At 40.2% G+C, this 142,191-nt stretch overlaps 10 protein-coding genes, 2 long non-coding RNA genes and 1 other non-coding gene across 19 annotated transcripts in view; 8 read left to right on the top strand and 5 right to left on the bottom strand.

The window, feature by feature from the left end:
• Positions 1-44,398, bottom strand: part of mettl15 (methyltransferase 15, mitochondrial 12S rRNA N4-cytidine) — a 45,279-nt gene extending 881 nt beyond the window's left edge. Inside the window, exons 1-6 of the mRNA XM_088370823.1 lie at positions 44,250-44,398; positions 42,885-43,133; positions 26,397-26,533; positions 13,856-14,047; positions 12,110-12,288; positions 1-1,344 (exon numbers count right to left, since the gene is read on the bottom strand). The exon at positions 1-1,344 is cut by the window's left edge and continues 881 nt beyond it. Coding sequence (XP_088226949.1) covers positions 914-1,344; positions 12,110-12,288; positions 13,856-14,047; positions 26,397-26,533; positions 42,885-43,121 — 1,176 coding nt within the window. The 5' untranslated portion in view covers positions 43,122-43,133; positions 44,250-44,398 and the 3' untranslated portion in view covers positions 1-913. The remainder of the gene's footprint in view (positions 1,345-12,109; positions 12,289-13,855; positions 14,048-26,396; positions 26,534-42,884; positions 43,134-44,249) is intronic.
• Positions 44,390-62,241, top strand: kif18a (kinesin family member 18A). Its single transcript, XM_088370822.1, has 18 exons — positions 44,390-44,579; positions 45,538-45,873; positions 46,331-46,488; positions 48,316-48,420; positions 48,569-48,679; positions 49,282-49,479; positions 51,694-51,870; positions 51,989-52,063; positions 52,162-52,250; positions 53,110-53,272; positions 53,684-53,848; positions 54,901-55,022; positions 55,106-55,371; positions 55,934-55,984; positions 59,634-59,979; positions 60,696-60,785; positions 61,285-61,379; positions 61,489-62,241. The coding sequence occupies exons 2-18, from the start codon at positions 45,558-45,560 to the stop codon at positions 61,644-61,646; spliced, it is 2,685 nt and encodes an 894-aa protein (XP_088226948.1). The 5' UTR covers positions 44,390-44,579; positions 45,538-45,557; the 3' UTR covers positions 61,647-62,241.
• An 11,300-nt stretch (positions 62,242-73,541) lies between these two features.
• LOC148400266 (uncharacterized) lies at positions 73,542-75,919 on the bottom strand. Its single transcript, XR_015857649.1, has 3 exons — positions 75,839-75,919; positions 75,665-75,755; positions 73,542-75,503 (listed from the first exon to the last, which is right to left on the bottom strand). It is a non-coding gene; the product is annotated as an uncharacterized LOC148400266 (long non-coding RNA).
• Positions 75,920-76,328: 409 nt separating this feature from the next.
• bdnf (brain derived neurotrophic factor) lies at positions 76,329-89,187 on the top strand. Of its 5 annotated transcripts, none has more exons than XM_088371701.1 (2): positions 76,329-76,515; positions 88,132-89,187. In XM_088371701.1, exons 1-2 carry the CDS (start codon positions 76,369-76,371, stop codon positions 88,963-88,965), a joined length of 981 nt encoding a protein of 326 aa, XP_088227827.1. In that variant the 5' UTR covers positions 76,329-76,368; the 3' UTR covers positions 88,966-89,187. The 5 variants fall into 5 exon arrangements, with proteins under 5 accessions (XP_088227827.1, XP_088227829.1, XP_088227832.1 ...); XM_088371703.1 differs by lacking the exon at positions 76,329-76,515 and adding an exon at positions 76,617-77,120; XM_088371706.1 differs by lacking the exon at positions 76,329-76,515 and adding an exon at positions 77,435-77,908.
• A 3,179-nt stretch (positions 89,188-92,366) lies between these two features.
• lin7c (lin-7 homolog C (C. elegans)) lies at positions 92,367-100,481 on the top strand. The gene is made up of 5 exons (XM_088371252.1): positions 92,367-92,669; positions 94,184-94,302; positions 94,868-94,939; positions 96,822-97,031; positions 98,054-100,481. Exons 1-5 carry the CDS (start codon positions 92,633-92,635, stop codon positions 98,219-98,221), a joined length of 606 nt encoding a protein of 201 aa, XP_088227378.1. The 5' UTR covers positions 92,367-92,632; the 3' UTR covers positions 98,222-100,481.
• A 213-nt stretch (positions 100,482-100,694) lies between these two features.
• On the top strand, positions 100,695-102,295 carry LOC148400263 (large ribosomal subunit protein P2-like). Its single transcript, XM_088371253.1, has 5 exons — positions 100,695-100,842; positions 101,321-101,444; positions 101,541-101,589; positions 101,831-101,926; positions 102,129-102,295. Exons 2-5 carry the CDS (start codon positions 101,322-101,324, stop codon positions 102,206-102,208), a joined length of 348 nt encoding a protein of 115 aa, XP_088227379.1. The 5' UTR covers positions 100,695-100,842; position 101,321; the 3' UTR covers positions 102,209-102,295.
• Positions 102,296-105,160: 2,865 nt separating this feature from the next.
• On the bottom strand, positions 105,161-108,560 carry LOC148400261 (uncharacterized). The gene is made up of 2 exons (XR_015857495.1): positions 107,670-108,560; positions 105,161-107,574 (listed from the first exon to the last, which is right to left on the bottom strand). It is a non-coding gene; the product is annotated as an uncharacterized LOC148400261 (long non-coding RNA).
• trnaw-cca (transfer RNA tryptophan (anticodon CCA)) lies at positions 106,640-106,711 on the top strand. The gene has a single exon. It is a non-coding gene; the product is annotated as a tRNA-Trp (tRNA).
• fth1a (ferritin, heavy polypeptide 1a) lies at positions 108,185-110,521 on the top strand. The gene is made up of 5 exons (XM_088371090.1): positions 108,185-108,450; positions 108,949-109,054; positions 109,535-109,681; positions 109,903-110,028; positions 110,117-110,521. Exons 2-5 carry the CDS (start codon positions 108,953-108,955, stop codon positions 110,273-110,275), a joined length of 534 nt encoding a protein of 177 aa, XP_088227216.1. The 5' UTR covers positions 108,185-108,450; positions 108,949-108,952; the 3' UTR covers positions 110,276-110,521.
• A 773-nt stretch (positions 110,522-111,294) lies between these two features.
• Positions 111,295-113,355, bottom strand: mcee (methylmalonyl CoA epimerase). The gene is made up of 3 exons (XM_088371091.1): positions 113,236-113,355; positions 112,252-112,592; positions 111,295-111,875 (listed from the first exon to the last, which is right to left on the bottom strand). Exons 1-3 carry the CDS (start codon positions 113,261-113,263, stop codon positions 111,723-111,725), a joined length of 522 nt encoding a protein of 173 aa, XP_088227217.1. The 5' UTR covers positions 113,264-113,355; the 3' UTR covers positions 111,295-111,722.
• Positions 113,259-118,225, top strand: mphosph10 (M-phase phosphoprotein 10 (U3 small nucleolar ribonucleoprotein)). The gene is made up of 11 exons (XM_088371089.1): positions 113,259-113,445; positions 113,914-114,565; positions 114,656-114,810; positions 114,908-115,073; positions 115,518-115,659; positions 116,233-116,300; positions 116,391-116,528; positions 116,627-116,737; positions 117,284-117,391; positions 117,505-117,735; positions 117,962-118,225. Exons 1-11 carry the CDS (start codon positions 113,360-113,362, stop codon positions 118,106-118,108), a joined length of 2,004 nt encoding a protein of 667 aa, XP_088227215.1. The 5' UTR covers positions 113,259-113,359; the 3' UTR covers positions 118,109-118,225.
• Positions 118,226-119,401: 1,176 nt separating this feature from the next.
• Positions 119,402-127,781, top strand: ist1 (IST1 factor associated with ESCRT-III). Of its 2 annotated transcripts, none has more exons than XM_088371556.1 (10): positions 119,402-119,604; positions 122,694-122,797; positions 122,898-123,078; positions 123,186-123,273; positions 123,360-123,443; positions 123,573-123,683; positions 123,755-123,940; positions 124,464-124,565; positions 125,023-125,062; positions 126,571-127,781. In XM_088371556.1, the coding sequence occupies exons 1-10, from the start codon at positions 119,576-119,578 to the stop codon at positions 126,735-126,737; spliced, it is 1,092 nt and encodes a 363-aa protein (XP_088227682.1). In that variant the 5' UTR covers positions 119,402-119,575; the 3' UTR covers positions 126,738-127,781. The 2 variants fall into 2 exon arrangements, with proteins under 2 accessions (XP_088227682.1, XP_088227681.1); XM_088371555.1 differs by lacking the exon at positions 119,402-119,604 and adding an exon at positions 121,627-121,794.
• A 55-nt stretch (positions 127,782-127,836) lies between these two features.
• pkd1l3 (polycystic kidney disease 1-like 3) lies at positions 127,837-138,983 on the bottom strand. Of its 2 annotated transcripts, XM_088371554.1 has the most exons (23): positions 138,847-138,983; positions 138,712-138,737; positions 138,613-138,634; positions 138,470-138,531; positions 138,317-138,379; positions 137,931-138,089; positions 137,734-137,846; positions 137,518-137,641; positions 137,315-137,437; positions 136,942-137,158; positions 136,014-136,195; positions 135,064-135,294; positions 134,857-134,958; positions 134,113-134,291; positions 133,620-133,766; positions 133,355-133,557; positions 131,740-131,927; positions 131,474-131,606; positions 131,196-131,391; positions 130,877-131,093; positions 129,460-129,544; positions 129,035-129,036; positions 127,837-128,372 (listed from the first exon to the last, which is right to left on the bottom strand). In XM_088371554.1, exons 4-23 carry the CDS (start codon positions 138,506-138,508, stop codon positions 128,274-128,276), a joined length of 2,802 nt encoding a protein of 933 aa, XP_088227680.1. In that variant the 5' UTR covers positions 138,509-138,531; positions 138,613-138,634; positions 138,712-138,737; positions 138,847-138,983; the 3' UTR covers positions 127,837-128,273. The 2 variants fall into 2 exon arrangements, with proteins under 2 accessions (XP_088227680.1, XP_088227679.1); XM_088371553.1 differs by lacking the exon at positions 129,035-129,036 and having other exon boundaries at positions 127,842-128,372; positions 138,847-138,978.
• Between the last annotated feature and the right edge of the window lie 3,208 nt (positions 138,984-142,191).

Raw genomic sequence — 142,191 nt, 5'->3', positions numbered from 1 at the left:
TATTGAGGGATTCTCTCTGGTAGCATTTTAAAACATGAGTAACCTAAACATGGAATTATAAAATCTTCACACATCAGTTATTAGATACTTCATAACATTGTAAAACCTACATTAGCTGATGAGACTAGATAGTGTCTAATCAAATTGATTATCAGATACCTTGTTAACATAGTATCTTAAAGACCAAAATAACTGGTATACAGTACGTGGTTAAATTAGACTTTTAGCTTTGCTGCAATGATTCAGAAAGTGTGGTGTACCAGTACCACGAATCACTAAATGAAATGTTCAAACTTTATTACAGCAGCTTCAACTTTGAATCCAGTACAGAACATTTGTCCAGCACAGTTCAGTTGTACAGTATTTAACTTTTATATACTGTATTTTCCGGACTATAAGGCGCACCTATAAACCTAAAATGTTCTCAAAAGCCGACAGTGCGCCTTATATATGGACCAAATTCCTAAATTTAAACTGGCCCGAAGCATTGTGTCATGAAATCAATCATAAGTGGCCCGCTGAAAACTATGAATCATGAATCAAAAAGACTATGGATCATTATTTTGTGATTATAAAGTAATTTGTTGCGTCTGAAGTTGAAATAAAAAAGATAAAATGGAGAATGATTTGATTTGGATTAAAAATCTGACATGCATTAATGGTGCGCCTTATAGTCCGATGCGCCTTATATAAGGACAAAGTTTTAAAATGGGCCATTCATTGAAGGTGCACCTTATAGTCCGGCGCGCCTTATAGTCCAGAAAATATGGTATATTTTTATTAAATCTTTTTAGAACTGTTTGTTTGAACTAACTTTTATTTTTAAATATGATTGAAAATACGAGGCATTCTATAGAGCGAAACCTGCACATTAAATTGTAAAAACAAAGACACAAAAATAAAAATAACACAACTAACACCTGAGCGCTACCCTAAGTTTTGCAGAGCGTGCTCGGGCGTTTTCTTTTACGTCATCCTTGCTTGGTGTGATCACCTTTTTTAACAAAGGACGCCAATAAGCACTTGCTATATCTTTTTTGGTCTCCACCAATTTGTCCTTTCCTGTACCTTTCTTTGCCAGGCCAAAGTGATCCTGTTCTAAATGAGACAAATCATCACCCTGAAGGCAGCGCTTGACCAGTCGGTCTTCTAGAGAGTGAAATGTGATGATGCAGAGACGTCCTCCAGATTTCAGTGCTGTCTGGGCAGCGCGTAGACCAGCATGAAGTTGGTTCAATTCATCATTCACAAAAATGCGCAGAGCCTGAAATGTCTTTGTGGCTACATGTGCAGGTCGGTGGAGTCTGTCCTTCCGAGCATAGATAGCAGCTGCAGGAAAAGATTCTAGAGGCAGACACAAAGAATATTATAATGTCTACAATATTATGGTATTTGTGGTGGTTGTCATATAATTACTATGGAATACAAAAACAATAAAGACATTCCTATTGTTGTTGAAGTAAAGGGTGGGAGCACTGGCAGCTAAGCCTCAGCCTTTCCCAAGGTTTGTTACTTTGTTCGGGTGATGGGCGTGAGGGGGAAAGTGAATTTTCAGGAGGTCAGAAAGTTAAGAATAAGTTATGGAGGGTAGGTGAGAGAGAGGAGTTTGTATTGAATACAGTGTTGGATAGGAAGCCAGTGAAGCTGTTGGCGGATGGGAATGATGTGTTCTCTGGATTTGTGGCCGAGGAGGTGGGTAGCAGAGATCTGGACATATTCGCATTTTGGGAGATTAGTGGAGGAAAGTCCAAAGAGGAGGCTATTGCAGTAGTCAAGTCTGGAGGTGGTGAAGGCTGTGGTCTGCGAGAGGGAGGGATGGTGATGTTGCGGAGAAAGAAAAGGAATGTTTCAGTGATATGGTTGATATGGGATTGGGATGACAGGGTGGATGGAGTCCACCAAGGTTGACATGGGAGGTGATACTGTGACCATAGATGAGGAGGGTAAAATATAGAAGGACGGAGAAATCTGGGACAGACTAGTTGTGTTTTATCGCTGGTCAATTTTAGACCAATTTTTGCCATCCGGGTTTTGATGTCAGAGATGGAGTTAGTTTTTGGTGGAGATGTTGACAGGGCCGATGCATTCGGTGGAAATGTACAGTTGTGTATTGTTGGCGTAGAACGAGTTCAAGGTGGCAAATGATTTGACTGAAAGGGAGCATATAGATTGTGAACGAGAGGGGGGTGAGCACCATACCTTGGGGAACTCCATGGCTAACTGGGAAAGTGTAGGATTTGGAGTTGCTGACGGAGACAGAGTGATGAGCTAGGAGTTGAAGTGCTATGCTATAGATCAGCGGTTCTTAACCTGGATTCGAACGAACCCAAGGGGTTCCGTGAGTTGGCTTCAGGGGTTCGGCAGAGCTGGTATGCTATTCCCCCCCTGCAGTAGCCAGCCTGGACCCCAAATCCTTTACTGCACATTTAAACTGGTTGGACAAACGCCTACTATATACATTATAGTACACTTAGTATCGTATGAACTGCTGATCCTGCATTCCACGACCTGGGACGAGCACCATACGTATTGTCGGTTCAAATAGTAGCAGGACTCTGCCATTAGTTAGCCTCAAATACAATTTGTTGAGGAGTGCGGTACCGCTGCAGTAGGACTTCACATTCTGCCTCCACCTATTCCTGTCTGCCAATCCAGAGACAAAAGACTGTATGGGACAGCAGTACATTTGATGCATTGAAGACCCTCATGGGGTCAACTCAGTTAAATAAAGAACTGGCTTGGGCAAATGACACATGTACAGTGCTAATATATTCATATCATGTCAACAACTGATGGCAACAGAAATGAGATTATTGAATATGTACAGGCCAACGTATGCATAGACGTGAGAGAAGAGCAGCAGGACAGAGATGTAAGTCCATTTGGGCCAACAGAGCCTGAATGCATAGCAGATGGACATGGTGTTGACTGGCGAATGTGTCACTAAAATACTTAAAGTCAGTGGAGCCAAATGTTTATAATTCATAAAGGGCATGTTCATATTTCAAATGTTTTTGTTGTCTGGCTGTTGCACTCAGCTGTCAGCGCTTGTAACCCGCCTTTTCAATACTTTGGGAAAATGTTACCTTGCAGTTAATTTATGGGTATAGCCCATAGCAAATGCTAATGGCTGCGACACCCTCAGTGTTCACAGCAGACTTTGAAAAATAAAAGGCATGCAATGTGACGCTGCATTTAATGTTGACAACCAAGTGTTTGTGAATGCCGCTTTGCTATCACTATGTTATCATAAAAGCATCTTGACTACTCTCAAAATCTGAGTTTGAAAATAGTAACACTACTGAGAAATGTACTTAAACTTGTAGTTTGGATACTGGCTGACAGTGTTCCTGCGTTTTGGCTTGAGGGACTCACGCGCATGAGATGCGTTCCAAGATTAAAAAATATATGAATAATAAACAATGGAATGCTAAAAGAAAACCAGCTTTAAAATTAACTTAAATTCCAATTTTAAATAATAATAATAATATGTTCAGTGTTCTAGCAATCAGCAGGTGGAAGATAACTTCATAATTTAGTATTTTGTTGGGATAAGTGAGGCAAAATGATTTATGGCTGGGTATTTAGGGATTATTAAAAGGGGGTGGGATTAAATAAGATACCGTATTTTCCGGACTATAAGTCGCTCCGGAGTATAAATCGCACCAGCCATAAAATGCCCCAAAAAGTGAAAAAAAACATATATGAGTCGCTCTGGAGTATAAATCGCATTTTGGGGGCAATTTATTCGACAAAATCCCACACCAAAAACAGTCATGAACGAGCAACAACAGGCTAAACGATAGCAACAACAGGCTAAACGATAGGTATGCTAACGTGACAAACACAAAGAGCTGAGAACGGGCCTGACGTAACATATAGAGTGATTAAGGACAACTATTACATGAATAACATGTTTATAAAACCATCGGTGTCACTCAAATTCATTAAATAGCAACAACAGGCTAAACGATAGGTATGCTAACATGACAAACACAAACAAAGAGCTGAGAACAGGCCTGACGTAACATATAGAGTGATTAAGGACAACTATTACATGAATAACATGTTTATAAAACCATCGGTGTCACTCGAATTCATTAAATAGCAACAACAGGCTAAACGATAGGTATGCTAACGTGACAAACACAAACAAAGAGCTGAGAACGGGCCTGACATTACATATAGAGTGATTAAGGACAACTATTTCATGAATAACATGTTTATAAAACCATCAGTGTCACTCCAATTCATTAAATCCATCGATCGTTCTTTGTCAACAATGGGTGCGCGCGGCTGAGGGCGCTTGCACTTCAAAATATTCCACAGGCTCATATAACGATAGATAAACTATGTTTCAAATAACTATAATATAAGCCAATAATATTATCAAACCATCCGTGCACTTTAAATCCATTAAATCCATCGATCAAATTCCTCGTCCTTTGTCAACATCACCGCGCGTGTGCCATGACGTCAGCCTCGTCTTTATTCCACAGATCTAGTATATAACTATATTGTAGCGTTAACAAAGTACAAGGATAGACGTGGGTTTGGTAAACGGCTCTTTATTAAACAAAACAAACTTCTAAGCGTGTGGCGGCGTGGACTTCCAGACACGAGAGCTCCATGGCATAGGACCGGGCGTGCGTAATGGCCATGTCCGAGCCCCATGCACCGTTCGCGGACAGCCACTCGGCCGAGCGCCGGCCCCCGACTCAGTAGAGTAGGACCGGGCGTGTGTAAAAGCCATAATAGTTTTTCAAACCTTCTATGTCACTCCAAATCCTTAATTCCTTCAAACTCTTTGTCCTCCGTGTCACTTAGAAATGATCACCGCTAATGATGCCGGTGTTGTCCTTACGTGGATACGTTTGTCCATTATGTAAACAACCGCCGCGCCGCGCCGTGCTACTGACGTCACTTGAAATAGTAATCCATTGGTACATCACGGTTCTCCAAACTTTCTTTCTGCTGCTCGATTACTGTTTTCAGCTGCATATTTTACAACTTGAAGTTTGTAACCTGCAAAATATGAGTTTCTTTTTGGTGCCATTTTTCTTAAGCCCACCCAGTTGATGAGTCACGGCCAACGGTGAAATTTAGAGCGCCCTCATCCAGTTTCGTCTGAAAATAAAAAAAAATTTCAGATGTAGTTTTTTGTTTTGTTTATTTGGTTGTTTTATCAAAGTCAAAGTCTGCTTTGTCGTCGATTTTTTTTCATGTACTAAGACACACAAAGAGATTGAAATTACGTTCCCACTATCCCTCGGTGAGATAGTACACATATGCATACAAGCAACACAAAAAACCCAAGAAGGCACAAACAATGAATAAATAAGAGTGTTGAATAAATGATAGATAAACAAATAATAATAAATAATAATAATAAATATAAGAGGAGCAAAAATGGAGCAAGTGTACATGCAGCAGACAGTGGACTTGGATATGGTGCGTTAAAGTGTTAATTGCTTTATTTGATGTTTTCTCTATTTTTTATGTTTTGAATATGTTCAAGATAAAGATATAAAAGCATGTGAAGTGTTCAACTATACTAAAAATAACATGGGAAGTGGTCAACTAGTAAGTGATGTCTTAATGATCAAGTAAAAATTTGTGAAAAAAAACATATATAAGTCGCTCCTGAGTATAAGTCGCCCCCCCACCCAAACTATGAAAAAAACCGCGACTTATAGTCCGGAAATTACGGTACTTCTTCCCACTCCTTTTCAGGCATGTGAATATAATTTATGGTTTCTTTTTTTGGTTATATCTTGATTGCTACTTTTTTAATTTATGTGTATGTGTATGTATGTATGTAGTATGTATATATATATATATGTGTATATGTGTATATATGTATGTATGTGTGTATGTATGTATGTATGTATGTATGTATGTATGTATGTATGTATGTATGTATGTATGTATGTATGTATGTATGTAGGTGTATGTATACAAGCATATATTTTGTCTTTTCAATTTTGTCTTTTCATTTGTGTGCAGTACTCTTATTTTTTTTCTCACGTTTGAAATAAACGAAACGAAATAATAATAATAACAATAATGCATCAGATTTGTATGGCTCCTTACTGTAACACAACACAATAAAACAAAGCGTAAAAAAAATGTAACAAAGCGATTACAATGGATACATTATTCATACACTCACACATTCATACTCCAGTGATGGTAAACTACGTACCGTAATTTTCAGACTATAAGTCGCGTTTTTTTTCATAATTTGGGTGAGGGGGCGACTTATACTCAGGAGCGACTTATATGTGAATTTTTTTCGCAAATTTTGAAAATTCAAAAATCCGCGATGTAGTGAAACCGCGATAAACGAACCGCAATGTAGCAAGGGTCATTTGACCTGCAAGTGACGTCAGCAGCGCAGCGGTTGTTTACATAAGGACAAAGGATTCTATCACGGGATGACGAAGATGACGAAGGGCCCCACGTTTGAAGGATTAAATGATTTGGAGTGACACAAGGTTTGAAAAACGTATTTATGTTATAGTTATTTGATATATTTGATTTCGTGTAGCAACTTGTATATGTTTTTATCGTTACAGTTCAGTAGTTGTTGGCTCGTTGAAGTCTTGTTTTGTTAAATAAAGAGCTGTTTACCAAACCCACGTCTTTCCTGGTACTTTGTTAACGCTACAATATAGTTATATACTAGATCTGTGCGGCGCTCGCGCGGCGCGGCGTTGTTGACATAAAGGACGAGGAATTTGATCAATGGATTTAATGATTAGGAGTGACACAGATGGTTTGATAATATTGTTATATGATAGTTATTTGAAATATACTTTATATATCGTTATATGGGTCTGTGGAATAATTAGAAATGCAACTTACAAGTCCGACGTCAGCGGCGCATATGCGGCGCATACATGGCATTGTTTACATAAAGGACGATCGATGGATTTAATAATTTGGAGTGACACAGATGGTTTGATAAACGTGTTATTTATGTAATACTTATTTGAATAACTCTGAATGTTACTCAGGCCCGTTCTCAGCTCCTCGTTTGTGTATATGTCACGTTAGCATACCGCATCGTTTCGCCTGTTGTTGCTGGTTCATGTCTGTTCTTGGTGTTGGATTTTGACAAATAAATTTGCCCCAAAAGTGCGACTTATACTCCGGTGCGACTTATATATGATTTTTTTCACTGTATTGTGCATTTTATGGCTGGTGCGACTTATACTCCGGAGCGACTTATAGTCCGAAAATCACGGTATTTAGCCACAACTGCCCTGTGGCAGCCAGTGCACGCCTGCGGCCCCTCCGACCACCACCGAACATTCACAGCCAGTCACACACCAGTGCGAATGGCACTGGAGGGAATGTGGGTGAAATGTCTTGCTCAGAGACATAACAACACACAAGAATGGCAATCGAACAGGAGACCCTCCGGTTACGTGAGTCAGACTGCCCCTGAATACATTTGACACAAATAAAGATGTTAACTTACGATCAAATGGTAACTGTACTTTCCTGTTGTTTTCGGTTCTGTAGTTTCCTCACAAATGAGCAATAGCATGCAGATGCAAACACTGCATGCTTGGTAGATCAACAAAAAATGTAAATTCACACAGCCGATGGTGCTTTATGTAATTAATGTAGAAAATGAGATACATGCCACTATGGGTCTGTCAGTAATTGCGTGGAACACAAAGGAGTGAATCTTGGGTGTTAAACTTCCCGTTCTGGTCAGGACTGTGACGTTCTGCCTCTCGTACTCTATTGGGAGCTGGCAAATTTCCAGGTCGAATGCAACGCCTTGCAATCAGTCTCTTTCGTAAAGGAAAGTGACTCAGGAAACGGTGGGGAAATATTGGCTTAGAAGGACAGTGTGAAATCAACGTTATGGCATCATCATCCTCATCAGGAGAGGGCGTTAAATTGATTGTGCAACTCTTTTTGGGCATATATTCAGTGACATTAACTGATGAATATCAGACAACTCTGAAGAGAATGCAGTCTCTTGTCTCCGACTGTTGTATTGTAAAATTGCCACTGATTTGTTAAAGTTACAAATGAGTTTCTTCTTTCATTTTCCGTTTTTTCTTATCTTTTGAGTGTAGCATGCTTCTGTTTAACCAAATATTTTGGGCTTCCATTTATAATAAAGCAAATATATTTTGGGTTGTGGGGTTGAGGTTTACAGCATTTTAATATAAGACCGGCCCATATAAGACCTTTAAGAGAAACTGCAATAAATAGAGAAGTGAGTGATGTGGCATTTCTCCCCTCCTGCACTAAACAGCCCAAGGTGTGAGTCACACTGCAATCAATACAATGCCTGCACATAGAGACCAAGCCCAAGTCTCGCCTCACCAAGCCATGTGCTCTCTCTCCCTCTCTCTAATTCATCTTTCAAAGCTCCAAGAGACAGATCCATGGAGAAAAGGGGAGCTTACCATGTGCACAAAAAGAACCACAACAATATGTACAGTATACATTGAAAAACACAAACATGTATATGTTGTTTCTCATTTGCCTTTTCTATAAACTGATGTTGTGGTGAAGAGACACAAGAGCAAATCCATTGCACAACAACCCTAGAACATCGACAGCATGGTGGACAAGACTTCAATTTAAGTGACAGCATGATGAAAAAAAAAAGAGAAACCGACAACTCAATAAAACATACATGTATGATTTTAGACATCACATTGCATTCCATCTGGCATTTCTCAATTGTTAGTGATACTGAATATTTACCGTATATGATATGAACCGGATTTCAATAGGGTCAACAACAGTTTCCAGCAATTGTAATGTTTTATCTCCTCCCTGATCCATCACCTTATCGTGGTGGAAGGCTTTGTGTTTCCTTCCCCATTGCTTCTAGAAGCTAAGTTGTCTGGGGGTTTATCCCCATGGCAGAGTTACCCATCACCTTATCGTGGCGGAAGGCTTTGTGTTTCCCCATTGAGTCTAGAAGCTAAGTTGTAATGGGCTTTATCCCCCTGGCAGGGTCACCCATGGCAGTCAGGTCCTAGTGTAGGGACTAGACCAGGGACTACTCAAAGACTCCTGAAGAGAGAAACACATTTTGGTACCCGCTTGGACATGGGTCACCAGGATCCTTTTTAGGGTCAGACTTAGATCTGGCCGGGCATAGCCCGACTAGGCAACATGAGTCGCCCTCCCCATTGGCCCACCAAGTGTGGCAAGGGTCAAAGTTTTGGTGGATATTAGTGGTAAGGGATGCGTTCAAGATGGAGGATTCAGCTTCACTGGCGGATATTGGTGGATATTAGTGGCAAAGATGCCTTTAAGATGGAGGTGTCAGCTTCACTGGCTCCCTATCCAACACCGCATCTAATACAAACTCCTCCTTCTCACCTACAAGTCCCTCCATAACCTGGGCTTTTATGATCAGTGGGACTCCAGAAGCAGCTGATGGGTACCGGCCAGCCAAGCAGAATGCAGCTTTGGTGGTCCCTGAGGCAGAAACTCTGGCCCGGGATGAGTTCAGTGAGCCCATCAAGAATTTCTTTTGGAACACTTCGAGGAAACTGGTCCATTATCTGGCATTTCAAGAGAGGGAAGATGTGCACCATAAACACTGTGGAGAGTGGGAATGGGGCGCTGCTGACATCTATGTTGCACATTGTGAGAGAATACTGAAAAAGATCTCAATTGCACTGCTATTCCTTACCATGAAGAAGGAGAATCTGTGAAGTGTGAGGCGGGTTCTCCCATCTGTGGGGTTCAAGTCACCAAGGTAGTTAAAAAACTCCTTTACTACAAGATGTTTGGGATCTGTACTATGGGTGTCAGACTTTGGTCCGCATTGCCAGAAGTAAGTTTGATTCGTTTCCAGTGAATGTTGGCCTCCGCCAAGGCTGTCCTTTGTCACTAATACTGTTCATAACATTTATGGGAAGACTTTCTAGGTGCGGCTGAGGTGTTCAGTGTGTCCTGTTTGGTGTTACATCGCTGCCATTTTCAGATCAACTCTCACTGAGTGATTTGAGTGTCAAGGCATTTTGGATGAATATCAGCATCTCCTAATCTGAGATCATGTTCCTCAGTTAGAAAGGACTTGAATTAGGATGAAAATCTGCCCGAGTGGAGGAGTTTAAGTATCTTGGGGTCTTATTCATGAATGAGGGGACTATGGAGTACGAGCTCGACAGGCGGATCAGTGCAGTTCCTGCAGTGATGCTACCTCTGCATCGGTGACGTGGTCTGAGTTGACCAGCGTTGCCACCCTCATCTATGGTCACGAGCTTTTGGCCATGACCGAAAGAACAAGATCCCATATACAAGCGGCTGAATTTATTAGGTTTTTGTTTACTTACATGTATTGTAGTTTTTCATATGTTGTTGTGTTTAGTTTTTGGTTAATTTGTTTTCTTATTATTATTTATATTATGTTTTGGACCTCTGGGCCACCGTACAATACAGACAAAACCACTCTGACAAGATGTTTGATTGACACAACTAATCACTATTTTGTATTGGTGCAGTAAATGTGCTTCAGAGTTGGCAAAAGTGTTTCAAGTTTGTCCATTATTTCCTGTATACTTCTTGCTCACCATACAGCTACCTACAAATGATATAAGAAAATGGCAAAGGACAACCATTCATACTTACTTTCACAAATATGAGAAATTTAGAGTTGATTAACAAATCATGCATCAAAATGCAATAGGCAACGAAATAAATCAGACACAAGCAATGCAAACTCCACAAAGAAACGGTCGAGCTTTTTTTAAATCATGAATCTTGACTGTTGGGCAGACGTGTTAGGCACATGCACCATCGTATTGCTTCGAATTTGTCAACGTGACATTATTTATGAGCGCAAGGTTGCACCACATCCATAGCTCTTCATCATGTCATTATGCCAAACATGTTTTAAAAGGCTGGAAATGTGATGTTTTCGTAAATATTGGTTTGGAATATAATGAAAACACAAACATTGAATGTACTTAAAATCTATGCAAAATTGAATTTGTTGAATCCAGTCATCATTATTTTTCCTTGGTTTTCCTGCTATTCTACTCTTGCTATGTAGTTGCTATGGACACTGCAGGCGGTTGACAAAGAATGACTAATCAAACTGTATTTCCAACTACATGACTTTTTTGTAAATACTTGTACCTTGTGAATGCAAAACATCAAATTGACAATGAGTGGCATGTTGTGTTATATAACTATTATCAATCGATATTCATTGTATTCTTTATAGTTGAAGAAAACTGCAAATTTTTTCTATGGCAAAAAAAAAATAGCTGCAATAAAATGAAAGCAAGGAAACAAACTCAGCATGAGTCATCTCAGACACAAGTCTAAATTTCATATTGTTTATACATCTCACAGTTGAAGTGGGTGCAGGTGCACACACCAAATTTCATAAATGTGTTATTTCCCCTCAAATGACATATTTTTCTTGTCTGCATTTATGGCACAATTGGTCACAGAGCCCCCAGTGCTACTTGCTTCAATAAAGACTTATTTGGATTGTTTCAAATAAGCAGAGACAGTGATTTTCTGTTGCTCTTCAAAAGAGCTCAGACGGCTGCTCTTACCCACACCTGTTCTCCCTTGGTGACGCTGACGCACATGCTGCTCTGTGCAATAACTCTTGACTACAACATTTCACTTATTCAGCACCTCGAATCTTGGAGGCGTATAAACAAAGGGGCAAAAAAAATAAAATTAATCAGAGAAGAAAAATAATGCAAACAAATGATGTGTGTCGTGTGTAACCGTGTACGTGTTATCATAAGTGTCTGGTGGTTCTGCGTGCATGCGAACAGGGAGACGAGGGGGACGTAGGGAGAAAAGGCAACACCCCCCTCATATGTGAATGCATCCTTTAGAAGATACTCTATACGTATTCAAAATGTACTGTATATTTGGGGCATTGATCAAAATTTACTTCAGACTCCTGCTTTTTGTCATTGCTATTAAAAAGGAAAAGGACTCATAAATTCAAAGACAATTGAGTGACTAAGATCATCGCTCAGTGATTTTGAAATATTCCACTGGGAATGGGCTTTGAACTCAACTTGTAGGTTATTTCGTTATAGCCTTTAGATGACTGTTGGAATTAATCAACTTAATGTCTCGTTACCTGCTACCACACGTGCAAGCTGCTGTGTCCGGGTGATGGGGTTGACACGCCGTGCCTCCACAATAGCTGAAGCTATTTTCCTGGCGTGTCTCTCCTCACCATATGCACTGAGGATAGAGGCAAGAGCCTGTTGATCTAAGGTATTCACCACGTCAGCAGCACAGGGCATGTCGGAGAACCTACGCACAATGGGAAGACCAATTAAAGTTGGCAACGTCACGTCCTTGCTGACAGCAGTGAATCCTGCCAAGGGTGAGATATGTATAACTGAAAACATGTATGGCTGATAGTTATCACGACAAGGATTTGTGAAGTTACGGTAGCCGGTTAAAGGGCTGATGATGAAATGCATTTTTATATATAAAATGATTATTTACAATAAATTTACATGGTGCGCATGGTGAAGATTACCAGTAGCAACATGTGTAAACATACATGAGACTTTACTGTTAAGTTTAGTAATTCCATCTACTCATTGATTTCTAATATTAAATGATTACAGATTTAATTAAAGGGCTGATGATGAAGTGAATTTTTATATATAAAATGATTATTTACAATAAATTTACATGGTAAGTGAGCATGGTGATGATTACCAGTAGTAACATGTGTAAACTTTACTGTTAAGTTTAGTAATTCCATCTACTCATTGATTTTTAACATTAAATGATTACGGATTTACTTGAAAAACATTAACATTGATAATTTTGTGGAGAACTCTTGCAATTTTTTACAGTTTAAAACATTTGTGATTTAATTACGTTACATCACGTTTGTGAAAATATCCCAAAGATCAAAAGAATATACGCCACACTTCTCGTGTTGAAATGAGCCTGTTTTGAGGGGTTAGCACTGTCTCAGGTGAGTGACTTACCCCATTTACGACTGGGCCAATGGCAACTGTCTTTTGATGACTTGATTCTACTTAAAAAGTAAGTGCCTAAATTGCGTGGATGAAGAAAATAAAAGCATTGGATGCAGTTGATCAAGAGCTAATGTAGACGGCTAATGCTTACCCTTTGATACGAAGGGTGTCCAACATGTTTGCAGCATGTGTGTGTTTCTGCATAATAGTGTCTCCACATGAGATTACACAATAAAGTCCGACGACCGAAGTCCGGCCATCACTTGAGTGTGGCTCTGGATATTGACCCAGCCAAGCTGATCATGTCATGAGCAGACAAACTTGATGCGGGGGTGGTTATCAGTGACAATAGCCCCACTGTTACATAACAGCGGAGCAGATGCAGAACACCTCCCTTCCAGGTCAAGACATGTCCCACTAAAATTACTTTGGAAGATCAATTGATTGAATTTTTGAGAGATGTTATCATTCAAACGATAACATAATATTTTTCAAACATTAATGATAAAATGTCTTGATCACTATTTGTCCAATTTCATGATTTGCAATGTTTCTGAAGATGCTAATACATTTTGGGGATATAGAGGATGTTTCCCTTATTGCCTAAAATGCATTTTCCATGATTGCATTTTGAACTGGTGGATTGCGAGGGTGGACAACATTACGTATTTCAAAAGCGTATTTTTAATTTGTCATAGGATGCCATCTTTCTTACATCTACATTTCATATTTGATACTAAAACGAGATTCAGTCATTTGCGTGAATCTAAATTAGGATTTCAGGTCCTGGTACTCACTGAATTCAAATGACTTTTTTTTTTTTCCTGCTCAAAATATTGAAATGGCACGACTGTCAGTTTTGTAAATGAAAGATATGTCACCTTTCTCCATCCATTCTCATGTCCAAGGGCCCATCCTTGCTGAGTGAGAAGCCTCTTTCTGCATGATCCATTTGCATGGAAGAACAGCCAGCATCCAGCAGTACGGCATCGATACTGCCTGCTTTAACATGGATGCTAGCGAGCAGGGCTTCAAGCTCGCTGAATAGTCCAAGTAATGGTTTTATTCGGCCACTAGGGAGAGAAGATCATCATCATCATCAGTTAATTGTGCATTTGCATATTTTTTTAATGAGAGGATGTCTTTTATGGTCTCATAAAGGTAGTTTCTAGAGCTGATTTCTACCACAATGGATGTTACTAATTTGGACATATTAAAATTACATGAGGTGCAATTAAAATAGCATATAGGACCAGTAGTAAAGTACGAACTAGTGATATTGATATACCAATAAGATTATGAATATCCATTGGTTATTGACTATGCTCAAAGTATTAATACTAAGGGTGTCACAACTCGTCCCCGGTCATTCCATTATTGTGTATATGTTGCCATGGTTTCTGTTTGCGTCGCCCCTCCTGTGTCTGGTCACAATCTATGTAATCGCCGTTACCTGTCATGTATTTAAGTCCTGTCTGCGTGGTACTCCCCTGTCAGATTGTTCTAGTCTCTAGTCTTGTTGTCCTAGTCTCTAGTCTTGTTTCGTCTCTCGTCTTTCTGTTCTCGTCGTTCTCGTCTCTCTGTTCTTGTCTCTCGGTTTCAATTAGTTGTAGACATTGAAGTTAAAGACAGAGTAAAAATAAAGGGATCATTGTGATACAGAGGTTGTTTGTCAACAGGCACCATAGTCAATTCATTTATTATTTAGGCTTCACAAGCTGTTAGTTACTAGCTGACCCTAGATTTAAAAAGCGAAGAAAAACAGCAACGGCAATTCAATTTTTCTACTCATGTACATTTAAAAAAATGAACATGATATTCTTTGGAAGCCTTGTACCTGCCTCACCTATTCCATTAGGGCTTTCCAATAACTGACAGAGCAAAGCCGTGTACACTCAGTCACTTCCTCATGCTAGCACGGTAAGATCCTCCAGCCACACTCATGAAAAATTCATGTGACCTTTTAACTTTGTGTGATCAAAGATGATGGCACAAGAAAGCAACAAGAGTAACTGTCTTTACATTAAAAGTACAAAAAAATAAAATAAATAAATCTTCTTTTTCTCTTTTGCAACCAATTTACTATTGGTTACTATAGTACCGTTCAATCTAAATGGTGACTTCAAACCTCCCAGACTAAAAGTCGTAGAAACTATGAAAAGAAATTGTGTTTACCACTGAGCCTGCACTACAGAGGAGGTGGAAAGTACATTAGGTAAAATAATTTCACCATCGGGAAGACAAATTGGCAATGGTTGAAGCTCCAGCTGAATCAGCCACCACAGGTCAATTAAAGGCCATGTCATAAAAATGTGTCTTTAATCGTGTCTTAATTGTTTCTACTGAGGTAGCAGTTGTAATATCTATTGGTAGGGCATTCCAAAGCTCTGGAGCCCGAATAGAAAATGCTCTAGACCCTGCAGACTTCTTTTTCACTAAAAGAACAGCATTTTGTGAGCGGAGGTTACGGGACGAAATGTAAGATACGAAGGCGGTAAGCCATGCAGTGATTTATAGGTCAATAGAAGAACCTTGAAGTCACATCTTAAATGGACCAGGAGCCAATGTAAGTTGGCTAATATTGAGGTAATGTGATCAAATATTCTTCTCAGTGTGAGCAGTCTTGCCGCAGCATTTTGTACTAACTGTCGACTTTTAATACTGGACTGAAGACCAGAGAATAATGCATTACAGTAGTCAAGGTGCGACGTAATAAACGCATGTATAATAGTTTCCGCATCACAAGTCGAAAGAATCGGGCGAATCTTAGCAATATTACGGAGGTGAAAAAACGCAATTCTAGTTATGTTCTTAATGTGTTTTTGAAAGGATAGCATTTGGTCAAATATAACGGCGAGATTAGTTACAGTATCACTATGAGTGATAGTACATTTATCCATATATATATAGTGGTTTCCTTAAATAAGAGATGATAACGACCAGGACCAATTATCAACACCTCAGTTTTATCTGGGTTAAGACGTAGGAAACTGAGAGACATCCATTGTTTAATCGCTGCAAGGCACAGTCCCGCGGATTTGTCATCGATAACGGCATATATAATTGGGTATCACTTCACTGGTTCTTTTATCTCAAACAAATTATTTTAGGTGCATTACCTGACATGTTTCGGCTTGTACTTCCACCTTCATCAGAGACTCTGATTTTCAGGTAATGCACCTAAAATAATTTGTTTGAGATAAAAGAACCAGTGAAGTGATTAAAAAGGAAAAACAAAATGAACTTAGTAAAACAATTGGGTATCATCCGCGTAACCTTGAAAACTAATGTTGTATTTATGTATTATGTCCCCAAGCGGAATCATATAAATACTAAATAGTATTGGTCCGAGTACCGATCCCTGCGGGACACCACACGTAACGTTATTGAGCTCAGAGGTCGTGCTGCCATGGACCACTCGGTGGGTCCTGTCAGATAGATAGAAATTAAACCAGCAAAGCGCTGACCCTGAAATACCAACACAGGTTTTAAATATTGAAGTCTACAGTGTTGAAGGCAGCACTAAAATCAAGTAATAATAATACCGATGAGATGTTTGAATCCATAGCTATGAGGAGATTAGTCACTTTAGCAAGTGCTGTCTCGGTGGAATGACTCTAAAACCAGACTGAAAAGATTCAAATCGATTATTGGCGACCATGTAATTAATAAGCTGCTGAGCTACTACTTTTTCAAGAATTTTTGCTACGAATGGGTATTTGAAACCGGCCTTTAATTACTGAGACAGTCCGGTTTGAGATTTGGTCGGTTAAGTAGCGGTTTAATGATAGTGGTTTTAAAGGCTGTTTGCACTATACCAGAGGAGACAGATTCATTATATTTAATTATCATTATTATTTGGTTTTCAATTAATTAATTTAAATTAATTGGTGCGTCCATTACTTTTCTACAACTACAATTTGAGTCCTTCCACCCACACACAGGTGATAATACCTCAACTACCTTAATGAGGACTGCTATTTACATCATGTTTTAAAATTGCTAATAAGGTTCTAAAAATATGTAAAACAGTTACATAACATTTGTAAATTATTCATTTTCTTATGTGTGTTAGACCGAGAGTTAGATACATAAATGGCTTATGTAAGGTCTTTTATTATTAAAAAAGACAAGTTCTAGTGGTGTATGTGCTAAGGTCCAAGTGTGGACTTAAAAGAGTCTTGAACTATTTATGGTTGTAACATCTCACAATATTTTTATGTGATCAACTTGAGCATGGAACTATATTTTTTTTGTTTTGAAGATATAATAGTAGAACATACAAACGTATTACTTAATGTTACTGAACAACCGAGCCATTCAATTAGCAACTCGTGGGCCATATGAGGCTCAGAACCAGTCCTACAAGTGGCCTAGCGTTCTGAATTAAACTGCATTCAAGGGTTGCACTGGGGACTAGATCGGTACGCAACATTTCCGAAATTCCTACAGAGTTTGATAACATTAATGCATCACTCGCGTAGCCTACCCACATTGCCGAGGGTGTTGTTTTGAAGTGTGTAAAAACAGGAGAAATGTCAAGAACCTGGGGGTGAAACATGTCCGTTTCAACTTTGACAATGTAACATTGACAATGAAAACCGTCAATTTAGGCATTATCAATATCTGCCGTTTACCAGGTGCCTAATGTGTATGGTCTATATTTCTTGATTTGATAATTTGACCCAAGTGAATTTGTAATTCCTGCTGTATCATAAACTCATTGATAACAAAAATGTTATTAAATTTAGAAAAATAATCCAAAACAAGCCATTACTTTATAGTCTGTAGACAATGGTGTTCAAAATACTGCTGCTCTTCACAAATCATGCCAGAAATACTCCCTTGTGTTGACCTGCTCAGTTCGGTTACCTGCGTCACTGAAGCCAGAGACAAGATGCTGATTGATTGCTTTCAGCAGGGGACCAGTGATGAAAATATCTTCAATCCAGTGAAGGAAAAAACAGTCGGTTATAAACATAGAACACGCAGATAGAGACTGGTGCTCAAGTGTTTGTTCATATTTTCAATTTTTGTTACCTCAGCTTAAAAAGGTTCTAAAATCTATCTGGGGCCAGACTATGCAAGAGACTGTGAGCAACAATAAATGTCATCACAACTCTTGTGCGCGCGCACACACACACACACACACACGCACACACACACACAAAACCTGTACACACTAGCAATGAATACAGTATTTTAATTCTACAACACTATTAGAGGACTTAAACATTTTAAGTTTGCTGTGGAATTTCGACCAATCCTATTAATCTAAAACGAGTTCGAGAGTGCCCGCATACAGACAATTGGTAAAGGCATCCAGGCCGGTTCGGAGGCGGGTTCGGGTGTGGCCTGAGGGTGCCTCCGATGCACTTCGTGACTGCTTCGACAACACTGACTGGGACTTGTTTAAGCAGGCAGCCACCTACAACGATTGGACGGACATAAAGGAGTATACTGACTCTGTTACCTCTTACATCACGAAGTGCATCGATGATGTGACTTGCTCGAAATCCGTCGTCACTCGCGCGAACTGGAAGCCGTGGCTGACGGGGGCTGTCCTCAGACTGTTAAGGGCCAGGGACAAGGCTTTCAGAGCGGGGGATGAGGCTGGCTTGAAGACAGCGAGGGCCGACCTGTCCCGAGGCATCAAAGAATCGAAGAAGGCGTTCTCGTGCAAGGACTCCACCCACTTCAAGGACAGCAAAGACGCACGTAGCCTTTGGCGGGGCATTCAGACCATCACGGACTACAAGCCCGCGCCGAGGAGCTGTGAGGGCGACGTCCGTCTGCTGAACGATCTGAACCGCTTCTTTGCTCGCTTCGACGCCCAGAACAGCACTTGCCCGCTGAAGACCACTCCCCCCCCACACGAGCAGCCCCTGCGCCTCTCTGCCGACGGTGTGAGGAGGGCGCTTGCCGCTATTGACACCCGTAAGGCGGCGGGCCCTGACAACCTGAAGGACTGCGCTGGGGAGCTGTCAGGTGTCTTCACGGACATCTTTAACGTTTCCCTGCAGCAGGCCATCGTCCCCTCGTGTTTCAAGGCTGCCACCATCGTTCCTGTGCCGAACAAACCTGCACCGTCCTGCTTCAATGACTACCGCCCCGTGGCACTGACGCCCATCATCATGAAGTGCTTTGAGCGGCTTGTCATGGAGCACATCAAGTCCGTTGTCCCCCCCACCATTGACCCTTTCCAGTTTGCGTACCGTGCCAAGCAGTCCTCTGAGGATGCCATCTGCTCTGCCCTCCACTCGGCCCTCACCCACCTGGAGAGAAAGGACTCATATGTGAGGTTGCTGTTTGTGGACTTCAGCTCTGCCTTCAACACCATTGTGCCGCAGCGACTCATCTGCAAACTCGACGAGCTGGGCCTCAGTACCTCCCTCTGCAACTGGCTACTGGACTTCCTCTGTCAGAGGCCTCAGGTGGTGTGTGTTGGCGACAAAATCTCCGCCAGCATCACGCTGAGCACGGGGGCCCCCCAGGGCTGCGTGCTCAGTCCATTGCTCTTCACCCTGCTGACGCATGACTGCACTGCGACCTACAGCGACAACCGCATAGTGAAGTTTGCTGACGACACGACTCTGGTGGGTCTCATCACAAAGGGCGACGAGACTCGGTACAGGTCGGAAGTTGACCTTCTGACCACGTGGTGCAGGGACAACAACCTCCTGCTGAACGTCAATAAGACCAAGGAAATTGTTGTTGACTTCCGGAAGGGTCACACAACACACCTCCCGCTGATCATCGACGGTGCTGTGGTGGAGAGGGTGAGCTGCACCAAGTTCCTGGGGGTGCACATCAGTGAGGACCTCTCCTGGTCCGCAAACACCTCGTCACTGGCAAAGAAAGCTCAGCGCCGCCTGTACTTTCTGCGGAAGCTCAGGCGTGCATGTGCTCCTCAGGCAGTCTTGTCTACATTCTACCGTGGCACCATTGAGAGCGTCCTCACCAGTTGCATCGCTGTCTGGGGTGGTAACTGCACTGAACAGAACTTGAAGGCCCTGCAGCGCATAGTGAATACGGCTGGTAAGATTATTGGTGCTTCGCTCCCCTCTCTGAAGGACATTTACACCTCCCATCTCGCCCGCAAGGCAACCTCGATTGCCAGAGATGTGAGTCACCTGGCTCACTCTTTGTTTGACCTTCTGCCCTCTGGGAAGAGGTACAGGAGCCTGCGCTCCCGCACCACCAGACTCGCCAACAGCTTCTTTCTCCAGGCTGTTAGGGCCCTGAACTCGCTACCCCCTTCTGCGTAGCGTGCGGCACTGTTGCGCTATTTTCGGGAATGTCTGCTGTACGCGCAGTTGCTCCTTTTTTTTTGCTCCTCTTATTTATTTATTTATTTATTTATTTATTTGTTGTGTTATTTATTCATTATTTATTCAGCACGCTTTTGTTATACTTGTTTACTTGTTTGTCTGTTGTGAGCCATGTCTTGTCACCGTGGGATAGGGGGGAACGAAATTTCGGTTTCTTTGTGTGTCTTTGGCATGTGGAGAAATTGACAATAAAGCTGACTTTGACTTTGACTTTGACTTTGAATTAGTATTTCTGTTCGTTTAATTAAGGAAAAGGGAAAGTAGTCAGACCTACATATATGATGTGAAATTTGATCAAATATTTGACTCAACATCCAAAGTAATTCCCAACATACAACGTTATCATGGTTAGCCTGTGAGATGGCGGCACGTCAGGATGACGTCAGTTAGTGACGGTAGTAGTGGTGAAAAAAGGAAGAAGGTGATGATTTCCTCACAATTAAAACAATAAATCATAAGAAAACATGAGTGCGTGAGAGTGATCTTGAGAAACAATATGGCCGTAAAAACGTGTCAACAATTTCGACAATCATTAACCAAAAGGAAGCCCTCAAAGCGGTCAAGCCATCCAAGGGGATTACCATCATCTGTAAACGTCGCAGCTCTACCCTGGAAGAGATGGAACACCTTTTGTTTGTATGAATAAAGGACAAGAAGATTGCTGGCAATACGATCACTGAAACTTTCAAATGTGAGAAGGCCAACGCCATATTTTGCATTATGTTAACGTTATGTAAATTGGATTTAAAAAAAAAAGAGAAATGGGGAAAAAATATATAAAATATCCATCCATCCAGTTTCCATCTTCTTCCGTTTATCCGGGGTCGGGTTGCGGGGGCAGCAGCTTTCTTCTGCCCAGCCACTTCGTCCAGCTCATCCCGGGGGATCCCAAGGCGTTCCCAGGCCAGCTGAGAGACATAGTCTCTCCAGCGCGTCCACCAGCGGGTTCGGGGGTTGCCGCCACGACAGGCACCGACCACCTTACGGCCACAGCTCCGGTCGGCTGCCTCAACAATGGAGACACGGAACATGGTTGACTCGGACTCAATATCCCCCGCCTCCTCCGGGACATGGGAAAAGCTCTGCCGAGGTGGGAGTTGAAGCTCTTCCTGACAGGGGATTCTGCCAGACGTTCTCAGCAGACCCTCACAGTACGTTTGGGTCTGCCAGGTCGCACCAGCATCTTCCCCCACCATCGAAGCCAACCCACTACCAGGTGGTGATCAGTTGACAGCTCCGCCCCTCTCTTCACCTGTGTCCAAAACAGGCTACAAAGTCGATCATCGAACTGCAGCCTAGGGTGACCTGGTGCCAAGTGCACACATGGACACCCTTGTGCTTGACCATGGTGTTCATTATGGACAATCGGTGTCGAGCACTGAAGTCCAACAATAGAACACCGCTCGGGTTCAGATCGGGGGGGGCTGTTCCTCCCAATCATGCCCTTCCAGGTCTCACAGTCATTGCCCACGTGAGCATTGAAGTCACCCAGTAGAACGATGGAGCCCCCAGGAGGACTCTCCAGCACTTCTTCCAAGGACTCCAAAAAGGGTGGGTACTCTGAGTTGCTGTTTGGTGCACAGACAAAAACAACAGTCAGGACCCGTCCCCCCCAACCAAAGGCGGAGGGAAGCTCCCCTCTCGTTTACCGGGGTGAAACCCAAAGTGCAGGCGTCTAGTCAGAATTTCTGCCTCGCACACCAGCTCGGGCTCCTTTCCAGCCAGAGAGGTGGCATTCCATGTCCCAAGAGCCAGCTTCTGCAGCCGGGGATCGGACCGCCAAGGTCCCCGCCTTTGGCCGCCACCTAGCTCACGTTTCACCCGATCCCTTTGGCCCCTCCCACAGGTGGTGAGCCCATGGGAGGAGGGGACCCACGTTTCCTTTTCAGGCTATGCCTAGCCGGGCCCTATGGGAAAAGGCCCAGCCACCAGACGCTCGCCTTCGAGCCTCAACTCCAGGCCTGGCTCCAGAGGGGGGCCCCGGTGACCTACGTCCGGGCAAGGGAAAACGAAATCCATTTATATTTTTCATCACAAGGGCTTCGTGTGAGACCTGCTTTGTCTGGCCCCTCACCTAGGACCCTTTTGCCATGGGTGACCCTACCAGGGACATGAAGCCCCAGACAACTTGGCTCCTAGGATCATTAGGACATGCAAACCTCACCACTACAATAAGGTGATGACTCACGGAGGGGCCGAGTTTTACAGTATGAGATAAAACAGTGAAAGAACTTCCTACCTCCTTTGAAATGGGTCCTTATTCTTGTTTTCGTCAATGCAATAAACATCAGCTAAAGTGAACTCACCTACCGTATTTGCCGGTGTACAGGTCGACTCGGTGTATAAGTCGACCCCCTAAAATTCGACGGAAATTTACGATTTTATGATATATCCTTTGTATAAGTCGAGCTCAATTGTTGCATTATATTAAACTTCAAAATTCAATATGCGAAATTTATTGACGAAATGTGTTCAAATTCCGGGAGGCCGTGCGCATGCGGCTGTTTATAAGCACCGCGGAGGAGATCGCGGCCGGCGAGCTCGCGCACGCCACCCGGCACCAACGGGAGGCCGGAAATAGCTCCAAGCCGAGCGGATCGGCACTTTATAAGCACCGCGGAGGAGATCGCGGCACCTCATTGGACTTCCAGCGGCCGGCGAGCTCGCGCACCCGCCCGGCACATCCGGGAGGCCGTGCGCACGAGCCAAGTGGCCGAAAATAGCCCCCGCCGAGCGGATCGGCTGTTTATAAGCACCGCGGAGGTGGTCGCGGCGTCTCATTCGACTTCCAGCGGCCGGCGAGCTCGCGCACCCGCCCGGCACATCCGGGAGGCCGTGCGCACGAGCCAAGTGGCCGAAAATAGCCCCCGCCGAGCGGATCGGCTGTTTATAAGCACCGCGGAGGTGGTGGCGGCGCCTCATTCGACTTCCAGCGGCCGGCGAGCTCGCGCACCCGCCCGGCACATCCGGGAGGCCGTGCGCACGAGCCAAGTGGCCGAAAATAGCCCCCGCCGAGCGGATCGGCTGTTTATAAGCACCGCGGAGGTGGTGGCGGCGCCTCATTCGACTTCCAGCGGCCGGCGAGCTCGCGCACCCGCCCGGCACATCCGGGAGGCCGTGCGCACGAGCCAAGTGGCCGAAAATAGCCCCCGCCGAGCGGATCGGCTGTTTATAAGCACCGCGGAGGTGGTGGCGGCGCCTCATTCGACTTCCAGCGGGCCGCGCACTCGCGCACGCCGCCCGGTTCAAATTTTCTAAGTGCAACGCACAATGAGATGCATGAGAAACGGCCTTGGTTACCATCACATTTGAAGCGATGAATACGAAGTTAAATTTTATGACTCGGTGTATAAGTCGAGGTCGATTTTTTTCGGTCGATTTTGGATCGAAAAAGGTCGACCAATACACCGGCAAATACGGTATTTTTGGAGACCTTGGAGGCAGTATCAAAGAGCACTACTACATGCTTCAGACACTTTCATTCTGGTAGTGGACTTTAATGATCACGTGGGCAATGACAGTGAGATTTGAAAAGGTGTGATTGTAAAAAGCAACCTATTTAGTTTGCACTTGGGTTAGGGTTAGGGTTAGGGTTACGCGAGTCCTATTATTCCAAAGTAAGTACTCTACCAACCTCTGGATTTCAGTACTCATCAACTATTATCCATAAGGGACAGACACCATGCTCAAGCACAAGCTAAGTGCAATAGACACCAGAACAAGTTAAGTGCAATAGACACCAGAACAAAAAGCTGCAGTTTAATGATAGACTTCATGGTAATGCAATTGGATTGACAACTCCATGTCTTGGCTACATGGGTGAAAGAAGGGCACAGCTGTCAACTGATCGCGCACTACTCGGTGGCTTGGATGTGATCCTGACTGACTCTTCAGCAGAACCACGGTAGAAACTCGGTTGTGTTCATTGTTACACCCAGACCTGGATGTCCGGGACTCTGTGCTGTGGACAAATAGTATATTTAAAAGCTAAATGTACTTCCTAGTGTCAGTGGTGTCTTGGTCCTGCCACTAGGGGGATTGTTGCGCTAGAGATCGGAGAGATTGAATGTGAAGAAGAGACATGCGAACAAGAAGGCAGAGTTGGAAGAAAATGCTCATTGTTTGAATGTTGGTGCTGTTCTAAAATAAATATGAGTTAAGATCTGCTGAGAAACAGGATGTAACTCTTGGTTGGATTATGGGAAAAAAATGTTGAATACAGTGCATGTAATAGGTTACCCTCACACGCAAGCTGTGCTTGCAGTTTCTTTAGAAATAGATTTTATTAGCTTTAAAAGGTTTAGTCACAGTTGTGTTTTGTGATTTGCATTTAGGTTGTACTTTCCTCAAGACATGAGGGCACATAGAGTAGGAGAAAGAAAATCCTTCAGCCCTGGTGGACGATGCACTGCGTAGGCTGCGAGGGCCTTTTACTCAGGCTTCCAATAATATTGGTTAATTGCAAGATTTCTCTAGCTTTTCTCAACTTGCATCACGAGTAGGCGTACAAGATTTTACAGCGGTGGTATATTGCTGCTGACAGAATAGTGTTTATAAACTCTCTTCTAATTGTCATTCCCTGCTCAGAGGCGCATTTTTCTTGCCGATTCCCCTGAGAGAGGTTTCCCCAGAATCTACGTAAAAGGATTCCTTCCCACACCATGGTCTTGGGAACATCTCATTTTCATCCTCCCTCAGCTTGCTCATGAACACGCATACTTTCTGTCACCATGGCATTGTGTCTCCCTGTACTCTCACTTACAGTTTCTTCTTTTTTTTTCTTTTTACTCTAAAACACATGCCCTCTCAGATCTTATAGATCCACCAAGGGAGGTAAAATCTCCCTCACATTGTGCAGAGTCGTGGGCCCATACTCTGACAAATGACATGCTCAGCCCACCAGGTCTGCGTGGGGAGGGAAAATCTGTAAGCTAAGAAGGGAAATGGATTTGATTGGACAAAGTAACTCAGTAACCAGTGAGGAGCATTTGATTGAGCTCAGGCAAGTCATGAGACAAACTGTAAAAACTGCAATAATATATCACACCTATCGTATTTTCCGCACCATAAGGCACCCTTATTATAAGCCTTTAATTTTCTCAAATAACAAATCCTTTTTTGTGGATCGAATTCTAAAATTTGTAAATGTTGTGTGGCTGCCGCCAAACAGGGACGTATATATATGTAGGCGTAATATGTAGACCTGATGAACCAATCAGAGGACATTCCGTTTTATGTAGATCGGGGCAGTAAACCAATCAGAGGACTGTACGGAATACGTAGAGTGTGTACCTCTGCAGCCATTCATAAATAAATACAAAGAAAACAGCATTAGGACTATCTAAAGTGGCATCGAAAAAGAGAGTCGGGATCATTGCTGAAGAGCAACGTGACGACGACAAGACAATGGCGAGAGGGAATCTGGCATGTTTAATGGCGATCTTGTCCAACTGTTTAATTCAAACACAGAGGATGAGGACTTTAATGGATTTGTGTATGAATATTGATTAACAACTAGGATTTGCAAATTCTGGAGAAATTGTATGTGAAGGCGAAGAAGCGGAATAAATAGTACTTGGGGAATGCTACAGGGAAAAAGGAAGTTTTGCAAAATTTTGCGCAAGTTTTGCGTAAATATGAAATTTTTTAATTGTGGTTATCTTAGGAATGTTGACAATCCTCCCCAGTGTGATTTGAATGAGCTAAATAATGTAAATTTTAAACAGGAACGATGTAAATGATAAAGTATAACTGAACTCACTGTCTTGCTCCCGTGATGTTTTTTGCTGTTTACTGGAGGTAATGCATGCGCCCTATAATGTGGTGCGACCGATGTGTGGATTAAGTAGCAAGAATAGCCCCAAGAATTGACCTTTTAGCCCGAAGCGCCTTATGGTGCGGAAAATGCGGTACATTATGTTTATAGAGCTGACCACAAACCAAACAATGCTCAAAAAGATGACGCTGTCAAGTCTGTTAAGAAGAGTGAAACATGAACCACAACCCTGTACACACATTTGTCTAAACAGTTAGTGACACAGGCTTCGGCTTGTGTTTAAGATTGGTTGAACATTCATAATAAATCACTTACGGGTTTTCCTTGGCTAACTCTTGGGCAAGGTAAATTGCCATGGGATCCCGGTCTAAGGCCAGGACTGTAACGTCAGAAACTGCTTCAAGTATTGCCTTGGTATGACCACCACCACCAAACGTCATGTCGAGGACCACCTACATGAGAGAACGTGAAAATTTAAGATATACTATACATATTTTCATTGCAGGATTCATATTTCTAGTAAGCTCTGATTTATGGTGCATATCTTGGTTCATTTGTGATATACAAGACATCAATTGGAGAGACAATAAAATGTTTCATAATTGTATGTAAATTCAGTTTGCTATAGTTGTAAAGATTTCTCCTCAACAGTAGAATGACAATTGACTTTCTTTAATAACCCTTAAAAGCAGAGGTGGGCATCGTCCCTCCCTTCCCGCATCCGTGAGGGCCAATCGGCGTTGGGAACTAAAGAAATAAAGAAAAGTAACACTAAAAACAATGGACACACTCGAGCACAATGTGGTGATCAGTGATATAAAAACAATGCAGGACAAATGTCATGGCAGTTTGTGGGACCATAAAGTACATAATGCTGTTCTGTTTTTTGTTTTTTTTGGCTGCATGTCAGGTGTGAGGTACTTGTGTGTGACGTGGCACCAGTAAGTTAATTCTGAACGCCGTTTGGCTAACTCAGACCAACTGGGAGAGGCTGAAAACTCTGGAATGGAGGATGATGCCCACCTCCAGTCATTACAGCCCTCAACGTCACTTGTTGTAACTGTGACCAGCATGACACTAAGCTGCCCATGGCACGCAGTTAGAAATATTGTTTGAAGCTATTAGTTTTTTAATTCTTTATTAAATGCACCATATGGAATATGACATGCTTCGCAGATCGATATCTTTATTAAGCTTAAGGTTTACCGATAAATATGTTATAATGGACAATGACATCCAGTGAGTGAAATATGACGTAGTATTTCTAAAAAAAAAAACAAGACTTCTTATACAAAGCGATTTTGGGTTTTTTTTGCTATTGTTTTAACGCGGCTCACAAATTCTGTAACCCAAAGTCCGCGTAAAATCGACATTTAGGTGCATTTTGTGATCAATTTGGTTAGTCGTTGCAGTGATGCAGACTCTGCACCAGCCTGTCGAAGTGGAAGCTTAGGCAAGGCAATACTATTACTTTAATGGTCGAGCTACAATCCTACCCACACCTCTGGTCACAGGCTGTTGTAATCAAAAGAAAAAAAATCACAGATATAATGAGGTTCATTCTCTGTTAGAGATAGGTCAGAAGCTTGGTTGTAAATGGGGGGGCTCAGAACCAAGCTGCTGTTCCTCCACATTAAGAGATGCCAGATGAAGTGATTTGGGTTTCTGGTAAGGGTGCCTCCTGGATGTGTCACTGGTAAGGAGAAGGCCCAAAGAACAACCCAGGACATGCTGGAGAGACTATGTCTCTCCAGCAGGCCTGGGATTGCTTCAGGGTCCCCCCTGGAAAAAAGGCAGGGAAAAAGGAAATCTAAACTTCCCTGCTTAGATGCTTCTCACAACACCCAACACAAGATGAACACGAAAAAATGGAACAGTGATTTTCCTTTAATCTACATATCAAGTTCATTTAAAAACGAGATTCAATTCGACGAATGAACATTTCTCGATTTACTCTTAAAGAAATGCTTTAAGGTGACATATCATGACTGAACTCAACTGTCAGATACCTATAGAAAAAAACATTTTGAAAAAAAATCAGCTATCCTAACTCTGATTTCATCTACTACAGAAATATTAAGTTATACAAATAAAAATAAACTGTTGTCTGATTAATTGACTTTTAAATGACAAGGAAATGCTCGCTATTCCTCACAAAAACATTAAACATGTCAATCGATGGTGACGTGGAAGGTGGGCTGTGTGCGTGAATGTGTGAGGAAAGAAATGATCAATGGCGGTTCCCTCTCCTTTTCAGCGCACAGCAGCAGAGAGGGGAGGGGGTGTGGGCTAGTGGGATGACTCACACGCATAATGAACTTGCCTGTTGTGCTATTCAATACAAAAAAGGGAGAAGGAAAAGCAAAGAAGATATGCTTTTATAAAAACTTGATGACATTCCATAAAGCGCCCATGAGACAAACTAGTTCATGACTGAAGTGTACAGTACTTGTCACAATATTTTTACACCTCTTCCATGAGATATGCCCAAAAGAACAAATGGAACTTTGTTTATTTTACTGCTTTAAGTGGAAAAACAACAAAAACTCACTGTTTGTTATTTGTATAGCCGCTAAATGTGTATTCACATTTTCAATGTTGCACCATACATGCTTGACCAAATTTGATACTGTCAGAACCCAAACAAATGCAACAACACAACAACACACATATTTAATGTTTGTAAGGCTTATTAGTAAGCTGTACCTGAACAGTACCATATTTTCCTGACTATAAGTCACTCCAGGGTACAAGTCGCACCAGCCATAAAATGCATAATAAAGAAGAAAAGGTCATTTGTAAGTCCCACTGGAGTATTAGTTACATTTTTGGGGGAAATGTATTTGATAAAATCCAACACCAAGAACAGACATGTCATCTTGAAAGGCAATTTAAAATAAAAATAGAATAGAGGCAACAACAGGCTGAATATTTGTACGGCATGCTAACGTAACATGACACAAAAACAACGAACTGAGAACGTGCCTGACTTAACATATTAAGAGTTATTCAGATAGCTATAGCATAAATAATATGCTAACAAGTATACCAAACTATCCGTGTCACTCCAAATCACTAAATCCATTAAAATCTTCATCCTCCGTGTCACTTTTAAACAACTCTGCTAACTCCGGAGGTAGAAGATTCCTCTTCTACATGGCTTACGTCAGACTCATCGTCAGTTGCAGTTCCAATTATTCCACAGGCCTAGAGCGCCCTAATGCCGTTTAGTGTGAAAATAACATGTGAAATGATATAATAATGTGTTAATAATTTCACACATAAGTCGCACCCAAACTATGAAAAGAACTGCGACTTATAGTCCGGAAAATACGGTATATTGCAGTGATGATAGTGATGGGATTTTTTTGTCCAGAACTTTCAGTGTTTGTTTGTACAGATGTTGTAATGGTGTTAGCCTGGGACCAGCTTGTCAGGCAGTACGTAATTGAATGCATATTGATTATGGTTGCTTGGGTGATTTCTGATAAAGTGGAAATTGGACAAAATGAATATTACTTTTTTATTGTTTGTTTTTATTGTTGTTCACAAGGAATTTACATTTAAGATTGGAGAATTAGAACACCCAGATACTTGAATTCCGTGACAATTTGTAATTTTTTCCTCCCACATTAATCAAGCTAATGACTGTAATGAACATTTTCTTCTTGATAAATGTTGTGTGATATCTGCCTTTGCCAGCAGAGGGAACAGGAGAGTTGGAGTGATGCAGTGAGGCTGCAAGGTGGTAGTATGGTATGTATATTGCAGGACACTTCAGCAGTCCTCTCACAGCATCATTAAAGACATTGTTCCGCATAATAGACTCACTTTGTATTTATAAATAGTATGGTTTATGGAAATCTATTTGGTCTAGGTGGAAAAAGAGGCCTGATTACAGCCCATCTTATGGTTGAATTCATTAAAGGGAACGGGAACCTGAGAGAAGCCAGAGTACTCACCTAAATCCTACCTGTGACTCCCAAGCCCAGGTAAGTTACAGTGAGGGATCTAAAATGTCATTGAGAGGAGTTTTTTACAGATCTTGTTACACTAACGGACGGACCATTAGGGAGACAGAAACACCGGTGCAGGATCGCTTTTCTTGTCGCGTCCGTTGCCATGGCAAGAGTGAAGCTAACCGGTTTGCATTTCTTCTTCTGGTATACAGAGTTCATGGCAAGACAACTGGACATGAACTGGCACAAGAGGAATCATGGCAGGAGTTGTCTTTTTTTAATAACATTATTTGGGTAGATTTATTCAAATCCTTTGTACCGATAAATGATCAACTTTATTCTGGAGACAAATCTCACTTGAAGCTGCCTTTCTAAAATTATATACGTACAAAACCAGTTACATGTATTTACGTAAAATCAAACATAAATTTGTGTGGCTTTATTCAATTATTGTAATGTCACAAACTATTTTAAACCTTTTCTAAAATAGGCAAATACTGCATACAGGCAAGTTTCATTTGTTTGACTACCGCTGCATAGACACACTGATCACTTTTTTCATTTATAAACATTTGTGAGAAAGCCTTTGTTTGCATTAGTCTTACAGGTAGGAGGCAGCATTGGGGAAAGGGATCTCCAAAACAGATGGTCGTTGAATAGATAAACTGATGAAGACATGACAGCTTCCTACACTTCGTGTGTTAGACTTATGTATATAGTGATCAGTAACGTCTCAGATGACTACCTGTAAAAACTAAACATTCTGCTCGTGTATCAAAATGAGCAAAGGAGTGAGTGAAAGATCCAGGAGCACAGACACATTGACACAACTCTTTTCTTTGCCAAACGGCAACTTGTATGTTTAGGGTAATCTTTCTTTTGTCAGCGGAATGCAATAAAGTTGCAACAAATACTTAAATTCCTCAGCTACTCAAGTGCTGTTTGCAGTCTTTTGGGAGACTTTGACTAGAATCGGTATTTGAGTGAGTTATGAGAAAACATGTCTATGCATGCATGCGAAGAAAAACATTTTCTTTAACTGCCTCCATAAACTCGAGACAGAACACAGTAAAGCTTGCCAGTATAAACTAATTTAATATAAAATAATTTCTGCCACTTAATAAAGGTTTGACACACTCTAGAAATATATGTTGTTTTATGTTGTCTACATTGTTCTGTACATGACTTCCAATGGTGTTTTGCACTGTTATGTTGTCATTTTCTTATCTTATTGACCAGACCAACAACTGATGCATTTTTTTTTGTACTCGTAACCTATAGGTACTAAACAGTACTCACTAAAAATATGGGAAAGACATTTTTATATAGAATTCCCACTGAGACAGTCACAATTCCTAAGAATTATTCTAACAAACAAATGATCATAGAAATGTCCCGCTGTCCAAATGTTTTACAAACTCTGAATCCTGGAAAAGAATACTACAACTAGCCATTTGTGAACTTGCCAATTTATGAACAATTTATGAATACAAAAGTATAGGATACATAGAACAAAAGGCCATAAAGTGCAACAGAAAAAACTAAAGGATAACTTTGTTTTACAGCAAACAAGAAATAAGGTCAAATATGATGCAGAGCATCTATTCAAGATGATTATGCGCTTCATTGGTGCGAGCTATGAAAGATTTCTTTTAAGTGTGACACGCCTGTCAATACAGTGTGCCAGCAAAACAATGCAAACTATATAAAGCTCAAGAGAAGATAGAAGTGAAAAGAGGGGGTGGAATCATCTAACTATATTCACAAAATGTAAAGAAGCATCATGAAAGATGGCTTTCTCTCCTGAAGGTGAATTTCATGCCCCTAAAGGAAGACAAAGGAAGAACAGGGCCAAGTCCATTAGGGAGAGCAAAGAGGAGTCGAGCTAAATGAAGGTTTCGTGGTGGAAGACATCGTAATAGGGAAAACACATCTAGAGGCATTTAGGAAGATGCGTCCAGTAGTTTGAAGCCCGGGTTGACAAAAGCAATCTTAAATGAAAGGAACTAGAGGATGAGATGGGGGTGGCGAAGGTGGCTTCAGGGAGAAGGGCTTCACAGGGGGTGCTTCTTCGTGCTCCCATATGATCAGATTTTTACTGAACTTGCCCTAGGCGTTACTAGCATGAACAGTTTGAGTAATTTTTTTATGTTTACAGTATGAAATCAAGAGATGGTCCTGGAAACTGTGAAAAGGCATCCATGGATTAACAGATACTAAATGCATTATTTCATCTCATCTTAACATAAATGGTCACAGAAATAGTAATGAATGAGAAAGTCTTGCCATTCATTAGGGTAGCAATCTACTGTATAGTACTCTATAGTACAGCTATTTGAATGGCATAGGGACTGGGCTGGCCCATGAATAAAGAAAATCAGCGTATAGTATCTGACACCTATTAGAATGCATTTTTTAAAGACCCGAATTATTCTTCAAAAAAAAAAAAATGAAATCCATATTTTCATTATGATCATAAGCTTTCCTCATGATTCCCTTTGGAAAATCACAGGTGTTTGCTGTTTATGGTTGGCCGTATGACATCACTACATTTAAAGTAGCAACTATGGTTGGACTATTATAAATTCTACATTTGGATTATTTTTACTACAATAAGAAGATGTAGCTCTTTACAGAAATGAGTAAAAACTAAGCACCAAAATACACTAACCTTGTTTTGAATAGATGGAACAGGTTTTCAGTTTTTTAAATACCTTCCCAGAACCTTAGCCTACAAACTTATGCACTACAAATGCTGGCCAATTAAAGGCAAACAAACATGATTTCAAATAAATGAATATCTGGCTTTTAAAACGTTTTGAGCAACATATCAGTAGTCACTTAAATGTTGTACAGAGGCTGAGATCAACCGGAGTCAAATTCCCTTTTTGGCATGCACAAACTTGGTCAATAAAGCTGATTCTGATACGGTGTAGCGCTATGCGAGTCTTATTATACAATTACTAGTAAGGGCTTTTTATTCCAGGAAATATGTATCACCGGGGAACTGACGAATTCACTCGGAATGTCATGACTGCTCCACCCCATGGTTATTCTCCCCAAACTGCCCCTTATAGCTGGAGTACCCCAACAAGGACATGTTCCCCTTGAGGAACACAAGCTCCTTGAAGTTATGTAAACATAGCATTTTTGGTGATATAGCCTGTCAAAAAGAAAAAAAAGTTGTGATATCTCATTATTTCAATGACCCACCGCAACCTTCTTTCTTTCCCTCATCATCTATCCTTTTTCTTCCTCTCATACTTCTACTTCCTCTCTTACATCTTTGTTTCATTTATTCTTCTTTTCTTTTCACAAATGTTTAACTCATCTGTTACAAACTCGCAGGCCAGGGGCCATTTGAGACCTGCCAAATTGTATTTTGCAGTCCCCTACTTGAAAAGTGTAATGAGTGTTTAATGGTCGTCAGTGTATGTTTTCTTTTTAATTCAGAAAGCGACAGATGGAAAAAAAATATTTAACAATAAATATTTTGCAGATAATGTAAACATCAGCTAGTGAGGATATGCAGAATAAAACTAAATTTTGACATCTTGGGGTTAGCTCTTTTAAAATGCTGTTTAAGCCGTATCAACGTTGGATGGGTGGATAAACTAATTAAAAGTAAAACTGCCATAGCCATTGCTGCCTTGAGCATTCAGATAATTAGATGTGTGGTAACACCATGCCTGCGTCTGAGACAGTGACAATTGCTTTCATCACAAAGCTGAGTGGTCAGTGAGTCTCCAGTGTTAAAGTTCACAGACTCCTTGCATTTGATAGTGTTCTGAAACCAGCAAATGCGCAGGTCGACTTCACAGTCCTACATGAACCAGTCACAACATTATGCACTTGCACAATTATTCTGCCTTTAAGATAATAATATTCAGTTTTATTTGCAAGGAGCATTGTCAGTTAAATAGTGTCATATTCAGTATTCTTTTTGACAATTTAAAACCATTTTCAATGGTCTTATTAACATGTCAGACATGCTTTGGGCAGACATCTTGGACAGTTCTTACTATAGTGGTATTGGCTCATTTTAGGGGCAGAAGTGTAAAGCCCATTTTGTTAGACTGGTAATTACTCGGCTCTTGCTAGCATGTTACTGCCAGCTTTTGGCGTCTCCTATTCCAACTAACTATACAGTAATGGTTTGCAGTGGCAGACTACCTGTTTTTGCTGTACCGTATTTTCCAGACTATAAGGCGCACCTTCAATGAATGGCCCATTTTAAAACGTTGTCCTTATATAAGGGGCACCAGACTATAAGGCGCACCATTAATGCATCATGTCAGATTTTTAATCCAAATCAAATCGCTCTCGATTTTATCTTTTTTATTTCAACTTCAGACGCAACAAATTACTTTATAATCACAAAATAAAGATCCATAGTCTTTTTGATTCATGATTCAGTGGGCCACTTATGATTTATTTCATGACACAATGCTTCGGGCCAGTTTAAATTTAGGAATTTGGTCCATATATAAGGCGCGCAGGACTATAAGGCGCTGTCGGCTTTTGAGAAAATTTTAGGTTTTTAGGTGCGCCTTATAGTCCGGAAAATACGGTACTAGTAGTATAGTGAGGAAAACAAGCAAGCCATGGACACATGACCAAAACCGCCACGAGGGAAGCAGGTATGCTGCAGCCTATCCCAGCTGAATTTGGGCAGGAGGCGGGGGACACTCTGAACTGGTCGCTAGCCAATCGCAGGGCACATGTAGACAAACAACAATTCACACTCACAATCACACCTACGGACAATCTGGAGTGTTCAATCGGCCTACCATGCATGTTTTGGGAATTTTGGAGGAAACCGGAGTACCCAGGCGCTGGGAGAACATGCAAACTACACACAGGAAGGCCGGAGCTGGAATCGAACACTGCACGTCCGCACTGTGAGGAGGACGTGCTCATGAATCAATCACCGTGCCGCCACAGGGCAATATGACAAATTTAATAACAGAAAGCTTTGAGTGCAGACACTGGTTTAACAATAAGTTTAAAAGTACGGCAGGAGAAAGAATGAACACAATGAGAAGGAAACTACCATTACTGGTTGAGGTGAGTGGTGTCATGTCAAGTCAAGCAGACATGCTATGCCCAACCAAATTAGTCAGGAAACAGAGAAAGCAACAAGTGGGAGCACTTTAGCTGAGACGAACAGCACTTTCAGGGTGAAGCTGGTAATACAGATTGTGTTGGTCTCACAGATCAGTCAATGCCTAATATTTCTTCAAGGCTTTGCATAATGCTGCCTAATGAGTGATCTTTAATGTAATATAATACATGACGTTTTGAAACGTATTAGCATCTGTTATAGTAGATCAGCACTTGACTGAAAAATAAGCATTTGTTAGTTGTTCAAAGACCAAAGTGATGCAAATTATACACATCCAATAGAATACACACCCTTACAAAAATTATGTTTGCAGGCATACTGTGTGCTCAATTAATTCATTGAATAACCACTGCAATTTCGAACGACCCTCCACATCGCCTAATGGTCAATAATAAATATGAGATTATGTTACTATAGATACTGCTACTAATGATAACAGCTAAAGTACATATATTCTTTCCATTTCTCACTGAAAACTGAACCAAATACTGGTTATGTTACTTGCATTAACAATAGTAATTTTGCATGTTCTGCTCAACTGAGGATGGAGGCAATTTTAGCAGAGGTGGCCAGCATGATGAGATTATGAAGGCAAAAAAAAATAGGTCAAAAAAAGATATAGGCAATTATTTTAGCAAGGGACTAATATCTTGAATGAGTTATAAATAACTTTTCCAAGGACCCAAAGATTCTCAAGCAACAATGACACAAACACATGTTGATGTGATGTCGTGCCAGTTTGAACGTTATTCTCAAGAGGTAAAATGTTGAAACATTAAAAAAAACACCTGTTCTCAGTAGTACTAAACATTTAAAAGAAAAATGAGCACCTGAAAGCAAAGATATGTTTATTTTCCATAATTGCTTTATCACCATCGTACTTTACATACCAAACTCCATGAAGCAACTGTCCAAACTAGATAAAGATAAATTCATCTACAAATTTACTGGAGATAATTAATAACTGATTATTTCAAACTCTCATTGATGTTGTAGTACAGTGGTTTTTAATCTGGGTTCGATCAAACCCGAGGGGTCCGGTGAATCGTTCTAAGGGGTTCGGCAGAGCCTCAGGGGAGTCACCTGATTTATCGTGTAAATTCGTGATGACGCATATCTGAACTGGTTTCTCAAAAACAACAGCACAAGTCACACTGATTTGCAGGTATGTAATTTGTTGAGAGTTCATGCATCGTGTTGTTCTTTGAACAAGGTGATGTTCATGCAGGGCAGCTGGGTGGAACACTGGTTAGCACATCCGCCTCAGTTAAGAGGATGCGGGTTTGATTCCACCCCCAGCCTCCCTGTGTGGAGGTTCGCCTCATGCCCAAGTGGGTTTTCTCCGGGCACTCCGATTTCCTCCCACATCCCCAAAACATGCTTGGTATTCCGATTGAACACTCCAAATTGTCCCTGATTGCAAGTGTGAATGGTTGTTCGTCTCTGTGTGCCCTGTGATTGGCTGGCAACCAGTTCAGGGTGTCCCCTGCCTACTGCTGGGATAGGCTCCAGCACGCCCCCCGTGGGGACAAGCGGTATAGAAGATGGATGGATGGATGTTCACGCACGGCTCATTTTGTGAACAAGTATAAAACATCTATGTCTTGAAATTGAAACAAAGAACACATTTTATTTTTTACTTAAGAGGTATTTGGTGAATGCGCATATGAAGCCGGTGGAGTTCGGTATATCCAACAACGTTAAGAACTACTGGTATAGTAGTTCACAAATCACAAATACATGCAGCTGGAGTTGGACTAATTCCTGTTGTATAAACTCTTTACATTCTCCCTATCATTAATGGCAAACCTTTCCAGTGTGTCTTGTCTTTCCCCTAAAGTTAGCAGGAAAAGGCTCCAGCCCGCACTTTAACCTTGAAAAGGACAAAGAGGACAAAGACAGCCAGCCCTCACTTTGCAACGCCCCGGGTGCATTTACCATACGTCATCGATCCGCACAGTTGAGTGACGTCAGCCTTGCTGTGCACCCAGTCAGCTCACTTACACAATGGCTACATTGGCAAATGTTGTTTTCAATCCACAAAGTATGAACAGGGCCTGATTTAGATCTGATCTTTTTCTGCACTGCCCTTATGCATATTTGACCAGGGAGCAAGAAACTCCTGTTTAACCCATGTAGTGTAAATGCTTTCCAAGTCTGAAATTATTCAAAACAGTGATGCATGATAAAAGTATTTCGAACTATTCATTGTTATCCCAAATTTACTAGAAAGTTTGAGAGAATGCAGGTGGACCTTGCAAAAAACACCAATTGAACATATGTTGCAGGAATGAGTCATCCCAATCCAGCTATCCACAGGGTATGCATATGATTACCATACCAACCCTCACACGAGAAATATTTACAGTTAATATTGCAAATACAGTAGACCAACAGTGATATCGATCTAAGATCCACGAAAATTATCGTTACTTGTGTTTCACAGATCAAGATCGATTATCATTACTTTTGTTACATGGATCACGACTGGATACATACAGTTCAGAATCTTGGTTTGATTGCTGTTAAAGCAATATACTGATATGACTCGTACAAGTCTCCTCTCTTTCAGTTAATATGTCGTTTAAGATTGTGTTTACGTTCATGTTAGGATTTGAATATTTCACCTTAATGAAGAGACTCACCACTTTTACCGTATTTTCTATAAGACGCTACTATTTGCACAAACTTTGAACCCTGTGGGTTATAGTCCAGTGTGGCTTATCTCATGATTTTTATGGTATTGTATAATTTGTGCATATTCTATTTGGAAATTAAAGATTAAAACAAAATCTATATATGAACGAATCAGGATTTTCCCCTAATTTTAGCTGGTGCAGTTTACATTCAGGTGCGGCTTTTAGTTCAGAAGTGAACATACTTCAGTTAGCTTTGTCTGATATTTACATTAATTTTTCACAGCACTGTAGGTAAATGGATAAAGACGGATGGATGGAGAGAGACTTTATTCATCCGCAGGGGAACTTCAGTGTATCAAATAATACTGAAGACTTGAAAAATAACACCATATTAAGTATTATACTTAGTAGCTAAGATCTAAACCATTTAAAAACCAATATAAAAATGTTTGTGCCCTATATTTCCATGGGGCAGTTATAATACGTATGCTGGTTAATACAAAATGAGCCTCTGTCAAGTCAGTGGTTGCTTGATGGTAAAACAAGAAAAGCAAACAAAAAATTATTAACAGCAAGAAAACAAATATTAGCAACAGGAGGAAAGATTACATGTTTAAAATGTTTACATGATTAATAAGCTCAAAGGGATAGAGTTAGTTATTTTAATGATTATAAATATTGGAGAAGATATAAAATAATGCCACAGGGATTATTTTCCCACTCATTTTAAGGTATGGAATAAAATGTGATGAATGTAATTTTTTTTAGATCAAAAACAAATGCATTGAGGAAAATGCTTACTGTGGAACACATTAACACTACAAAATTAAGGGAATGTGACACTATTAATGTTTACATCTCAGGCTGGAATTAAAAAGTCTAATAGCATGGGGGAGGAGGAAGGATTCCCTCAGCCTGTGAATGAAGTGGGCAGTGACAGTAGCCTGTAAAGCTGCTTCTCAGACTGGAGATGCTACTGTGCAGTGGACGATGTGATATGTGTCTATAATGGACACAAGCTTTTTCTTTGTCCTTCGTTCTGCCACGGCTGTCAAGCTGTCTTCAACTTTGTGCCCACAACACAGACATCATGTGTCTCCTTAGTTTATCCACCAGTTTACTACACACAAAGACAAAATTGTTGGTACTACTACGTTAATTAAAGACAAACCCACAGTGGTCACAGAAATAAATTGAATCTAACAAAAGTAATTGCTAAATTTCTATAAAAAAATAAAAAACAACCAATGAAAATCTGACATTGCTATCAATGGTCCCCTTAACTTAAAGTTTTATTGCACAACCTTTTGAGGCTATCAATAGATTTGGGTGACTTTCAATGAGAATTCTGCCCCCAGTGGATATTTTGGGCCCTTCTTCATGAACAAACTATGTTTGTTGTCTCAGGTTTGAAGGTTGCTTTCTTCAGATGGCATATTTCATCTCCTTCCACGGATATTCAATAGGATTTAGATCAGAAGGTCACTTCAGAATAGTCTACTGTTTTGCTCTCAGCATTTTTCGATGTTTTTATCTGTGCATTTTGGGTCATTATACAGATGCAGGAAGAGCTGTAACTGAGACCAAGCTGTCTGACACTGAGTGGCATATTTCTCTCGAGGGCAGTGGTCCCCAACCAACAGGCCGCGACCCAGGACCACACAGATGAAAGAAAAAAACATTTATTAAGTATTTATTATTTGATACCAAAAATTATTTTACAGACCCAGACAACACTGCATGCCGAAAATGACTTTATTCATCGTAGATGTTTTAGACGCAAGAATGTGATAGAAACCACCTGCTCAGGTAAGTGAAGGCTTCTTGTATTTATTTCACTGTTGTTATATGAACATTAAGCTAAAGAATGTGTAAATGAAAGGACTAAAACAACACTACCTGACAAAAGTGCCCATAAAGACATTGTCTCCTCAGGAAGGGAGAACAACCTGCCACTATGTAGACTCAGAAAAACCTTACTGATAATGAAGTACTACTGACTTGTCTTTACAGCGCACCCCCACCAACTATCTCACATTGACATGTTCTACTCATGACAGTAATGAGGCAAGGAAGGAGAAGGACTTCTCTGACCACTAATAACCTCAGACTAAACTTGTAACTTTACGAGACCAAGACCTAATATCTGTCTGTCAATCAGCCCTCGTATCCTTGGCTGGAGTGTTTCATTTCAAGAATCAATTATTTAGTGGCATCTTCTTTCAAAACTTAGGGCGCATCCAAAAAAGGACTGTGAAAAAAATGGGTACGATGTTTGCAAGAGGGTGTGGTTTTCAAACTCATACATATATATATATATATATGTATGTATGTATGTAGCTAAAGTATACATACTGTAAGTATGTTTTTAGAACTCTTATTATAACAACTTTTTTATAACAAGGTACAAGTGTACATACAGTAAATATATTTTTTGAACTCTTTTATTAGTATAACCATTTTTTATAACAAGGTACAATACTGTAAATGTTTTTAGAACTCTTATTATTATTATAACAACTTTTTTATAACAAGGTACACGTCTATGTACTGCAATTGTGTGGCCACTCCCTGCCTTCTGCTGGCATCACCAGTCGTCACCAATTTACTATACTTGAGCAAGAGAGCAAATACATATTGGGGACTATTTTTCCACAGCCACTCAGGCAATTATTCTCATTGTCCACACTGATATGAAATGGCATCCATCTGATAGCAATGAATTGTTTTATTACAGGACTAACTTGTTATTGAGACTACACTATAATGACAGCTGTTTGTCGGGGTATGTCCAAATTCAGATTTCTGATCCCATTCACTTTCAAATTGACACTAGCAGAGTTTTTACAGAGTTACACTTTAGCCATGTTAATGTCACATGGCATCATTATTTATAGAACTGCAATATTACATTTGATAGAGGTCATTGAATGAATGAATAGATGAATAGATGAATGAATGAATGAATGAATGAATGAATGAATGAATGAATGAATGAATGAATGAATGAATGAATGAATGAACACCTGTGTTGAAGCAGTAGTTCTGAATGTGTCAAATGCGTAAGGTGCACAGCATGTACTGTGCAGCAAAACAAAATCTCTCAGACTGCTTTACTAACATCTGATTGGCAAACTGTCTTGGGACAGTTGGCAAATGGGCGGGCAGCGGAGGAGTTTCGAGGTGTTAAAGTTCAGGCAGCAGCGACGCAGCACCCTGTGTCGTGCCAACAGCTTTACGGTGGCGCAATTCCTGACTAACTCATTGACCCATGGCCCCCACCTTTCTTGACCATGCATTTTATATTACATATACATGTATTTATTTAAACATAAATATTCATACATTTAAAAAAATAAATAAGACAGCACTTCTTCAAAAGAGATCTTTTGACTCATGCCCATCTGTGCGAATCAAAAATCTATTTAACAAAAGCAAAGATATCATCACCATCTCTCAAAGAAAATAAGAACACACATTCTATTCTGGTCATCATCCAAAGCCTAAGGTGCAAAACTTGTTCTGTATCAACAGCTTCACAAATAATAAGACTGATCAGTTTTATCATGTTTATTATTGTGGCTGTAGTTTGCTGCAATGCACTGCATCTCAGTGAGAAACATTCCCGGTAAAGAGAAACTTGGCAGGTCATATTGTGAACATCGTAATTATTAACTTAAGTATAATTAAGATTTTGGTATTGTTAGTTGTTCTGTGACAGAAAACAATGACTCTTAATACATTCCCACACGCAAAATCAAGTTCACTACCGCAGTGATAAATTACAGTAGAGTTACAATAAAGCACCGTTAGAACGACAGTTGTCAGATAGCATCTCTTACCAGCAGCTGGTGTTATCAATCAATTACAAGTACACTGACGAGATGTTGCAATTTCTTCATCTTGCGGATTTTCAACATAATGAACAATTTTCGACACCATTTTCTTTAACTAGGGTTATGGATGAAGTGTCATTAATTCCATCTTAATTTGGGCAAGAGGCACGGGTACACCCAGGGTTGGTCAACCCTAGTCAGCGACTACCTTATTGTGCAGCGCACAAATAAAAATATTCCATAACAGTGGTTAATTGCTTCATTCATAAACTGTAGACTTTATTTTTCTGTATTTGATTATTTTGCCAGTGGTTTTATAGCTAACAAAGGTAAACTTTAATAGTTACTAGTGGGGGTCCAATTGACCAACTAGAGACCACCCTGTGTGCAGTTAGCAAACCTTCCCCCTTTCCTTAACATGGATTAAACGTTACAGGAAAAAACAGCAAATAAATCATAAAATATGTTTGTGCATTTTCTACCCAGTCAATTTGTAATAATGTCTGTATTTTGCATATTAAAGGGATGGAAATTTGAATAGAATGTTTTGAATAGAATCAATTCATCTAAAAAAAAAAAAAAAGGCGGATTAATCGATAATTAAAATAAATGTTAGTGAAGAAATCTAAAATTTAAAAACATGCAACGAATCCACATGATCGGTACCAGAATCGCTGTTGGGTGATCTCGCTCATGGATGATCGGTCTCGGGATCTGCAGCATAAAATCCTGATCGGAACACTCTTACATGTTACCACTGCTTTTCCACAAAGGTTCATTCAATCGCTTCCTTACTCAGTATGACACCCTTACTTAAGATTTACCTTCTGACGTCTACAAATGCAAAAAATGCTTTTGAAACTGAACTTTTTTTGTCATGATGTAAAATGATAATGAATGTGAAATTTAAAAACCATTGACAAATAAATAAGTGCACTAATTGGCCTGTGTAATACTATGGATAAGAGAAATGCAAAAGAACAATGAATTTTGGTTGTTTATGTGTTCACGCTGCTGTGACAGCATAACCAGCTTGAACCAATTTTTGGTGGAATTCAAATATCATACATGCTGTATTATAAAGGCTTTCACACTTACCTTGCTAAAACAAGCTAAATAATTCACAACCGTTTCTATCATGATTTGACTGGAAGCTAATTTAGAACATCATGTCCCTGCATATTACCCAATATGCTGGTATATAGAAAAATAGAATAGAATAGGTAATAGAAAGATAAACTTACTTGACCTGGGTGGATGTCCAAGTGTTGAAGTACTTCTTTGAGCATTGCAGGAACATGTGGAGGCTTTTCATTTGAAACATGCAGTTCTTCCGATTTACACAAAGAACCAGCACCAGAGAAGGCACAAAGGCCAACTGTCTGAGAGTCCAAATTTAAATTCCATAATTTCTTCACTGCCTGCACAGCCAAACGTGTTTTCTGAAACTGTCGGGGAGAGGGAATACGGAAAATCGCCATCCTTAGTTTGACCTGTGATAAAGACAATAACAACGATGAGTAAAAGATGATGCAATATATCATTTATGGCACAACATTACCCGATTTTTTTAGTTTTGGACTGGAAAACATATTAATCATAAGTAGCATCACAATAAAATTAACAAGACAGTGCAGGACTGACATGTTGGACTGCAATAATACATGACAAGGTTAAACCATTTTGCTTTATTGCTTCTGGCAGGGATGAAATTTATATGCAATAGGGCATCATATTTTTAACCAAAGATTGAACCCTGCCAGGGGTGCATACACTGTATCTTCAGGGGAAGTCAGCGCCAGATCAGGCAGATGCTGGAAATTAGAGCTGGGGTGATAGATTCTAAATCCTGAAACAATCATTTACTATTATCAAGGGCCAATAGACATGACAATGTTTATTTCCCACGCTGGAGCAGCTCAATACACAACTGCAATATTACCTCTTTTAACTATTATTATCTGCCTCGGTTTATCAATCAGGTTGGCAAGCTACATAACGTAAAAAAATACTGCCTACAAAAACCACCTAAGTGAGTCACTTTGCAATAAAAGAGAAAGGACTTCAGGTGTATCCTGGCAACTGGATAAATTCAAAATCAGAGTGTTACCGACTTGGGATTCCAATTAACCCGATGCATGTAGAGGAGCTGCCAGGGACGATGAGCATAATATTGGTCAATGGCTTCAAATGAATCCACTGAATTTCAAAACGGCAGTGAGTGATCCCACACATCAACAACAGTGGCCCTACCAACCGGTGCCTTTCAAATTTAATGAGAATGGTTAAGGAGGTTTAAAGATGTTTAATGGTTATGATCATGTTAAGGCACCACATTGCTGAAGAACAGCATGCATGAAACAAACAACACTGTGTTTTGCGCCTACTAAAAATTGCAGCATCAGAAATCTTTGTTCCTGCAGGAGCCGTGGAAACTTCCGCCCACTAAAGCTGTTTGTCAACACGTGAACATGATCCAAATTTAGCTTCAACATAATTTTGCGATCGGCGTTTGATCAAATCATATTGTGGTGTGATCATACTGGATGACAGGACACGATAACTGCATCTTCAACCAGTATATCAGCAGAAAATATAAACAGACTTACTTAAACTTAATCACGATGAAATGTCCACATAGTTAACATTTCAGGACGCGAGCAGTCGGTTGACCTTAACCGGAAGTAGCTAACGCGTAGCTCCACCCACAAACAGCAGCATGTTGGTGATGTCACTCGGATCCGCCCATTGACCAGCAGCTCACACCCAATCTGCATCCACCGAGGAAGAGTACTTGCTTTTAAAAATATTGGCGCTTGTCTCGTCAACACCAGCTCTTTTTCAAGCTCCATGTAACACTTTGGTATGCAAGTGTTGTGGGGATCTTCTGAAAATATAGCAAACGTGACGGAATTAAAGTGTCCTCTTATAAACAATAGGTAAGTCTTTGTCGCGGACAGCCATTGAAAATTTGACGTTAGCTTCTTCGCTAACCGTTTCCGTATCAAAGATCGTCTCAACAATGATCATTCCAAATTCAAATATTTGATTGCCGACAATGCCCATGTGTACGCTGTTTAAATGTGCTGGGTTGCATTTACAGAGCGTGGTTGAAACATACCGTAAACTGTACTGTTTTGATGGTCAAGTCTAACGCCAAGGGAAATCCGTATTGATTATTTATAAAGTTAAAGTCCCAATGATCATCGTCACACACTCATCTGGGTGTGGTGAAATTTGTCCTCTGCATTTAACCCATCCCCATGTGATTTTGATCCATCTCCTGGGGGAGAGGGGAGCAGAGAGCAGCAGCGGTGCCGCGCTCGGGAATCATTTGGTGATCTAACCCCCCAATTCCAACCCTTAATGCTGAGTGCCAAGCAGCGTTGCATTCATTATACTGTAGTTCTTACACATATAATAATCACGATTAACTTTGCCGGACAGATTATTTCTTGAACAGCTTTGATAAATATAGTGCAGATCTCTCAAACGGTTGATGACTAATATATAGAACGATTCACTGCTCAACCTCTACTAATTAAAATTCCCCAAAGCTATGGGCTCCAAAGAACAAACTTTTGGTCTTTCAGAGTGTATCTTTTTGAAAGTTAAGATGATGAGTATTATAAAAAATAAATGGAAAAGGTGGGAACATGTGTATATGCTTACTATACAAATACTAACTTTTGAGAAGAATTCTAATATTTAAACCTTGAATCACGTCTGCTGATACTCAAAATATTATACCCATCGTCAGCCTTACCACCCAATTAATTCAGTAAAACGGTAACGCTCTGTCCACTCCTTCCCTTTGTACACTTGTAAAAAGTCACTATCATGAAACCAAGATGTATTGTATAATTTTACCAATGTTGTTGTTTCTTGTTTTTGCAGTATCGCTCTGAGGAAACACAATGGAAAGTAATGTATGCAGCCACGTGAAGGTGGTCGTTCGGGTGAGGCCAACCAACAGTAACGAAAAGAGCGACAATTATCGCAATGTGGTGCAGGTTGTTGATAAACACATGTTAATATTTGATCCAAAAGAAGAGGACTTCTCCTGTTTTGGTTCCCGAAGAGTTAGAAATAGAAACATCAACAAGAGGCCCAACAAAGACCTTAAATTTGTTTTTGACCAAGTCTTTGGAGAGAATTCAACTCAAGACGAAATATTTGAGAATGCCATGAAAGGAGTGCTGGATGGCGTTATGAATGGTTTTAACTGCACAGGTAATGGCACACAAGATACACAATTAACCTTTTCCTAAATTTGAAGTCTTTGTTTGTCCGCACACTCAAGTTTCAACAACTATGTGACATGTTTTAGATTATTGTAGAGAGATAGTTTAACGTTCTTTATGAATTTGTTTACAAATTAGCTCAGAAAAAAAATGTAGCAACCTACTTGTGACCCTTTCAAAGTTGGATTGTTGAGGATGCAACATTTGTAACTTCCTTGATGGATGATGCACATTGTTCATTTCTGAAGAAATGGTATTGATCCAATTTTGATCAAAATCGTTGTGAACTTGTAGTTCAGCAAGTTAAGCTGTCCATTTTAAAATCAACACAGGACAAAAGTCTATCACAATCACAAATCCTACCAGGTTGTGGTTATGCTGTGTCCTTAGTAAAGCTTATTATACAATTATACTACATATACTATACTTTTCTCTTCATGTTTTAGTTTTTGCCTATGGCGCAACTGGAGCAGGCAAAACACATACCATGTTAGGAACACCAGATGAACCGGGAGTCATGTATCGCACCATGGAAGACCTTTTTAAACGCATGGACGATGCCAAGGAAGAGAAAGAGTTTTCTGTTGCGGTCTCCTATCTTGAGGTATTTTTTTTCCTCTCTCATTCTTTGTTCTTTAATCCTGTCTCTGAAAACTCTGAGTAAGTAAATTGTAGAATTAACTGAAAGGACGTTGGAAAACATTTTGTTTGGGGTTTAAATTATTTTAAGTAGCCACTGAAATAATATTTTAGTCTAAATGAATATTGACTTTGTTTAATAGCATACCGTAATTTCCGGACTATAAGCCGCACCGGACTATAAGCCGCACCAGCTAAAATTCAGGGATATTTTAGTTTTTTTCTTACATAAGCCGCACCGGACTATAAGCCGCACGTGCACATGAGTTTTTTACAAAGAAAGATAGTACACAGAAAGCCGTAAAAATCCATAAATACGCCGCACCGCCATTTAAGCCTCAGGGTTCTAAGTAACCTTCTGAATAAATTGCATTAAAAGTTCACATTCATTACAACTTGTTTTTGGTGAGCAAAATGTCAGAAGAATTGAATTTAAATGCTGATTGATTGGGTTTTAATACAATGCAGATGGTCCAAACAGCGCCACTGCTTTGTGTAATCTCTGAGTCACATGGCAGAGTAAGAGAAAGGGTTTAGAGCCCTTTGACGCAGGTCACCTAGCGTGCATTCCTACTAAAGCTCGTAATAGTCACAAGCAACACAGCCAGAATAAGCAGCAACCATTGTAGTGTTTCAAAATAGTATTTTTGTTGTTTTTTTCTTCAAGATACCGCACAACAGTGGTCCACAGCCTTTTTACGAGTGTATAAAAGTGATCATAAAAATCACGAAAAAAATCGTATATAAGCCGCACCTGACTATAAGCCGCAGGGTTCAAAATTTTGGAAAAAAGTCGCGGCTTATAGTCCGGAAATTACGGTAAATCCATTTAAAATAATTGAAGGGACAAGCGGGATGGATGGATGGATGGATGGATGGATGGATGGATGGATGGATGGATGGATGGATGGATGGATGGATGGATGGATGGATGGATGGATGGATGGATGGATGGATGGATGGATGGATGGATGGATTCTGTTGGATTGCACCTAAATGAAAATAAGATTTCATTCCTACTTAATGGATGGAAATTAAAATCAACTGAGGTGCAATCACAGCCCAGCTTTAAGTTTCATTCTGAGCTGCTTCCAATTCTGTTGGATTGCACCTAAATGAAAATAAGATTTCATTCCTACTTAAATTCATTACTATAGGCTATGCTACGATCTTATGGTAGTTCTTAACCTGGGTTCTTATCAGTGGTTCTTAACCTGGATTCAATCGAACCCTAGGCGTTCGGTGAGTCGATCTCGATTGATCATGGCTTTTTATAGTGGTTGTGCACGCGCGTAACTCCAGGTTAACATCGTCGGAGTTGATTGAACTAACTCAGATCAGCTTTTCTGGAACCGAATACCCAGAGTCTCCCATCTCAGAGTAAGTCAATTCAGAGTTCAGGGATAGACTCAGAATATGTTGAACCTGCTTTCTGGAATACCCCCCAGGTCTACTGAGTTAGTAGGTTGTGGTCAGTTATTTACATGTTTTTTGTGTGTTTTGTTTTAGATGGCAGAATGTGCTGTAGTTAATAATCTATGCATATGTGTATATCGTATATTTCCTAACAAGCAGCCAAATACAAGAGAAAGATTATGTTTTGAAGACTAGAAATTCAGAAACACTACTGTTTTGTTCAAACCACGTGCTTTGTCAGATGATGTCTTGCTCAAACCACACGCTTTGTCGGATGATGTCTTGCACGACAGTTTTGCTCAAACCACACGCTTTATCAGATGATTTCTTGAAATTCTTTGAATGGTTTTCTCCACAAATGTTGTTTTAATCACAGGTTTACAATGAACAAATCAGGGATTTACTGGCTAATGCAGGTCCTCTTGCAGTAAGAGAGGACAGCGGTAAAGGAGTTGTGGTTCAGGGCCTGACGCTGCACCAGGTAAGGAGCCACATTGTTCTTTGAAAACTATGCAGCATTCTGTACAATGCTATATGGAAATGATTATCAATTTGGAGCTAGAAATTGGCAATAAAGGTTTTATATGCAGTCCTCGGCACACTTGATGACTGACGTCTTCTTTGCATAGCCAAAATCTGCCGAGAGCATTCTCCAGGCTTTGGATTTTGGCAATCGAAACAGGACGCAACACCCTACTGATATGAATGCCACTTCCTCCAGATCCCATGCCGTATTCCAGGTATTTAAACTGTCCAAAAGAACAGCTTTTACTATCCACTATAATCTAAGGGTGTATTCAGACCAGAAAAGTCCTTTAGTCCGCTTGTTTGGTCCGGACCAAAAGCGGACTTTTTCGTTTAGTGCGGTTCCTATTCAGACTGTACATTTTACAAGTGAAGAATACACATCCACTCTTGTGACGATCTGTGCTCCCATTGGACAGCTATGAACAGGGCGGCACACAGAGCACAGACCCGGAAATGGAGGAAAACATGCGAGCCCTACTCGCTGCATTCCTGTTCTGCATATTTGTGATGTTGGTTTGGATCCACACTGTTTGTATTCACACCTGAAGCGAACCGCACCAGAGTTCGTTTGGAAGCGAACCGAGACCACTTTAAAAAGTTGGTCTCGGTCCGTTTCTTTGATCCGCACCAGGATAAGTTTGCGTGTATTCACACCTGCACAAAAGATCCAGATCAGCGTTACAATCGAACCCTGGTCCGTTTAAAATGGACCAAACAATCAAGTCTAATACACCCTTAGTCTATTTGTCACATTTGTGAGTCCTATACATTTTTCAACTCTTACCATACAATGAATGTGTTACTATTTTTCCAGATATATTTGCGACAGCAGGACAAGGCTGCTAGCCTTAATCCGAATGTATGTGTTGCCAAAATGAGCCTAATTGACCTGGCAGGCTCCGAAAGAGCCAGTGCTGCCAATACCAAAGGGCAGCGCTTACGTGAAGGTGCGAACATCAACCGCTCACTCCTCGCCCTGGGAAATGTTATAAATGCTCTCGCTAATCCCAAGGTGAGTTAATTTTTCATTTGGAATGAACCTATACTTGTTGCCAATATTGGCTAACAAGAACTGCACAGTATTTCATATTTCATAACTTCAAGCCAGTCAGTGGGAAGTAGGATTTCGTGCACAGAAGGGGTTATTTTTTTTGTCACTTTAAAATTAAATTTCACTTGCTCAGATCCCTTAAGAACTCATTAGGTATGTGTTCATCATACATCTATGGTTTACCAAACAAATAAGTCAGACATACGTATAGGCTCTTCATTGATGAATGTAGATGAGGCAAAGGCGCTTTGAAAAAAGCTGTGACTACTCAGTGTTGCCTTGGTAGCATTTTTGTACCTCTGTGTTTAGCAACTTTGGTTGTTAAATTTCACTCGAGGTGGGCAGGTATTCGAGACGCCAAATGTTTCATATACTGTATTTTCCGCGCTGTAACGCGCACCTTAAAACTTCCAATTTTCTCAAAAGCCGAAAGTGCGCCTTATAATCAGGTGCGCCTTATATATGGACCAATATTGAGCCACTACAGCAGGCGTGTCCAAAGTCCGGCCCGCGGGCCAAATGTATATATCTTATATATGGACAAAGTTTTAAAATGGGCCATTCATTGAAGGTGCGCCTTATAATCCGGTGTGCCTTATATATGGACAAAGTTTTAAAATGGGCCATTCATTGAATGTGCGCCTTATAGTTCGGTGCGCCTTATAGTGCGGAAAATACAGTACTTCCTTGTAAAGCTGAGTCTTTCAAAGTCACCCGGTGCTGTTGAAATATGAGACTTTGGTCATGCAAAAAAAGTCACAATAAAATATGAGGGTTATTTCTGTCTACTTACTCCTAAGTGAGTGGGTATAAGGCATGTTGCTTATAATTGTATACATCTCTGCTGTCAAGTGCTTGTATGGATGAGGTCTTTTAGCGTAGTTATTATCTATAAGCATCGCTTCCTGACATTCTATTTATGGAAAAGATGAGGGGGGGGCTGGGTAAAGTCCTCATTCTCATCATTTTTTCATTTTCATCATGTTTTCACCCGCGCATGTTGCTTTGTTATCTGTCCGTCTGTCAGAAGGATTACACAAAAATACTTGACCCCAAAAAAATTGTATTTTGTGAAAAGCTGCTTTGACCCGACAATGAACCCGTTACATGTCTGTGTACATATGTGGGCAAAGGGCAGATCACAGCAAGCCGAAGTGTTCTTCTCATGTACACTTTTATCATGGAATTTCGCAAAAAAATGTGAGTTAACTCTAAAAAAAAATCTAAAGATCTAAAAAAAAATTTTATAATAAACGGTTTGATACAAATAGGTAAATTCACTGGTGCCGACCAGTTTGCAGGTGGACGGGACCACTATGCATTTATTTGTACTTTTTAAAATTTAAGTTCCACATTACAAAAGCATGCATGCTGGGTTAATTGACACTACTATGTTGCCCATGGGTGTGAATGTTTCTGGTGTTCTGCCTTTGTCTAAACAATAGTCCGGGGTACCCCCAAAGTCATTTGAAGGAGGCTCTAGCTCACCCACAATCCAAACAAGGACGCATGCAAGAGAAAAACAAAAGATGGATGGATTCTTAAGTAGTTTGTTCTTGTGAAGTTTTATACTACTACTATGTATCAAGATAATGCCTCCTTTGCAGCTTTACAATGTCCTCATCAGTCATACATTCACCTGCCAAATATTAGGCACAGCGGCCAAATCTACAAGATCTAATACAGGGGATGTTTTCAGAATTCTGCCGATAAAAATCACGCTGCTCAGTGGTCTTTGGATCCAGGTGTAGCACCTTCTGCATTTCCAGGTGCAATGCTTGATACGCCTTCGTTGTTTTGAATTTTCCTTCTAGTGTGACATTATGCAAAATGAATGCTTGTGAGATGACGAGTTACCTAAGCTGACCAATATTGTAAATGGCTGTGCTTGCTTAGTAGATTTCTTTTAGCAAGAAAACGTTTTGGTCAGTGTTATGTAATCGAAGATCTTTTGTGAAGTTTTCCAGATGCCAAAAAAAAAAAAAAATTCTGTTACTTTTCATTTGTTTGGCCTTCGTCATATTTCCTTTATTACTGCATGTCGTCCTCTCAATTGCCGTATTTGGAGTGGAATGATTGTCATCTTATAGTCACTCTTCATACAAAGCATACATACCTTTCATCCAACTATCCTTGATAATAACTTTTGAACGCATTCATTTCCATTTGTTTTAGAGCAAGAAGGCTCATATACCATACAGGGACAGCAAACTTACTCGGATACTCAAGGACTCTTTGGGAGGCAACTGCAGTACTGTCATGATAGCCAACATCAGCCCTTCATCCAAGTCATATGATGACACACAAAACACTCTGAAATATGCTAACAGGGCCAAGGAAATCAAATCTTCGGTATGTATTCAACTATTGTGTCATAAAATTGCACACTATATACAGTGTATATATTTTTTGTCATCCATGGATTGTAACATTCATGAATCATATTATTGTATTTTGTTTGTCTAATCAGCTGAAAAGTAATGTTATAAGCCTGGACAGTCACATTGGTCAGTATGCAGTCATTTGTGAAAAGCAACGACAGGAGGTAAACAACACACTGGCGATGCCTCTTTTTTTTTTATTATTAATTAATAAACAATATCATCAGTTCTCATCACTGTAAGTCAAATGTTCTCATTCAAGATTGTACAGTTGAAGCAAAAATTGAAAGAGTATGAAGGCAAAGATCTGGTGGATAAAATATCTACGGAGAAGCAAGCAGACATCAAAAGGTAAGCACAGTTCATCTGTTCTGTTCTCAAAGTGATCGGCTGTATAGAATAGAACATGGGAATTTGGGGTTAACAATTGGAAAGTGTTGGACTGGCCAACTCTACAACAAGAAGGTTTTGTTGCCAATGGGTCACAGGCTTCCTGGTTGTTTTGCAAGCATAGAATTTGCAATTGAAATATTAGTTTTTATGAACGTTAAACAATTTCAAGTGTGCGTGTGTTCCCATACTTTTGGAGGGAAGTGTATTTACACATGGAGCTAAATGATCACATATGAAACAACTGATTGAGCAGTGTTTCGTTGCATTTATATGGGTTGCATCTATCAGAGGATCTGCAATTGTACAATATTTACTGTAAATGTCATCATTAGAGCCTACACTGGCATCTGTCAAGGTGTTTGGGCTGGGGACGGAGGACACAGAAAAGCTGAATGAGTCTCCCTCCCACACATTTCATTCACTGGCATCAGAATTCACAACTCGCACAGTGAGAGGCTCTGAATAGGCCGTGCACGCTTCTCACGCTATTAAAAATTCAGCAGTCTAGCAAGTCCAGGTCTCCTACGTCACTAGAATTTCATTCAAGAGTGCAGTCACATTTCAGCGACAGCTCTCCAATTTTATTTACTTGCATGTATCGCTTATTCTCCACCTCCAGTTGATGTGGTTTAATAAAAAAAACAAAAAACAAAGCTACAGCATCTCATGCTATTGTATAAGATTAGCTTTCTTGTAAGCGTTTTTGTTAAATATGCTTTTACAGAATTAAATGTTTTACCCATATTGTTCTTTTTTTATATTTTGCAAATGTGGCGGCTCTTTGAAGGTATAGTCAATCACTTTAATCTCTCTTTAGGGTGTCAGAATCTCTGCAGCAAGTCTTCTCCAACCGTGCCCAAATCAGGAGAGAACAGCTGGATCTGGAGAGACAACTGAAGGAGAATGAGCTGCGCCAGCGCTACAGCGAAGAGGACAACCTGCAGATCCAATACATCTCTGCCAACGAAAAGACTGAGAAGGTAGCAGATGCTTATACTGGTTTCTAGATTCTGTCGTCCGTGCAGGAAAACAGCTGCTGAATCATCATTTTACTTTGCAACTCGCCATAGTAGTCTGAGCCAGTAATTTACACCACAACAGGACTTAGTGAGTCCTGCTCCCCAGTTGCTCGCTTTCCTAATTTTAGTCCCACCTCTAAAATGCTGTATTGCAGAACACCACTAATTCTGCAAACTGAAAAAAAATCTGAATTTTGTTCTTTTCGCTCCAAAAATGGCCCTCAAAGTTCCAGAATTTTTATCGCTATCTAGCTACCACTATTGTTTGCACGCACATGACGCGAAAATGTAAAATACTCAATGGGTGAAAGCAAGATGTTTTGAGCTTTTGTTGTTCTCATTGGTCTCTCGCCCATTGTCCTTTTCCAACAGGCTGCTTGTAAACATGAGCGGAGGTTGGGGATGCTGCACTCCGAGCAGGAGCGCATCCGTAAAAAACTGAAAGAGGCCGAAATTAATTTTCAGAAAAATGATGGCTGGCTTCACCGTGTCGAGAATGAAGTGAAATCGTTCAAGTCAAATAATCAGATTTCTGAGGTGAGTAACAACTTAGTTCTCAGGGTAACCCTGGTTCTTCTCTCAGAGCTCCTTATTTAAGTTCAAGTTCAAGTCCCAATGATCGTCACACACACATCTGGGTGTGGTGAAATTTGTCCTCTGCATTTAACCCATCCCCGTGTGATTTTGATCCATCCCGTGGGTACTGTGCTCAGGAATCATTTGGTGATCTAACCCCCAATTCCAACCCTTAATGCTGAGTGCCAAGCAGGGAGGCAATGGGTCTGATTTTTTATAGTCTTTGGTATGACCCGGCCGGGGTTTGAACCCACAACCTTCCAGTCTCAGGGCGGACACTCTACCACTAGGCCACTGAGCTTTGTCATTTTGTTTTGTTCAAAATATAATATTACAGATTATTGCACAAATTCGAGTGACCAATTTTGCCGGCCTGATCAAGACGAGTGATGTACAAATGCCTTATTACATTATTATGTCCGTAACTTAATCGAGTGCAATAGATTTCTTGTGAGAGGAGCACACAAGAGCATGTTATAAAAAGGATACTCATCAATATAGGAAGGATCCCTAAAACTCAACGCTTGTTGTTTTTTGTTTATTTTAGAAGGTAGGCTGTGTCTCTACTGGTGTCGTGACTGTCTTTGTTTTCGTCCCATCTGTTCTCCCAGTAATTAGAACCGTGCTCATTTTATTTCTCCAGCTCACTCGTGGATCACTGAAGAGAATAAATCAATACACTTTACTCGTCCCTCACACAGCAGCCGGTTACCTAAAACCATGTCCATGTTTTTTTTCTTCATTATCCTTTCTTCCAAGAACTGACCCAGAACTATGACGAACTCACCAGTTAAATGTTCTCGCTGCTGTTGTTTCATAGTTTTCTTGCGTCAGAGCGACCCCCCTGTCTCCTTCCACTGCTCACAACCTTTCAAATAAAACATAGACAAATGCATGACTATAGCTTCTCGGGCTAGCTTTGGACAATTTGGCATGTCTTGAGTTTAGCTTTTAGATTTTCTGTAGTGTATTTTTTATTTTTTTTTTTAACATCGTCTTGCTCTCTTTCGAAGATATTAGAAAAAGACGTACGTTGCCACCGACTGGAGCTACAGGTGAATGATCTTAAACAACACATCAAACAGATGGTCAAAATTGCTGCACTTCAGGATCAAGAGAACAAACGCATGCAAAAGTATGTTGCTGTTATTTGTAAGCAGTACATTGCTATTTGCTGTGTAACACAAATCTAATTGTAACCTTCTGTATTGATTCTAGAATGGTGAATCTGTTATTGCCAGCTTATGGTCAATTCTACTCTGCCATGTATGACTCTGGGCTTGTTACAGCCCAAGATGAGTTGAAAAACCAAGAACTCATGCAAATTGTGCTAAGAGAGAGAAGTGTGGCTTGGGCAGACCAGGTAGGAGCCAACCAAGACGTACAATGTGGAAAAAGCTCACAGGAGAGCAAGGATTTCGGTGGTGAAATCGCACCTTTCCTGGCCTTCTCAAAACTGCTTTACTTTCAGAGCAGCCCATGTAGTAAGTGTCCATGTTCTTTATTTTTCTTTTATCATTAGTGTCACTTTTTACCTAGACCATATCATGGGTGTCCTTATAATTCTCCTACTCGTCATCAAATGTAAGACGATATGTGTGACTGATATTGAAAGAGCACGAAACCTGCTTTTCTGCATTGCTAAAATTATGCTATGCCTCCATATAGATTATGTGACAGTTAGATATGAACCCATGAATTGCATTTGACCCTATTGAATCATCCCGAGTAATGGGTTTTGAGAGCCAGCAATGTTGGTGGCTACCCTTGCAGATATTGGAATGCTCTGCAAAAACATGGTTCACATTGAGAGCAGTGTTGTGGACTTTTTTCCTATTTGAAAGATTTATTTATAATTACTAAGATAAAAGCTTAAGGTATTGGCTAGAATGTCACAACCAAAAGGCTCGACCGTGTTGGTGCAACGACCCGAGTGTATTAGGCAATTATCCAAAGAAGTCAAATGCACCAGTTTTTCGACCTTGTAGCACATTTTTTAATGTGCTTTGGAATGTATTGACAAGCAGTATTTGTTTTTAAACACAGGTGCAGAGGGGCGGGCAAAGTCACTGATCAAAAATGCCCCATTGTCCAAAGGTAAGATTTGTTTTTCTTTTGACTTTTTTATTTGTGTTAATCACCATACCTTGAGCAGAAATAACTTTTTTTTTTTTTTACCGACAGTCTGTAACAAAACGGTGTCAAGTGTTTTGTTTTGATCATATTTTGTTTTGTTGAGGTCGAAAATGTTCCAGCATGCGGAACTTGCTGTTTGCAAGTGTGTCTTTAAGTGCAACATTAGCTTTGGCCGCTACCAACCAATTGTGGTAACATTTGTTGATGTTATTGCAACTCCCCCGTCTAATAAACTAGACTAAATCCAAATGTTCCTGACAAAATAGTCCAAATGCTCCTAATAGGGATTCATCACCCGATATGTCCCAAACTAAATTAAATAAATACCTTATTCATTAATTAAATAAATTGGTCATTACCATATTTTGCCTCTTCTGAATCTCCAAACCACTAAGCAATTTCACTCTCTTTTAACCCTCACCGGACACGGGCAGGAATTGAACCCTGCACCTCTGAACTGTGAGGTGGATAAGCTGACAAGTGCTCCCCGTGCCAGTCATTAAATTAATACATAATTTATTTAATTTTGTATTTATGTATTAGGGATTCCTCCATATTAGTACTATTGCGGTAGTGATCGTTTGTCGTAGTCTTGTTTAGCCATCATTCTAAACGGTGACTTTTAGGTTGGCATGTTGCTTAGCATGGCTGCGACACCACTCTCGCCACAAGCACTGGATTGGCTGCATTGCCCATGTGACCACGTCACAAAATGATTGGAGGCTGACTGGCCCCCGTGACCAAATTAATGCATAAACAATGTGGACCGAATGTTGGTTGTGCCAGCTATGACAGTGGTACAGCAGGGGTGTACGTTATTCACCTGATTTCAAAAATATAATAAAACATAGAACCAAGATGAATTGGGCAGCCTAGGGTCCCTCCAGGAAGGAAGCGCTGTTAACAGGCAGTGTCCAATTTTTTTACGTTAAAAATAAAAAAATAAAACATCTTTCTCAAATTAGTGAACAGTCTCTCAAAGAACATTTTTTATTGTGAGCAGTGCATAATTATTGTTGCATACATTGTGCAGTAGTGTTTTAGAAGTAGTATTCAAATGTAAACAGTGAATATAATTGGACACAAGTGCATTAGGCATATGATTTAAAAATGTCTTGCGCAATAAACTGTGGGAAAGGAAAGACATAGAAATAATTCATCCTATCCAGAAGGACATGGAAAAAGAGATCTGTACGTTTTCCTGCTGCACGCATTCATGCCATTCAGACGAATATTTTATTTACTGTAGTCTGATAAAATATCTGGTTTGAAAGTTTACTGGTAAAATTTGGACAGCCTTTTCCATTAGCCTGCAAACTATTTTTTGCTTATTTTACTCATCCTTTGTATCTTCGCAGACAATCTCATCTTTTAAACCAGTTAATCTAGACTCTACATTAAACTTTATTAATAGAAGTATGTTGTGTTTTCGTCTCCTTGTATGGTCAAAGCAGCATTCATTTTGCTAGCATCCCTGTAGTGTAAGGCATTCGGCGATTTCAAAAAAGCATACTAGTGAATTTCCATGTAATATAAGCAATGTAATATATACAGCCTTTATATAACGGTTAATCACTCCGGTTTCCATTATTGGGAACATGCCGCCACTGTTTCATCTCTCTAATGAAATCATAACTCTTTGCATCCCTCTCAATTATTCATTCACTGACTCACGCTTGAATCTCTCAAACCCATCCGATGTATATCCTAATTCCACTGTCACATTCTTATAGTATTCACTCTATGGGTATAACATTGGAAAATATTCACACTGTCATCAGCGACACAAAGCATGCCTTCTTAACCTGTAGTTTGGGTCTATTGAGGACTATTCAGAATTTGACAAACTGCTCGGATGTCGCCCTGATGCTGCTTTGCTCGTCTCCTACTCCTCTAGTCCTTGTGATAGACACTGCAGCGTATGAGAAATAGCTCCTCCCTGCAATTTGCAAAGCCAATCAAATGTGGTCAGAGATAGAGAGGGACTGATGGGTTTTAAAGAGGGAATTGACGCTTTGCCTCGGCTGGTTATTAATAGAAACATACACAAAAGTTGTCGCTTTGAAGGTGGTTCGCAGAGGATTAAAACATGTCGACATTTGATGTCCTTCTTTTGTTTTGTACAGATTCTCTGCAGTATTTATATGTCTTTGTTTTCTCATTTGTATCTAATCTTTGCTTTGTTTTCCCCCTCTCGAAACATTTAGTTTTCGACGTTGCTTCACCACCTCTCATTGTCTCTGATTCTGCCTTGCCCTTGCGCCCGCAAATGTTTTTTTTTCCTCAGTGCCTTGCAGTGAACACTCCCAATCCCTCTTGAGCTTCATTCATGAAAATGCAGATCCACAGCAGGGCAGGAAAAAACGTCAGCAGACGTAAATTCCCCGGCTCCGCCAACCAGAAAAGGCGCGCTATAAAAAACATGCAGCGGCAACCAGGCGACCCTAATTCAGTGCCGCCTCTACCAGAAATAGCAACTCATGCATGTATTAATCCCCCACAAGCCAAAAATATGTGATTGAAGGAATTCTGCTGCCATTTATTGCAAGGAATAACTCCACTGTCACACCAATGTGATGACAGTGACATGATATGTCGCAATTATGTAATCACCACACTGATCAACCTTTCAGATGCTCATATATGTATGGTAAATATAACATTAAAATAGAAAACGTGGGGTTTAGGTTATGTGCACGCTCACCGTCTCTTTAGTGTCCTGCTGGTGTTTTTGCTTAAGCCTCAACAACCCTCTGCAGGAAAATGAGTGCATTGGGCTTCATCATGTGATGCAGACACTGGGCTTTGACCCCATTCTCATCTGCAACTCAATTACATTTTTATGAGGTTGATTTTTATAGAGGAGCTACTAAGTGATAGTATCATTATTTGTTCAACGATATATTTTGCGAATGAATAATGAAAACAATACCTAAAAATTCACAAACATTTGAAAACCAATTTGAGCTTAATTGGCACAATTCAGCATAGGCAACAAGTAGACATTTTAAAAAAAGTTTTTGGAGGTTAAGCATGCAGGCTAATTCTGATTTGAAAAAATTATGAAAAATGATTCATTGTTACTATTATCATCGTAATATAATAAGAATAATTATTATTATTTGCTTGGATTAATACATAGAGACCTGAGGATGTCCAAGAACAACTCTTGGGAGTAATTAAAATGTTTAGTACGTTAGCAGAGGAGTAACTCGTTTTGGTAAACAAGTGATAGCTGCCTGAGTTGACAACCAACAGTAGTATGATGAAACGGCAGAGTTCCTGACAGGCCCAATCTGTTCCAAGACGTAATTTGGAGTACTCTGTTCCTGAGTGAAGCTGCAACGATCAAGTGTTGATCTCTTAGCAAACAAGTTAACCTCTATTAGATTAAAAAAAATAGCTAAAGTTAAATTACTCACGTTGACTGGATACGTATTTTCTGAGTAATTATAAACCTAGAATTGAAATCTTTGAATTGCTGTATTTTGATCTGTCATTTTCGATATGACAGTAATGACAGAAATTTTCAAAAATTATGATTTCGAACAAATATAAAAAAACATTGTGTTCATTCCTTCTCAATGTTTTGGTTTGCTTGGGGTTCTAGGCAGCAGAAGTCATCCAAATCTACAGCAAGACATACTTCCCCGAAGGCCCGTTAGAAGAAATCTCGCTGTGTTGCTGCAACAACAAAGCCCAAAGACTTTTTCCCACGAGTTTGAGGAGGGTACCTTTCCTCTCCAGTGCACCCCAGAGCCTGCGCAAAAAGATGTTAAATTTAGTTTGTCCACCCGCATGGATCCCAACGTGACCCTTGAAGTTCAACATGAAGACAATGCAACAATAATAATAAGCGATGACGACCCCTCGCAGGAAATGAAGTCACAGGGTTATTCAACTCAAACCCCATTAATCAATCCTCTCAGTGAAGCCCAGCAGATTCCTAACAAACGGTGAGAAAGTTTCCCCCCACACACACAATCATGTACTTAAATTCAGTAAAAGGCACACCAACTGAATGTTCGCGAAGCCATAGGAAAACAGTGTTTCCCCCTAAAACCACGATGTAATTATGTTCATATTGAGTTTAACAATACTATCAGGGAGAACAGTGAATCACAAAATATGAGGAACACGCTTTATTGTTTTAAATGTATGGGCTGCTCGTTTCTAGATTGCCACTTGAGATAAAAATTTAGACTAAAGAAAATTCCATAGACTGAACATTGTGCTTGGTATTAGTAGTAAGCGTATTCGGTTGCTTCCCAAGACATTCAGTCGTGGGTTTTTTCTTGGAAGGGAGAATTCCTATGTAGAAAGATTTGTCGTAGTGTGGAAAAACTGAATATTTTGGCCAGAACAATTTTTAATTTAACATGGGCCTAAAAAATCGTAACTCGCAGAGATTACCAACTACCCATCACTCCGTAGGATTGGCCAAAGAACGTTTTAGCCCAAGTGGCATTTCCTACTGAGGCCTCCAATAAAAATGCTTTGAACGGTCGAAATAACTCTGGACTGCTCCTGAATTTGGAGACACAGTGTTAAGGCAAGTGGAGCAGACTTTGCTAGTCTTTGTAATAGAACCATTGTCAACTCTTGCTTGAATAATGAATGCATTAAATTTCATGGAAAAGGCATTAACCTAACAGAAAAAAATTCTATGCAGACATCAGCTCTCCTTACAAGAAAAAAGACGTGCCAACCCAGCTTACATGGGCATGACGTCTGCTGCGCAAGGAAAGCGTAAACATATCAGGTAATTGTTGTTCAATCGCCTTTTTTTTTTTTTTTTTTTTTTTAGCCCAAAACCTGATGTTCAGTAATCCCTCGCTACATCGCAGTTCGATTATCGCGGCTTCAGTCCAAAGAAATTCACAAATTCAAAATAAACCTTCTAAATTGAGGAATTATGGCATGTATGTTAAAAATGAGAGGGTGACACTACTTTGCGGATTTTCACAAATCGCAGATAGTCTTGGAACCAATTGTCCGCGATAAACGAGGGATTACTGTATACGACGTTGTTTCCCATGAAAAATAGTGTTAAGAGTAGAGGGCAATCTGTAACCCTAAAATAAAAACAGAAAACCACAATATCCTTTCTTTTTCTTGTCCTTTCTAGAGCCCCATATTTCCCTCAAAGTTAAAAAGCTCACCACGGTTGTCAAAGAATTGTTTTCATGGGGAAATTTCCTACAGTGATAAGTTGCTGTCTTTTTGTTAGACAATTTTTTCCATCTTTGGTTCTCTGTTAGGGAGAATGATGAAAACCTGTCCGCACCAAAGCGTGTGAAGAAAGCCCTCTCCATTTCCACCAGACCAAAGAGGGCACCACCCCCTAATTTTTTTGGTAAGTATCAATTGTAGAATGGCACACGTTCAATACAGAATGTATGTTTGTTGTTTTGGTGCAAAGCTCAGTCACTGATTCTGAAATACCGTCTTTGCGTTATCATCAGGTTCGGTTGAGGACAAACCTCAGAGAGCTGTCAGGAGTATTTCTGAAGGAAATCCGAACTTCTTAATACCGTCCAAACGTTCTGACGGAAATCTGAATGCCTTTATACCGTCTAAACCTAAGTCACACCTGTTCAGTCAAGTGACCAAATGGATCTAATTCCCTTTTCTGTGTGTTTTGATTTCTATGTGAAACAATTTTAACTAGCATTTTAGGCTCTATGAGCTTTTGTTTTATTACTTGACTTTAAATAACCACTGAACACACACTCAAGATAATCTGATTGTTAAGCCATGTTCATTGGATGAGAGGTAACAATGGTACAACATAATCCATTTTCTACTGATGTGAATTGCACCTAAACTTTTTATTAAAGCATTCATTGATTGACAGCCTCCCAAACACTCCTGGTGTCCTCTTATGACATATTATTTGTGTTAAAGATTTTAAACCCACTTGATATAAGTCAGATGGACTTCTGGGGACCTTGAAATTGTTCTTTCCAAAATGTAAACTGCTGCATCTCTGTCCAAGCCTACTGCTTGCTCACCTTTTTAACAAAGATGTTTTGCCAATGTGCCAAAATGCATCTAAGGAAGGAATATAGACAGTTGGGCGTCATTGTAAATAGTTGTACATTTTACTTTCATGAAACAGTCAGCACTAGGGTGTTAGTGTTAAAATTACTTCATCATTGTCTGCCAAATGGCAGAAGTTGAATTCGTTCAAAATAAAATTTAAGCTTTCAAGTAAAGTATGTACCACAAGTGTGTTTTTTAATCATGATCAGGGATTTCTGAGTGTCTCTGGTAATTTAAAACATGGATATTTATAGTCAAGGGCAAAAAGAACTGTCTGAGAATGATGGTATGTGTTGTTTACCATTTCAGTGTAAAGCTGGAATGTCACGATCAAACATAGGTAATTGTAATTCAATTATCGGATCTGAATATATTTTGCATAACAGATATTCACTTTTGTTTCTAATTACTGCTTATTAATTAATCATTGTTTTTTCTTTGGCATTGTTAAATAATTAAAACCAAAAAAGGAACAATTCAGCAATATCACACAAGTGGTAATGTCAATTACAGGTTAGTTGTAGTACTAAGTATTTTTTTAATGATGATGATTCAGTTACTGATTTGGTCCTTAACATGTCATAACATTAGGGAAACTAATGTTAATCCATTCTTCTTTCATAATGCGTTTCAGAAAGCTTTTATCTTATTTACTGCAATAAGATTAAGAAAACATTGCATCACTTAAAACGGGTCAAAATTGTTCAGTAGCACAGTGTACGGGGGTTGTCGTTATTCTTTATGCTTAATCAGATACCATTAAATATTTGCATGTTTTATGTTCATATACACTACCTAAAAGAATGAAGTGAAATTAATTTTGAGTCCTGTGTTTTTTTAACGTAAGGGGATAGTGGCGAATCTAGGATTTTCTTTCCTTCAGCCAACTATATACAGTGATCCCTCGCTACTTCGCGTTTCGTTTATCAAAGTTTCACTACATCGCGGATTTTTTTTCCCAAATTAAAAAACATTTAAAAGTCAAAATAAAACTTCTAAATTGAGGAAACATGTGTCTAACCTTTAGGACAATGTAGTATTGCTCCAAATGTTCGTTTACATTGCTTTAGAAGTCCATTTTCGCGTGTCAGAACGATCACGAATTAGCATCTTTCCGCTAACTCGTTAGCCTGCCCAGTACTTCTTGTTGGTGACCATACTTCGCGGATTTCACTTATCGCGGGTGGTTTTTGGATCCAATTGTCCGCGATAAAAGAGGGATTACTGTACGTATCAGCAGAAACGCAAAACTCTGCAAATTCCAAAACTCACTTATTTGGTCTTGCTCCCAGAGGGTGCAGGCATATTTTGGGGTGGAGGCAGTGCCCCTGTGGCCCTCCCTCTACCTTTGCCACAGCATGTGGTAAGAAAACAAATGCTTAGTACAAAGTCTGCCCACCAACAAAATGAACGTGATTTGAGTACATCACTCATGTTCCTCCAATATTTTGAAATATGAAAACATGTCTCTTTGATCTGTGATGAGTGTCAGACCAAACCACTCTGTCTGGACAGAAGTGAACTTGTCACTTTCAATTCAGTCGTGCAACTTTCAGCAGCAGCACATTCAGTGTGATCTTTATTTTTAGCACAGTGGCACAATGCATACAGTATGTCAGCACTGTAGTGCGCAAGCGCTGACACTCATTCACAAGAAGCTCTTCATTGCATGCACGTGTGTGTGCGGGTACGCAGTGAAGCAGGTCTTGGCTAAAGTTTATTAACTTTCTCTTGGCCAATGAGGTGCCTTGTGCGTTTTTCCTGCTGACCAATAGAATAGATTGAGGGGTTGGAAGTGGGTGTTGCTTAGCAACTGCAGGTAGAATCTCAGATCATGTTGGACCCATTGTTTTATCTCGCTTCCCTGGGAGACATTACATGATATGTGTTGTGATTCGTGAAGGGTGGTGGGGGGGACACATCTGTCAAATGCGTCACAAAGTTTTACTCTTTTTTAAATTTATTTAATATTTGCATCGTGAGACGGAATCAATGACTTTAACTGTATGTTGCATTACTGCATATAGTATTTGTCTCCTCTCCCTAAACAAGTACCTGCACAAGTGAAAAGTTTACTTAATACAAATTTGGACCTAAATAATGATTATAAAAAATGCTTTACGGTCTCATTTGCCATTAATTTAAATCTAATCATTTATTGTGCTACACTCGAAGCACAGTATAGTTGATCGTGTAATAAAGTACAAAGATAAGATTTAATTATTCATTTCAAATCTGGTGAGTATATTGTTTCTTCATCTTTATGTCAAACATAAAGTGCCTTTTCTCATTCTGCCTCATGTTGCTGGATGCAAATATTTAAATGGGAGGTTATGGAAATTCCTAGGATGCACACTAGATTTGTCATGTAAAGTAGGGCCAAGAGGAGTGTTGTTAACAACATAAAGCTGCCAATGTCCACTACAGCAAGCTTTTCAAAGTAAAGATATAAAAATCAAAACTTGAATGATCTGTATGTCCTATTAAATTGGAACTGGAAAAATACTTCAACTGATGTTAGTATTCTAATATACCGCCGGGATAATAAGGTAAGGGCCATGATCTCATGTTGTTTCAGATTTTTTTTTTTTTCTGATTTATCACGTTATTAGTGATAGTTTTCATTGGTATGTGTCTGGTAGGTAATTATTTCCACATATTTTTGTGGAGGTTCGTGCATGGACAAGACAATACAGTACATAACACTTTAATGAAAATCTTTATAAAAACAAGTTTGTTTTGCTTTTTGGAAATATACTACATAGACTGTGACTTTGGTGCTGATCCACATTAAAATACTTTAGCTTTGGGGAGGCATGCATTCTGGGCTGCTTGAGACCATGTTTTTTTTCCATACCAATACGAATACTCAATTCTTAATTTGTCACCAATACCAAGAACCAATCCCTCTAGTACTTTTGATTCATACATTTTTTAAAGACCTACATATATTCGCACAGCAATTTTTATAACTGCATAAAATTAATGTAAGTTTTCGATTATCTTTTTGCCCAATCAATGTATGTGATTTTACAACTTCTTTTTAAGAAATAAAGTGAAGTCCAAAGAATAAAATTGAATTCAAAAGTAGTTCAAGTAACATTTAAGAACCTACCATTTGATTTGTCATCATTTAATGAAACTGCAGTGTCACAATCCAAACACATTTTACTATTACTATTAATACAGAAGATGCATTAATAAATATTTGGTGTTGAAACGTGCCATGTTTTACCCGCATGAGGGTGGGGGCCGGTGGCAGGGGTCGGTGATTTTTCGGCAGTCACAGGACAACACGTTTGCCATGAATCATTATTTCAGCTACTGAGATATCAAACCAGTCTCTCAGTCAAATCTCAACATGTCTTACATGAAGGTATCTTGTCATCTTTTTGTTTTGAAATGAGCAATAAGAAGTTGAAAGTATAGATACGTTTTCAAATTTATGGAGTGAAAACCAGAACTCCTCAAGTAAAGTACAGATACCTAAAAAAAAAAATCGACTTGAAAACAATAATAAATTTGTAAGGGCTTGTAATGATATGCAGATTTGTTAGCAGCCAGTGTGCTAGTAGCCAGCCGTATATTTCTTCTTCTATGGTTATAAAACAGACAAAGACAACTCGGCCTTTGGAGTAATCTATCATTTATATGCTCACTGACCAAGTTTTGTTAGATTGTCTGTCTTGTGAGATATGTTGTAATGTGAGATGTACTTTGACCTCTGATATCAAAGGCATATTTTTCCAATCTTGTGCATCTTCACTAATTCTGTATTTGCTATTTGGGGGAGAGAAAAAAAAAACGTCAATATGACTCATACAAGAATCTCGACATCACCAGGTCGTGATGCTGTCTGCAAGACTTTAATTTTGTTCCTGGCATCTTTTCTCAATAGATGTTAATGTTTTAAGGTGATATTCTTCATGTTGAGGCTTTTGCGTGGCAAACATATCACACTATTTATCAATAATATGTGGCCTGTTGGTAGGACCTTGTGACATAGTTGAATCAGGGGGGCTTTGTGGGGGTGGGTTTGCTTAACAGTTTCTTTTAGCAGGTATAGTCTCCTGTTGTGAAACAATGTGACAGAAAATCAGTAGCAGTGAGATGGCTCAGCAGTGTATCTTGCCCCTTTCCGTTTTCCTCAGACAGCATATCCAAAGCCCACCTCTGATGTACTCTATATTAGCCTGTGGATGACTCATCCTCAGGAGAATGAGCTGTACGGTGCAGGTAGTAGCGCAATTGCAAATAAACATTTCACAAATTGCAGAGTCAACTGAAGTACTTGGATGACTTCAAATGTGAAACCCACACATTGCAAATGCCAACTGACACACCATTGTTGCTTTACTCAGACGACAACAAGGGGGGGGGAAAATCCCCCTGTGTTCCTGCGTCCCTGCTGTGTTGCACACGTAATGACAATATCAGTGACACGTACAACGGTGAGGCATCAGTTAAACCTCCAGAATTGTATTTTCTTTATTGAAACTGCAAATTTGGCGTCATTGCGGCAATTGCCATGGAGACAGGGTGAGTCCCAAACCTAACGCTATGAGACATCACTATTGTGCATCGGTGTGTGCTCATTATTACTCTTTCCTGCAACTTCCAATAAGCACTACACACTCAGGGGTGAGGGGTGAGTCCATCTGTTCCGTGGTCAGAAGATGCACGCATTCAAATGCTTTCTCAGCGACATTGTACACCTGTCCTGCTTAAATCGTCCTGACAAATTTGAACCCTGCATGAGTTATGTTTTCTATCTTGCAACTACTGGGAAAATTAGGAGGCCTTCAATGAAGGCCTTTCGATCTCAGAGATGTTGAAATACTTTGGGGGGGGAAAGGAAAAAAGATAGCAGGCGGAGCATAGAGAGACTGCGCTGAAACAGCTCGCCGTTTTGTTTTGTTTTGTTTTGTTTTTTTCCAGACATACCGTGTTTTCCGGACTATAAGGTGCACCCAAAAACCTCCAATTTTCTCAAAAGCCGACAGTGCGCCTTATAATCAGGTGTGCCTTATATATATATATATATATATATATATATATATATATATATATGGACCAATATTGAGCCACTACACCAGGCGTGTCCAAAGTCCGTCCTGCGGGCCAAATGTCTATATCTTATATATGGACAAAGTTTTAAAATGGGCCATTCATTAAAGGTGTGCCTTATAATCCGGTGCGCCTTATATATGGACAAAGTTTTAAAATGGGCCATTCATTGAAGGTGCACCTTACAATCCGGTGCGCCTTATAGTGCGGAAAATACGGTACATGAAAACAATGACTGTCCAGCAAATGTATGTAGACTAATAACGGCTTGACTAAAACGTTACTATAATGTGTTGAGAAAATGACTCCACAGCGCCACAGCTGTTCCAAGTAAAATAACTTCTTTAGACCCCCCCCCACCCCCCAAAAAGAATTACAAAATGTGTGTTGTAGCCTCTTTGCTATGATCCCCATGTACTAGAAACTGAGATTTCTAAGCAGTGTTTCCTACCTTCCATTTTTCTTTTAAAAAAAAAAAAATGTCTGCCCAATCCATAAATGTTAAAAGAGAAAATGATTTTGTGTGGGTGCAATTGAGTGAATTCATCTTTTCTTCTCCAAGTCATATTCTGGCCACCCTGACCGAGAGTGATCCGCCACTCAACTCAGGATTTACAGGAGGGAGATTCACCACACACACAAAAAAAAAAATGCAACCCTCTGTCTTGACCTACGTATTCGTTTTGTGGAGGCGGCAATGTAAAAACGCTTAGCAACCATGCTGCCCATAACAATACTAAACAGAAATCAGTCAGGTATGACGCAACAGATGAGTTCCTGGCAGAAAACCCCAGCGCATTTATCCAGATTTTATGGCGATTTAAACAAACAAATAAAAAAATCATGCGTCAATCAAAATTTGGGAATCTTCGTGTAAAACTAGTTATTGACGTTTTGGGCTATATTATCACAATATGCTATAGCTGGATTGGGGAATATAGGCGTTTTTATTGTAGCATAGCTGGGTTTGCAAGCACTCGCTATCCAGTACGTCAGAGGTCTTCAATCCTGGTTCTCGAGGTCCAGTGTCCTGCATGCAAGGAAAAACTAGATCCATTTATTTTACTCGTCACAAGGGGTCTTCTGAGCTGTGCTCTGTCCGGTCCCTCACCTAGGACCCAGGTCACAACCAATCATGGCTCAGCTTCAGAAAACTGGTGAGCCATGATTGCTGTTGACCAGAGACCTGGCAACTGTGATGTCATTTTCAGTCGACAGCAAGTGTAAACATGGCCGCCCCCTGACATGGATAAAAACAAGTGAATTTTGCTGCTTAACTCAAATTCCACAAAAGCAATATTAATCAGAATGCCAGTGGGAAGTGGGAGGAAACCGGAGTGCCTGGAGACAATCCACGCAGGCACGGATAGAACATGCAAACTCCACGCAGGGAGGGCCGGAGGTGGAATCGAGCTCGCACCCTCCAAACTGTGAGGCGGACAAGCTAACAAGTGTACCGACATGCGCCACTGAGCCCCCCTTAACCACTAATCCATTATTGCTATATTGGTGTTCATTATCATATAATTATCATCATTGTTTTGTTTATTTTATTATTGTTTTCATGTTTGAAAGAAAGGTTCAAGTCGTCTCTGACCATACCTCTAAATAGCAACATTAATACTGGTACTAGCACTGATACATTCATGCAGTCCACCAATCATATGAACCACTAGAGGTTGATTTGGGGTTGTCGCGGCAACAACAACATGCTATTTCCCTAATCACAACCTGGTGCATTCAGCTCAAATTATACTGTAGCATTATTGTCAAGAAGTTAATAATAGACATCTAAATGGCGTTAGTTGGTAGAAGCAGATCTACAATCTTTTACTATCAGTGCAAAATGTTCAGGAAGCTCAAAAGCTCTAAAAATTTGGCAGTTGATGCAAACCCCACGGCATGAAAATCTGCTCACAACCAAAGCTTTGATCAGTTTTGTTGTGAGATTGTGCCAATATGGCACAATCAAGAGCACAAATAAGACCAATTAATTAATCACAGACATTCATACAAAGGGTACATGCAAAAAAAGTTCTATTCGACCTAAATACAAGCCCAAATTAAAAAGAAAAAAAACACTTTAAGCAGCTTTCAATTCACATATCTACCCTATACATATTTTATTAAATTAGCTGTTTCTGGGAGAAAAAAAAGCAGTTGTCATATTTTATTTTTCATTGATGTTTTTCATAGTTTTGTTCCCGGTTGAATGTCAGGAACTTGGGCTTCATATTGTTCCGGTCGTGTTGTTATTTAATAGGCTTGGTAATGTGGTCCTAGCCACTACCTACTACTTCCACTCTGTCCTTGTTCGGACCACGCCCGGTTTTGGAAACATGTGGCCAAATGCTCAAAACTGCCTCTGTGGTACATCCTGCTCTTGAAGGTCTCTGTGGGACATACTCTGGCATGATGCCTCTCTCTCACACACACGCAATAGTGTGTGTGCGTGTGTGTTTGTGTGTGTGTGTGTGTGTGTGTGTGTGTGTGTGTGTGTGTGTGTGTGTGTGTGTGTGTGTGTGTGTGTGTGTGTGTTTATGCGCGTGTGTGTGTGGGGGGGGGGGGTGAGAGAAAATAAAATATATTTCAGATAGTTACACAGATAAATAAAACCAAATTGTTATGTTTTGAATCAAGTCCTATATTTTAATCCAATTTCAGACTGCAAAGACAGGCAACAAATGCAACTTTTCGAAATAGTTGAATCTTTTACTTATCAAATATGATAACTATGACATCGGCTCAATGAGCAGAACAGTATGCCTAGAAAAATTGATTTTTACATTGAATTTTGTCATGTATTTATACTTTAATATCTTAGGGACACTGGCCAAAATTGGTGGTTGGATGGATGGATTTTCAACTTTTCACTGATCTATGCACATTTACACAAGTGTCCTCTCAGCCCATCAGCACTGTACATAGAAATGTAAACATTTGTCAGACTCGGCAGATAGGCATGATGACTTCAGTTTAGGAGCGATGAGGTTCACCCAGCCTTTCTTTGATTGTCACTTCTTCAGTCAGTCAGCATAGAGCTAAGATTCATAGTATAATAAGTGTTTGTGTTCTTGTATGTGTGATTGTGGTAGCTCAGCTAGGACCAGCATTAAGTATAAATATACTTTACTACTTAATGTTCTTTCAGCAAGGACACCATGTGTTGTTCATGAAGCCTCTTGTGTGCGCAGAAAATGCAACAGGTTCTTCTTCAGGAAACGCTGCTTGCTTCCCTCAGGAAACTAAAGAAAAGAAAAACTGTTATGAAACTGCAACCAATCCTAAAAATGTTGTATCTGTTTATGAGGCACCATATTGATGACCTGTGTAGTAATTCAGAAACTGAAGCTGTTGGGTGGCTTGTGGTGTGCCAGGTGCCTTGTATGACCTGTGTTTCTGTCTACTGGTGATTTATTTCACCCACATATAAAAGATGCAGGTGACACTTGTTGGAAGTGTGAAAAACACGCTTAACCGCTCACAGCCTGAGGTGACAGTTCAGGGCCCTTAGCTTAAAAAAAAGACAAAACGAACTTGAGACTCATTTGGGGGGATAAGGCCTGGGGGCAGTATTATCTGCTTGCATCAAGTTTACTTTAAGAAAAGAAAGAATTGTGGAGTGTAATAGGGGGCTGCAACAGGAGTCGTTTAACAGTGTGTAAAAAGGCCTGAAAGGTTTTTGATCCTGTGATATTCTCCGTCCTGATGAGGACGGACAAAAGCAGGCAGCAAACCCACGGGAGAGCAAAGCATGTCATCTGAATGGTGTGTCTTCTTTTCAGTGTTGCACATCCAACTGCTTTGTGTGCATGAATTTGGCTGCTCGATGTCACAAAAGGAGCGAGTTTGTTCGCTCCTGACAAGTGTACTTTTATTTGCAGCAGCCCTTTGATGTATAGAAAAACTTTGGCCGGGATATCCCTCGCAGGAGAAATCCCACTCTTTTGTATTTGCCTTAACAATTGCCTCCCCATTCAATGGAAAGCTTTCATTTCCTTTATTTCAGACTGTGTGCCTGCTGTCTGTCTGTCAACTGTCGCTGGCATATATTGGATGCGTTTGTGGTAGAGGCCGGGGGCGGGACGTTTTATGGTTATGTTGACGTGGAAAGTTTGTTTTTTCTTATCAGGTTGATGCTATAGTTTGAATTTGAACTCTTTTGGGTAGAACGTTTGGGGATTTCTAGGACTGGAAATCAATCAACATGTTCACTTGTTTGCCAAAACCGACAGTATTTGCAATTTTATTTTAGGGTTTATTAATAACCAAATATAACTAAACATAGTACAATGCAGACCTGAGCCAAAGCAAAATGGGTAAACAAAGTGGCAAAAAAAAAACATCTAAAGCAGTATTTCCCAAACTTTATTGAGCACCAGGCATCCAATTTACAAATACTAGCTCAATAAATCAAGATGCCAAGTTTTTTTATGCATATGACCGAAAATGTCTTTTAATGTAACAAGACTACCATAATCTTCACATTTGCAGCTACAATTAAAAAATCAACAAAGTCATTTAAAATGACATTTATTTTCTCAAGTCACAGATAGCCATGGCAGATAGATGAAAAAGCAAAGTGTAATTGTAGACCCTGCATTAGAATAATCTCACACCACCATAGAAAAAAAATGTCACAAATGTATACATTTTTGGAAATATAGATGATCTCATCTAAATTTCCTCACAAATTGACTTATCCAATGAGAAAGTACTACATCTAGTCATTTTGCCCTCTACAGCTTGTCTGACCTTTCGGTTGCTAGTGAACAAATGCATGTTTACTCCTGATTAGCATTTTTGACAATGGCTTTAAAGTAAGTACATGATCACCAGCTGTTCCTTATGTTTACTTTAAACTTGACTTGTAGCCAGGTATAGTGCTTTACATGTTTTACTAGATCACTACCCAGAGTAAATTACAAGCAGGTAATTTACCAAAATATTATGACACCAGCTCTTGATCCGAAATTAGATTTTTAATGCAATTTCATTTCTTAACATGAACATATTTTGCAAGTGACTATGATGTTGTGGTTGGCCGCTGAATAATGGCTTAACATGAACATATCAAGAGTATCTATAACTGTATTTTGAGTCACATTACAATTGTGTCTGACTGCAAGCGTGTTTGTATATTAATTTAGCATAGCAATAAGATAATAATGGAATGATGTTTCTTTGTAGAGTTCAGCAGAAAACCAGGAGGGGTCTTATAATGAAATGTGGACATCTTTGTCAACAGATGTTCCGCATTGAAGGTCAGTGCATCATACTTGCAACATGTTTTGAAAGAGGCTGCCATTCACAGCGTTGCCATTTATGCAAACTTTTAAGTCTCTTTCGCTGGTAGCCAGCAGTGGCTTTGACCATGCAACAACATGCAAATACCTGTATTCAAATTTTCACATCTCAATAGTCGTTCAAGCCGAAAGGAAAAACAAACTACTCATGGAGCACCATGTCGCACGATGAATACATCCATTCAGAATGCACCATTAAAGTGTCACCATCCTGAGCTGAGTTACAGTTGTAGGTGCACTCGGATTCGCCTTTCTGCGCCTTGTCGTCACCTGCAAAATCAGACCGAGCAAAGACAATCTTGGGATCTCGTCGGGTTTGGCAGCCCGTCAGTCTGGTGACAGGTTGAGATTACTTATCTGAGCAGAGCAGCCATAAAGCTACAAGCGGCATCTTCCACTCCAGCAGATGTGGGGTCTGACTGAGGTCAAAGCAGCCTCCACTTGAGAGAACCAACCCAAGCAAGCCCTCATTTTCATTTGGAGTGCCTCTTTATACTCAACGGGAAACCCCTCGGAGATTAAGGTTTTTTGTCTTGCCTAATGTGGCCTCTGATTTCAGAATATTGAAATAACCCTTATTTTCCATTGCGACACATGTATATATACTGTTGCCCCATACAGTTTCATCTGAATCAGACGAGGAATTTCAAAATAGATAAAAACATACACGAATGTCTCCATTTTCAAATTAATATGAACCTTATATGTAACTTGAATAATGTCACCCTGGACCTTTCAATAAAATATGATCTGCCATTCACAATGTCCATTTTTAAAAGAAAAGTAAAAAGAATCACTCGGGTACCGTTCCACTTCGCATATACAGCAAATATAGATGTGGGTTTGACCACAGTCATGTTAGTCAGATTTAGTGTAAGATATCGTACCAAAAGCTCCAAATTCCCTCTGAGGGGGGTAAATACTGTTTACCAACTCTCCCGGTGTTCAGCTGGCGGTTGAAAGATAGATGATAATGCTGCAAATCCACGTCGAAACGGTCTCCTTTGGTTCTATTTCAGCCTGCGCAGACACCGGGGCAAGCCAAACAACCATCCATCCTGACACTGTCTGTCACACTGTACACAGAACAGCCAAATTAGCACAAATGCTGCACTTGGCACCAGCTTGAAGTATGGTGGCAGCAGGGCAATCATTTACAGGCCGCATTACTTCCACACGACCTGAGCTCTGAGTCATTGGCCGAGCCTGGTAATTAATTTCCACCCTTTTCAGGGATACTTTACAGCAATGTGAAGCACATTAGCAACAGGCTTTCACTGTGATTTGGGCCTAATTATTTTTAAAGCAATCAAGACCTTATATTTGTTTTCCAATAGAGGTTTGAATAGTTTCTCCGAATACTTGTTTGCGTTCTCCTCTTTGTCGTATTTTTGAGTTTTTTCCTTGCCCTCTTGGGAACTTAAGATCAGGGGATGCTTTGAGAATAATTGTCAATTTGTTTTGTATATGTGAAGCCCTTTGAGACTGCTTGTGATTTAGGGCTATATAAATAGACTTGACTTGACTTGACTTGACTCGACTCGACTCGACTCGACTCGACTTGACTTAACTTGGGTCCCAGACCTCAACCTCCAAGGGTGCAGGTGCCGACCAAAGAGCTGAGGGCACCGCTTCATTTTTAAAGCAAATATAGACACGTCACTCGGAATAACCGGCCAGACATTTACCAAATTCATGAACACGCTACACGAGATTTGCCCCGGCGCAAAAATTGAAATACGCCATTTTTTACGACCATAGTCTACTTTCTGTGACCGAATAAGCAAGTTTGTGGCTGCCGAGGCAGTTCTGTTAGCCGGAATGCCCAGTGAGGCACAAGGTGGTGCAGAACACGCAAAACTACAGTAGACCAAAATGAATGGCAATTTTTATGCCGAGCACAGACACCACTCTCTACATCCCTATATGTGTGTGATTATACATTCATATGATTTTTTTCCAATCATAGCTGCCTTCTGAGTGAAACCATAACAACAATGTGGCCTGTGATGAAAATGCGTTTGTTAGAATGAGTGTTTAGAGGTTGCAGAGCTTTCATTTCCTATAGAATGAAAGCACTACAACAAGGGCACTTGTTAATAATGCGGCCAGTATTCATTGTAAGACTTAAAAGTTGTCATTGTGGTTAAGGATAAAGTGCTGATTGACAAGAAATGTTGTGCTTGCACTTATTTTCATAATGATTCTGGAGACCAGATGAGGTCCAAAAGCAATTAGCAGATGTAAACAATGAGGTATGCTGACTTTCTGTGTTAACGTGGTGCTTCTATAACGATATCTTTCTGCCGATCAATTTGGTATCATTTATAGAAAAGGCAGAGCTGAGATTTCTTTTCAAGCTCATATTGCTGTCAGTTGCTTGCACATCTCACTAACAATTGGATTAAATAGAATGAGATCACATTTTAAGGGGAGTCTGCTGCTTTAGAAATGGAGCGAAATCCCTAAGTAATGGTGAAGTGGTAAAATGAGCCCGCTATTAAATAGTGATAATACTTGAGCTAAATATTTGCTCCACAATACATATTTCTTTAGAGAGTACAAAAGTGCGCACATTCATCTTCATAAGTGCGCTTGCCTGTTGGTTTTCAAGTATAAGCAGCAAATTGTATTTCACATGAGCACTTCAAAGTTGAAAGAGTGAGCATCTCGGCAGACCACAGAGCAACGCAACACTAGGCAGGGCGCGTGAGTGTTTAATCCGTGACCTCAGGCCAAGCCATAAGATATATGGTGGTGAAGAGGTGGCAAAGGCTCGGCTAGTGGGAAAAGGGACGAGCATGAGTCAGGCGGCGAGTCTGCAAGGAGCTGTGGGAGCAGAGGAAGTGTTAACAACATCACAAGTAGGAGCCATTCAAGTTACCACGTCAGGAAGCAGAGAGGAGGATGATGATGCTGATGGTGGCGGCGGTGGCGTGGGAGCGCTTGGAGGTGATGGGACACATACATCTTTATCATTAAATCATGTGCAGCCAACAAGGTGAATTGTTCATCCCCAGCCAGTTGATGTGTTACCTCTCACCCTCTTTACGTCACTCCCCCTTTTAAAAAAAAAAAAACCTGTTGCCCACATGCTTAAACCATCTTCCTTTAGCACACTTTAGTAAGAAATCAAATTTAAATGAGCAATATACTTCATCAGCCATAGGAGCCTGCCTGTGTGCTACAGCACTTGTTGCTCATCTCAAACGTGCAAGCTTACCGAGTAGCCCGAAGTAAAAGGGAACAAGAGGTTGCTTTCTTGATCATAATTCATGTGACTTTCTGATTATTTATACAAATTTGTTGCATACCTGTTGTACAATGACAATGAAGGTATTCTAGTCAAGTCTATTGCTTGTTATAATTTAAGTGTCTGCTGTGTTCTTTATTGTACCTGGTCAGCGTGTAATCGAATAGTGAGTGATGTTGAAAAAGATAAGTTTCTTATCATGGTTATGATAATCATGAGATGATGATTTAATAAGACGCTTTCCTGGTTTCGTGTGGTTGTTGTCCTAGGCAGCTATGCTCGGAATGACATCCTGGTTTGATTCACAGCTTTCGTGTTTGTGACACAAGTGTGCAATGAGTTGTCACATTGCCGCTATTGTCTCTTCCAGACGCCTACAGGTTCCAGTCAGTATACAACCCCGTGCACCACCCATGCAGTGTGATTTCCTCCGACGAGGATGCCCCCCCCCCAACAAAAAAAAAAACACCACACACATAAAAATGTTTTTTTTTTAAAGTCTTTTAAACCAAACGAATGACACAGACACTTTAAGAAAGTTTTGCTTGCTGGCATCGGCTCAGGCGAATCTCACCTATTACTCATGTTGCTTCGTACATTTGGGGCATGGCTTGCAAGCACATCGCCTCGTCACTGCATAACAATCAGATGGCTCGGTGTTGGCACCGCAACTGATGGAATTTTACTCAAAACAGATTTCGTCTTTGAACTTCCCCATAATCTTCATCCAAAAGTATCGTTCCGGGGTGATAAACTCTCAGAGTAGAACTCTTCTGCAGGGGTTGTGGGGGAATTTCGATCATATCTGTGTGAGAGGCAACGTAAGTATCATTTGGCTCTGAACAAGCAACAAGTTATGCGGGAAGCAACGAATGGAATGCTGGTTTTAATTCTGAAAGCGAATTACAGGCCTATAAGCAAGAACGTTTGTCCGACAAATTGGGTACGTCTTCGCTCGCTGATCGACTACGTTTGACAGCTGTCGGCCAGCCAAGAAGCCCCCCAGTAAGGAACTAGCCCCCGTCATAAAAGTTGCCTGCTTGCCGTAGCGTATTTCAATCGCGTAAGAGCCCCTATAATGGCGTTGTCCGGGCGAGTGTGTTACGTCTGTCTGTGCAAGCTTCTCTCTGACAAGTCGCTCTTGTTGATTATTTGTCTTTCCCCGTGAAGCCACCAAGGTTGTTGTTGTTGTGGTGGTGCTTGCTTTTGTTTGTTTGATTGATTTTTTTTTTCCTGAGACAGTTTAAGCACGGCGTTATTGCGAAGGGTTATTAGATTCATAAGTCAGAGAAGTGGTGGGCGATCTACTGAGCACAGCAGAACTTCTCATATGATGACTTCAAACAAGACACATTACCTACCAGCATCTGTTGGAGTGAGTGGCTATTAAGACACTTCTATCCAGGACAGCGTAGGGGGGGAAATGGTAAGTAAGCGTTTGGAATAACACAACATTCTAAGGATAAAATAATCGCGTTTGGTGTTTAAGACTGCATTGCCGCTCGGGCTTGGATGGCTTCTACTTGACAAAGTCGCTCCAGTATAGCGAGACTGCGTTGTGTGTTGAAGGCTCGTGTTGACAAAGCTTGTGTGGGGGAAAAAAAGATTGTGTGGCGTTTTAGGGCTACGCCGAGGCAGGTAAGGCAACCATGGAATACATGACTGGTGCGTGCGCGTATATGCTGGCTTCCAGGTGGGTCGTGCCTGCTGCCAGCGAGAGGCTTTATTATACATGCATGTATGTTCTTTTAAAGCAACATGTGCCACTTAAGTGAGACACTTGGAGATCCGGTTCACCGGCTATAATATCTTTTTAAGGCGGATTTAAACAGGACGGCTGGACCGTTTTTTTGTTTGTTTGTTTTTTCTGGTTTGGTTTCATTAATAGGAGCCGCTATCTGGAAGGAAATGTCCACCCGACATGTGATCAAATATTAACGCGGTTGGTTTTGGCAGAGAGGGGAAATACACGTGACAAGAGCAGCAGCAGCAGCAGTTTTTTTTCTTTCTTTCTTTTTTTTTTAAGTGGGCACTCAACAAAAGTATCCAGATATTTCTGTGGCCCCCTCATACTGTAGTAGTTCCCCGGGCTGTGTGATGCTTTCAGCACATTGGACAGAGGCACCGGAGCCGTGCATGGACTAAACGCGCACACGGTGGACGCCAACTCTCTTTCCCCCTTTGCCAAACCTGGGATTGTTTTTCCAACTTTTGGTAAGATTATTTTCAGGGAGACGGTTGTCTTTTACATCAGATTTAAAGAGAGGGGGGAAATTCAAACGGGAGAGAGGGGAGTAGGGGGGGGGGGGAAGCGCATGTGCTTTTTTTGTAGAGCACTGTCAAAGTTGAAACATTAGGCTGTCTGCTGTTTTTGTTTTGCCTTTTTGTTGTTTTTGTTTATTTTTATTTTTTCTGCACTGCACATTGTCAGTACCCTTAAGCCCCCCCACACTGCGTTTAAACTTTGGGACATGCAAGCGTTGGTCGCGGAGATCTAACCACGCACATAGTGGTTGTCAGCCCTTGTAAAGGTAAGAGCCCAATCCATTTTTTCCATATCACTCTTTTTTTGCTGTCGTCTTTGCGGGCTTTTCTCTAACTTGGGCTTTTTGTAAGCACAGCATGCAGCTTGCATCCTCGCCTGCGTTGTCGGCGTTAGTCTCCAAAATAACTCCAGTTGATCAAATGCCTGTTCTTTAGTAACGAAATTGAATGCATCAGGCAAGAATAAAGGCTCGCGTGTAAGTCTCGTGGAATGTCTCTATCGAGACTTGTCCATTTTAAATGATTTAAAATGGGCTTCTCTTTCTTTGAATCTTTGGAGTTTCCGAAGCTGTCTTGCTGCAACACAATGTGCGTAATGGTTGCGTTATGCCTAATCATGCTCCCGGTATGAAACCAAGACGCTGCAGTGATCCAGTCATCCTGCTCCATAACCGGTAGACTGATCCTTGGATGTGCGTACAATGTAGTCGTGATAGCACGTACGGGGAGAAAAAATCTGGCATCCTCCCTTTTTATTATTATTTTATTTATTCTATGTTGTTGTTTTTTTATCCATATGCTTGTGCTGCTACATTCATGTTTTGTCTTGATGTCTGTGGATTCTGTTATCGGTCCAAATATAGCCCTACGCTTTACCCCCTCCTTCCCCCGGACCCCCACCCCTCCCGTCATCGCCATCAAATCACTTGTGTTTTTACTACGCCCGCTCCACGGTTTCATTCATAAGGTGCTTTTCGCTTCACCTGCTCCCCCTCGTTTTTTTTTCCTTTTTTTTTTTTTTTTGTGGGGGGGCGGCGTACACCACAACCACGGGCTGCACAGAAATAACACTCTAAAAATATACCAATCGTGATCACGTCCTTTCGTAGAACTTTTCAATTTATAGCCCGCAGAATTAGTTTTTTGTGTGAAATTATTCTAATGGGCGTGGCTCAGTACGTCACTGACAGATGTGATGGAGCGATAACATGTCTCCGTGAGCACTTGTGCTGACGCGGTAGCGTGGATTAATTATTATCCCCCCCCTGCTTCAAAAATAAAGAATTACTATGATTGGACACTTGATGGAGACAGATTTATAGGATCGTCACTTGAAAGTGCATAATTTTCTCACAAAAATTGCTCGAAAAGCTTTGGATATTGTCTATTTCCACCCCCCATCTTCATCTCAGTCCCACTCTCCATCTCTTGTCTCTTTTTTTTCCCCTCTCCTCCTCCTCCGGTCAAAGATTTAAGATCCAAGACGGAGCAATTGCAAAGCGAGGAGAGAAAAGCCCCAACGCCCACAGTCAGTTCTGTTTTAATCAGCAGTCACCTTTCACGCGGCACGTGATCCAATAAATAGTCCGAAAACGAATGTATTCCTCACGTTTGTTTGATTGTGTTTCAATGGTGGAACTTGTGTGTAAGCGTCCACGCTCGTTTTATATGCGTGTGCAACGTGCGCCGATCATATTCTGTTTGTTAATGCTCATTTCGCACGAGCAGAAAAGCTCACATTATTTAGAACGTTCATAATACGTTGCTAATCTCTGCACATCTCTGCAGTCACGTTTCGGGTGAATAAATAAGAAAACGTTTCTTGCAAAATCTTAAAATAATTACACGAAGCTGTGAGGTTATTTTACTATTATTTTAAGTAACAAATCTGGATGGTTTAATCCTATTTTTCCCATCGAGGGATTTTTTTTCTAATTAATTATTGTTTGTTTTGTATATGTCTACGATGTAATTGTATCAAGAAAAATGACAAGTCAAATGCGTGTCTTTCTATGCATGTTGCAATATATACATGTTTTTTCCCGACTGATACGTGGGATTATGGTGTGGGCGTGGGCGTGCATGGGTGGAGGAGGAGGGATGAGCGGAGGCGGGTTAGGAGGGGTCTGTGGGGTGGCACGACACACTTTGTATGTATGAAGGTTTTTTTATAGCACTTTTCTGCAATGTACGTCAGCGGATCAGTCCATAAATGGGGTTGTGCGCGTGTGTGTGCGGGCGCGCGTCTGCGTGCGCACGCGGACGCACGCGTTATCTTTACTGAGAATCTCCTCTCTCGCTCTCCCTCTCTCTCTCGCTGCAGAGTTGTGGTGGGCGTCAAAATTCACATCAAATCATTCGCTTGGCTTTAGTCATTTAACGAAAAGGCGTAATTTTAACGTTTTACTTTTGATTCCTATATCTGCCTTGTGTGTTTTTATCTTGGCCTTTGTCTTATTTCAATCAATTTCTATGCTTCGAACGGATTCGTTAAAATCAAGTTTTTTTTTTTTTTATCTTTTAATATTTATAATGTCAACAGGACCCCCTTTTCACTCCATACTGCGTCCTTTCCGGTATATTTCTCATTCATTAATTATAAAAAACTGTCGGCGCTCTCGTGCACAGTATATAAATAAGCAATGGGCTATCGATTATATTTGGGCTATAGATGGCGGAAATCTCCACACAACAGCAGGCGGACGTCACGATATATTTAGAGCAAGGAATAATCATCTTAATCATGATGGCAACGAAGGCTCCATCGCCCCGCCACCGCTGCCGTTTATAGTCACCACCGTCATCACCTTCATCACCATCACCTTCATCCAATTAACAGGCTTGTTTAAACAAGTTCCGTCAAGAGGCGAGGCTTCGGACGTTCTGTGGTTTTTTTTTCAGCACGGATACGGGTTTAATAAATTAATATTTAAAAAAAAACTGCAAATAAAAGGCTGCCGTTCTAACGTGTGATGTGGAAATAGGCGGATTCATGATGCAGTGTGCGTTTGCTCGATCACAGTCTGGTCTCCGCAGCACCGAATTCTCGCAACTTCATACTATAATTTCATATCACTGTTTTCTTTTCCGAGTAAGAGACAGAAAGACAGACAACTTGTCTTTAGAGTTGCAAATTATATATATATAGTATAAATGTCTGTTTCATCCTGCTAATAATTATGATAAATATCTTGTCATCACAGGAAAGATTGTATTGCCTCCTCATCCTAGTGTCTCATTCTATTGAAGAAACCGAATTTATCTGTTTAAAAGGCATCCCAAGTGGTCCGCAACCCACCCTCGCTGTTTGACGTCATCTAAGCTTAAACAGTGTTTTCTCAGATCGGCTCCAGGAGGCATGTACTCCTACTTTGATCCAAGTGTCCTCATCTCCTTCTTTTATCCCCAGTGAAAATGACAATTTCTCAAATGTCATTTCCCCTTTTCCATGTTACGCAGTTCCTGTCTTGCACAAGCAGGTAGGCTGCTGACTGAATGAAGCATCAGCAGTGCCAGTTTGTCTGCATTTGGCATCAGAACCTGTAAGAAATGTTATACATGTGTTTCTTTTCTGTGCTGCACAAACAGGGAAGACGTTAAGCAAGAGAGAAGTGTAAATGCAAATCACATGTTTTCAACATGGCTCGATTAAAACCTGAGCCATGCCCCCCCACCCCCACCCCTTCAACAAAAGACAAAAGAGGTTCATCCATACGCCTCAGACAGTTTGAAGTCATTGTTCCTGAGAAATCTTAAACCTGTAGAAATAGAACACCACGGTGCGGATGAAATAGTGGCTTAGTTTTCAGAAGGACTCCAGGTTGCTTTAACACAAGCCTCAAAGTTATCTCTGGACCTTGGAGCGCTTTGTTGCTTCCATTTATCATACATTATTTTGAATTCATTCAGAAAACTACTCCCTAAAGCCTCTGACGCTGCTTGCAAGCCAAAAGACCACTTGCTACACTGTCTTCGGTTTTGCTGCATTTGCACAAATGAGAGAGAGAGAGAGAGAGAGAGAGAGAGAGAGAGAGAGAGAGAGAGAGAGAGAGAGAGAGAGAGAGAGAGAGAGAGAGACTTGTTTTTTCTGCTAATGAGACTGCAAGTGATTTATTTATGAATTACTTGTTTGGAACATTGAGCATTTTTTTTGTCCTCGCTGGAGTCAAAACCCTCGATGATTGCTGCTCTTTGTCATCCAGGGTTCGCCCTCACCTGTGGGCCTTTGAGGAGCGCTATATCTATCTTGGCATGTCCCTGTGTGTGTTGGAGGTGGGGCGGACTCATTAGGCAGGTGTGAGCATCTACTACCATATTGCTGCATGCCAAATAGGAGCTCCCCAGCACATACGCCAATGCGGGGAAGAATTATGCTGGTCATAGAGCAAACAAATCACTCAATCTTTGCTCTGGACCAGTCACAAAGGATAATGAGGCGCTGTTTTCCCATTAAAGCAAAGCATCAGTTTGAACATGTTCAACATGCACTCAAAGGCTTGACCTGCTCAGTTCATTGTTAACCAACGCAAGCTACCTTTGTTAAAATGCTGTAATGCAAACATGTTTGTTCATTGAGCCATCCGTTTGTTACGAGGATGGCGTTATTATTTGCAAAAGCAAGGCTGTTCTTTCACCAAGTTAATCTTTTTGTTAGCCTCCAATGTCTTTTGACGTTCAACAATTCTAATTCAATGTCTTTTTTTAAATAGATTTGTTTTTTAAATAGAATGTCCACGCAAATATGACTAAGGGTGGTGTTGCTCATGAATAAATTCAGGCTATTGTTGCACATCTCCGCGTTGGGTCACGATTTGCACGCTGACGCACAGCCTTCAAGAAACATGCCACCATGTTTGGTGAGCAAACGCGGAAGCAAGGAGGCTTTGCGTGCGATATATATATATATATATATATATATATATATATATATATATATATATATATATATATATATATATATATATATATATATATATATATATATATATATATATATATATATATATATATATATATATATATATATATATATAGTGTGGGTGTGGTGTATACGGAATGCGCTCGATAAAAAAAAAAAAAAAAAGACAAGATGCGCAGTGAAGGCACACTAATAGTTCCGCCTCCGGGCTGTTTAAACAGGAGTCGGAGGCGAGCAAGTGAGCCAGCCAGCCAGCCGCTGGTCACATGTTGCAGCGTCATCGTGTAGTAAAGTTGCTCGACTTCCACACAGGCTCCCCATTGCAAGCTCCACGGCTCTCTTGTCTTGTCTTCATCCCGCCACTGGTTTGCTCCTCCTCCTCAACCTCCTCCTCCTCCTTCCTCCTCCTCCTCTTCCTCAGCTGCTGCTGCTGCGGCGGCATGCAGGCGACAACTTGGCTTTCACACAACATCTCCACCGGAGCCGTCCAGCCATGGGAGTGCATGACCTCATCCATGCAATTTCCACCATCAATAATTTAATGTATTTGCTCCAAACTTGAAGAGATATCCTGAAGCTTGTCAGGAGGACACAGAGAGGAAAGTATCGCTAAAGTCTAAATTACTCAGGGAGTTGCCCAGGACAGCCCAGATGACACTGTCCTGTTGAATGGTCTGTTTTACGACTGGGCAGCACAAGGTACGTTTTTCTCCCAACTTCTTTGTAGTTATAATGGATGCTGCTGCTATTGAGCTGAATGTTAAGACAAAAGTTGGTGCTAGGTTTGTGTGCTGTGTGTCTGAAATAAGCCCATCAAGTGTCGTTATCCTGTGGACAGGCAGCGCCGCGGCCCCAGGGGGGAGTATGTGTAATCTTATCCCGCCGTTCATTAATAAAAAACGGACTTATTATGTTGATTGGGTTTCCAAAGCAGAACAAGGACTCACTTGTGTAATACTATAACACAAAAGTAAGACGCCTGTTTCACCACTGGACAGTGATAAGCATTGGGCTAGTTTTTCTTCTTGAGTGGCAGCATTTAGTAAAAACAATCGCATTGGAACATCCTATAAGTTTTTAGAAAAATCATCAACGTAAAACGGGTTTAAAACTAACAAGTTCCGAGGCAAAAACAAACTTCGGGTTCTTCACTCATTAAGACTTTATGAGAAACCCGAGACCGGCCACTTTGGTCCACTTCTTGGTGTTGTGTTTGCACTGGGTGTCTTCAAATTACTGATCTATCTATCTATCTATCTATCTATCTATCTATCTATCTATCTATCTATCTATCTATCTATCTATCTATCTATCTATCTATCTATCTATCTATCTATCTATCTATCTATCTATCTATCTATCTATCTATCTATCTATCTATCTATCTATCTTAGACGGAAGAGGATGGTAAAGCTTGCTAATATTCTACGGTCTCGGGCGCCATCTAGTGTCCAAAGTGTATAACTGCAATGCCCCAATTTCAAAATTTGTGCAGCAATCTCCTTGCTATCGGGTGATTTTTGGGTTCAAATGAACACTTTGAATCGAATTTTAAGCAGATTTGACATCAACTAGCATATGACTGCATTTTTTTTCCGATGGAGGTGAATTCTCCTAATCAATGCTGACTGCTGCATGATGTGTGGGAGGGAGGCGACCGCTTTGGACAGCACAGCTCAGACAGCAGCAGTTTGAATTCTTGTTGGCTTCAAAATGGCAGTTGATAAGGCTTGGCTCTGAGACCAGGTGTGATCCCCTGTTGCTGCTCCTGCAGTATACAGTATTGCTAAATATGCTCGGATTAAAAACAGATCTCCAAGCAGCAATGTTCCACATGTGTAAGCTGTTACCAATGACAGCCTGATTTGCTTTTCTTTTGTTTTTCACTGCATATATTATAGAACACAAGGGTTGTCCTGAATCTAATTTCATGTGTGCATGTTTGTTTTCCCACTGTTGTTATAGCTGAACATTTGGCATTGAGTTCTGTGCACGTTGGACGTGACCAAACATGCTGCTTGGTAAACACTTCCACTTCGCAAGGTTGTTGAGGAATTGAACAAAGTGTACAAAACACAAGCAAGACATGACAGATAACAAATGTTGCTATACAGTCCAATCTGATGTTTATCTCTCATATTGAAGTTTTCCTATGGGGAGGTAGATTATACCATAAAGTCTAGCAAAGGTATATGGTTAATAATCACAAGGAATGCTAGCCCTTTCATGTCCTTTAGAAACTTTTCATCATCTGTCATATGAGGTATTTAGTGCTGTAATCCCCACCTGGCGCAAAGAATAAACACGAGACTAAGTTACATATGGCAGCCTGCAGGCCGTGCCCTCAAAGCAGGCGAACAGGTGGTCATTTGGTGCGTGTGGACGTCCAAAAGGCCACACGCTCACCTGCTCGCATTGTTCCATGCGCTTCGTGGCTTGAGGTGTGTCACCGCGCATGAAAAGCATGTTTGAGCAGTGCTTATTGAGGCCTTTGTGTGTGTGTGTCCCCCCCCCCCGCCCTCCCTGCTTCATGTCATCTATCTGGCGGAAGGGATGGATTGGATGGATAGATGAATAAATGCAAGGAAGGAAATGCTGCCTCTCAATGGTCAAGACTTAATTATTGGACACAAATCAATACCCTAGCATCAAGTCCAGATATTGCAATAAATCCTCTGGAACATTTGGATCCCCCCTCACTTGAGTTTTCATGCCCATTGTGTTAAACACACAAACACATGCTGTTATGCACTATGAAAATCCTGCAGTGCGTGGAACATCTTCTTTGGCCGCTTGTATAATTCTCAGCCGGTCCCACAGCAATTAAATGATTCATTGGCTTTATTGCGTTTTAACAGGATGTTGATTGAGAACATGAGCCATATTGATCGCCCTGATGGAAACAGGAAATCACAGAGATATAAATACAATCATTTGTTGTTCCCGGTGTGAGCGTACCTGGGGGAATTGCATGCAATTGCGCGCTGTTGAGTGGCATTACCCCCAGCAACCTCCTCCTCTCCATTCTCTCCCCTGTGGAGACCTGGAAGAGACGTCATCTGTGGTTGTTATGCTGCGAAATGACGCCGCCACCCTCTCCACCCCCTGCTGCTGCAATATTACCCCTGTGGTCGCTTACGGAAGATGCAGCACTTTGTCTGCGCCATTTCCAGCATGAAGTTTGACGCCTAACAGTAATCAGCCCTCTCCCTTCATTTCCTTGATGTGGAAGTGGAACCATTTGTGTGCAGTGCTGATAATAATATCAGCCTAAATGCATCCTACACATAAAGCTCGTGACTGGCATCCGTCCCGTAAAGCAACATGATTTTTCAGTGCTGGGAAGGCCCGCGTACATCTCCTGATTGGAATCCAAACAACAATGAGGGGTTAATCGGTGAGGTGCTTTAGCATGTAATTACATTTCACTAGCATGGATTTGCGCTTTACACCATTCTTTGTCCTTATTGTGGTTTAATTGGCGAGAAGGAAAAATACCCCCAATCTTCTTACAAGCCAGCCCCTCCTTATGCATCCTCCTTGGAGCACACACACTTTGTGGAGGCGCGCGCGCGCGTCCCTGAGCTTGGGGAATGAGTGGCTCATTAGGAAGGATGTGATATTCTGAATAGACTGGGAGACTCCCAGCACATCTATTTTTAGAGCCGATATCTCTATGGCAGTCACCGGTGTTGTTTAATTGCAGCCCCAGACACCAATTAAGAAGGAAACAAATGCGTTGAAGGGCGGTGCTTGCTCCTTCTTTACGGTAAAGGTCCTTGTGTCCATTCAGAGGGGAGGGTGTGTGTGTGTGTGTGTGTGTGTGTGTGTGTGTGTGTGTGTGTGTGTGTGTGTGTGTGTGTGTGTGTGTGTGTGTGTGTGTGTGTGTGTGTGTGTGTGTGTGTGTGTGTGTGTGTGTGTGTGTGTGTGCGCGTGCGTGTGTGTGCGTGTGTGTGTGTCTTTGTTCTCTACATATTCCTGTAAAAGGTTGGGACGCTCACAGCCATGATCACTTTTCTTTTTCTTCTAAATAAGTCCACCATTGAAGACAAGTCATTTCTGTAAGGATGACTTTCTACTTAGATCATTTGCATGTGCACAGTGTTGGAGTGACACCTAGCAGGGTTTAATCATCATGTGAGTGTAAAGATTGGCACCTTCCCTGGTAGCGAAGATGACACATTTTTTGAGTCATTCGTGTCCTGCTGGGTTCAGCCTGGAGAGTTATGGAGTCATCCACCTGTTCGCTGCAAAGTTCTCGCTACTTAGGATTGGAATTTTCTTGCCAAACAAATCATTCCCATGTTTTCAGCTTTTCCGCATTGGATGTCCCTTTATCAAACACGCAAAACAAACAAAACCGTATTCTCTTACGTCAACACATGACAACTGTCCGCATTGTTGGTGCGTAACATCTCAAATTCAGCCATCGTGTGTAGGTTCAGATGCAAAACGTATAATTGTGTCCATCAAGCGTAAACAGGTTCAACTGCTGGCAAGAGTTGAATTGTTTTTGTCCAGCTTCATCCTGCTGTAGCAGCGTGTTCTATGATGATGCCAAAACTCGTAAATGATGCCACGCTCAAATGCAAAAGTTTGGGATTTCTGTATCTCAGCAACACAAATTATAGGATGCAGAGTGTCACATTGGAGGATTTTTTTTTTTTTTATTTTGATGTAATAAGGAAGATGGTTCAAACACTTATAATAATAATAATAATAATGATAATAATAATTCCGACAGCAAAAGCGCCTTATTTTTGTTTGTCGGGCTACTTTGTGGTCGCTGAAACAAGACAAAAGAAAGTTGTAACTTTGTTGTAACATCTCCAAAACTTGTGCAGTCAAGGAACAAGCCAATGAACAAAGCAACAGGTGTTAAACATGCTACTTTTTGCTAAAACAAGAGCTGCTTCCACCTGCGATTGCCTCGGGGAGTTAGTTGTATATGGTGCAGTACAAATACGACACACAAAGGGTTTATTTATCGACAGTCACTTGGCGCTCTGTGATGTGAAGCGCATCTTAGGTGCATTGATGCCAAGCCTCACATATGAATCGGATGATCCTGGTTTACGCATGTTAGGAAACCACTGGCAAGATTCAGTGTGATTGCAAACATTTGATGAAGCTAGTCTCTGGGGAGACTTCGAATATTCAATTCAATTGATTATGACTCACAATGACAAGCCAACTGTCCACTAACTAGCCGGGTGTCCCCTTCCTTCCCTTTTGTCTTTCTTTGTCCCTCCAGTTCCACCAGGTTAGAAGAGTGATGACCATCCTGTTCCTTACTATGGTTATTTCATACTTCAGTTGCATGAGAGCTGTGCCCCTGAGAGACGCCCCAGGCATGCAGGGCCATCGGACGGAAGGCTACCTGGGCGCCGCCGCGACGGTCGCAAGAGGCCGGGGGACTCCACAGAGTGGTGGCGGGCCGGGCCAGCGTGGGATGCCCTCGCTCGCAGACACCTTTGAGCAGGTGATAGAGGAGCTGCTGGAGGTGGAGGGGGAGGCAGAGGCGGCACAGATGGGACAGGGGGCAGATAGGAGCCAGGGAGGCGGGGGTCCGGCTTCAGACACGGCCACCGAAAGCAAGGATGTCGACGTGTACGACTCGCGGGTGATGATCAGCAACCAAGTGCCTTTGGAGCCGCCGTTGCTCTTTCTTCTGGAGGAATACAAAAACTATCTGGATGCTGCTAATATGTCCATGAGGGTGCGGCGACACTCTGACCCCTCGCGACGTGGAGAGCTCAGCGTTTGTGACAGTATTAGCCAGTGGGTGACAGCGGTGGATAAAAAGACGGCGATAGACATGTCGGGGCAGACGGTTACCGTCATGGAAAAGGTTCCCGTCCCCAACGGCCAACTGAAGCAATACTTTTACGAGACCAAATGCAACCCCATGGGGTACACGAAAGACGGCTGCAGAGGAATAGACAAGCGGCATTATAACTCCCAATGCAGGACAACCCAGTCCTACGTGCGAGCCCTCACCATGGATAGCAAAAAGAAGATTGGCTGGCGGTTTATAAGGATAGACACTTCCTGTGTATGCACATTGACCATTAAAAGAGGGAGATAATGTATAAAATGTATAGATTTTATTGAAGAGTTTAAAAAAGAGAATACAGAGAAAATATCTATTTGTATATATACATAACAGGGTAAATTATTCCGTCAAATGAAAATTTTATGGACTGCATGTAAAAAAAAGATGAAGTTTATACAGTAAAAGTGATATAACAGTCTATTTATTGAACATATTCATGACCTTGTAAACGATTAAAAAAAATCTGATCAGTCATTTGCTCCCACTTTAAATTACTATATCACATTCCTCAAGACATTGTGGATTTGTTTATGTTGCCAAGATTTACAAAATGAGGTGGAAAAAAAAAACAGGCACGGAATGAGAGGACAGTTCCATCTTCAAAAGCTTGCATGCTGCTTCAATTGTGAATTGAGAAATTCTCCACTTACAAAAAAAAAAATAATAAGAGGCTGACCAAAAAAAAAAAAAAAATCAACTTTCCGTTTACATACTCGGCGGAAAACAACTTTCCTCTCCAGTAATTTATCTGTTTACTGTTCTAAACTTCTCAAGGTATAATGTTGGGATTACATACTATGTCAAGGTGCTGTTGTCAAAGCTTTGCTGTTTATTTTTTTATTCCCACCAGAGTAAGATATATATATTAAAAAAAGAATACATATATATATATATATATATATATATATATATATATATATATATATATATATATATATATATATATTATGAGATATGTTTCTGGGTTAATATTATTCATTTTGTATGTTGTGAAGTTGTTTGCAATATTAAACTGAAATATTTGAAGAAATAAAAATGACTATAGGCAACTGAAAAACAAAACCAATGTGGATAAAGTTTCAACCCTCCATTTTTAGTTATAGTCACAAATACTGACGCACATAAAACATAAAACATCAATCAGCCGCCAAATTGACCAAAATGTTACCCAATAACCAATAATGTGCAGTATTTCAAATTGGGACTGATGAAAAATGTCAGGATCCGAAGGGAACTTGGAGCTTTGGGCTTTTCAGAGAGAGCGAGAGAGAGAGAGACTGTTGTTGAAATGGGGTAACTACAAAAGAGCAGTGGCACTCATTTACAAGTGTTCACAGGCATGGTCTTTATTGTCACTCAACCTACACCATAATCCCACAATCAGAAATAATCCTCACTTTCACAAGGAAAAAAAATGTCTGCACGATCAAGTTTCGACTTGTAAAGTTAGGCTCTGGGTGCTCTTGACACATACTTAAAGGCTTCAGCCGGCCCATGCATCTGTGCACAACTTCAGTGAATCCCATCATGAGGTGTCTTCAACAAAAGATCAGTCATCAGGACATTCATTGAGTGGTACAATCACAAAGACCTGAAGCAAACCGACTTGTCTGTTTCCTGAGGGGTAAGGTTGTCACGGGTTCATTCCATCAACAGCCCATGAAACACCATTTTCTTTCACATCTTTATAACTCTTCTGGTACATTTAGTGACTCATTGATCACAATTTAGAAAAGGGGGTGCACATACAACAAACAAAAACAACCCAATTATATAAATTGCGTAACTTTTGTTCTAATGTATGCAACTTTCACCTAAATTTCCTTCACCACCACCTATTTGAGGATAAGAAGAAGCCCTGAAAGAGGATTGGAACTTGCCCTTTGAAATTTGGGAAGCTGCTGACGAAAATGTCCAGGACCAGAGAACTGATCCTCGCTTCTCTTTCCAGCCCATGAAATATGGTGAGAATTTACTGTGCTTACCTTTGATACACGAAATGTAAGGAAGGATTCATACAGCTGCTCAAAAGGTGTGATCATCATCACTCTATATGAGTGTCCAACAACAGGTACAGTCATAGTAAGGAAATGCTGAAATTATATTGCAGCAGTTTTGTAGCTAATGGAAGTGAATCATGGCAAGATATAATTATATGTATGCTTAAGCTAATGTGATCACTACACAATGCAAAGCTTTAATGGTACACATTCCTGAGGGACAGTACAAATTTGTCAGCTAAAGCCATCTTATAACAGGCATTTCTGCTCAATGTTTAAAACAACAAAATCCCTAGGTAACTTGTAGGGGGGTTTTCCCCATCTAAAAGACTAGCTAACCAACTAACTAATTCAATCAATCAAACTGCCATAACAGATCAATCCATGGCATTATAGTTGCGGCTGGCCAATAGAGGGCACTAAGGAGTCGCCCCAGCACTCAGAAAGAACACGTAAGAAAAATAAAATTAAATGGAAGAAATATCTTGAAATAAAGTACATCAATATACTACGGGAAGTAAGAAAAATATGATTATCAGAATTATGAAAACAACTTTTGTCCATTTCGTATTTCAGGTATGGGGTGCGAAAATATTCACCTATACAAACACATTAAAAGTGCGGTTGGCTCTGTCTGCTGAAAAGGGGTTGAAGATTTACTTTTTCATTGGACTTCTACAATTTACATGCAGGTAGGTTTGCGAACATTGGTTGCTACTTGCTAACTTTAATACTGCTAACCAGACAAGAGAATTGTAAGTAAACTGGTAAGATTTTCTATCTAATTTACGTATGGAATTTTATGATTTTATCTGACTTTGATCAATCAGAGGCAATACGTAACGCCATGCAAAAATTGAGCAGTATCCAGTGGCATTGTAGGTACATTTGTTTCTTTTATTTGCAGACAATTTTGATCAAATTATTTAAGTTAGTTCATTTAAAGAATTTGAACACAGTGTTGATGTTTACACTCTGCATGTTACAGTGGTTTACATATCATTTTTAGGAATAAAATTAAGGATTTCACTTGCCAGGGGTCTCAAACTCCAGATTCGAATGATCTTAATCAGGGAGTACTACATATTGTTTTATTTATAATTTCGATCTCTTTGTGTGTCTTGGCATGTGAAGAAATTGACAATGAAGCAGACTTTGACTTGACTTTGATTTTTATTTTTTAGGTTGAAGAGGTAATTTTATGATTTTATCTGACTTTGATCAATCAGAGGCAATACGTAACGCCATGCAAAAATTGAGCAGTATCCAGTGGCATTGTAGGTACATTTGTTTCTTTTATTTGCAGACAATTTTGATCAAATTATTTAAGTTAGTTCATTTAAAGAATTTGAACACAGTGTTGATGTTTACACTCTGCATGTTACAGTGGTTTACATATCATTTTTAGGAATAAAATTAAGGATTTCACTTGCCAGGGGTCTCAAACTCCAGATTCGAATGATCATAATCAGGGAGTACTACATATTGTTTTATTTATAATTTCGATCTCTTTGTGTGTCTTGGCATGTGAAGAAATTGACAATGAAGCAGACTTTGACTTGACTTTGATTTTTATTTTTTAGGTTGAAGAGGTAATTAGGTAATTCAGGAGAATGGTATTAAACCCGTTCACCGATTAATCCAAATATACTGCAAAAACAATCACAGTTGCTGTCACTTAACCAACTGTATTCTTTTTGAAACGTAAATTCAAATTAAATTTCGTGGCGAGTCTGTTTTCCAGCGTTACCTGAACGCACCATGACACTGGCCGCTAGCCTGGCCTGCTAATTTAGCTAATCTGGTTTATCGTCTCTGTTGAGAGCCCGTAGTGTCAGCCTGGATTATCAATTTTAGTGTCCCATTGCTGCTATTCAACGTAATATCTGCGTGACATCAAACAGCATCCCAGTAGGAAAATGGCGTCGCTAGGGGAGCCTGTACGTTTGGAGAGAGGTACAGTTAATTGGCTAGCTAGTGTCGCTTTGAAATGTTTGTGTCGATGGACACATTTGACATAAAACTACCGTTAGCAAAGAACACATGCTATTGCTAAAAGCAAGCATCGGTAGCAATTATGGTACCATGATAGTTTATGTACTTCGTAGTGGTCGTTTGCTAGCAGCAATTCATTTGTATCAGATTTCGAAGCCGAGAAGACGTTCTGCTGGACGTCATGCAAAAATTACCAGTGCTTGTATCTTATCGTAGCTAATTAGCTAACGTCAGGGAACTGTCGGCAACGTTTATTTTTAATGACATGATTTTTAATTTCTGTATACTTCAGTGGTAATAAACTAAAAGAAAAAGAATGTTCAGGATGGATTCCGACACGGGCTAAAGACCAGCACTTGTGCCCTGCGAGCCATGAAAAGCCGACGTTAGCCGCTGCTAGCTGTTTCTCCTGTAGTGCAATCGTAAAAACTTTCACACGTTATCATTGTAAAGATAGCCTTTCTGAGTCAGTTCATTCAGTTTTGCCATATGATTATAAATGTATGTGATTTCTTGAAGTCTGTCTGTCTGTCTGTCTGTCTGTCTGTCTGTCTGTCTGTCTGTCTGTCTGTCTGTCTGTCTGTGTTGAGGGGGAGTGGGTAACTTTTCAAGAAATTTGTGTTTTCTTAATTTTTCATATTGTTCCTGTTTATCAAAGTAATTGTTTCTGTTTCAGGAAATAGTTTTTGTCTCAGAAAATCTTGAGATTGGAGAGCCTTTTTTCCCCCTAAAGTATTTTTTAAGTTGCTCTGAGTATTTTTCTGTTTTTCTATTTTCTTATTCTTCCCAAAATTAAAATTATTTTGAAAATAGGAAACAAATCACTTGTGAAAGTAGTGGGAGTTATGATTAACAGAAAACCAAAATTATCAGGGGAAAAAAATCAAATTAATCTGTGTTAGAATAATCCTCTTTGGCACACGTGATTAGCTAGGTATTTTAGGGTATGCCTCTATCTTGCTATGACCCTTCTTTTGCTTTCACTGGCCTTCCCTTCTCTATGACAGTCTTTGCACGTATTAGTTAATTTCAGTGAAGACTGCAAGGTCACACATTATTACACAGGGTAGGCAGAGCCGCCCCCTTGTAGGTGGGTGGCCAAGAGTATGAATAGGAATCCTGGAGGTGGGGGTTAGGCCTTCCGCAATCTCGCTGAAAAGGCTCCATGGACGTGTCTTGATCTTTCGGCCGTACATTAAATAGTTAAACTGAGAATGCAGCCTCCTGGTAACTACTATAAGCATAGCGAGCATTAAAGATAAAAGAACCGAGGAAATATAACATCTGAAAACCAAAAATGAATACAGAAGTAAAATTAATTGTTGTTGTTTTTTAATTTATTGGTTTCTCTCTCTTCTTTCCCCCCCCCAAGTGAATGCACTTCAGTATTCTGAGATTTCACTAGGTTTCTCGAAATGTTTAAGGACTTCATGTGAGCAATTGTTTTGGTTGTGTTACATGTGCTTTGTTGGCAGATATTAACCGTGCCATTGAACTGCTTGACAAGCTTCAGAGGACAGGGGAGGTTCCTCCTCAGAAGCTGCAAGCCCTACAAAGGGTCTTACAGAGTGAATTCTGCAATGCTGTCAGAGAAGTAAGTAATTTTAGCGAAGAAATCTTCCCATCTCAAGTAATTTTTTTCCAGGCTCCAACTATTGCCAATAATTAAAACTTTATCAATTATACAAACAATTTTAAGTAGTGATAGGAAAACGAAGCTTTTAATTTGCTTCATGAACCACTTGTATTTTTTTTTTTACTCCTTAAGATGGCACTTACTGTACAACATTGGGCTGAAAGCACATTGACTTGCTATTTTATAAACGCCTTTATTTATATCAACAGTGCCATCAGGAGGAGTAAAAAAAATAAAAAATAGAACTGGTTCATGAAGCAAATCTGAAGCTGCTTTGTTTCCCCATCACTAGTTTTAAGTTTGTAGATTGTAAATGGTCATTCAAGTAAAATCCCTACTTGAAGGTGCCTTTCACAGGATTTGTCTTAGGTGACATCAGGTATCATGATTGGAAGTTTGGTTTTAAATTTGTGGCATATTTTTCCTTTGGTTTGAACACCCACTTGTACCATTTTTCATGGGAGGTTGCATTATTTGTAGTTGAAACTGCAAGTTTTGATCTTTGGCTAATTTGTTCCTCCAGGTTTATGAGCATGTATATGAGACAGTGGACATCAACAGCAGTCCTGAAGTCAGAGCAAATGCTACGGCAAAGGTACAATTATACAGTCCCTATATTATATTTTATGTGTGTGTGTGTGTATGTGTGTGTGTGAGGGGGGGGGGGGGGGGGGGTGTACCGTATTTTCCAGACTATAAGTCGCTCCGGAGTATAAATCGCACCAGCCATAAAATGCCCCAAAAAGTGAAAAAAAACATATAAGTCGCTCTGGAGTATAAGTCGCATTTTGGGGGCAATTTATTCGACTAAATCCCACACCAAAAACAGTCATGAACAAGCAACAACAGGCTAAACGATAGCAACAACAGGCTAAACGATAGGTATGCTAACGTGACAAACACAAACAAAGAGCTGAGAACGGGCCTGACGTAACATATTGAGTGATTAAAGACAACTATTACATGAATAACATGTTTATAAAGCCATCGGTGTCACTCCAATTCATTAAATCCATCGATCGTTCTTTGTCAACAATGGGTGCGCGCGGCTGAGGGCGCTTGCACTTCAAAATATTCCACAGGCTCATATAACGATGGATAAACTATATTTCAAATAACTATTATATAAGCCAATAATATTATCAAACCATCCGTGCACTTTAAATCCATTAAATCCATCGATCAAATTCCTCGTCCTTTGTCAACATCGCCGCACGTGCGCCCTGACGTCAGCCTCGTCTTTATTCCACAGATCTAGTAACTATATAACTATATTGTAGCGTTAACAAAGTACAAGGATAGACGTGGGTTTGGTAAACGGCTCTTTATTAAACAAAACAAACTTCTAAGCGTGTGGCGGCGTGGACTTCCAGACACGAGAGCTGCATGGCATAGGACCGGGCGTGCGTAATGGCCATGTCCGAGCTCCACGCACCGTTCGCGGACAGCCACTCGGCCGAGCGCCGGCCCCCGACTCAGTAGAGTAGGACCGGGCATGCGTAAAAGCCATATTAGTTTTTCAAACCTTCTATGTCACTCCAAATCCTTAATTCCTTCAAACTCTTTGTCCTCCGTGTCACCGCTAATGATGCCGGTAGTCCTTACGTGGGTACGTTTGTCCTTTATGTAAACAACCGCCGCGCCGCGCTCTGCCACTGACGTCACTTGAAATAGTAATCCATTGGTACATCACGGTTCTCCAAACTTTTCAGCTGCATATTTTACAACTTGAAGTTTGTAACCTGCAAAATATGGGTTTCTTTTTGGTGCCATTTTTCTTAAGCCCACCCAGTTGATGAGTCACGGCCAACGGTGAAATTTAGAGCGCCCTCATCCAGTTTCGTCTGAAAATATAATTTTTTTCAGATGTAGTTTTTTGTTTTGTTTATTTGGTTGTTTTATCAGTCAAAGTCTGCTTTATCGTCGATTTTTTTTCATATACTAAGACACACAAAGAGATTGAAATTACGTTCCCACTATCCCTCGGTGAGATAGTACACATATGCATACAAGCAACACAAAAAAAAAACAAGAAGGCACAAACAATGAATAAATAAGAGTGTTGAATAAATGATAAATAAACAAATAATAATAAATAATAATAATAAATATAAGAGGAGCAAAAATGGAGCAAGTGTACATACAGCAGACAGTGGACTTGGATATGGTGCTTTAAAGTGTTAATTGCTTTATTTGATGTTTTCTCTATTTTTTATGTTTTGAATATGTTCAAGATAAAGATATAAAAGCATGTGAAGTGATCAACTATACTAAAAATAACATGGGAAGTGGTCAACTATACTTGTAAGTAAGTGATGTCTTAATGATCAAGTAAAAATTTGTGAAAAAAAACATAAGTCGCTCCTGAGTATATATAAGTTGCCCCACCCACCCAAACTATGAAAAAAACCGCGACTTATAGTCCGGAAATTACGGTATATATTTCAAGTCTTAACACAGAAACTCTAAATGTACAGGCAACCGTGGCAGCTTTTGCAGCAAGTGAGGGACACTCACATCCGCGTGTGGTGGAACTTCCCAAAACAGAAGAAGGCCTGGGGTTCAACATAATGGGCGGAAAGGAGCAGAACTCTCCAATTTACATCTCCCGCATCATCCCAGGAGGCATCGCCGACCGACACGGTGGACTGAAGAGAGGTGATCAGCTTCTTTCTGTCAACGGGGTGGTAAGTCTGCTTCCTTTACTGTCAAAAAGTCAATTATCTTGTCACATTTGTTGGAATATTACTTTTTAGCAGTTGGACTCTGATTATGGTCTCAAATTTGACTCGCACATCTTATTCTGATTTCCTAAAAGGCTGCCTCGTCTGTTGAACAGAAATCCCCTTTTTAGCTTATTTTTTTCTCTGCACACATAAAAAGATGCCACTAAAGAGACGGCAATTCAGCCTACTTTGCATTTTCCATTGCTTTTCACTGTCATTTTAATATTGGCCCCATGTCTTTGGTCCATGCAGCGATACGACTTTGGTTTTGCCGGTAAATAACAGGACATGTATAGACACAAACAGACATTTATTGTTTGTATTCAGTGATGGGGAAAAATGAACCTCCAAAATTGCTTCATGAACCAGTTGTTGTATTTTTTGACTCCTCACTCATCACTTGGCACTTGCTGAAAGTACAATGACTTGCAAATTCTCGAATGCCTTATTTAAAGCAACAGTGCTATCTGGAGGAGTAAAAAAAATACAACTGGTTCATAAAGCAAATTTCAAACCTTCATTTTCCCATCACTATTTATATTACACTCTCAAGTGAATGGGGACTGAATCCATGCTCCCAAAGCAAGCGAATCACGACAGCATTATTGACTTTGCAAAATCAAGGCATTTATAAACCACACCTCTCAATGCTCTTTATTTTGTTGTTCAGGGCTTCAATACGGCTTTGAACACCTTGAAAATCCATAATGGTGATGTGTGTTACGCCTCTAAATATTCCATTTCAGAGTGTGCATGGTTTTACTTTTTTGTACTTGCCACCATTTGGCTTTTCCTATAAATTTCTGATGGCCAACCACAAGGATAGCTGGTGAATGTTGTTCTACAGAAACTCATTTTTGAATCTCCTGTGCAAACGTGAGAAGACCTTGACTGAGGCTCAAATGCTTGTTGATTTAAAAAAAAAAAAAAAAAAACTTTCTCTCTGCCAAAATCCTAACAGTTTTATGGTTTGTTTTTTCTAGAGCGTGGAAGGTGAGCACCACGAGAAAGCAGTGGAACTACTTAAAGCAGCTCAGGGCACAGTGAAGCTGGTAGTGAGGTACACCCCCAAAGTCCTTGAAGAGATGGAGTCACGTTTTGAGAAAATGAGGTCGGCGAAGCGTCGGCAGCAAACCAACTATCCCCAGTAGAATTGTTTCATGTCGACGCCAGTTCTTACGGCTCTCCTCCTCCAGCCTTCAGGCCATCTGTTCTGGTCTTTTTCATATATTCCAAATCCAAAACATTCAAACCTACACACACACATAGTTTTAGTCGATGCACAGCAAAGTATATATGTTGTACTTAGTTTCTGCCCTTTTCAGCAGCATTTACTCACAGTTACTGTCCTGGACAACACAGCCAAGACATCAGCACACATTGCCGCTCGTCAGCCATCTCCGTAACCAGGGCAATAGGTTCAGGCTTATATTTTGCATTACAAAGGTCACATAATAGGAAACCGGCATGGATAGACCCTCATCCATTCAAAATGTCTGACTTGGTCCTAAATAACTTTTCAGAAACCTTTTGCTCCTACCTGCTTAGGTTTCCAGTATGAGAGCTGCTAGCGGTGTAAATCGCTGGAAATGCTTAAAGGCCTCATAATTGGATGTGGATCAGACCAACATGCCCATTTTGGAAACTTTTACTTCAGCTTAGCATAGCTCACTCACAACTTGTGCATTACCTTTGGAACAGGCAATTTCAATGCTACTACAAAACTCCTTCAACAAGGAAAGTTGGCAACTCATCAAGTGAGCAGGAGATCACTACGTGTGTGTTTTCCCTCTTTTTTTCACTGATTGTTCATTATAGTCGGAAGCAGATATTTACAAGTAAAGACTAAGACATGGTTTTACGGCATTGATTATGTGTCTTGACGTTTGGTGTGCCATGCTACAACAGTCATCAAAAGTGAGGATGAAAATGTATCCTTATTCATCTGGGCTTATGGTTCCTATTTTCAAACGAATGCAAAATGGCTTCGACCACACAACAAATATGCTTGTGATGACACACTGTATCCAACCACTGCAACATCTGTAGAATACTAGGATATTTACTGACACTTATTTTGTTACACGCCATACCATAACTTGATATTGATCTTTAGCATTTTAGCCATGCAATGAATAAACCATGTCTGTAATACACTATCATGTGTACGAATGCAACATCTGTAGTTTTATATCATTCTCAGCTAATTTTTTTTTTTTTGGTGACCTATAATGTTGGTAACTATTGATTGTGTTCAAAAAGAAGTCTCAGTGCTACCACAATGACTTAGTGCAGCACCCTTTCAGGCAACAGTTGTTTTCTTATTTACTAGTGAAATACCAAACACGAGCTAATTATCTCAAAGCACTGCCTTGTTTTTCAGGTGAAGGAAAATGATTGTAAGAAGATGAATGATGTTACTTCTTTCCCACATGTAGTGCAAATAACGTTTATTTGGAAAACTGGTATATAAAAAAAAAAATGTACGGAAGTCTGACTCAAAAGACACAAAATTGAAATGTACAAGTGGATCTATGCAAAGTTTCTTTTCTTTTTAAAATGGGGGATTGTTGTCCTCAATTGCTGCAAAACTGTTTGTTTTAATGTAGAATGTCAATCTAGAATGTGTCCAAGGCGGTGCAAAATTGAATATGAAGCATTAATTCAACTTGCACAATGACACTTATTGATTATATTGGAGTTAAAAAAAAAACTTTTTGAGAATTTCAGGGGCTTCACCGCTACCATTGATTTTTTTTTTTTTTTTTCTCTCCCCCCTGGCACACCATTCCATGTACATATTTTAGTTGGTTAAATACTATAATAGTTTAGCTTGTATGGTTTTATTCCACAGCAGCATGTTAAATTTTCTGCACACGTATTTCAACACACTGAATGTCACTGTCATTTGACGTCATTGCAAAATATTGTGAATCAACTCAACTTTAGCCATTTTACGCAATCTTCCTGTTGGGATGGTGAATAGAGTATTTTTTATAATAGCTTTCTTTTGATATTTTTCAATTTTTGTAAGTGTTTTGCTAAAAAACAAATTAGGGGCAATGTGAGCCTGTCTGTGCTGCGTGTGTGTGTAGCAGGGCTGTATTTGGGCAGCAAATTGGATGTTAGTACTCTGCAGACAAAATGGCCTACGTCAATGCTCCCTTTTCAGATCTCAACTGGTCTTTGTGCGCTCTCTAATTCCAAGAGCATACTTGCAGCATATGTGAAGCTTTTGATAATGTTTTGAAGTATTTTAGTTGTGCTTGTTAAAGTTGTTTACCTGTAGATTGTGGTATGTTTGTGCTCTTTCTTTTTCTTATTTACTATGTTGTGTTTATGTGCAATGTAAAGTATATAGTTTTAATTGTAGCAATAGAAGTGAAAGTTAAATAAATATGACAGATTTAATCTTGAGTTTTGTTCTCAGTTTCCAACACAATGTCGGTGCGCTGAACTGTTTTGTTTCTAGTGACAGTGAATCTTTTAAATTAGAAGTTCAAAATTGTATTCTAAATTTTCTTAGTGTCTCCATTACGGAAGGGCCAGTGAAGAACATAAGGGGGCGTGACAGGATTCTGACTTTTTTTCCTCAAACGATTTAATCACCAGTTCTGTATACATCCTTGGAAAGTGCAGTAGGTGGCGCTTGACCTGCGGCCAAACACAAAACGAAGAAGAAGTGAGTGCGCGTCCGTGTTGGTTGTGTGACGTAACTTCCTTTCCGTTTTGCCACCCTCACAGTGAACACGCGTTCGCCTTTTTTGCTGAAGTGAGTGGCATTTTAAAAGCGTTTTATTACTACTTAAAGTGATCAAATGAACCACGTGACCGAGTAATTATACTATTACCAAACGCCTGGGTGATTTGAAGGTGTTTCGATGAAATGAAGGTTTAAAACTTGTTAGTGAACCGTACCGAAGAGAACCGCCACATGGTCGCTAGCTGCTAGAAATATGCATCGCCAGTAAATAATTAGTATAGTTCGTTACTAGAGTGATTAATTTCGTTAACTGCTCCCTGTTATACCTGTTGAAAATAATCATGTAGGTATTTGATGTAGTCAAATGTTTTTTCTGAGGCTGTGCTGCTTTGTGGAGATTAGATGATTGGATAGCTATTAACTTTTAAACTCTGGAAACAGCTTGACAGCCAATAACGATTTTAAAGCTCGTTCCTGTGTTTATAACCTAAAATAAGAGTACTTACATGCATGTCATAGTGACTCTAATGTTTATAACTTGATACAGAATGCGTTACGTCGCTGCCTACCTGTTATCCGCCCTTGGTGGGAACGATAACCCAGATGCTAGTCACATCAAGAAGATCCTGGAAAGTGTCGGCATTGAGGCTGACGACACCCGTTTGGAAAAGGTACCTGTTGTGGTGTTTAACCTCACCTGCTTAATATAGACGTTACTTTTGTTTTTTGCACGAGTGCATCACACAAATGTCGTTCTCTTTGGACAGGTCCTCTCTGAGCTCAAAGGCAAGAAAGTGGATGATGTGATTGCTGCTGGTAAGTGAAAAGCTGCAAAAAAGTAAAACCAACATCAATTATTTAAAAATAAATAGTTTTGATCTCTGCAAAGCCTTTAAATGCTTATAGAATTGACACAGCAAAGGACAAGCAAATATTGAATCTACTGTGCTATTTTTTTGCCTGGACCGTTTCATGATGCTTACCACACCGCCCTCTGCTAAATTTATCTACTTCCTCAGTCTTAACAGATGATGCAATTCATGTATTGTCTCCTCAGGTATGGGCAAACTTGCCAGCATGCCAGCGGGCGGTGCTGTAGCAGTCGCCACCTCTGCGGCTGCTAGTTCAGGAGGAGCCGCTGCCCCTGCCGCAGGTGAACATCAAAGATTTCCACCGTACTTGGCTCTTGGCACGCAGAGCTTCTGCTTGGCATGTTTGCTATCTGATTAGTTCACCAAGTTATTTTTGGGTGGCCCGCATAATCACACCATAATTTAATTATTTAAATTGTTAGTATTGTAACTTATTCATTTGAAATTCATTAATACATACCTGTTTCTTTGGGGGATTTCTAGCTAAGGAAGAGAAGAAGGAAGAGAAGAAGGAAGAGTCTGAAGAATCTGATGACGACATGGGATTTGGTCTTTTTGACTAAGCGCTCTAATAAATTTTTAATGATGATTTTAAAAAATAAACTCTTGTTTTTATAGTGTAAATTGCATTAAAAAAATCCAAGAGTGTAGTTAAGAATCTTATTAATAGTTTGGGAGGAGAATTCAATGGTAAAATTCTTCCATTTATTTGTGTTCGTATTTCTGGGATTTTATTTTATTACCCAAATAAAAAATAAATGAGCAGTCCGGTCTCATACAATCAAGAGGTCCTGGATTTGAATCTCAGTTGAAAGCCCCCACTGTGGGCATGTTGCGTTCACTAGGTGTGAATGCAACGTGTCAATTTGTGCCCTCATTGGCTGGTGACTGCACCAGAGTGTACTCTACTCAAAATCTACTGGGATAGGCTCCAACTTCAACGATCTGACTAAGGAAAAGTGACCTAGATTAGAAAATATGTTTAGGTAAATGTTCAAAGCAAATGTGTCAGAGGTAAGTTCATGATTGTTGACCCCAACATTTTAAGATTTTGGTTACCTTTTTCTTCAAAAGTGATAGTGCTATTTATTGTTGTCATACACCAACTGGAAAGTAGGTGCAGTTTTGTGTCTGTCGAGCAAAGAAAGCATCCTAGCAGTAAAACATCCTTTACTGTTCAATACATTTTTCAGTGTGAACAAAAATTAGTTGGAAAAATGTTAATAAGGGTTATTTATATTATTTATATTTGCAGCTGTTTAATCGCGACAGAACGTATCAGGCTCATATTTTCGGGTGCTGGTTCAAGTTCTGACCACAAATGCTGTTTCTTCAAGTAAACATCATTCTCCTCTTACATCACAAAGTACATCGATGATGTGACTTGCTCAAAATCCGTCGTCGCTCGCGCGAACTGGAAGCTGTGGCTGACAGGGGCTGTCCTCAGACTGCTGAGGGCCAGGGACAAGGCTTTCAGAGCGGGGGATGAGGCTGGCTTGAGGACAGCGAGGGCCAACCTGTCCTGAGGCATCAAAGAAGCGAAGAAGGCGTTCTCGTGCAAGGTCTCCACCCACTTCAAGGACAGCAAGGACGCACGTAGCCTTTGGCAGGGGATTCAGACCATCACGGACTACAAGCCCGCGCCAAGGAGCTGTGAGGGCGACGTCCATCTGCTGAACGATCTAAACCGCTTCTTTGCTCGCTTCGACACCCAGAACACCACTGAAGACCACTCCCTCCCCACACGAGCAGCCCCTGTGCCTCTCTGCCGACGGTGTGAGGGGGGCGCTTGCCGCTATTGACACCCGTAAGGCGGCGGGCCCTGACAACATCCCGGGTCGAGCGCTGAAGGACTGCGCTGGGGAGCTGTCGGGTGTCTTCACGGACATCTTTAATGTTTCCCTGCAGCAGGCCATCGTCCCCTCGTGTTTCAAGGCTGCCACCATCGTTCCTGTGCCGAAGAAACCTGCACCGTCCTGCTTCAATGACTACCGGCCCGTGGCACTGACGCCCATCATCATGAAGTGCTTTGAGCGGCTTGTCATGGAGCACATCAAATCCGTTCTCCCCCCCACCATTGACCCTTTCCAGTTTGCGTACTGTGCCAAGCGGTCCTCTGAGGATGCCATCTGCTCTGCCCTCCACTCGGCCCTCACCCACCTGGAGAGAAAGGACTCATGTGAGGTTGCTGTTTGTGGACTTCAGCTCTGCCTTCAACACCATTGTGCCGCAGCGACTCATCTGCAAACTCAACGAGCTGGGCCTCAGTACCTCCCTCTGCAACTGGCTACTGGACTTCCTCTGTCAGAGGCCTCAGGTGGTGCGTGTTGGCGACAAAATCTCCGCCAGCATCACGCTGAGCACGGGGCCCCCCCAGGGCTGCGTGCTATGTCCATTGCTCTTCACCCTGCTGACGCATGACTGCACTGCGACCTACAGCGACAACCGCATAGTGAAGTTTGCTGACGACACGACTGGTGGGTCTCATCACGAAGGGCGACGAGACTCGGTACAGGTCGGAAGTTGACCTTCTGACCACGTGGTGCAGGGACAACAACCTCCTGCTGAACGTCAACAAGACCAAGGAAATCGTTGTTGACTTCCGGAAGGGTCACACAAAACACCTGCCGCTGATCACCGACGGTGCTGTGGTGGAGAGGGTGAGCTGCACCAAGTTCCTGGGGGTGCACATCAGTGAGGACCTCTCCTGGTCCGCAAACACCTCGTCACTGGCAAAGAAAGCTCAGCGCCGCCTGTACTTCCTGCGGAAGCTCAGGCGTGCATGTGCTCCTCAGGCAGTCCTGTCTACATTCTACCGTGGCACCATTGAGAGCGTCCTCACCAGTTGCATCGCTGTCTGGGGTGGTAACTGCACTGAACAGAACTTGAAGGCCCTGCAGCGCATAGTGAATACGGCTGGTAAGATTATTGGTGCTTCGCTCCCCTCCCTGAAGGACATTTACACTTCCCATCTCGCCCGCAAGGCAACCTCGATTGCGAGACTCTTTGTTTGTCCTTCTGCCCTCTGAGAAGAGGTACAGGAGCCTGCGCTCCCGCACCACCAGACTCGCCAACAGCTTCTTTCTCCAGGCTGTTAGGACCCTGAACTCGCTACCCCCTTCTGTGTAGCGTGCGGCACTGTTGCGCTATTTTCTGGAATGTCTGCTGTACGCTCACTTGCTCCTTTTTTTGCTCCTCTTATTTATTTATTTATTTATTTATTTATTTATTTATTTATTTATTTATTTGTTGTGTTATTTATTCATTATTTATTCAGCACGCTGTTGTTATACTTGTTTACTTGTTTGTCTGTTGTGGGCCATGTCTTGTCACCGTGGGATAGGGGGGAACGAAATTTCGGTTTCTTTGTGTGTCTTTGGCATGTGGAGAAATTGACAGTAAAGCTGACTTTGACTAAACCATTGACGTATCCAAATAGGCATAAGTATGGAGGACGAAAACTGCCAAAATCAGTCAAAAGTGAACATGTAAATAAATATGAATTGAAAAAATAATTGCAAGTGTAAATACGAGTTTTTTCGAGATTTAGGAAAATGCAAAGACACTGAAGCAGAAATTAAACTTACACAGATTGGTTGAGTTCAATCACAATTCTTGTTCAAAAAGCTCTGTTTTCAGGAAAGTACAATACAGCGCTGGGCCCTTCAAGAGCGGAAAGTCTCCATTCAGAAAAGGCAAAGTCCAAGGTTGTTAGATCAGTTTTATATTCAGTAGCACATTGTGGGCCGAGATTGATGGGTGATGAGTCTTCGGGGTGGGGCAAGTTCGAAGGAGAGTCTGCTTGCATGGGAGTGGTGCTGGTTATGGGCGATTCGGTGTGTAGGTGGGGGGCTGTTGGTGTGTGTGTGTGTGGAGGGGGGCTGTTGTCTTCCATCCCGTCTTTCGGCCTTGGCGATCATCTTTGGCCGAGTCTTTGGGTGGCTCCTTCTGGCACCTGCTGGTTTTATCTCCACGTGACCTTCCTGTGAACATTCTTCTCCAATCTTGGACATACACTGTCGTACCTCATTCTTATTCTTTTAATTTTGTCATTTTGTACGAAATTTTGTTAGCTTTTGGCTGTGACATCATTAATCTATTGCTGTTCTTTTGATACATCATGTCTTTGCTTATTCTTAGTTTAATCATGCTTCCAACCGTATCTTTTCTTTGTTAGGCAAACTATTTCCCTCTGTGCAGAGCGTTCAGTAGTAATCAAAAACTGGCATCTAGCATTAGTCAAAACATAAGATACAATCAAGTACTGAACGGTCAAGACGACTCTGGCCGTGTCCATGATTCAGAGAAAAAACATCAGGCATGCATTACACAGTTCCTTAAGGGTCATTAAGCTATTTAGGCAATATATCAAAAGTCATTTGTTATTTCAAAGTGCTCAGAAATATATCAGATCATAAAGTTATAAAAACCTTTCTCATCACCACTTATCAAAAATGTCTAGTTATGTCTTCTTTATTGATTTGGTGTGTAGGTATAATTATATGCTTAAAATGTTTCTTTTATTTATTTAATATGTGAATATACTTGTCTGCTTATGTACTTTATTCAATGAGGTTTGAGCATATCTGTTTTTGTAGCTAGGCAGGACTTTTTGTATTTTGACCCCATTTCCTGCAAGATGAATATATATATGAATTGATATTTAATTGTATTTTCGTATTTATTTTTAATATATATGTATGTGTATATATTTATATATGCATCGTAAACGCTATACAAAAACAGAATTACAGCAAAAAATAATTGCAAGTAAATACAAACGAATTTTTTTTAAATGGATGAATTTATATATAAATTGATATTTAATTGCATTTTCATATTTATTTTTAATATATATGTATGTGTATGTATTTATATATGCATCGTAAGCGCTATACAAAAACAGAATTACAGCAAAATACATTAAAAAAAAAAATTGGCAATAATACAAACTAACCCTTCATATTACCACAGTAGGCCGATTGAAACCATGGGACTCTGTGGCGCAACGGTAGCGCGTCTGACTCCAGATCAGAAGGTTGCGTGTTCAAATCACGTCAGGGTCAAACTTTTTGGGGTGAGATCTCCCCATCTTCAGTATCGGAATTGTGCCAAACAACAATCGAGAAATACTTTTTAAAATGCAAAAAAACAGAAGGTTTTGAGAGAAATTTAAAAACTAATTATTTCAATCACATGATTTCGCTTCCATGCTTTCGCTTTTGTGTCCTTGTTTTGCTCTCATTTCCAGTTTTTTGACAAATGCATTTTCTTTCTTTCAGCTTCTGAGTCAGTAGTTACGGAAGTCCAAGACAAATCTTTGGTTAAAATGGGGACGGGACTACATAAGCAGAATTGCTTAACCAGCCTCCCTTTTCGACAAGCCATGTCTAACATAATGTAAAATGAAATTGTAATTAATGTTGATTGCCTTGTCGAAATAAACAAATCAAAATACACAAAAACGGAAACACCAGATATTTATCAAACGTTTCAATAGTTCTCCCTTCACCCACTGAGACCTCAATGTGGGAGCTCCAGATGGTACACTAACACAAGCAGTACATTTTGGCAGTTCTTGTGGAACCTCATCAAAACCATCCAAGTGCACTTCGTGAGCGGTAAATAAAGGGTAAACCAATCTGGGGGAATTTCAATAGTCTCTGATCTCCACCTAATTCTGATCTTGTGCACAATGCAAATAAACAAAGACAGATTCAAAACCCAGTTAAACTGAGTAATATGATACAATTCAATATCAATAAAGTTTTAGCTCATTTTCTTCTGATTGTTCATCCATCCTTGCTATCAAGACAACATATATCCAGAATCGTAATATATTTCCTAATACGTATGAATGACAAGTAGTCATTTCCTGGCGGTGAGTCAAAAACGCTGTTTCTCCATGCCAAATTGCACAATGACATCACTGGAAAAACACAGGGCTGAGTTAGTAGACACTGACAGCCCTGTTCGGCTAAACCCGTATTTGTCAATTTTGTACTTGAGCTTCTGTGACCTTACCAACACGGTGGGCGTGGAACGTTGTTAATCCTGGGGTTGTCAACTGGTGAATCGCGGCCCTGTAGTGGTCCGTAGTGGTGTTGCAGGTGGTCCGCAAAATTAGAAGTGGAAAATAATTGTAACAGTTTTAAAAATAAAATTGATTCATTATTTAGACTTGATTTATTTATGTAGATATTAGAAAAGAAAAAATATATAATTTTTGAATATTTGATGGGTATTTTAATATGACAAAATGTAGAATTTAGTTATAAACTATACGCTCGGTATCCATAAATATCCGTCTGTCCATCGGTCTGTCTGTTCATTGTCTTGTGCGCAACAAGCAAGCACAAACGTAAACTAACTAGAGGAGGAATTGACAATAAAGGAGACTTTGACTTTGACTTTGACTTTGATATTCTACGATTTTTTGGATTGAACGGTTACAACGTCACAGCTGCGCCTCGGTTCCACCCTTTGAGAGGAGGGTCAGTGACGTCATCATTTACGCCCTTAACAAGTGACGCTGAAGCTCAAAAGCTCAGTCACGTCTTGATAGCGGACAGTGAAGGTTACCTGCTTCAACAGTGCTTGAACGGCAACCTTTCATCTGTCTTGATTTAATCGCTAAAACCAAAAGAACAGGATTTTTAAAAAAAGGAAAAAAAAAAAAGAAACTCCTGGTTGACTCAATCGAAAAATTGCTTTCTCTCGTAGGCTAAACTATTTGTTTTGCTAACGTCGCACATTATTTGAAGCATTTCGACATTTTCGCAATCAAAGGCCGCTCACGATTAAGGTAAGAACACTATTTGTAATTGTATGCATTTTTCGATTAACCCCATCTGCAATGAAGTTGTTTATATGTCGTCACTGAGGCCTTGGCGCAGTGTCGGCCTTGTTGCTAGCGTGTTTATTCCAACAGCTTCCGTCGATCGTCGACGACGTTTTTCTTTCATCTCTCTTTGAAATTCAAAGCATAGAAACCTTTATTTTTATCGCAAAGTAAGGAAGTGATGTTAAAGGGCAATATAAATGTGAGATTATAATGTTTTGCACGTGTGTCTAATTAGGTTTAGCGCGGTTATGTAATAAAGAAACGTCCTATAAAGTTTAGAATATACATTTTGCCTATTAATTAGGTACACTTGCACAACTAATCACTATTGTTTTTAAAAACTGTTTGAAAAACTCCGAGCAGTTTATTCTAATCTTTTATACAGTCCTAGGTTCTTAGATTACAGCTCCAATTTGAGTAGCATGTGTCTAATAAACACTAATTTGTGTCATATTTCAGAACAATGAGTTCCCAGGTGAGACAGAACTTCCACCAGGATTGTGAGGCTGCAATCAACAGGCAGATCAACCTGGAGCTGTATGCCTCCTACGTCTACCTGTCCATGGTGAGTCGTGTGTCCTCTTGGGAGATCAACAGAGAAGAAAAGTTGGTTTGGGTGAAGGTTTTCTATAATTAAATAAAGCAGTTCCAGAGACTTAAGGTTATATATAACTTGTGTCTTGGTATCTGCCAGCAAATCAAATGCGCAAAGTGAGGCCTTGTTCTATGGTGAGTCTATTAAACATAGGTGAAAGTGCATTTGAGATAAGGTTAGTAGAGGATTTGTCCCTTGTCCTCAAAACACAGCCAGTAATCCACGTAACTTGAGTGGATGTCATGTTTCATAAATGCAAGACCACAATGAGTCACCGTGAACATGATGAAATACATCAGCAAAAATAAAACTGGCTTGAGAATCTTATGTACACTGTTTTACTTCTCATTTTGTTGCCAAAGAACATGTTTATTTCAGACTTGTTCAAACTGCTTAGTTTGAAGTTAATGAGTAGCTCTGACCTCAACGATCTTATTGTCCTGTTCATAGGGTTACTACTTTGACCGAGATGACCAGGCTTTACACAATTTTGCCAAGTTCTTCCTTAACCAGTCGCACGAGGAGCGCGAGCATGCAGAGAAGCTCATGAAACTTCAGAACCAGCGGGGTGGTAGGATCTTCCTTCAAGATGTCAGGGTATTGACTTTTAAGTTCTTATCACGAGGGCCATGTTGGGAGGGCAGCACAGGGTGAACGAAGATACTGAGGGTGTGGGTGTTGAGTGCTGCTTATCTTTTGTGGTCTTGCAAACAAGTAGAATGTTTAACTGCAAACATGATTACCTTACGTGACTGAAAATGTAGTTGCTATCTGCGTCAGGCCGGTGAATATTCAATTCGTGCCGCTTTATGTTGCAGAAGCCTGAACGGGATGAGTGGGGCAGTGGTATCGAAGCTCTTGAGTGTGCCCTGCAGCTTGAAAAAAGCGTCAATCAGTCACTTCTGGACTTGCACAAACTGTGCGCCGATCACAATGACCCACATGTGAGTTTTAAGTAGAACACTGTAGATTTTTATTTTTTTCCAAGACTATTTCTCATCTAAATTCAATAATTACAATTGAATGTTTCAGCTGTGTGATTTCATCGAGACCCACTACCTTGACGAGCAGGTAAAGTCCATCAAAGAGCTGGGAGACTGGGTAACCAACCTACGCCGGATGGGTGCCCCACAGAACGGGATGGCAGAGTACTTATTTGACAAACATACTTTGGGCAAGGAAAGCAGCTAAATCCCTCCACATTACTTTGTTTAAATCTTCCTTTGTGTTTGAAGATGTTGAATCCATCTTTATGCTCTTGGCCAGTATGTTAGTAATTTGGTAACTTAGCCTCATGATAACCTTGCTTAAATGAACTTGTGCTCTCTGAATTGTGACATGGCTTGCTGTACCTGGCACCACCCCGCCTCATTATGGTATAACAAATGTTTGACATTGCGAGGTGTCATCAGACCAAATAAACCACCTGAAAGATGATTTGTCACCTGTGTAGTGTTGCCTGCAAAAGAAAAAAAATGCACTGAACAAAGCTCCACACCAAATGTAGTTTCACGAAAGTCTAAACCAGAATCAAATTAATGTAACTGATTCCATTTTAGAATGAAAGTTTTCTTAACTACTTGGGGTAAATTGTGCTCTTGTTAGTAAAGGTAATGCATTTAGCAAGAAATAAACAATAAAAAATGTTAGAAAGCCATCACTGTCGTCACTCTTTAAAATAGTTGACCTTTATAATTGGGAATAACAAAGGTTGCTTAATGGCCCCACAATGATTACACTTGGTTGCACCATCAACTATACTACTCAGGAAAATAAAGGAATTTGAATTTGATGAATAAATACTATGGTGGAACTTCTCTGTCCCTTTTCCTTTACCTGGTAATAGAAATAATTATCCAGGTGTATGGGATGTTAAATTTTAGATTAACTGTAGAAAAGTAACAGTTGTTTCACCTAAACAATTCTTTTCATGTAATTTTCATTGTGTTGATGTCTGAGCTGCATGGGTCCTTTGGTAGTCCCACTGATGCCATGAATTGTATCTTTGATTCCCCCCGCCCCCCAACATTATTGTTCTTGCCAAGAGATTTGTTTGGGTGATTTTCACCCAGCGTGAGTGATAACATTTTATGACTGAAATTTAAAATCCTGCACTTATTGCACTTTTCAAGGGAATCAACATAAAGGTAGGACACATTCTCTGCACCATTTCATCCAGCGATCCATAAGGTTCGGTTATTCAACGAGTATTTCATTTTGTGCAAGATTTTAATTATTTTTTTAACATTTGTTCATTTGTCACTACATCTCAATATTTGTTTACATGCACACTATAAATGCCAGAGACACTTAAGTAATTCTATAAACATTGGAAATGATGCAAAAGCCACAAACTTGGACAAGTTCATTGTGTAAATTTATAGCCCAATTCTGAATATCCTATAAAAGGCCCATCATCTCACATCCACACTCACCAAGTAGTTAATTCAACACATAATTTTTATGAAACGTGTTCAAACACCACCACTGAAATTTCATGTTCAATGCTAGCTTGTTGTGTTCGGACCTGGTGGAGGCTCTGCCGAACCCCTGAGACCGACTCACCGATTGAACCCAGGTTAAGAACCACTGCTCTAGAATATATATAAGGCTCAACAAACAGGGCTCGTGATCTTTGTTATGCTTCTTCCAGCTCCACTAATACACCGTCACAGTCTTTGGGATGAAGAAACATCACTGGTTTCCCATGAGCTCCTATTCGCGGCTCTGGTGAGAGAGTTCTGATGTTCTTCACTTTCAGGTCTTTGATTGCAGCGTTGATGTCGTCAACCTGAAACAGATCACATATTCCATTCCCCTCGTGTAAAAATGATCTGTTTGATTTATGGTTCTCCAATTTAACATCTTTAAAGTAAATAAAGTACACATTTTAAAATCATCTTGTAATTGAAACTGATATGGGGTGCAACGCTCTGCAGTACATTAACAATGTATGGATTTTAAAAAAAAAGGTATAAATGGACATTTTTTTGAGAATGCAAAAGCAAAAAAAATCATTGTACCAGTATTGCTAATAAATGTATACATACAATATAAAGCTTTTCTTGACAGGTTTGACATGCACCATCATAAGCATGTCAGAGTATCCAGCTGTGAAGCTTTAGGTATATAAGAAGGGACAACAAAATACACATGATAATGCTCACCTCAATACAAATGTGGTGCATTCCTCCAGCTTTGTTCTTCTGCAAAAATCCAGAAATTGGGCTCTTCTCACCAAGCGGATGGAGAAGCTCCAGCTTAGTGTTGCCAAGCTCTACAAACACTGTGTAGACGCCATGCTCTGGTAGAGGCACCTTTTCACTCACTGTGGCCCCCAGGACATCTCGATACAAAGCTGTGGCCTTGTCCATGTCTGGGACAGCAATGGCAATATGATTCAGCTTTCCCAGGTTCCACAGTGATCCAAGGCTTCTCTGATGAAGGGATGCTGAGGTCGAATGTGCTCTTCGAAGTGTGAGGTGGCAATAGCTTGAAAGACTGGAAACTTAAAGACCAACAGGACAAGAAGCTTTGGTGAATACATTATTTGTTTGTCAACTGGAGTTAAAGTATGGTTTATTATGCATAGGTCACATTTCTCAGTTGAAAGAACATACAGTTGCATAAAGATAGAACGCGTAGATAAAGTCAATCGGTATCTACAGACAGACTGTTCATGCTGTGTGAATAAAGATGTATTTTGACACTGTAGTGGTCATACGGCATGGGCTTGTTGCTCCAATAGAAATATTAATATCAAATGACCGAGCCAATTATCGCAAAATAAATAATACAAAAATATAAAATGATCATAATAATAACAACACGTACTTAACTTTAGGATAACTTGACAGAAACTATTGACAGCCGCTCAATTGTTATATTCGCAGCAAACAAATTACTATTAATGGTTACCTGCTGAAAATGTTGACTAGGAATGCCAACTTGTGCTTGCAAAGTAGCGACAACCACTTAAATAACACACACACACACACAAAAGCCACTTAACGTCAACGTGTTTAGGAAAGCTCGCGAATTGGTTACATTGTGTTCAAACCAGTTTGTTGCATAATGCATCGCTTTTCATGTGTAGCGTATCATAAAAAAAAGCCAATTGCCTAAATATATTTAAACATGTCAAAACCAACCTGCAACCTTCAGTACGGCGGCCGCCATTTTGGAACCCCAGTGACGGAACTAAAAAAACAAGACCAAATGTTTCTCACAGAGCCTATTTATATGAGACGCATGCATTTTCACGTGTAAGCAACGATGGCTGAAACAGACGAATGTATCACATTGGAGGAATGTTTGAATAAACTTGACGTCAACACACAGCATCCACATACTTTTCTGAGGCAAGTGCTAATTTTACAAACTACTGTGCTTTTCTTTAACTTGTCTCAAATTTGAATTGGAGGGTCTTTCGATCTTGCTAAGTGTTAGCTTAAGCTAACGATGCGAGTATCTTTACGGTGACACTTGTGTGTGTTGATTCAAGAACAGAATATGATCGCGTAATTATCTGTAGCTAGAAAAGATGGTGTTAGCTGCTAATACCGATCTTAGATGGGGTTTTGTCGTAGCACAGTGCAGTATATCGAATCAGGTGTCATGTCTTTAAATTAAAAATGTAAGACTTGAACTACATTCTGTTGTATTTATATGTATTAATATTTTCACAAGATATCAATGTCACAGTGATGGGCAATCTAATGGTGGGTAAGGCCGAATGTACATTATTCCGTGATGTGCTGTGGTGCAGTGCAAAAATGGTTGAGTGGATTTTAATAACATGCAACGGCTCTCTGCTTTTATTATTGCAGCCTTCAAGACAATGTGGCAGCGAACTTTACATGTCTCACCAAAACTCTTTATGACCTCCACAAATCCCAGGAGCCAGCAGAATATAACGGCAGCCCGCTTGTTCAGCTGGTGGTGGAAAACTTTGATGAAGAACAAATCTGGCAGGAGCTGGAGCTGCAGAACTCTGCTGTATTAAATCACTTTAAAAATGCAATTGATGAGGCTTTGTCTGATGAGACGTTAGCGGTACTACAAGAGGATGAGGAGATGGATGAAGAAACTGGGGATGAGGAAGGAGAGCCCGATGAAAACATGGAGGAAGACGCTGACGAGAAGCTACGTGGGTTGAAGAAAATGGGGGACCATGACGCAGAAGATGACACAGATGAGGACTCTGATTTAGATTTTGATGTGGATGCCCTGGAGAAGCGGGAGAAACAAAAGAGGAAGCCCACAGAGAAACATTCCCAAATGAATGGCCCTTTCTCAGAAGTCGATGATAAATTCTTCCGCTTGTCAGAGATGGAGTCATTTCTTGATGACATGGACAAGCGAGAAGGAAAGGAGAACGATGACGAAAACAATGTGGATTACTTTCACAATCTGCCCTCAGACGAGGATGACGATTTTGACCTTGAATTGCTCTCCAGCAGAAAGCCAAAGAAAAACACCGTATGTATTGTTGCTTCTTTACATTATGATTTTTAGGGACTTGTGGAATGTTTTTTTTTATTTCAATTACTATTTTTTTTATATTAACAGACGAGCTCCAGAGACCTTAAGTACAAGGACTACTTTACTGCTTCCGAAGGGGCTGATGCAGACGAGCTGTTGGACAGTGAGGATGACAACATGCATGAGGACAAAGATGAAGAAGTAGATGATGATGATGATTCTGGCGAGGACTTTAACAATGAGTAAAACTGATCATTATATATTTTTTCTTTTGGATGTTTAAAATTTCAAGGGTCAAAACAGTTTGTCACAATATATTTGTTATCTGCCTTTTACAAGGAACGGAGACATGAGGCGGGCAAAATCTTCTCATAAAAAGGTGACGTTTAACCTTTCTGGAGATGAAGACAGTGAAGGGGAGGACCTTGAAGATATTTTGGGAGGAAAAAACCCAAACTCCAAAAAATCTCAATCCCAATCATCACATGAGAAAATTCAAGAAAAGGTAATAGTAGTACATAGATTTTTGTGCTGCAAAAGTTCTTGTGATGGGTTTAGCGCACAATGAAGCATTTGAAGATGCTCTCACACGACAACATTCTGCATTATACAATCATTAAAACAAATGCTCAACATTAGTGTAGTATTAAAACTATGTTAATTTGTTGTACAAATACAGTCGTAGTAATGGTGGGGACTCAAATGTTAATTATACCTTCTGGTATCTAATAAAAGAGCATTTAATAGCTGTGCCTGTACCTATACATGACCAGCATGGATAGATGAACAACGATACGTTGTTTGTAGTAAATAAATAATTATTTTCAGGCCAATTAAGTGAAATTAGATTATTTCCCGGAGCATCGTGGTTAACATGGCGACACAATTCCTCACATCACTGCCTTTAGCTTGAATCAGTCAGTATAATTTCTTCTTTTGCTGTGTGTAGATGTCGCAGAAGATCAAGGAGTTGGAGAAAGCATCTCTTGCTTCAAAGTCATGGCAGTTGTCTGGAGAGGTGACAGCCCAATCGCGCCCGGAGAACAGCATGCTTGAGGAAGATTTGGACTTTGAGCAGGGATCTCGGAAGGGTAGGTGACATGCTGTGACATGGATGCAGTGGGTGTAATGGTGCTAGCAGTTCTATACTATGAGTAGGTAGGGATGCACCAAAATGAAAATTCTTGGCCGAAACCCAAAGAATGAGGAAACCGGCGGAAAAAAACTATGTTAATGACTGGATCATTTTCTGCCATTTTGATGTCAATTCAGATTTTCTTTTTTTTTTCCTGCTTGATGCACATGTATATTTGATTGTGAGCAATACAATTGAGATTTTCTACCCAAATCTTTCTTTTGGCAGTTGCCCAATACTTTTGGTGCATTAATGTCACCTGTAGCGTAGTATAAAGAAGGAAGGAGGCAACTGGCAGTATTGTACGATGACTTTCTTTTCTTCCTGTACATTATATAATACCACTTTTTTTGGCAGTCACCCATTGGGGCAGCAATTGCAGTGATAGGGTACTGTTGGTTTTTGTAACGGATCCCATTACAAAAAGTAGAAAATTGTCCGAAACAAGACCACTCTGCGTTGATAAATCATTTGAATAAATAATGAACAATTTTAATTTGACCATGAGATTTGCTCTGTTCCCTGTCAGCTCCTGCTATAACCGAGGAAACCACACTGCATCTGGAAGACATCATTAGACAGAGAATTAAAGACCAGGTCTCAATAAGTTTAAAATGCTTTATCATTTTAAGTTCTGCTCTTTGCCTGCTTATGTAATGAAGTACTTTTTGACATTTATTTCCCTAGGCGTTTGATGACGTGGTCCGAAAAGAGAAGCCCAAAGAGGATGTGTTTGAGTACAAAAAGAGACTCACGTTAGACCATGAGAAGAGCAAACAGAGTTTAGCAGAAATTTATGAGCAGGAATACCTCAAGCAAACACAGGTTAGACATTTATCTCACATTGACCCTTTAGCAAATGGATTTAATTTCTGTTTTGTTTTTTGTTTTTTAACTTTTTGACATCTTCATAATGATTTCAGGCACAGAAAGAGGAAGAGGAGAATCCAGCCCATGTAGAGATACAAAAACTGATGGACACACTCTTCTTAAAGCTGGATGCGCTCTCCAATTTCCACTTCACACCCAAACCTGTAAGTTTTCTTTTTATAGGCCCGAGAAAAAAAACGTTGACGTAATTTGAAGGCATGGCTATTGTGTTTCCGGCATATTCAGCAATGTTAACACATGAGATAGGAGGACTGAACAGAATACAAATATTCACAGTTATAGATACCATTTGAAACAAACAATGACACGAAGAGGCATTATAGGAAAAATGACAGTAAAAAATTACTGTTGCCAACTTTTCACCTCACACCAAGTGATCGAGCGCCGCACATCTACCGACGACGCACTGCATCCAAAAAACAGCTACACTTTGTTTTCGGAGGTCACGTTAGGCCTGCACAATATTGGAAAAACGTTCTCTACAGTCATTGAATATATTGATTGCCAAATTTAACATGTACACACAAAAAGATGACTTTTTTTATTATCTACTGAAAGAATTACTACATGTTTTTTGTGCATCCAAATAGTCAAGTTTAATGTATTAGGTAAGAAACATTGTTTATCATGAGGCAGGCCCTAAAACCTTGCTACTTGACCACTTGCTCATGTTTCCTTTGCTCCTTCAGTCTGTGCCTGAGGTGAAGGTGGTTTCCAACCTGCCATCTATCACAATGGAAGAAGTGGCTCCAGTCACTGCCAGTGATGCTACACTGCTTGCACCAGAGGAAATCAAGGTTTGGATTATTATGTTTTTTTTTTTTGTTTTTTTTTTTTTTAATTTTATTTAGTTTCTGCAAACATTATGTGGCTTGTACAAAATGTGTAAAATCCCTTCTTCCAACCAAAGGAGAAAAACAAAGCTGGTGATATCCTGGGTGCCACAGAGAAGACATCAACAGATAAGAAGCGTGAGAGGCGACTTAAGAAGAAGGTGAAACATTTCAAAATCAAGGAGAAAGAAAAGAAAAAGAAGCTCAAAGAAGCCAGTAAAGCCAGCGAGAACAAAAAGCCATCCAAGGAGCAAGCAAAAGAAGACCTGAAGAAACTCACTAAAGGAGGCAAAGCTACTATACTCAAAGTGAGTGGCATTTTGAATGTTTATCTCAAATTCAATTTAGAAGTGCCACAAATCTGCTACAAAATATGACAATTGAAAAATTGCAAATGCATTTTACAAGGTAGGTACTGTGTAATTCAGATAAATTGTATGCATGATGTACAGGTATGCATGTGTGGTAGTTATGACAATATAATTGTGAAAATATACATGACAAGCATGACTAATATTTTGGCTCTTGTGTTAGGATGAGGGACGGGATAAAGCTCTGCGCTCCTCTCAAGCCTTCTTCTCTCAGCTGCAGGATCAAGTGAAAAGTCAAATCAAAAGTGCCAAGGGGCAGCCTACAAAAAAGAAACAGAAAGAGGTTTCTGTCAGCAAACTCAAGTTATAGTGACTGCCTCACTAATGTTGTGGCCGATAAATATATTGTACAGAGTCCAATTTTATTATTAACTTCAGTTTTTGAAATCTTGAAGATGTGTTTTTATTAAAATGAAACAATACTGAAGTGCTTTGTTTTTCTTTGTCAAGTGTTAACTACTCAGTGTCTTCCCCGGGTAACTATGGAGGAAGATGAATTGCTTTACTCTCTAATTCAAGAGTCACCGAGTACCCGTCCGTACCAGAAAACCGTCAAAGACCAGAGAGCACACCAGGCAGCAGTTTGCATCTAACTGTGTTTGTGCTGGTTAATGTATTTATTTTGTTGAATGGTGTAAATTTAGAAATATTTAAAAACTATATTTTAGTAATGTATAGTTGCGACAGGTTTGCAGGTGCTACAACAATGAGGAGATAATTTACCACCAATGAACTCGAGCAAATTTATTATTACACAACCTCACCTGTAGGGTTCAGTGTCTGGTAAGGAAACTACAATTGGCAATAGTGTCATCATGATACCAACATTTTGACTTCAATACCATACCTCCATAAAATACCTCGATACAGGTACTGAAATAGAACCAGGACAAAAGCTTAAAACAGCATTAAAAAGCAAGGGAATATTAACTCACAGCCTAACAACTTCAAATTTACTTTATTTGCATCAATTCAAACAAATACAATAATGACATTAATTAAAATACTTTAGATAAAGTAAAGTATATTTTAAGTTTTTACAAATCAATTAAGTTGAGAAACAACAATACCAATTTTATATATCCAGTCCTGAAAACTATTGAAGCCTTTGGCCAACGTACGACTACATTGTGGCAGCAGTAAAAAGCACATGAGGGAACAAAGGCAATATTACGCTACGAAGCACATGCGTATGGATAAGCATGCCCCCAACTACAAGCCTGCTGGATGACAGGCCTAATACCCGCCATCCCACTCACTAATACCGAAAATTGGGAGGATGAAAGCCAGCCAAGTGATTTCATTATAGACACCTATTCGAAATTTAAGGGACCAAATGAACCATTTATTATAATTGCATAAAATATCAAAGCGAATTCACCCCTAAGTTGGCTAGCTTGTCCACAATGCTTAGACATTTGTGACTTTTAATGTTTAATACATTGCTGAGAGTTTTTCTTTGTTAATTGGATAAGACCTATGCAGTCTTTGAATGCAAAGCATGTCTCGTCCAGAACACAAATGATGTCAGTTGTTATGCTTCCTTTATGATTGTCTCCCTTTTATAGATGGACTACAAAGTTGAGTCTACTACAAACAAGACAAAGTACAACCATTTGCGTGTTACATTTGGGAAGAGTGACTCAAGCGTGTCTGCTTTTCCTGCCACACACAAAGCTTACCATTGATAAGGGTTGGAGACCCAACTGGCTCCATACATATTGCGTTTTACAACAGGACTTAACAGTATTTAATTTCACATTTGCATGTTGATGAAATGGGTAGTCGCAAAGATGCATCAAGCAGGTACGTCAAAGCGTGCGCCAGTGATTGGGAGCGATTGAGAAAGCCCGTTCAAAATGCTGGCACACCTTTCTATGTAAAAAGTGGAATCAAATTTGAAATCGAGTTGCAGTCGAATTGGCAGATGTGATTTATTATGAATTGCAACATCAGATCTGAATAAATGTACTTGTATTGGAATCTGTGGTGGGTCAAGTGTCCCGTGGAACTGGACTGGTCCTGGAATTACCAAATGTGAATGGCCAGCCTTGAAATAAATGTGGCCCTGAAATGTTTGCCTTCTATCTTTATATTTGTCCAAATTGAATGGCTGGCATGCGGTGTGCCAACCGTTTGACAAAGTTGTATTTTTGTAATAATTTTCCCCTTAAACAGCAGTATTTGAAAAATATGGTAGTTATTTTTGCCCCCTGAAATTCACAGTACTGTGCTGTTACTGGTATTTAGTGCAACGGGAGTTGGTAAACTACTTGGAATGCTGGTACCTTTTTGTTGTTTCCACGTTTTATAGGCCTGTATACTTGAGATGACAAATGAAGTAATCAGATGTGGCAAAAGTAGTGGATATAAGTAGAAGAACAGATTATGCACGCCACTAGGATTTCATCTCTTCCGTTGATAAAAGGGGGTTGAATTTTTTTGGAGAAAATATATTTTTTTGTGGCGGACCTCAGGACCAGGCCTTTCACCCAGCAGCGTCATGTTGTCTTTGTAGCTTTAATGACTTGTGTCTAGTCTGACAGTCATGGAATAAAGACATGTTCCTCGCTCCTGCCATATTGGGTTGGTTATATGTGTTTTCAATTTACAGCATTGAACTGCAGGCCAAAAGTGATCATTTTTTCATGGGGCTTAAGGCAGAAGTCTTCCGGAACATCGTTATTCCATGACTGACTACCAGCAAGTCAGATTAGACACAAGTCATCAAAGCAATAAAGTCAACATGATGTAACAACTGACACTAACTGCCGGCCTTCCGGATAAGAGGCCTGGTCCTGAGGTCCACCACATTTTAATATAAAATAAAATTCTAGCGGGGATGCTCTGCTAATTTAATTTCTACTAATTTCTGATAGGACTACAACAACCACTTGCCCCAATGGGGCACCATCGCTTGTTCAAATAGTGTTGAAAAAAAAAAAGATAAAATTAGAGCTTGCAAGTAAAGTAAAAATACACAAGCATAATTTGTTTTATTGATAAGTACCTATATTATCGTCCAAAAGTTTTGAGGTCACTTAGAAATGTCCTTATTATCCAAATAAAATGGCTATTTTTTCAATGAGGATAACATTAAACTAATCAAGAATAGACTTTGCATTGTTGATGTGGTAAATGACTATCTGGCGGCAAACGTCTGTTTTTTTTAATGCAATATCTACATAGGTGTGTAAAGGCCATTTCCAGCAACCATCCCTCCAATGTTCTAATGGTACATTGTCTTTGCTAATGGTGTTAGAAGGCCAATGGGTGATTAGAAACCCCTTGAAAACCCTTCTGCAACGATGTTAGTTTCCATGAAAAACACAAAATTGTCTGAGTGACCCCAAAACTTTTGAACGGCGATAAACGAAACACGAAGTAGCGAGGGATCACTGTATTTCATGAAGTCGATTTATCTGAAGTTTTTGTAGCAAAGATTTGAGTATTTTATTAAAATTTTCACAAATGTTCAATATGCATGCCCCAACAACATGACCTTTGACACTGTCAAAACATGTTCCCAAAAATGTTGCTATCATTTTGACCTGAGTCAAAAACAAATGCTAAATAGAATAAGAAAACAAGTGAAAAAAATAATTTTAACTGTATGCATATGTATGGTAAATAATAATAATAATAATAATAATAATAATAATAATAATAATAATAATAAAATTTGAACTCCAGAAACAAGAGACGTCAAGCAAGGACGTCTTTCTGTGAGCCGACATAAAATAATTCTCTTAAATAAGGTCTGCCAATGACTCATTGGTGGGGGAATATCTTGCTTTTCCAGCCCTGCTGCGTCATCGTTAACATTCATGACTCATTTACATATTTCCGTGAGTCCGTGCACCTGAGCTTGCGTTCCACCTTGTCCGCCCCAAATAGAAACCCCCATGACGTCACAACAAATAATCACGGAAGTAAACTAGGCGACGAAGCACAGACACAAACAGCGTCTATTCCGTATTCGAGTGCTACAAAAAGGTATGTTATCGACACCGAATTATCTGCGGCTATCCGAACCCTTAAGAGCTTTCGGACTCATTCGTGTCGTATAAACCCGTACAACGAGTCTCAGCGTGTTTATTGCGTCCTTTTTAGCATGTAGCGAGAGCTAGCTAGCTTGGCTAGCCAGATGCCAGGCAGGAAGATTGCTAACAGTAACAATCCAATATTTGCTCAGAGCCAATTTAGTAAGTAAGCGAATAGTTCATGATGTGGGCAAGGTCGGCATCGCTTTATAGGAGCACGGCGCCGTTACAGGCTAAATGCTGAGTAGTTTTGAGCAACTTGCCTTTTTCCTTTCAGTGAGAGTATTTTTCAATTTGGGGTTGTATTTGGAGATCCGTTGTTGTTCCATGGGTTAGTCATGCTCACATGATTGAGTGATTCACGAGGAGGGAGGTGGGTGAGGCCGACGGTAAATTTGAAGAACTTCTCGAGGAGGTCACTTAAGTAATTTGATGTCTGTGTACATTTGGTAAGCTTTAATTGAGTTACACTGGTATCATTGGAAAGCTTGCTAAAATACACAACCAGAAAACACATTTTGTTGATAATTGCTAATGTCCTAAATTAATTAATTTAGTCACTAAATGTGAACCCATTGGTAAATTTCAGGATACCAAAATTCATAATTAGAAAACCACAATAAATAACTAAATGTGTAGTGAAATAAAATGAAGTCCTCCCTTTTGTAAAATCATATGTGTGTGTGTAATGTAAAGCACGGCATATATAATGGCTTATTGCTGTATGTAATTTCTATAATAGTTGTCAACTTTACATGAATAGAAAAAAAAACGTGGCTCATTGAGTGACTACATTTAACAGCCATTCAACGACGGATACACACGCATAGTCTTACGACCTTTTATCCACAGGGAAGATAACTCAGACATGATGCCGGGGGGCTTCAAATCTGAGAGGTTAAGAGTCAACCTGCGGCTCGTCATCAATCGACTAAAGCTCCTTGAGAAAAAGAAAAGTGAGTCCTGAAATCAAAAAAACACACCAATGTTTGGTTTTGCTCTTTAATCTCATGTCATTGTAATGCTTTCCTTTCCCTTGAACAATTTAAAATGAAGCCGAGCTCGCTCAAAAGGCTCGGAAGGAGATATCGGAATACCTGTCAGCAGGAAAAGATGAGCGGGCGCGCATCCGTGTGGAGCACATCATCAGGGAGGACTATATGGTTGAAGGCATGGAGATCCTGGAGCTTTACTGTGACTTGCTCCTGACACGCTTCGGCCTCATTCAATCGATGAAGTAAGGAGCGGATTTGCCTAATGCATCAAAATCGCTTCTTTGGAGGGGTGTGGGGTGACCTTTTCCAATGAAAGGGTATTTATGTATTGATGGGTTAATTCTTTCAGGGAGTTGGATCCAGGTTTACAAGAAGCAGTGTCCACTCTTATCTGGGCAGCTCCTCGACTTCAGTCAGAGGTGTCTGAATTAAAATTGGTAAGTACACATTTAAAGAAAAACATTGGCACCAATATTAGCTGGTCTTCTCAGATCTTGACACTGTAAATTCTCAATTCTTATAGGTGTCCGAACAGCTCTGTGTAAAATACAGCAAGGAGTATGGCAAGCTGTGCAGGACAAATCAGATTGGAACGGTCAATGAAAGGGTTGGCATATAATTTTTTTCTTTATTATTCTATTTTTTTTTTTTTTTAAACCCAGGACTCCCTTGACTCTCTTCAGCCAAGAAATATACCAGCACTCCAATTCTGATAAAATGTCTGATATGCTTGCAGCTGATGCACAAACTGAGCGTGGAGTCTCCCCCTAAGATTTTGGTGGAGCGCTACTTGATTGAGATAGCCAAAAATTACAATGTGCCGTATGAACCTGATGCCATGGTCCGGGTAAGAATAGATTGAGGTCCCAATCAGGATGTTGTCTTTTAGTTAGCGTCATAACATTTTCTCCCTGATAGCCTGAGGTGAGTTGTGATGAAGCAGACCTGATTGACATGAACAATGACAAGAAGTCCGGAGGGGGAGGACGAGGAGGAGGCGGAGGTGGTGGTGGTGGTGGTGGTGGTGGTTTCATGGCTCCTGTCATGCCCATGCCCATGCCGATGCCCATGCCTACGCCTTTCAACTATCCAACTCCCAAAGGAGTAAGATCATTATTTTCAAACCTTTGTTTAGATTCTAACCATGTGCATTATTAGACACTTCCAGTCATGTTGTGTGTAACGTTTTTAATTCTATTGAAAGGAAATAATTGATTTGAATACGTCACACTGACATGAGAAAACTAGTCTGTGAAATACTTTGTTTTGCAGTTTTTTTTAAACTAGTGTATTTAAACAACTAATGAGAACAATTTTTGCGAAATCACACATGTGCTTGCTCTGTTTCTCACTGCTCCTTTGTTTTTCCCAGAGCGTCCAGACAAGTCCACAAATGTAGCTGAATTTTAAAGAACCAAGTGTTGACAACCTTGGATAATGAACAAAGTACAGAAAATGGATGTTCACTTAGAAGATGGTTAACTTTGCAAAAATATAGTTTGAAACAATGCTAAATTGTCAGTTATCGTTGTCTTTTGAAAAATCTGATCACATGCTTTGCAAGTCACGTTGTGATTCCCAACCCTATTTGTGTGATGAGTGAAATCCATGGTCTGTTTTCCTCCAGGAACCGTTCAATCCAGCCATTGGATCGTACAACAGCTTCCCGCACCCTGTGGGAGGAGGGCAGCCCCCTCAGCTGCCCACTTCTCCCCCCACATACGAGTCTGTAAGTCACTCAACTCATCCCATCCATGATCCCTCCCTGTTCCCAAAGACGGACAGGATGGACAGGGCAGGCAGGGCATCACTCAGGGAAGAGTTGTTCACTTAGCTTCAGCTTTTACCTCTGCACTTCTGCCACTTTCCCTGAATAGGCTGACGTTTTTGCTTTGTGTGCACATAATTAGGCAGCATGAATGACTTGTACATATTCTAAGCACTAACAACTCAGTGATCCCACTGACCTGACCTGGGATTAGATAGGACTGAGAAGAGTGCTGCAGCGGAGACTCAGGCTAGCCCAAAGGCTGATGCACGCTAAAGGTGTTGGTTCCTCGTTGAGCGCCACAAGCATGTTACCTTTGTTTCTTTTCCTACACTAAGCACTAACACATTATAACCGACATTCTTATAAGGCTCAAATGTAAGGCGATGTTGTCACAGGCCCCCTTCTTCTGTTTCAGATTGATGACATAAAAAACTCTCTTCCATCCCAGACCATAGGTAAGTCTTACTAAATACTGTTTTCAGTATGGCCCTTGAAACCCAGAGGTTCATCTCATGAAATATGTCATGGAAAATGCTATTCACTGTCATAGTTCTATACAAAAGTGAAACACAGATGTTTTTAGGCGTTCATTTCTTACACTTGCTCTACAATTGGGCACCCAAAAATGAAATATCAGGGAAAAAATCTGTTGCTTTCAATAGTTTGTTTCAAAAAGGTAACTTCGTATTTTGTTCCCCACACACAAAGTGAAATATTTCAAACCTTATTTTACATTTGATGGAAAGTGTGTGAATGTCAGCTAGACTGTCTTTCACTTCATGTGATCAAGACAAAGGATCTTGGACCGAAATGTCAGCCTTCTGAAAAGAATATCAAAGTAACATGCCCTCAGTACATTGGGCCTCCTTTTGCATGAATGACAGCATCCAGGTGGAGTTCAGCCGTTGACCCAGTTCAGGTGTGATTGTAGCCCAAGCTTTTCAGATTTATTTGCATCTTGGGGTTTCTGTCGCCTCGCCTTCCATTTGCCAATACCACATGACATTTCCAATGGGGTGTAAGTAAGGCGGGTTCGTCGGCCTATTGAGTGTTGTTAAAGTTAAAGTCCCAATGATCATCGTCACACACACATCTGGGTGTGGTGAAATTTGTCCTCTGCATTTAACCCATCCCCATGTGATTTTGATCCATCCCCTGGGGGAGAGGGGAGCAGTGAGCAGCAGCGGTGCCGCGCTCGGGAATCATTTGGTGATCTAACCCCCCAATTCCAACCCTTAATGCTGAGTGCCAAGCAGGGAGGCAAAGGGTCCCATTTTTATAGTCTTTGGTATGACCCGGCCGGGGTTTGAACCCACAACCTTCCAGTCTCAGGGCAGACACTCTACTACTAGGCCACTGAGCTGGTTGTACTGCTATTCCATGGTTATTCAACCAGTTATCGGTCGTGTTGGCTTGGTGGGCAGGTTCCAAATCCTGTTGGGAAAAAGCTCGTTGGCAGCAGGACCCAGGAAATGCTGTACAATTTACTGGTAGACAGCTGCATTCAATGTGGACTTGATGATAGACAATGAATAGACCTACGCCAGCCAATGGCATGGCTCCCCAACACAGAACTTTTGTACCATTTGTTATATTAACTGGACGAGGAGTATATTGATAAGAGCAGACCATCGCTGTTACCTTGACAATTTGAAGTCGAGCAATTCTGCAAGGAAGAATGGGCAAATATCTAAGCGGGCAAAGCTAATAGAGACCTATCCAAAAAGATTGATGTTAAGCGGGCAAAGCTAATAGAGACCTATCCATAAAGATTGATGTCTGTAATTTAAGCAAAAGGAAGCTCTACCAAATATTAATTCAGTGGACAATGTTGCTACATTTGACTTGTCACGTTTGCCAGATTGAGTACCTCTGTGTTATGCTTTGTCATGTCACTGTCCAAAATAAAATAGCAAAACATTGTTTCCAGCTCATTTGACAGCCCCCACATGTTCCTCTGCAGGTCAGCCGTCACAAATATACGACAACAACGCTCTTCCAGAACTTCCTTCGGTCCCAGACACACTCCCAGCAGGCTCCTTCGGCGGGAAGACCACCACCAGCACTTCGGATGACATCGACTTTGATGACCTAACGCGACGCTTTGAGGAGCTGAAGAAGAAGACTTAAGTATCTTAAACACAGGCTGACATTACACATGAGAACAGAAAGTAAAACATGCTCAAGGCTCTGACTTTATAGAAACATCTGAAACAAAATAACTTACTCTTACCTCGTATCAATTTAATTTGGACATGTTCTGAAGCTAACAACATACATAGTCAGTCTCCCTTCTTGCTTGGCCTGTACTGTAATATTAATCTTTTATTGGTGTGATATACTTTATAATTTAATAATGTTTTTCTGGAGCTCGCTGCCTGTCTCATGTGATGCTGTAGCCTTTCCCACCGACTCGTTCCAGTCTCATCTTAGACCAGTTAAACAAGTCTAGCTGGCCTGTTTACATGTTGGTTGGATGACTGGGTTTCAGTTCCTGAGGACACACATAATCTTTGTTCTGTCAGCCACTTTGAAAGCATTGTCCATATCATATATATATATACACACACATCAGTTGAGGGCATGTTTTATATATAGTAACTGGGTGAGGTTGTCGGGAGTGCTCTGATTATTGACAAGGTTGTTTCCAAATGAAATACCTTTCAGATTAACCAAATATATCTAGTGTATAAAAGATGAGCCCACACAACTTGATTTTACATAGACATTTTAACCCCACAGAGGTGTCAATTTAGATTATTCCTCTATGTGTCATGTGTCCTACACTGTTTTCTGCTGCATTTGCCTTATTGTCAATTGCTCACCAGAGGCCTTGGCCAATCTGTACAAAGATTGCTCATCCTGCACTTGCTATCAAGACTGGAAACATTTCCCTGTGTTTTGTTTTGTTGAGGTGTCACATTACCCACAAACTATTTGGTTAAAGGTGATGTTCTGATAGCATTGGAACTTGAGTCATACACGTGTCCACCGACCCAACCACACCTGTTACGGCCAAAGAACGGCTGCCTTTAATGAATGATTTAGCAGTTTCTGGAAAGTTGAGCATCATGGTGTTGTTGAGCAAATGACACTGCAGAACTCCACTCTTGTGTTTTCCATGTTGAACAATTGGGTGTTTTCCCATCAATTTAATAAAACAAGTAAAAATCATTGAACTAGTTGAATTGTTTTCTATATGTATACTGTAGTCCTTTTTACTTTGACGGAGTATAACATTTTTTTCATTTTAATGGATTAAGTGTGTAACAAAAACCAAAATTTAAACACATTGTTAAAACACATTGTTTGAAACGAGAGCCGTTTATTCAATTCCAAACTTAGGCAGGTCCATGAAGCTTGTCACGCAAGGGAATTTTTTAGTTCATCTTACATACACCTCATAAAAATAGTACATACTGTACAAACAGTACATATCATTCACAAGTCATCTCCACACTCCACAAATGGCCTAAATAAAACAACTTAATTGTTGTCTCGTTTCAAAGAAAAGATGTCATGAAAAATTAACAACTATGCTAAATCCAATGATCAGGTACTTTTAAAAAGTATTGTCAAATCTATTGATAAGGTAATTTTGAAAAGTTGCCAACTTGCCACACTTTCGTCCAGTCTATTGAAGCATATACAAAAGAGAATGTAAATTTATCGTCCAATGCGTTCAAGGGAAGAAAAGAGGATGTCAGGGATTGCTACATGCTCAGAGTTCGCCCCTGGAGTAAAGCCTGCATTTGTCTTCTTGTTCTGTTAAATTAAACAGATGCACCCGTGAGTCTCATGGTACCGTTATGTTACTTAATTTGATACAAACCCACAAACAGACCTGTTCAGAAGGGAAAATAACAAATGCCACATCGTCAAGACAAATATTGTAAGCATCAGGATTCTAATAGTTTTCATTATTATTGGGCTGTGTATTATTTCTATTTTAGCAGGTTGATTTTTAATTTTTCATAAAATGATTTTAGGTTTTGGTAGTTTTTGTAATAATTTCAGTTTTTTTTTTTAAATATATGGAGTATTTATGGAGTACAAAGTTTTACAAAAAAAAAGATAATTGAGTGGTGTGTAATAAAATAAACGACTAATTTTCAAACGAGTGTTGGACCTTGCTCATGTACGAACATAGAGCAATTACAAAATAAATACATTTAAATTGAACTCTTAAAGCTATATATAATGGCAAAAAACAAAAAAAGGTGAAGATTATTGCTATAATTACATTGTAATTACCAGTTAGTTTCAGTAAATTGTTATTTTTTTTAAAAAGGATGAATGTTTTTATTTTATTACATTAACAAAGATGTTTTCTTGATTTTAATTTGAATATTTTGTTAGTTTTCTTTAAGTATTAACCTTGTTTTGCATTCATGGTCAAAGAGCACTGTGCCAAATGGAATACATACCTCTAGTTTTATAAATTATCAGTGAGAAGTCTGTTCAGTTTATGTGACTAGTGAAATATAATCCATCCCATAGTTTATCTTCTTACTAAGACTAAATTCAATTGTGATGAAAAGTAATTAATTTGCCTTTAAAAACAAAGTGATCAAATAAAAAGATTGTTTTTAAAGTTCAAAGTCATTATCTATCCTTGTATTATATTTAAGGGATGAAATAGAGTATATATATATATATATATATATATATATATATATATATATATATATATATATATATATATATATATATATATATATATAAGAACCTGGAGGCGGCTGAAAACTCTTCAAACAAATGTCAATCCTATTGCCATCACTGCAACAAATGGTAAATGGAGTGCAAGGGCTAAAAGAGCATTACAAAGTATTACAGCAGTTTGACCACTCACCTGAAAGCACTTGTTCAATTTCTTCAGTTTCGTCAACAGCTACTGGTTTAAGCAACAGGGCGAAAAAGACAGCAACTCCAATCACCTTTGGAATAAAATAAAATAAAATAAAATGTTATCACATTTAAAGAACATACAAAATGAGACCACAATAGCATCGGTAAAATGAACGGTAAAATGAACGGACAGTAACAACAGCAATAAAGATTTTAGAGGAGATGTAGTATTTGTTTTCTCATTTGTCTGCGTGTAAAGTCTGTATCATACTTTTAAAATGCCCCAAAAATCGAGACTTACAGCTTATTTTACACTGAACTTTTTTTCAGCCTTGAGAAACAGCCTATTTTGAGGATTTCTCTATGCACCTCAGAAAAGATTTGTTATACTAAGCTCAACTAAAGAAAGTCAAATTACCTTTTTTTTTAAAAAAAAAAATCCCCTTTAGTAATAATAATAATAATAATAATAACGAATATAGTACATCAGGAATTTATAACAGCATTTCATTCTTTACATTCTTTAAATTGCATTATTACATTCATCATTACATTTTTTACGTCACTTAACAATGGAAAGAATTCCCCTCAAAATTGTACTTCCCATATTTTTTTTTTGTGTACAAATGTCTTAAAAATAAGAAACTAACAATTTCCTACTTTGAATCTTTGGAAACTATTTTTGGTGTTCTATTTTAGAATACGGATTTAACATGAGTAATATGGAAAAAGTAAAGTGCTGTGAGCTTACCGACTACTGTTTTTTTCGCACCATAAGGCACGAATTGTTGAATTATTGTTACAAGTGTGCGCTTCAATGTAATAAATAGCATACAGGATTATAAGGTGCACCCTCATTGAATATTTTATTTTAGAAATTATTTCATATGTAGGGCGCACTGGATGAAAAGGCGCATATAATAAAAACTATACTGCATCAAACTGAGGTCGACTAGGGTTGCGGTATGCGTCCACTAGCCAATAACCGGTTATTAGTAAACAATCGCGTTTCTCAAACTATCTCCTATAAAAGTGATCCGCACCGACTAAAGTTCGATCTAACACATTAGTACTGTTTACTACATACTGGATACGCATCCACTGTAATTCCCAACTTAGTCAGGCCGAGCCAGTGCTACAGTATTACATTTTTTGTGTGTGTGTGCGCGCGATTAAGCGTGAATTTTCTATGTAAAGCAGCTTGAGTGTTTAGAAAAGCGCTATATAAAACTAAAACTAAACTAAAACTAAATTATTATTATTGTTACAAGTGTGCGCTTCAATGTAATAAATAGCATACAGTAAGCATAAGGCTGATATTATTTTCAAGCAAAACAGCAAAGAAGAGGAGAATTTTGAAAAAGTGCCCATTGCAAGGATGAATGTGTCTTATTAAGTGGACAGATTTTACCCGAACTCACCTTGAGAGGCTGCAATATAAAAATACTCTGGAAAAGAGAGAGGCCTAGAGACATGATCCACTTGATGGACTTTGCTTTGCCATAGTAAAAGCCATAGAGTAAAGTGAAAAATGTGGACATGCTGCTCAGGGAAATCAGCAGGAACCAGCCGAGAAACGTACACCACCAGGGCAACCGGCACTCAGATGACACCCTCTTCTTTTTTGTTGGAGGTGGGCTTGGCCACAGACAAGAAAACAAGAGCACATGTTCTCATCAAATGAAGCAAGTCATCAAACATGCATTTTGTTTGTATAAGTGTGACAGACAAAGAGCTGACCAGCATACTAAATGACTGCTGAAGACCATGTCGGACTTGCGAACCAGCAGGTTGCTGATGTCTAGTGCTCGTGTATAATCCTGCGGAGTCGGGAAGTTCTTTCCATCCAACCTTTCCAGACACATGAACAGGCGACGAAGCGCAGCTAGGAGGAATTTGCTGCAATAAACCCAATGCAGGTCGCTTTCAGTTTCCCCTTGACAGACACAAATCCCAAGAAGAATTTTTTAGCATCCCTACAAATATCTTTTGTTTTTTTTGCATGATAATTGAGGTACCTTGCATAAGATGGATGAATTCATGCACTCTGTTAAAGGCTGAAAAGAGATCAGTAATGGACTCCAGTCTGTACAGTTGTGCCATTTTGTTCCGCAGACTCCTGCTCAGCAGCGAAAGGACCTCCTCGGTTTCCTGGCAAGGAACAGCCGACCAAAACAATGACCTGGTTGAAAGTAACAGATACGCAGCGCCCCTTTTCTACATCAGGACTGGCAGTGTGATCTTACAAGGTCAGCAATGAAGCCATGCCTATCATTAAACATACCTTTAGAATGGTTGGGATGGTAACCTCCCGCGGCCTCATTGTGTCCTCCGAGCTGCTTTTTTGAGACTTTGAAACGATGCGAGGTTTGATGCTTCGGAATATGGTGATGATGAGGATGTTTATTGGAAACATGAGAAGACCGCTCTCAACGCCCACCATGATATCCTGCCATGTAACGTGCAGTGAAGCTGGGCAGGGATCATATACAGAATGTAGAAGAACGGATGTGCCAATGAGCAAGTAATTGAGGGGTGCTATCAAATGTACAGTTTTCCATGGTAATCAGCAATCACAACCCATGTTTATAAAAGTCATCCACCTGATTTGAGCTGAGCTAGCCATTTTCTTGTTGACCCGTCCACAGAAACCAGCTGGGATATTAAAGGCTCACCCGCAAGAACAATGACAATAAGTGCTACGAGAGATTTATATGTTGGCATTGAGCACAGATCAAGATGCATATATAAAAGTCTATAAAATAGGACTTTAAAAAAGCCCACACTTCACTACCCACAATGTGCTGGAGTTTAGGAAAAGCACATACGTATAGTAATGTCATTAAAATATTTATGGTGCTTATGTTTTGAATAATTATTCTAAAATAATTGGATGCACATTTAATCAAATTTTACATTAACTTGGCCAGTTCAAAATCAGTGCGATAAGTAATCCCTTGCGCTCTCTGCTGGTGTGATGGTTCAATATATTAAATGCATGTTATCAGGCCGCACTTCTGTTTATCTCTTGCCACCGTGACAGAGTGGATTTTAAAAGTCTACACACCCCTGCTCAAGTGCCAGATTTTTGCGGTATAAAAAAATTAGACATTGTTAAATGGTTTTGCAACATTTTTCCATCATAATGTAACCTGTTCAACTAGATTGGAAAAAAGAATCAATGGGAAAAGTTCAAACAAGCAACTGAGATAATGTGGTTGCACATGTGTGCACACCTTTTTAATATAATTGAGGGTATGGCTGTGTTCAATTTTAACCATTAACCAATCACATTCAAACTTATATGCGATTCAGGACACAACCAGTCAAACCACTATGTTTTAGTAGACTTTTGCAAATATTCTTTTGTTTCCTATCTGAGGTCTGTAGAATTTTTGCTTCAATTGTTATAAATATCACCCTGTTTATAACTTCCTCCACCTTGACAAAGCTCCCATTTGCAGCTAAAGGTCTTCATTTTTTTGTATCACAAAAATCCATTTGAACAGGGGTGTGTAGACTTTTTATATCCTCTGTAGCTCATCCCAGGATCAACAGTACTCTAAAGTTGATATGAGGAAAAAACTTGAAATTAAAGTTGCTAAGTTCATCATAAATGAGTTAGGGTGAAGGGCATATATGTTTTTTTTTTTCCTCCCAGAGTTCCAGAAAAACACCTGCGCGGAAGCTGCATGAATTTGTCATTTGCAATCAACCCATCAAGAGTTTTCACACATTCAGATTGTGCTGATGGGTCAAAATGCAGAGGTCAAATTTCCTGTTTGTGTGCATAAATGACAAATAAAGATGGTTTTATTCTATTGTAATTCATTGTATATCTCACATGCTGACAAAATCGATATAATCAAGGCACACTCATGATTCAAAAGCAGGTTTACCAATAGAAAGGACCACTGGAGAATCCTCATTCTCTGGAATGTTCCAAAAGGCAATATTGATGGCCATGGTGCAGAGGAGCAGGCTCATACAACAAGAAACCCTCTGAACTCGAGTGAAAGGGCTCCGAGATGGCGGATCCACAATGGACACCCAAATATGTTCATCCCTAAAACCCGTCGATGTTCGGCTCTGGAAAATATTCCTGATAATAAAGAGGCAAAGTATGTCAGACTTTCCCAATGCCTTCAAGACATCTGACATTACCTGAAGCAGGAAACCTCATTGTTCTTTGCAGCATTGAATATCTTCTCCGTCAAACCATCTCCGTGGTCACCGCTTATCCAACAGTCACAAAAGAAGTGCCAAACATGTTGAGTTTGGAGATCGCGTATGGTCATCTGGTTTATATACCTTAACACAGGAGGAATTCACTAGATCAGTGTGTAGATGTGGTCGTCAGGTGCTAGCCAGGGCCAGCAAGGCCTTCTCTAAACGCTAACACAACCACTGACAAACATTTACATCCTTAAGTCTAAATTTGGATTATTAAATTAGATGCACACGATAATGCATTTAAGTATCCCTGGTGAGTGTGATTGATTTTCCATAAATGTATCGTTTTTGTCATGAACAGTAGTTTCATTGCCATTGTTGTGTTTTCATAACATTTTGCCTGGATTACTCTCATGCACTTTTTATTTTGGAATCACCCAATCCTCCCATAAGTGTCTCTAATCGCCCTACATGTCTCACATACCATGATGGATGACCTCCTGAGTTGTCGTGACGCAGCCTTATGTTTCGCACTTCACCCAGTGGGAAGGGTGTGGCTAACAGGAACACGTCAACAGCTCCCCTTTCAAAGACAGGCTTGTCAGGATCCGTGAGATGATGTGCATCACTTTGTCCTTCTGAGCCAAACAGCGTCACAGTGACCTTAAGAGAGAAACAATGAATGTTCTACTCACCCATCAGCAAACCTAAATTTAGCATGCTTGACATCAAAATGTAGACTCTGTTTCACAAACATCAAATAATTATTGTTTTAAATGTTACAATAAGCCATATAATAGTTTTTAAAGTAGTTAAAAGTTTTGAATTTGAAACTGCTGGTGTAAAAAAACTTTGTCAAAGAAACTACCGAGTACACGGGACCATTTTCCTTTAGCATCATTTTGTTTGCTACATATTGACCTCTAACCATTTTTGTGAACTTAAAACAATTAAATCTGATTCAAACAACCATGAATGATGACAAGGTTTTAACAATTCTTAAAGCTATAAGATACTATTTTATTGTACTGATGATTCAGCCAAATGCAAAAAGTAACTCATGACTTGGAATCAAATCGAAGCAAAGTGGAATTTTCTTCAAAAGCCAATTTGCTCACCGGAGCACAACCCAATGAGGGATCCGTTTTCTTGATTGTTTAATTTCCTATCCATTGAGTTGGTGGGCAAAATCACAAAAACTCAGTCATTGTCATTCATAAAGACTTACATTGGCAGTCGTCCCTGCATTCTTGCGCTGTCCAGTTTGGACACTGACCAAGTAGTTGTACTGCGCACACGGGTGGTTGTCCTCCAGCAGACTCATCTTCCTCTGACATTTGATTATTGCCATAACGATAGGTTAGCGATAGGTGAACAAAATATTGGATGAGTATTTTTGGATGCTTTTGATAAAGGGTTCTGTTCAATGACTCACTCTGGAGAGTGATCTGCGATCAGCATAGTACGCCCACAAGAGAGTGACCAGGTAGAGGCCGAAGAAAGCACAAACAAGTGAAACCACCACATAGTTTTGAGACACAGAGCCAAATAACTCAGCTGTGCGTGTTAAGTCCACATGGTTAGGCATGACAAAGAAGGAACCCCCAAAAAGAGTGAGGTGATTGCAGAGACAATGAGTTTGTCCAGGAGTGCTTTGCTTCCCAACCTGCGGGTAAAAAGAACATGATGTGAAATTTAAGCTGCCGTGTGAAATTCTGACTTGTGACCCTTCTCCAACCTAAATTGCAATTACCGTATTTTCCGGACTATAAAGCGCACCGGCCTATAAGGCGCACCGGCCTATAAGGCGCACCTTCAATGAATGGCCCATTTGAAAACTTTGTCCTTAAATAAGGCGCACCGGACTACAAAGCGCACCATTAATGCATCATGTCAGATTTTTAATCCAAATCAAATCATTCTCCATTTTATCTTTTTTATTTCAACTTCAGATGCAACAAATTACTTTATAATCACAAAATAATGATCCATAGTCTTTTTGATTCATGATTCATAGTCTTCAGCGGGCCACTTATGATTGATTTCATGACACAACGCTTCGGGCCAGTTTAAATTTAAGAATGTGGTCCATATATAAGACATACCGGACTATAAGGTGCACTGTCGGCTTTTGAGAACATTTTAGGTTTTTAGGTGCGCCTTATAGTCCGGAAAATACGGTATATGTGGTCTAATACTGAAGTAAAACAAACTTGTTGACCAAGGAAGCTTGAAGGACAAGCAAAACAACAAGAAACTGAGCTCAACTGCCTCCAGGAATAGAATTGAACATAAAATGTAATTTGAATGTTCCTCTTTTTCGAATCTGTGTACAGAGAGTGCAGGGAATGTTGTTTTGGAATGATTTGCCTGGTAGAAACTCACCTGACAGCCATCTGTGCTCCATATCTGCCGGTCTATGCTCCAGTACATGCACTTGGTCATGAAAGTGGTGATGCTCAGAGTAATGCCTTGCTTCCACGTGGAGTTGAAGAGTTCACTGCTAATGTACCATACCCCAGGAGTCTGCCGTAACATCTCTGGTGTTATGATCCATTGATAGCCTCCTTTGGTTGAACAAACAAACAAACAAACAAACAAACAAACAAATAAATAAACAAACAAATAAATAAATAAATAAATAAATAAATAAATAAATAAATAAATAAATAAATAAATAAATAAATAAAATCTAAAAAAAATGCATGATGGAACTAAATTGTTTTGTTTGAATATCAGAAGAGCGCAAAACAGCTAGCTACAAAACAAACTGACAAATTACTCGTTTTCAAATCAGACGAGTAAAAACTGGTCAAATATAAAAAAAAAAAGGCATTATTAAAAGTTAAGACAATTTGCAATTCTAGTAATGACACGAATTTGATGCACAATTTGTCTTTGCAGGCCACATAAAATGATGTGCTGGGCCGTATCTGCCCCCCGGCCGGGCCTTGTGTTTGACACCTGTGCTCTAAGGGAAAGTAAACGCACAAATTTTGTTTACAATATGTGCTGTTATCACCTGCTTTTATCTATCGGGGGCGGGGAGCATTTTGTGACTTGCTGTCAACTGAAAATGACATTACAGTTGCCAGATGTCAGACAACCAATCGCAGCTAAGACAACTGATGACCATCACTATCCCTATACTATTACAGTTTATGATTAAAAAAAGAAAAAAAAATCATCATAAAAATTTTATGAAAGTTCCATTTAGTTTCTTGCTCAAGGGCAGTCCATACCCCAAATTTTACACTCAATCAAAACATGTTATCATGAAAAGCAAGAACAAGAAGCTTGACGTAATAGTTACCTATTTGGTTTACGATGGTCACGTTAGCAAAGTAGCTGGAATTAGGAGGTGACCCTTGAGAAAGTGTAAGAATCAAGGACATGTTTCCACTTGGTTCCACTCTGACACAGATGGACATGGAAGAGTCTGAGACATTGACTCTAGTCAGTACTTTCGTATTTTCTTCAAGTGCAACTGTATGGTTAATTATATGAATGAATGGGCGAGGCATAAATATCTGTGAAGAAACAATTCAGTGTCATTACCTTTGCCATTGACATTGTGTTTTCATTGCAGTTTTATTGTCTTTGATTTTGTCAAAAACGACAAATATGGGAAAGATACAGTACATGCATACTCGAGTGATCCAAATCATGTCTTATCACAGTTGTACCTCTATCATTTCTGTGAGATTGGCCAACGGAACATCTGATTCTCCATCACTCAGTAAAAGGCTGCAAACTGTTCCAGAGATATTGTCATCAGTTGGATGAGGATTCACAGAGAATGTAGACATCTACCAAACAAAACAACTGATAAGAGTGTCACTTCTGACAACAAAGATGAAAATACATGCCCAATGGTGTGCACACACACCTGAGCAATGATTCTTTCATGTTGTCCAATGTGACTCTGTAGAACGGAATATGGGGGCATTACGATGAACTCACCATCTTCCACTGAGCCCAGAATAACATTGCTGAGGTCTTCGGGGTCGTGACTGAGTGGAAACAGGAAAATCAGAATTTTTATAGTTGGAAGAAATGCAAAGTTTCTGTCACCTGAGTTACTATGATGAAAGCCTGAACCAACCTGCTCTGGTAGATGGTCCCTGTTGAGTACCTGATGACAATTCTCTGCAATGTTTCTGAACTCAGCAGCATTAAAATGGTCCGGAAAATTTCAAATATATCCTCAAATATGGGCTGGTAGAGGTGGTGATACGTTACCATTTTTCAATTGCAACAGTACTGAAGTATTGAAGTATTTATGTTTTATTTTAAACTTACTGTGCGGTTAGGGCTCGTCTGGATGTCACATTTGTTCATGGAGATGTCAAGGATGCTAATGCTGCAGCTAATGATGTGACTGATTATGTCCGTGTTTTCAAGGGCAAATTCAGGTGACATATTTTGAGTGCCTTTCAACAAATACAGAATGAATTCATTCTGTAACAGAGGAGAAGAGAGGTATTATGTAAGCAGTAGTGAAAAATCATATTGTTCTTATTGGCACCCGAGGTATTCAGGTATTTCTTTTCATATTTTATACAGAGTAGCGATTCAATAATGCAAATGTATTTACAATATGTGTCTCACAATATTTATAGTGCTGTTTTAGAAGAAGATTTAGGAGTTAAGTGTCCTCAAGTATCAAAATAAATTTAGTAACCCACCCTACTTTCCTCTGTTGGCTCCCCTACTTCTGTTTCCATTCGCATGAGTTCATTATCAGCTTCCTTTTGCAAATCAAGGATAAATGTGAGCCCAATATATGCAAAACAACTTTACATTTCTGAAATTTATTGAGCCCCAAAAATAATACGTACCAAAAGGAGATTTACAATGTCATAGATATGGGGAGCCATCGGGTGTTCACTCCTTTTAAACCCTAGAACACGGTATGTTTGACAGCATCACACAACAGCGATTTTAATTTTGCTTTTATGACTTGTCAAGCAGTATCACTCACGTGATTTAGATCCCAATGAGTTCTATAATTATAAACAAAAGCAGCACATTAATAACATTCTTACTTGGTTTTCTACTGTCAGCAAAATGTTCATCTCACCTGTATGTTTTGTGGCAACCGCAAACCTTTCCAGATAAAAAAAGACAATAAATGTTTGGATCTGGATGTTCACACAATTAGGTGATGTTTGTGTGTAGAATCAAAAGGAGAGCTGCTTAACGATGTGACACCTACTGCGGGTGCAGAAGAAACTTCGTTTGTGGTTGCAGTCGGATGATACAATGAGCTGGAAAGGATTCAGCTTCACATACGTGCAGCTGGTAGCGTCTTCAGAGGCAACAGCATCTTCTGAAGGAGGAGTATGTGTTCATAGAGATGCACAAATGCAAGTCACAAACACATTTCTACGTAAAAGAACCAACGTTCCATTGTTTGCATTTGAATGACTGGCAACTGGTATTTCAGTGAAAGATGCTACTGATGACATTAATTAGAGTTTCATTCCAGCTAGATCAAGGGTTGGCAACCCGCGGCTCCAGAGCCGCATGCGGCTCTTTGGCACGCCCCTAGCGGCTCCCTGGAGTTTTTGCAATAATGCGTGTAAATGGAAAAATATAGTATTTTTTGCTGTTTTTTTTAAACATGGTTTTTAGATGGTAATCATGACACAAACATTCTTATGTTGTAAAAATGTAGTATGTAGTTGTAAATATAGTAAAAATACCGAATTTCAGAATGGCGTCAAATAGCAAATTTGCGTCATAGCCTGCGAGACAACACCGGCGAGTTGTAAACAAACAAGCGTGTGAGTGATGGGCCATGGATTCGAAAGGCAAAAAGAGAAAGATAGCCCGATGAGACCAGTGGGTTTAAGAAAGAATGGACTGAACTATTTGCTTTCATTGCCAATGCTGAAGGATTGCCTGCATGTTTGATTTGCAATGAGAAGTTGTCAAATAACAAGAAGAGCAATTTGGAGCGATATTTTCAGCCAAAGCATGCTAGATTTATTGCCCATCACCAAGAAAAACCAGTTTCAAGAAACGAATTTTATCTCTAAACTCTACTACTGCTGCGCGTTTTTTTTTTGCAGCCCGAGAGATAATGAAGCGCGGAAAACAATTCACCGATGGTGAGTATACATGAAGGATTAATTTATTAAAATATCAGAGTGCCTATTTTTTGTCTTAAAAAACAAAACCGAGATTATTCAGAAAATTAAAGCTATGCCTCTCTCCGCAAAAACAGTGAAGGAAAGGGTAATTAAATGGGAAAAAGTATCACCGATAAGCAAATCAAGGACATTAATTCAGCTCCAGCTATCTCAATGGCCTGTGACGAGTTGTGTAACGTGACTGATATTGAACAGACAGCTCTTCTCTGCAGTTGTACATGTTGTGCAAATTGTTTTTTTCCCCAACTGTATTTGCAGACGTTGCCTTAAAAGGGAACTCAATCCCAATATTTAATTTAGAGTAATGTAATGTGTGTGCCCTCAATAGTCTAAACATGGCAATCTGATTATTAATATTGTGTGTGGAATATGAGCGAAGCAGCAAAAATCCCACATTTTTCATAAATCTCAGGGGTGGTCATATAGACGCTGGCTGTCGCCTGGAAATCATAGTTGCCAGGTCTTAGGTCACAACCAACACAGCTACCTTGTTTCCTGAAGCTGATTGGTTGTGACCTGATACCTGGCAACTGTAATGTCAGTTTTAGTCAACAGCAAGTGGCAAAAAGGCCGTCCTCTGAGATGGACAAAAATAAGTGAATTCTGCTGCTTAACTCTTATTCCACAAATGAATCATTATTCGGAATACTGTTTGACTTGTTGGGATGCACTGAACATACTCTTACAAAGGAAATTTGGGGGTTGACTTCCGTTTTAAAAATGTAAGGGGAGCAAGGGGCGAGATAAAGAAAATATCTGCCTTTCACTTATAACCGAAAATTGTGAAAGACATTGTGAGGAAAGTAAAAAAGTGCACTTCACTACTAGTAGTGTGTATGATAATTGACTAAGGACATTAGCCATCTCAGCATTTCTAAAACAATGCATCTAATGTTTGCCTTTGCACAGTTATGGAGGTAATGAAAGGAGAAACGGAGTGAAAATTCTTGTTGAAATATTGTTAAAATGTCAATGACCTACAAAAGAAAAAAAATTTAATACTCTCACCCAACAAGGCATCCAGGTTGTCCTCGCAAACTTGCTTCCCCAGCCACCAGCTGAGGTTACTGGTGCTTCTCTGTTGGGTGATGTTGCTCAGAAACATTTTGACAGCATCATTAAACTCCATCACTAAGACTCCTCTTCGCTGTGCACAGCTGTTCCTTGCTTGCATCCAGGATTTAGACTCGCTGTAAATCTCATAACAAGCATTTTTGAACACATTTTCACACAGTGAGGGTGTTCCTTCAGGTTGACAGAGCTCAGTTGTTTCAGAAAAATATAGAGCAGCAACCCCCCAAAAAACAGCAACTCTGACCAACATGTTTGCTCTTTTTCTTAGCTCACACAATGGTACAGAGGGCGCCTGTAGCAACAACTGCTCAAGGTTAGTTCAGTCGACCAATGTAAAGCAGAGCGCTTTCTCCAAGAAAACTCTGCATGTGTTCTCAATACATTAGGAAAATCACTGCCGACACTCAAACAAGATGCAAAACGCAAGTATCATCACGGGTTTGACTAGTGTGACTGTATCTAGCTACTACTCCAAGGTGTACTCTGGTTTTTGCCCACAGTCATCTGAGATAGTTTGAAGCTTTACCTCAAGTCTTAACAGATTCAAAATTCAACCTCCTGCTGAATCAAATTCAAGATGGTGGCGCGTGCACACGCAGCGACCTCTCTCTGTCCCGCCCGTACGGTGTTTTGTTCGTTTAATGAGTGTTTGTCCGACAGTTTTATGTGTTCGTCTTGTCGTAATACGTCGTGCTACAGGTACAGCAGGCAGGTTCTGCTCGACATCGGCGAAAGTGGGTTTTGTGGCGTTCTGGACTTTGATACGGAGACATTAAAGGCGCTTGGACTGCTCCGTCCTGGTGCGTCGCCGGTCTCGCCTGCTATTCCTCCCCCGGTTGGAATGCGTCGGAAGCGGTGTGCGAGGAGGCAGAAGAGGGGCAAGCGCGGAGGCGTCCGGGCCAGGCTGGCGGCCAACCCAGCTCGCCCGGCCGTGCCTTCCATTCTTCTGGCGAATGTTCGTTCGCTGGACAACAAGATGGATTACGTTCGCCTGCTGAGATCCACGAACCGGACAGTGCGTAACTGCTGTGTGCTCGTGTTCACTGAGACCTGGTTGACTGTCAACATTCCGAACTCTGCTGTGCATCTGGAGTGGCTAGCGTGCTATCGGGCAGACCGTGCCATTGTGAGAGGGGGGAAAGTCGCGAGGAGGTGGAATATGCGTCTACGTCGGTGACGAATGGTGCTGGGACTCCGTAGTGGTATGCAGGCACTGCTCGCCACTGGCGGAGTTTGTGGTCATTAAGTGCCGTCCTTTTTACCTGCCGAGGGAATTTACTGCGATTCTGCTAGTCGCGGTATACATCCCGCCTACCAACATCGAAGGCGAC

The sequence above is a fragment of the Syngnathus floridae genome, chromosome 3 (assembly GCF_059516105.1).
Source record: "Syngnathus floridae isolate MCC-2025c chromosome 3, RoL_Sflo_1.0, whole genome shotgun sequence".
Lineage (NCBI taxonomy): Eukaryota > Metazoa > Chordata > Actinopteri > Syngnathiformes > Syngnathidae > Syngnathus > Syngnathus floridae.
This window is presented reverse-complemented; position numbering and strand designations above follow the sequence as displayed.

Excerpts from the sequence above, each read along its gene's own strand:
- mphosph10 (XM_088371089.1), top strand. The coding sequence starts at position 113,360 with ATGGCTGAAACAGACGAATGTATCACATTGGAGGAATGTTTGAATAAA. Across the intron at positions 113,446-113,913 it reads CATCCACATACTTTTCTGAG|CCTTCAAGACAATGTGGCAG; the intron begins GCAAGTGCTAAT and ends TTATTATTGCAG. Across the intron at positions 116,738-117,283 it reads TCCACTTCACACCCAAACCT|TCTGTGCCTGAGGTGAAGGT; the intron begins GTAAGTTTTCTT and ends TTGCTCCTTCAG.
- pkd1l3 (XM_088371554.1), bottom strand. The coding sequence starts at position 138,508 with ATGGCTCCCCATATCTATGACATTGTAAATCTCCTTTTG. Across the intron at positions 137,642-137,733 it reads GGGACCATCTACCAGAGCAG|TCACGACCCCGAAGACCTCA; the intron begins GTTGGTTCAGGC and ends GTTTCCACTCAG. Across the intron at positions 134,292-134,856 it reads ATGCAGGGACGACTGCCAAT|GTCACTGTGACGCTGTTTGG; the intron begins GTAAGTCTTTAT and ends TTCTCTCTTAAG.
- kif18a (XM_088370822.1), top strand. The coding sequence starts at position 45,558 with ATGGAAAGTAATGTATGCAGCCACGTGAAGGTGGTCGTTCGGGTGAGG. Across the intron at positions 52,064-52,161 it reads GTGAAAAGCAACGACAGGAG|ATTGTACAGTTGAAGCAAAA; the intron begins GTAAACAACACA and ends TTCTCATTCAAG. Across the intron at positions 60,786-61,284 it reads GGAAAGCGTAAACATATCAG|GGAGAATGATGAAAACCTGT; the intron begins GTAATTGTTGTT and ends GTTCTCTGTTAG.
- lin7c (XM_088371252.1), top strand. The coding sequence starts at position 92,633 with ATGGCGTCGCTAGGGGAGCCTGTACGTTTGGAGAGAG. Across the intron at positions 94,303-94,867 it reads TCTGCAATGCTGTCAGAGAA|GTTTATGAGCATGTATATGA; the intron begins GTAAGTAATTTT and ends TTGTTCCTCCAG. Across the intron at positions 97,032-98,053 it reads TTCTTTCTGTCAACGGGGTG|AGCGTGGAAGGTGAGCACCA; the intron begins GTAAGTCTGCTT and ends TGTTTTTTCTAG.
- mcee (XM_088371091.1), bottom strand. The coding sequence starts at position 113,263 with ATGGCGGCCGCCGTACTGAAGGTTGCAG. Across the intron at positions 112,593-113,235 it reads CGCCGTACTGAAGGTTGCAG|TTTCCAGTCTTTCAAGCTAT; the intron begins GTTGGTTTTGAC and ends TTGGTCTTTAAG. Across the intron at positions 111,876-112,251 it reads TGCACCACATTTGTATTGAG|GTTGACGACATCAACGCTGC; the intron begins GTGAGCATTATC and ends GATCTGTTTCAG.
- bdnf (XM_088371701.1), top strand. The coding sequence starts at position 76,369 with ATGGAATTTTACTCAAAACAGATTTCGTCTTTGAACTTCCCCATAATC. Across the intron at positions 76,516-88,131 it reads ATATCTGTGTGAGAGGCAAC|TTCCACCAGGTTAGAAGAGT; the intron begins GTAAGTATCATT and ends TTGTCCCTCCAG.
- LOC148400263 (XM_088371253.1), top strand. The coding sequence starts at position 101,322 with ATGCGTTACGTCGCTGCCTACCTGTTATCCGCCCTTGGTGGGAACGAT. Across the intron at positions 101,445-101,540 it reads ACGACACCCGTTTGGAAAAG|GTCCTCTCTGAGCTCAAAGG; the intron begins GTACCTGTTGTG and ends CTCTTTGGACAG. Across the intron at positions 101,927-102,128 it reads AGCCGCTGCCCCTGCCGCAG|CTAAGGAAGAGAAGAAGGAA; the intron begins GTGAACATCAAA and ends GGGGATTTCTAG.
- fth1a (XM_088371090.1), top strand. The coding sequence starts at position 108,953 with ATGAGTTCCCAGGTGAGACAGAACTTCCACCAGGATTGTGAGGCTGCA. Across the intron at positions 109,682-109,902 it reads TCTTCCTTCAAGATGTCAGG|AAGCCTGAACGGGATGAGTG; the intron begins GTATTGACTTTT and ends TTTATGTTGCAG. Across the intron at positions 110,029-110,116 it reads CCGATCACAATGACCCACAT|CTGTGTGATTTCATCGAGAC; the intron begins GTGAGTTTTAAG and ends TGAATGTTTCAG.
- ist1 (XM_088371556.1), top strand. The coding sequence starts at position 119,576 with ATGGGTAGTCGCAAAGATGCATCAAGCAG. Across the intron at positions 119,605-122,693 it reads CGCAAAGATGCATCAAGCAG|GGAAGATAACTCAGACATGA; the intron begins GTACGTCAAAGC and ends TTTTATCCACAG. Across the intron at positions 124,566-125,022 it reads CTCCCCCCACATACGAGTCT|ATTGATGACATAAAAAACTC; the intron begins GTAAGTCACTCA and ends CTTCTGTTTCAG.